Here is a 143,613-nt window from a genome sequence, read left to right as displayed (position 1 = left end):
CGCTTCTCCGCGGCGTTTACGGGATTTGCTGATGGGGGCTCATGCAGTGTCCCGGTTCTCTTTCGCTTCCCTTTGCCTTTCCGCGCACTAGACAACTTGTTATGGTGACGTATGTAAGCAAATTGTACGTTTAGGGCACTCAAAAAAACATCTGGGTCTTAGTAGAGTGCTCGAACGCCAACCCGGCGAGGCGGTTCTGCGCGCTTCTTGGCTGCTCTTACGGGCGTCGGCGACGGCAGCAGCATATCACCACTGTCAGCTTCGAACACGTCAGCACAAGTGAATTCTACTTTTTGATGCCTCGTTTAGACATATTGGCACATTAAGAGGTTGGTTTCGTTTTGCAGCGCCGACAACAAATGCGGCTCTGCTTTGATTGTGTACGTCGCAGAAAAATGTTTTGGGGATGTGATTACCCAATACCGAACAATAACTGGTGCCCATTATGGTAACCTAAGGCACGTGAAAATGTTAATTATATTCTAAGGCTATGTGTTGTAAATAGTGTGCCCACTCACGCCTTATAGCAAGAAGCACGGTAACTTAATGAAACCACGGAAAGAAATGAATGGTCTGCTGTTCCGGAGTTCCGGAAGAAATAGAATAGTCGCACGGGAATCGAAAAAAACCAGTGTAGCTTCGGAAATGCTAAAGACGTTCGTCTCAACTTCAGCCAGGTAGGACTCACCAGACCAACTATATGCGAAATGCACTGCTATTTCGCAAGACATTGGGAGGGGGGGGGGGGGGGGCGGGTGAGAGGGAGGCGGACGCTTAACTATCGTTGTGTTAAAATGCGGAGCGAAATCAAGAGATGAACGTTGTAGTAATCACGCACACAAGCTGCGTGATTACTTTCCTTTTGTTTTTCGACTTAAATGAACGGCTCATCACTCGGCGGATGTACTTTTTGAAGAATACAGGGTAGGCAGTTCACAAGCGATAAGAGGTGTCGTTGGAAGAATGTGATATCTGATAAGGCCCTCTGATTTCAGTTAGCGCTAAATTCTGCAGGCTCCCTGCGTCATATGACGATGCTTCGAAGAAGAGTTTAGTCGCGGACGCGGATTTCTCTATGAGCCCGTTCCGCGCTTCTCTCGTGGAGGATAAATGTAACAGATGAATTTTTGCCAGCGCTGACCTCCCGACAAAACGACCCAGCATTAAATTTTCCGCCATGCGCTGGTTCCCGAGTATAATTTTGCATTATCCATCGAACTTGTTTCATAAAATTTTCGTGAAGTTTATGCCTCATTGGCTTGTCCAGTTTAGTGATCAATATCACTTGGCAGTTACGATACTGCCAAGCGTAACTGGCGCGCTGTCAGGTACACTGTAAAAAATTTTTGCTCGAAAAAACAGACATTTTCTGGCAGCTGTCCTGCCAGAAATTTTCTGTAAAGTTATGTTTTCTGTTTTTAATGTTTCTGTTATTTTACAAGCATTTTCTGTTTCTCACTACAGAGAATTTATGTCAATTCCCTGTTTTCGGTTTTTCATGTTTCTGTTATTTTACAAGCATTTTCTGTTTCTCACTACAGAAAATTTATGTCAATTTTCTGTTTTCCGTTTTCTGCTTTTTTATAAACTTTTTCTGTTTTTTAAGGTTGTGTTTTCCTCCACAGAAAATCTGTGAACCTTCTGTTTTTCACTGGCAGCTTTTTTATAGACTATTTGTGTTGTACATACATCGTTTTTTCTTACGAAAATTATAATAATGTACTGTTTCACGTTTCTGGTTAAATTGTTTTGCTCATTTAACAAGTAAGGTTAAATTATTTTGCTCTGACTTATTTTGACATCAATCTCTGGCAAAATAAATCAAAGCAAAAGTATTCAGCACCTTGACACAGTTTCGGCTATCGTCCTTCATAAAATACATTTCCTGTTACTTTTTCACATCTTGAAAGTACCCCAGTTGAATTCGTGGCTTCATGCTTCATTGGTGAGAATAATCATGCCTTGAAAATAAAACATCACCCTGTATCATATTGTTTGAAACTGCCAACACAATTACTGGTGTACAGTAACAGCATAAAGTGACCACTCAGGCACACAAGAAAGCAGGGTGAAAGTATAATTGACATTATTTATTTTTCTGCCAAACTTAAGGCTGTTGCTACCAAGAATTAACTCAGTTACGAACAACGTAACAACAATTTCAAATATAAGGATCTATGAGTATGAAAACAAAATCACAATTCATGATATTGTGGCAGAGTGAACAAAAGGAGACTTTCCGTGACAGAGGTGTTGTTAGGCTAGGAAGATCACCTTTTCTTCAACTTTCAGAAATGCCCGCAAACACGCCACTGAGGCAAAACGACCTATTTACAGAACTTAATCAGTGACATTAAACTGAGAACACTTTTTCTACAGTGACATTAAGCTACAAAATGTTCACATCTCGTATTACTACAGTACAATACTACTACGGTGAGAGCTCCGATAGGACTAGAAACACATTTTCTTCTACTTCCAAAAAAAAAAGAACATCAATAAAATAAAATCCGACATTTTTCCCGCTTTATGGAAGCAGAAAGATGCAACATAACGCAAATAGCACGGTAATGAAAAATGAGGGAGGAAGTGTTGTGAGACTAGGAACATACCACCTTTTCCACATTAATGAAATCACAAAAAAGCAGAGAACATATAAATGTCAATTCATACAATAGCAAAGTAACCAAGGATGCGGCACGTTTGGTGCAAGGCGCTTCCATCAGAGACATCTTCATTGCTGCCCAGGGAAATTGGAGAGCCTAGTAGATTTCGTGGTCTTCCACCACAGTGATCAGGGATGCGACATTTGGAAACAGGAAATGCTGCTTTTGCTTTGACTTCTCCTTCTTTGCTCCCATGTCAGGGTTGATGGCTGCAATAACCCTGCAACAAGAATAGCATACGTTCCGCATATAAAATACATGTGCACCAACAAAACAACATCGTTTGCAGGGTTTTATGTATGGTATCATGCTGTAATAATAGCTGCCAGTTTTTTTTTTAAATGAAGTGTTAAGCTAGACTCAGGTGTTTGATAACTGCATTCCGTTTTCTTGTGCTACTGAGGCGATCCAAACGTACCACCTGAGCAAAGGCAAGAAATATAATAGCAGACTACCAACATTGCAAGGGGGTGAATAAATACAGTTCACTGTATTTCTTCACTACCCGCTTCACAGTACACAGCGGGAGCAGTCAACCTCGATTTTTTTTCCAAACGGCCAAACTGCTCCCGCTCACTGAGTAGCCAGTTAGTGTTAATTATTAATCACTATTAATATTTGCAGATTATCCTACGTAGCTCTATCAATGGCTACATCAGCCTTGGCTTCAGCCTAAGCAGCAGCGGTTTTGCCGGCTGAATAAAAATTAAGACCGACCGCCCTCACGGAGTGAATCGACCGTTGTCCAGTACCGGCCCTCCAGGCGGCCGCCACGGCGAATCAAACTGGCTGTAAGGCACGTCCCCAAAAATGTTTGGCTTTCGGGGAACCCCTGCGCGAAATATCCTGGTCCTGCACTCCCTCCCGCACCCAGCTGTCACCCGTGCCTCTCACATTAATGCCACGGTAGCAGGCGCACGCTCGCGTGACTAATCTGCAGTGGCCAAAGCACCCCTTTCCTTCAATTTTTTTCATTTTCGTTGCTCCCTCACAGGTAGCCAAGTGCTCGGAGAGTGGTCAGCCTCAAACATTTTTTCTCTTTCTTTAAAATCCTTTTTTGTGTGCATGTACGAACTCACTGCGAACTTCCCGGAAACGGAAAATAAAAACGTGCAGCCCTAAGAAGCATAGCCGCTCTCCAAGCACCAAGCTGAGGGGGCGCCCTTTTGTTTATTTCACCCCAGGCAACTGCCAAGAATGGTGGACCGGCAGCCCGCTCATGTGCAGACTGCCACTGGAAAAAGGTCCAATGGAACTTTTTCCAGTAGCGATCTGTTCATACGGGGCGTGAAGTATATCTACAGCTGTTACAAAAGGCAGGCCACGACCACATAAAGAAAAAAAGAAAGAGGAAAGCTTGGGGGGACTCGAACCCGTAATTTTAACATCCGTAAGCAGAGACGTAACCTTCACACTAAACTCCACGACGGAAAACGTCATCTGATCCGCCGAATTTAATTTCGTCTTTACGGAACTTTTAGCAACCCACGCTAGACAATGCCTGTGTATAACCACAGACAACGTGCGAGGTGGTGTTGATTCGAGGTCATCAGCGGGTAAATAAAGAGGAAAAGGAGAGTACGGCGGCCGCGTCTGCGTACAACATTCATAAAAAAAAAAAAGAAAACACATATTAAGGCGAGCGTCACTACATAGGCACGGCACAACGCTCTTGTCCCACGAGGCGACTTATCGTTAGGGTACGGGGTGAGCACTTCATAACGATCTATTTCCATCCAACAAGCCAACAAGCAACAGTGCAGGCACAAAAAAGAGAGGCATAAATAGGAACTAGGCGCCGCCTCCACACGACATAGTTAAAATTTAGTACTCACCCTGGGAAGATGAAAAATTGAAGAAGCCCGCCGCTGTATCGTTATCCTCCATGTGCTGGTACCTACAGGGCGGCCATTTGCAAAGGGCCGCATTTCAAAATTGCAGGAGCGCAACAAAATGACGTCGGCCGGGCGCTGTTTGACGGTTAAGAAAATTCATGTTAAACATTAAAAAAATTATTCATATTTTATTCTATTTTATGCAAATAAATAGTACAATATTTTCACGATTTCACGCCTGTTATTGGTCAAGATGAGGAAATAACAGAAAATTTGTGTTTTTTCTGTTAACAGGTTTCTGTTTACTAACCATCACAGAAAACTTCTGTACGGCAACAGACATTGTTTGTGAAAACTCTGTAAATTTACAGAAATTTTTTACAGTGTATGAGTGCTCCGTTAGAAATATGTAAGCGCACAAAGCCGATTTGCATCATAGTGTATGGCCGTAGCATGACCATAGGAAGGAAACGCTGTTTACGGAGACACTGCCACTAAATTTCAGGGCAGTGGAATTGCAATCAGCTGCATGCATGTGCCAGCTTCGCGACGCCGGCCTGTGACACACACCTGGCGTTCATACAGACCGAATGCACCACAGATCGCGTCATAAACGTTTAAACTCTCGTAAACACACCACACTTGCAAACAGAGGGACTGCTCCATATTAATATGTGTTTCGAACGCGCACATACGGTAAATCGCAGTCTTGAACGTGCCCCAAAAGCAACGGCGACAGGGGGGAGTGGGTCGGAGACACCCGCGGCTGCTTTCGAAACGGGCCGCTAGGGGGATTTCAGTGGCGCCCTTACTACGGTACCTGCGCTCGAGGCGTATACGAAAAACGAAAACTTCCATGCGAAATTCGACGCACGGTGCTCTGCCGGCCTGCAATATAAGGTGTACCTTGTAGCACAAAAGTTGCTCTGGGGCATCATTCTCGGAGGTTTGTTTCTTGGGAGAAAAAAAAGAAAAAAAAAGAAAACGTTGTTTTACATTGTTCTGCGCCGTGTGCCCACGCGAATAATTTCTCGTCCTTTTTTTCCCGCTTTCGCCCAACGAATAAGCAAAACAAGAAGGTAGGTTTTGCTTTAGACGTGGCTTTCTTTGTTCAACATTTTATGGAAGGGTGAAGGCGCGGTCACATCGAGCTCCGCAATTTTTGTCCAGTACAGCGTTCCTGTCCTCTGGACGGTAGCCCAAGCTTGCAACCCTGTACAGGAAGTCGCGAGGTACGGCTTTCCACCCACGTCAAGCCTTTACGCAACTTGGAAGCGATTTTATGGTTCTAGCTCCAGCGCTATAGAGCTAGGCCTAACGGCGGCTACCGCTTCGGCCGCCGTTTTCGGAACCACCTGGATGCTGCAGTGGCAACTGCTTGCTCCCATAACGTGCCATGATGAGTGCATCTCCAGAAGACGACGGTGAACAACCACAGATAGGGGGATCCACCGCTCTCGACGTCCACGCCTGAACCTAAAGACGATAATCTTCCGTCCCACATGTAGGATAAATCTATCCAAATGTGACACGCCATCGCCGAGCTCATTCCCTTTCCCGCACAACTAACTGCAAGTGAGATATCGCACACCGTGGTGGAGCTGCTCCCCACCAAAAACCTTGTACGAACCCTTCGGGAATCTGCAGCACCAAAGATACTGAAGCTTGCCTGCCTGGCAATCAATGATACGGTTGTCCACCTTCGGCCTTGCGAGGCTTCTCCAGAAAATTCATGCCGGAGTGTCATTCACAGTGTGGCGCAAAATACCGCCGCGGAATCGCTGATGCGGCACCTTGTCCAAACCACGCCTGCCCGCAACCTAGCCGTTCGCACGATGAGCGCAACTAGGTCGGCCCTCACCGCCTTTGAAAGTACTCCCGTGACCCGCTACATCATTTATCGCAGCGGCCGCTACCGACGTTACCCCCACCGGCCAAGGCACAATTACCTACCCGCTGCCATGCACTAGGCCACCGGGAGGACGTTTGCCCCTTGCCACACACCACCCGGCTCTGTCTTGCGTGCTCCTTGGACATCACAAACTTGACCCCAACGACGACACATGACTGCGTACCGAAGTGCCGCCTTTGTAAGGGATCTCGCGCCAGCACCTCCATCGAATGCTCCACCCGCCAGCAAGCCACGCTTTCATGGCTCAACAAGCCATGGCAAGAAACGCATCCAAGCCCTCCGAACAAAACACACTTCAGGCCACCGATCCCGTTCGTATTCCAAAGTACGTCAACGCTCCTCATCCAAAGAAAGGAAAAACCTAGCTCCGCCTCCACCACCACCTCCCAAACACAACGGTCGTGTCCAATGGCCGAAGCTCTGGCCGCCAGGTCAGCCAGGACACAAGCGACGTCTCGACACAAACGTGAGCAAGTCAACTCCTCCCGCTTCTCATCAAGGAGCACCAACCAAACTGATTACTGGAATAGATTTTCAGATAGCTATTATGGATGTGTGCGTCACAATGAATGTTTCAACGTCCAGCTGGTTTAATTCCTCTAAACTTAATTGTTTTATATAGTAAAATTTGGCAATTTTAAATACGACAGTAAGTAACTAGGCCATATATTAAGAAAAACAGATTTAGAGACGATATATATATATATATATATATATATATATATATATATATATATATATATATATATATATATATATATATATATATATATATATATATATATATATATATATATATATACATATACTGGTAGACTCTACGATTGCAGGCATAATCCTTACCTGCAGACTTCGCGACTTCGCACTGAGGTGCAGCGCACATTAGACACCCTGTGCGGAGTGTTAGTTAACATACGGCTCACAAGTTCGACAGCTAGAAAACGAATTGGTTCGTGCTGAAAATTCAATATGCAGTATGGCTCATGTGAGCCGTGTATTCAGTGCATCCCCCATAACGCCCGCATCAAGCTCCTGCTGATTCAGCGCAGATTTTTCTGGACGCGAATGCGATGGACATAAGTTTTGCGCGTCCTGCCATCCGCATCCTGGACAAGAAGGGGGCGGGCTCCCTGAACTCGACAGAATGCCTTGCCGCGTCTGTGCCCTCTAGTCGCATCCCAAGACCTGATGCACAATCCATTGCAACGACGCAGTATTCTAGCAGGAGAAATCAGCAACGCCATTCTCGATTTTGGATTTTTCTAAGGGCTGAATCCAAGCAAAACTAAAACCGTCAATGCATCGTTGCACAAGATTCAATTCTTGCGCTAATCGCGAATGCGGCCTGACGACAAGAGTGACGGCTGTCTTAATACTGGATGCCGGCAACGCATCGCAAGGCGCAACGGTCCTCTCTTCCGCATCGACGACACAGCCCGGTCCCTGGAGGTCTCCATTGTCCCCATTGAGCTGTCACTCAGCATGCGGGGCCCGTGTCGACCAGCGACGAGCAAGCAGATGGCAGCGGCTGGCGGCAGCCTCTCGGCGCAGCCAGCACTCCCCGCCGCGGAATGTCCCAAACCGGCTCGCGCCACGAAGGCCGCCCCGCGAAGCCTGCCGAGTGCACGAGTCGCGACGCCCCCGCTGCGCCTAGCAGGCAGCCACAGCAGCGACAGCCAGTGCCCAGGTCGGCGCCGCTGCGCAGCAGAAACAGCAGTTCCATGCAGAACCCGCTCAGGAAGGCGGTGGCGGTGTTCGCCGCCGTGCTGCTGATGTCGGCCGTGGCGCTGATCGCCGTCGGCAGCCACTGGCACGGCCGGCTACTGCCCTATGGCAACTTCTACGCGGGCCGCATGGGCACGCCCGTCATCCTGATCGTGACGGGCGTGCTGTCCTTCCCGCTGGCGCTTCTCCTGGTCCCAGGCCTGCGACGCGACGACTACCGGGCACTGTTCACGTTCGCCGGCATCCTGGCCTGTATGGTCGCCTGCGAGATCGGCGCTGCCGTGGCCTCGTTCGAGTACCGGCACGTGATCGGTGCCGCGGTCCGCAGCATGGTCGTGCGAGACTTGGACGGCTGCCAAGGGTTCGGGCTGGACTTTGCTCAGCGCACGCTGCACTGCTGCGGTGGGCCGAACGGCTCACACGACTACCGCGCCCGGGGCCTGGCGATCCCGCCATCCTGCTGCCCCTACGGCTGCCAGGGCTACGGCGCGCACCGCGCTTCGTGCGATTACCGGCTCGAGGGCCTCTTCAACCGCGCCATGATCGACGTGGGCTCCACAGCCATCGCGCTGCTCTGCATACGCTTCATGGGCGTGCTGCTCGTTTGCTGGCACGCGCAGAGACTCGCCGCAGACAACGCACTCGTCTACACCGTCAACCAGTGAGGAGGAGGCCTGAGGGCCCGGCCTAGTCATCCCGTAGCGGCTCGCTACAGTGGCCAGCGGTGCTGCACGTGCAACGCTCGCTGCTGAACGGCAGTGCCTACGTTCAGCGGCACAGCACTGCGCTGCGAAGCGCGGGCCACACCAGTGTGCCAGGAAATATTCTGCGGTAGTCGCCGTTGCCGGCCACAAAGAACGCGATGTCAACGTAATATAGAACGTGATGCGATAAAGGTGCGTTCTTAGCCATATCACTCGTAGTGCCGAAATTGTGCGCGCCTTTTTGACTCGTCGCATGGACTGATCGGTGCAGGCGATGAATGAAAATGCATCTCTCACCGATTACGCCAGCACTGAGCGACAAATAAAGCCTGCCACAGCATTGGCATTCTTTGGCTTGCCCGGCGCCCTTTCAGGTAGACGCCCAAGTGATGAAAAATCGCCGTTTATTCTTTGTCGTACACCGACATCAAAAGACCATATATCCGTAGCGCGCGAAAAAAAGGTGCCGTGTGCCGTATAGTGACGTGACCAATTAATAAGACTTCAAAAGCATTTCGTGGGTCTGCTTTGCTACAATGCTTGAATTAAAAAATTTAGCGTGCGCTACATACTTGGACAAAGAACAGGGACAGTGGAAAAAGACAAACAATACGTTGGTGCATTAACTAGCAACGAGCAAACTAGCGCGAACTAGCCCCTAAACACGCTTTTGGTGGCTACAATGCTCCTGCATGACCAATCACTGCGTCAAGCGTGAAGACAAATCACAAGTTTGGTTCATTCAGAACAATACTTTGTCCCAAAAGCATTGATGTTAGTTTTTAACTAAAACTTCCAAAAACTGAGTAGATATTAAGGAAAACACGCGAAAAACTGCGCGCTCGCCAGCCACCTTCTCGTCCGTCCCATAAGGACTTTGTGGCATTGGCCGCCGCCAACCAAAGCCACCGCCAGAAAGAGAGAGAGAGAGAAAGCTCTTTATTAGAGAATAAAGCCGAGAGGTTTGTCAGAATCTCAACACCGACACGCTACTCGGCGTGGGAATGGGTAGGGGTAGCGTCACTAAATAAAGGTTTTTAGAGTACCGGCACCCCTTTCTCTTATTGTTGTGTGCCGCCGGGATTTCCATTGGCCGGTCGGCACCACGTGATATTTGTTTACATATGGGCGCAGCTATTTTGTTTCTGGGCGCCTCTCCTCTCTCTCTTTTCTGCTGCGCGGACGCTAGAGTGGCCGGTCACACTCTGCCCGTCACAACCGGCGGCGGTTTCGTTAGGAGAAATGGAAACACTGCAAGCCAGAAACAAACAAAATGGCCCCCAGACGCTTCTGGGTGCACGAAGTGGCGGTACTCTTACGCGTAGCTTATTTGTGACGCTAGATAGGGGAGGATAGAAAAGGCCCTATAGGCAAAAGGTCAGAAGAAATAGGAGAAAAGAAGTAAAGAAAAAAAAACAGACAGCATGCAGTCTGTGCGAACAGTTCGATGAACATCACGATCACAGTGGCATTTTAAATAATTTCAGTGACGCCGATACGTGACTGTGCCATTGTAGTGGTAACCTTTAGTTCCGTTTCGTCGTAGCACTTGACGGGTTAACTCAATATTAATAACTCTGTTTTTAGAAGGACCACATTACCTCATATTGCTGACATTGAATGCATAGCGTTAAATTCGAAAATTTTCAATATGCATATGTTTTGACGGCTAAAAAGCGTTTTTTTTTTCGGGTCTGAAATGGAGTTCAGAGAGTTACCAATTAAAGGCGAGCTCCTTCAAATTAAGAACAGTTGTATTTCGTCATCATTGCCCTTTTAAGAATAGCAACAGCTTCGCAACTTTACATTCGTTTCTACCCGTCCCTCAACCAATAGCTGAAGAGCAGTCGTGGTGAAACAACGGCAGTACGCGCGACTTTTGAAATGATTCCGAGGTAGACACGCGGGATACCGTCTGCTTTGTTGCCGAGTCTGGATTTCGACATGCCACGTTGGCTCAGTGACTACGGCGTAGTGCTGCTGAGCCCAAGGACGCGTGCTCTATTTCCGGCCGCGGTGGCTGCCTTTCAGAGGCGAAAAGCGAAAAACGCCCGTCTGCTGAGATTTCGGCGCACGTTAAAGATCCCCAGGTGGCCAAAAATTAATCCGGAGCTCTACACCGCAGCGAGCCTCACAGCTCATGGTGTAGCTTCGGCGCGCTCAACCGCATCAATTTGAATTTTTTGCAGCAGCACCGTTGCAGCAGCAGCTGCAGCAGCACCGTTCCTGCCTTCGGCCCCATCGGCGCATCACGGTCACAGCCCCGTTTTAAAGCGAAGCTTTGTACCTCTTCTTCCCAAAGGTTCTGTCGCGACCGTTGGTGTCAAGAGAAAACTCCCTCAAACAAATAAAAGAAATTGACTGCAACACGGATTGTATATATGCGGTCCAGTTGGTACATAACTGAATTACAAACAGCGAAGGAACAACGGTTCCTTTTCCCGCGCTGTTTGTAACTCAACTTCAGTCGCCCAGCGCGCAGAGATGACGTAAACGGCGACTGAGTGGATGTGCCAAGAGTCACGTGACGAACAGAACGAGAACTGCGCCTACAAGCTCTCAGAGAAGCATAGAATCTTTCTTAAAGGGCCCCTGAGATGGGGGTTTTTGGGGGGTCGATGGTATCGGAGCGCAACGGCTATTTCTTGAACTAATCGTGACGTGTTTGTGCGCTCTTGATTTAATCAATTTTTTACGAGCGTAAAAACATCAGAAAGCTACAAAAAACATCTTTTGTGTGTGTGTGCTTTTACACAGTCACACATATTTATTTTATACCGCAGCGTAAAACACTTACACACCGGGCCAAACCGGGCTTGACGTTCCTCCGTTCTCGGCGGAAGGATACAGTGAGCGCAGGAGCAACGACGCTTGCAGCCAGCGTGATCGCTCAGCGCTCCGTGTCTGGTGTTAGAGTATCATCAGTTTTCTTTGCATTTGCTTTCTTGGACGCTGTACCCGAAAGGATTCTTTGCACCATCTGTGTTTCGAGCGGAGCCTCGACGTTGTTTCAGAGGTGGTAACGAACGGCGCGCCAAGGGAGCGCCGCGCCGACGACGAAGGCGGAGCGCCGCACGCAGCGCTTGGACGACGCCGGGCACTGCTCATGATCACGAGGCGCACGCTCAAGTGCGCTGACGCGGGCTGAATAAATCAGTTCAAGCCCAAACGCTGTCGCAGCTGATTCTCTGCGGTGGTCGCGACAAGGGCAAGAGCATGCTCATCCCGTAACGACAACTGCCAAAGAGTTTCATTGCTTCCCATCAAGTCATGATCGCAGGAAAGTGTGGTTTGCTGCACCGGCCTTCCGAATGAACCTGTTGCCTAGTGTCCTTAACGCGCTTTACCGTTTACCGTGTTAAATGAAGCAAGAGTAGCCGTTTGCCGCTGAAAACGAAAGGATTGCACTCTGCGGTTTCTGCATTCCAGCTTACCGGCTCTGCCGAGTAGCGACATCTGGCGAATTTGTCTCAAAGCAAATGACACAAACGTTTGTTGCCCAGAACTGTTCGCTTACGCTTGAAATGGCTCGAATCTTGGACGTCTTAGATTGAACTCTCACAATACAATAATTTTTTTTTTAAAAGAGCCGTATACTTCTACTGTAGAGCTTAAAAAATTGAAAAAACATGACGTTGACGCCGCCATCTAGTGGGAACAATTAGGACCAAGTATTGCATTAACCAGAATTCACGCTACCGCTAAATATTTCGATATAAAGTAAGATATATTGCAATGATTGCGCAGTTACCTATATTACCTTGCCCAAGACGATTTTGAAAGCATAAAAGAGCTATGCTAGTTCATAAAGTCATCTGAACCATTGGAAGCGTAGGAAGCTGGAGTAGGGGCGGAAATTTTGCTCGCTCATTCTAAAAAAATGTCATTTATCGTGCTCCTGATCATCATTTAGCAAGAATGTAGTAAACAACATTAACTAAGATTGCTTGCATGAAGCGCCGAGCACAGCGCATTTGCTGTGCCGTAAAGTTCCGGAAGAACGCCCACCCAAATTTAAGTACAGTAATATCAAGTGAAAAATACGAGATGGGCGAAATTTCGGGTCAAGCGCGGAAAGGACGAATAAGTGACCGCATCTACACATGAAGAGATGATTCGGGTTTGTTTTGTTCACTCATCGGCGCTAAAGCCATGGATTTTACGGGGTGGGCGCGCGTCTTTAAGTAAATTGAATATTTCACCCGTAAAAGGGGGTGGGCGATGTTTCGGGGGAGGGCGTTCACTCGGAACTTTCAGGTAATCTAATCAAAACGCGAGCGTACATTTCACCGGCGCAGGGATTCTAGCCACCTTAGCAGGGGGCTCGCTACTACAGTCGGTAGAAATTCTAGCCTCTGTATCGCTATGTAGCGACGCTAAAAATAAGTTACCGTTCACGGAAACTCTCGCGCATGCAAGGTCGACTTCCGCAATCACCAGTATCTCCTGCTCAAAGTCTAACAAAAAAAAAACAGTATCTCCTGCTCAAAAAAAAAAAAAAAAAAAAACAAAAAGGACGTCGTCGTCCCATGTCGACCCACTCGCTGAAGTAACCATGGTAACGACGACGCTCTAAACCAAACCGCCGCCGTCAGAAATCGCGGACATTCCGGCGGCCAACCATGAAATGAGTGCTTCGCCTCGGACGAGGTCGGACTATCGTCATCGCAAGCCGCCGAGCCAACAAATAGTTCTGTCTCGTCGGGGTAATAACTTTTGTTAGCGTGAGCGAATATGCTTACTATTTTGGGACTTGTTTCTACAAGAACTATAGAGTAGTTTTCTGACACAAACAAAAACACTTTGAAATCCATCTCAGGCCCCCTTTAATACGTTAACTTTCATAAGTCGTAAACATAAATGTAAAGGTATAATTCAAGCCGTGCCGAAATTCACAAGCTGCCAAGCCGCGGCGCCAGTGGCGGTTGAATGGTTATTGCAGGTTTGGCGCAGTCACATTGGTCACACATATGCTTGCTAACTCTACTAACTCCTTGTTTACACCATGGGGGCAAGTAGCGGGCCGGCCTTCCACTGTTCCGCTCTTCTGTGGACAGTAATTTGCGTCTGACAGAACAAGTGTTTTGCTTCCTCACGTAGCACTGTATGCCCGAGCGAAGTTTTGCACCCAGGCCGGTGGCCGAAGCTGTGTGTGTGTGTGTGTTGTGGTCGCGTTCGCTTCGCGATAAAATGCGACGGCGAGCTCCCATGGTTGGACTGTGCCTACTATGTGGTAACTATCACTAGCGACGATTGCACGCACACGCTGAGCACGAGGTCGCGGGTTCGATTCCCGGCCGCGGCGGCCGCTTTTCTGATGGAGGCGAAAAGCAAAAACGCCCGTGTGTACGAGATTTCGGCGCACGTTAAAGATCCCCAGGTGGCCAAAATTAATCCGGAGCCCTTCACTACGGCTCACCTCATCGCCGGCGTTGTGCCGGCGCGTTGAACCCTACAATCAATCAAATCAATCCATTGCACGCACACCGGGTATATAGAGTGTGCGCGATTTTTTAGGTGCGGAGCACCTTAGGACCTCGCCATGTCCATAATCCCTGCGCTCTCCGGCGTGCGCGTGCGTGCATGCGCATACGCGAGGAGCATTATTGGATTGGTTTAAATTGAATTGTATTGGATCGGAAATCATTTTAGCAGCAGTAAGCACTCTCACGGGTGATTTATGGTAAGAACGATCCCCAGTGCTTCGCCGGCTCGTCATGATTCACTCCGTGGAGATGCGTGATTTTTTTTAACTGTCTCGGCTTGTGCCGGAGGGAGGCGACTTGTCCGGCCCTGTAAATCTTAGCCAATCTCTAAGTGGGTAAGCTTCGATTGACCAACGTGCGCAGGGGACGCTGGGCGGTCGTCGAAAGGCACGCACACGAGCGCTGGGAATTTTCGTTGTTTGTTTAAACTGCCGGACGGTTGCCGCAGTCTTAGCAAATCTCTAAGTGGGTAAGCTTCGATTGACCAACGTGCACAGGGGACGCTGGGCGGTCGTCGAAAGGCACGCACACGAGCGCTGGGAATTTTCGTGGTTTGTTTAAACTTCCGGGCGGTTGCCGCAATCTTAGCCAATCTCTAAGTGGGTAAGCTTCGATTGACCAACGTGCGCAGGGGACGCTGGGCGGTCGTCGAAAGGCACGCACACGAGCGCTGGGAATTTTCGTTGTTTGTTTAAACTGCCGGACGGTTGCCGCAGTCTTAGCAAATCTCTAAGTGGGTAAGCTTCGATTGACCAACGTGCACAGGGGACGCTGGGCGGTCGTCGAAAGGCACGCACACGAGCGCTGGGAATTTTCGTGGTTTGTTTAAACTTCCGGGCGGTTGCCGCAATCTTAGCCAATCTCTAAGTGGGTAAGCTTCGATTGACCAACGTGCGCAGGGGACGCTGGGCGGTCGTCGAAAGGCACGCACACGAGCGCTGGGAATTTTCGTGGTTTGTTTAAACTTCCGGGCGGTTGCCGCAGTCTTAGCCAATCTCTAAGTGGGTAAGCTTCGATTGACCAACGTGCGCAGGGGACGCTGGGCGGTCGTCGAAAGGCACGCACACGAGCGCTGGGAATTTTCGTTGTTTGTTTAAACTGCCGGACGGTTGCCGCAGTCTTAGCCAATCTCTAAGTGGGTAAGCTTCGATTGACCAACGTGCACAGGGGACGCTGGGCGGTCGTCGAAAGGCACGCACACGAGCGCTGGGAATTTTCGTGGTTTGTTTAAACTTCCGGGCGGTTGCCGCAGTCTTAGCCAATCTCTAAGTGGGTAAGCTTCGATTGACCAACGTGCGCAGGGGACGCTGGGCGGTCGTCGAAAGGCACGCACACGAGCGCTGGGAATTTTCGTGGTTTGTTTAAACTTCCGGGCGGTTGCCGCAGTCTTAGCCAATCTCTAAGTGGGTAAGCTTCGATTGACCAACGTGCGCAGGGGACGCTGGGCGGTCGTCGAAAGGCACGCACACGAGCGCTGGGAATTTTCGTGGTTTGTTTAAACTTCCGGGCGGTTGCCGCAATCTTAGCCAATCTCTAAGTGGGTAAGCTTCGATTGACCAACGTGCGCAGGGGACGCTGGGCGGTCGTCGAAAGGCACGCACACGAGCGCTGGGAATTTTCGTGGTTTGTTTAAACTTCCGGGCGGTTGCCGCAGTCTTAGCCAATCTCTAAGTGGGTAAGCTTCGATTGACCAACGTGCACAGGGGACGCTGGGCGGTCGTCGAAAGGCACGCACACGAGCGCTGGGAATTTTCGTGGTTTGTTTAAACTTCCGGGCGGTTGCCGCAGTCTTAGCCAATCTCTAAGTGGGTAAGCTTCGATTGACCAACGTGCACAGGGGACGCTGGGCGGTCGTCGAAAGGCACGCACACGAGCGCTGGGAATTTTCGTTGTTTGTTTAAACTGCCGGACGGTTGCCGCAGTCTTAGCCAATCTCTAAGTGGGTAAGCTTCGATTGACCAACGTGCACAGGGGACGCTGGGCGGTCGTCGAAAGGCACGCACACGAGCGCTGGGAATTTTCGTGGTTTGTTTAAACTTCCGGGCGGTTGCCGCAGTCTTAGCCAATCTCTAAGTGGGTAAGCTTCGATTGACCAACGTGCGCAGGGGACGCTGGGCGGTCGTCGAAAGGCACGCACACGAGCGCTGGGAATTTTCGTTGTTTGTTTAAACTGCCGGACGGTTGCCGCAGTCTTAGCCAATCTCTAAGTGGGTAAGCTTCGATTGACCAACGTGCACAGGGGACGCTGGGCGGTCGTCGAAAGGCACGCACACGAGCGCTGGGAATTTTCGTGGTTTGTTTAAACTTCCGGGCGGTTGCCGCAATCTTAGCCAATCTCTAAGTGGGTAAGCTTCGATTGACCAACGTGCGCAGGGGACGCTGGGCGGTCGTCGAAAGGCACGCACACGAGCGCTGGGAATTTTCGTGGTTTGTTTAAACTTCCGGGCGGTTGCCGCAGTCTTAGCCAATCTCTAAGTGGGTAAGCTTCGATTGACCAACGTGCGCAGGGGACGCTGGGCGGTCGTCGAAAGGCACGCACACGAGCGCTGGGAATTTTCGTTGTTTGTTTAAACTGCCGGACGGTTGCCGCAGTCTTAGCAAATCTCTAAGTGGGTAAGCTTCGATTGACCAACGTGCACAGGGGACGCTGGGCGGTCGTCGAAAGGCACGCACACGAGCGCTGGGAATTTTCGTGGTTTGTTTAAACTTCCGGGCGGTTGCCGCAATCTTAGCCAATCTCTAAGTGGGTAAGCTTCGATTGACCAACGTGCGCAGGGGACGCTGGGCGGTCGTCGAAAGGCACGCACACGAGCGCTGGGAATTTTCGTTGTTTGTTTAAACTGCCGGACGGTTGCCGCAGTCTTAGCAAATCTCTAAGTGGGTAAGCTTCGATTGACCAACGTGCACAGGGGACGCTGGGCGGTCGTCGAAAGGCACGCACACGAGCGCTGGGAATTTTCGTGGTTTGTTTAAACTTCCGGGCGGTTGCCGCAATCTTAGCCAATCTCTAAGTGGGTAAGCTTCGATTGACCAACGTGCGCAGGGGACGCTGGGCGGTCGTCGAAAGGCACGCACACGAGCGCTGGGAATTTTCGTGGTTTGTTTAAACTTCCGGGCGGTTGCCGCAGTCTTAGCCAATCTCTAAGTGGGTAAGCTTCGATTGACCAACGTGCGCAGGGGACGCTGGGCGGTCGTCGAAAGGCACGCACACGAGCGCTGGGAATTTTCGTTGTTTGTTTAAACTGCCGGACGGTTGCCGCAGTCTTAGCCAATCTCTAAGTGGGTAAGCTTCGATTGACCAACGTGCGCAGGGGACGCTGGGCGGTCGTCGAAAGGCACGCACACGAGCGCTGGGAATTTTCGTTGTTTGTTTAAACTGCCGGACGGTTGCCGCAGTCTTAGCCAATCTCTAAGTGGGTAAGCTTCGATTGACCAACGTGCGCAGGGGACGCTGGGCGGTCGTCGAAAGGCACGCACACGAGCGCTGGGAATTTTCGTTGTTTGTTTAAACTGCCGGACGGTTGCCGCAGTCTTAGCCAATCTCTAAGTGGGTAAGCTTCGATTGACCAACGTGCGCAGGGGACGCTGGGCGGTCGTCGAAAGGCACGCACACGAGCGCTGGGAATTTTCGTGGTTTGTTTAAACTGCCGGACGGTTGCCGCAGTCTTAGCCAATCTCTAAGTGGGTAAGCTTCGATTGACCAACGTGCGCAGGGGACGCTGGGCGGTCGTCGAAAGGCACGCACACGAGCGCTGGGAATTTTCGTGGTTTGTTTAAACTTCCGGGCGGTTGCCGCAATCTTAGCCAATCTCTAAGTGGGTAAGCTTCGATTGACCAACGTGCGCAGGGGACGCTGGGCGGTCGTCGAAAGGCACGCACACGAGCGCTGGGAATTTTCGTGGTTTGTTTAAACTTCCGGGCGGTTGCCGCAATCTTAGCCAATCTCTAAGTGGGTAAGCTTCGATTGACCAACGTGCGCAGGGGACGCTGGGCGGTCGTCGAAAGGCACGCACACGAGCGCTGGGAATTTTCGTGGTTTGTTTAAACTTCCGGGCGGTTGCCGCAATCTTAGCCAATCTCTAAGTGGGTAAGCTTCGATTGACCAACGTGCGCAGGGGACGCTGGGCGGTCGTCGAAAGGCACGCACACGAGCGCTGGGAATTTTCGTGGTTTGTTTAAACTTCCGGGCGGTTGCCGCAATCTTAGCCAATCTCTAAGTGGGTAAGCTTCGATTGACCAACGTGCGCAGGGGACGCTGGGCGGTCGTCGAAAGGCACGCACACGAGCGCTGGGAATTTTCGTGGTTTGTTTAAACTTCCGGGCGGTTGCCGCAGTCTTAGCCAATCTCTAAGTGGGTAAGCTTCGATTGACCAACGTGCGCAGGGGACGCTGGGCGGTCGTCGAAAGGCACGCACACGAGCGCTGGGAATTTTCGTGGTTTGTTTAAACTTCCGGGCGGTTGCCGCAATCTTAGCCAATCTCTAAGTGGGTAAGCTTCGATTGACCAACGTGCGCAGGGGACGCTGGGCGGTCGTCGAAAGGCACGCACACGAGCGCTGGGAATTTTCGTGGTTTGTTTAAACTTCCGGGCGGTTGCCGCAATCTTAGCCAATCTCTAAGTGGGTAAGCTTCGATTGACCAACGTGCGCAGGGGACGCTGGGCGGTCGTCGAAAGGCACGCACACGAGCGCTGGGAATTTTCGTTGTTTGTTTAAACTGCCGGACGGTTGCCGCAGTCTTAGCCAATCTCTAAGTGGGTAAGCTTCGATTGACCAACGTGCGCAGGGGACGCTGGGCGGTCGTCGAAAGGCACGCACACGAGCGCTGGGAATTTTCGTGGTTTGTTTAAACTTCCGGGCGGTTGCCGCAATCTTAGCCAATCTCTAAGTGGGTAAGCTTCGATTGACCAACGTGCGCAGGGGACGCTGGGCGGTCGTCGAAAGGCACGCACACGAGCGCTGGGAATTTTCGTGGTTTGTTTAAACTTCCGGGCGGTTGCCGCAATCTTAGCCAATCTCTAAGTGGGTAAGCTTCGATTGACCAACGTGCGCAGGGGACGCTGGGCGGTCGTCGAAAGGCACGCACACGAGCGCTGGGAATTTTCGTGGTTTGTTTAAACTTCCGGGCGGTTGCCGCAGTCTTAGCCAATCTCTAAGTGGGTAAGCTTCGATTGACCAACGTGCGCAGGGGACGCTGGGCGGTCGTCGAAAGGCACGCACACGAGCGCTGGGAATTTTCGTTGTTTGTTTAAACTGCCGGACGGTTGCCGCAGTCTTAGCCAATCTCTAAGTGGGTAAGCTTCGATTGACCAACGTGCGCAGGGGACGCTGGGCGGTCGTCGAAAGGCACGCACACGAGCGCTGGGAATTTTCGTTGTTTGTTTAAACTGCCGGACGGTTGCCGCAGTCTTAGCCAATCTCTAAGTGGGTAAGCTTCGATTGACCAACGTGCGCAGGGGACGCTGGGCGGTCGTCGAAAGGCACGCACACGAGCGCTGGGAATTTTCGTGGTTTGTTTAAACTGCCGGACGGTTGCCGCAGTCTTAGCCAATCTCTAAGTGGGTAAGCTTCGATTGACCAACGTGCGCAGGGGACGCTGGGCGGTCGTCGAAAGGCACGCACACGAGCGCTGGGAATTTTCGTGGTTTGTTTAAACTTCCGGGCGGTTGCCGCAATCTTAGCCAATCTCTAAGTGGGTAAGCTTCGATTGACCAACGTGCACAGCCCAGCAAACCATAAAACATCTTGTGGATGTCCATTCAATGTAACTTCCCTGATATCCAATGTGCAGAGGATATCCGTGAACACCCACGTTATGTCCACAGGATATTCAGGCGATGTCCCTATTGCCTCGGAATAGACATCCACAAATACTTTCGTCTGGATATCCACAGGATGTCCTTAAAATTCATGGAAACTTTCTGTGGACATTTCACAGATATCCGGACGACATCATGTAATGTCCATTTGATGCCATGTTGAGGCATTCTCAGGACCTTATACTATTATTATATAACTATTTATATATTATTATTAGTGACATGAAACCATCCACAATTTTTATTGCAAAGAAAAATGGTATTTATTTCAAAATCATTTCAATATCCACCAGATGAACCTTGCTGGAAGTCCAAGGCCTAGAAAACATTAAAAAAAAGCACCAGTTAAACGCTTGTTAAATGGCTATTATTGAAACAGCTGCTTACACCATCTGCCTATTGAAAGAGTGACAGGTTAAAAGAAAATTGAATCAACCGGGCGGGTCAAATACTTTACATACAAATTCACCATCAACAGGCGTGCATATATGAATCGTTTCTTAACTGTGCAGCTAAAATGAGACATGAGAAAAACGCAGCAAAGATTTCAGCAAATAATGTGATTCAACTTGAAGCCGTGAAAACTTAAGCAGAGAATAAATTTTAAATGTAATAAACCCACAAAAGAAGAAACAGGCCGGAAAAGCAACGGCAAATTTAGTCTCTAAAAAAATGCAATAGAAGGCACGTGCTTGGATTCATGTTAACGTGTTCTGTAAATTTGCTTCTGAGAAGTTGGGCCACCCGTTGAAATCTTGCGTTTGATCCAGAAAGCTTGTTTCTTCAGCAGAAAGAGCGGCAGCAAACTTCGCAGCAGCGGCAGCAGAATATACATTTGAATAAAGGGAAAAGGAACGAAATGCTAGGTTCCCTTCTTGGAATGGCAGAATCTGGAGAAAACGCTAGTTGTCCTGCAAGAAAATGTCGTATTTCTTGGTTAGCTTCAGCTTACTGCTGACATTATGATAGTTTCTTACCTGCTACTTGAGACGTTGATCAAGGGGCTGGGATGAAGTTTTTGTGATGTATTCACTGGCAGTCGATCTCAGAAGGAAAACTGGAAGAAAATACCAAGCAGTAATTTGGAGCCGCGAGTAGCATCACAATGGCAAAGAAGAAATACCTTGAACAGAGATTGGTGGTAATTATTGAAGTAGAAGTATACGGACGGGTCCTTGAAGTGAAGCCGATCGCTGATCTGAGAACCGTGTGGTGCAGCCGAAGACAGGAACCGAACACCATCCGAACACCAACCGTCGATTTCCCGTCTCTCGAGACGCGAATTCCTTCGAGCAGCTCAGTATGAGACAATTGTGGTCACAACAGCCGAGCAAAGAGCGAGTGAGCGACTGAAAAGCGCGGGAACTGCGGGAACCACGGGAACCCAGCTCCCCGTCGGAAAGAGCGAGGATGTTTTCCTCCGGTCCTCCTCCGCCGCCGCCGCCGCCGCTTTTGTCAAACGATACGCCAAGCAAGTACGGAGAAGCTGGGAGGGAGTATGCGGCGCGCTCGGGGGGATGGGGGGCGAATGCACGGCACTTGCTTCGCGCTCTCTCCGAGACCCCGGCATACAACCCCCCCCCCCCCTTCCTCCTCGCCCTTTCCATAGGCGCCGTGCAGTGAACAGAGGGCGACACTGAGCCGCGACACCCAGCGCCGCCATCGGGGAATGAGAAAAACACTGGGTCGGCCACCGCTCGCCAGCGTGCTCAGGTTTCGGTTGCGTTCCTGCTTGGCGGCACCGGATCAAATGTAGTATACGCAATTTCTAAGTTTTATATTAATTAAAACATACTACTGTAATTATACCGCACTGGGGTAGGAATAGACTGAAGGACGGAACTGTTGACTACGCGTACGGAGGAGGAAAGCAAGCGATATTGACTTTGCCATGCATAGCCAGAACGCAGGTGGAGCCTTTCGTGCGCACGTTTTCACGTTTCCACATAGTTTTTTCAGTGAATTTGTGTTTCCACTAGAAAGCACAAATTAATTAGCTGCTCACAGCATTGAAAAGAAGCCGTTTTGTTCGCATACTTGAAATCGGACCGCCGTGGTTTCGCGAGTACGGTGCCCGTCTCACAGGATCGATTGTTTGGGTGTAGTGCGGTGTGTACGCTGCGCTACGTGCTAGTAGCATTGACTTCAAAGCAAGTAAAATTACCTTAAATACGCGGGATCCAGTGTGGATCATGCGGGTGGGAAGCATCGAGAACTGCGCACCAACTGGGGGAGATTTTCGATTGATTGTGCGGTTCAACTCGCCGACGCCAGACAGGCGATGAGGCGCGCCGTAGTGGAGGGATCGGGATTAATTTTGACCACCTGGGCATCTTTCACGTGGCCAGAATCTCGAACACGAGGGCGTTTTCGCTTTTCGCCTCTATCGGAAAAGCGGCCGCTGCGACCGGGAAACGAACCTGACGACGATTTTCAATTTCACGGCTTGAATTATCGCCAAACATTCCCAGAATGCGCCTTGCTCCTCGCCCCTGACAGTTCGTTCCGGCTGGTGCCGGTTAGTCCCACCCCGTGAACACGGAGCGAGCACGCTTTCTTGCTCCGTGCACAAAGTCAATTATCGCCTCAGGAGCGAAAGACTACAACCTCTGTGCCTTCTGTCTCCTTTTCTGTGAATACATTCACAATGTACAAGGGTTTCGCTGCAAGACTATCTCTTCCTTTTTACGGGGTAAGTAGCCTCCAAATATTAGAATCATTATAAACTCCGTTTATTTTTTATTGTTCTCAGAAATTGCTGTTGTGAGCCCCGTTAAAACGGCAGCTGAGTGTTACGTGCCGCATGAATTTTCATTTTAAACGCCGCGGAAGACACATGCACAAAGCAGAAAAACCAACCTTCGTGCAAATACTGCCAATGCGCGCGGTATTCGCTAAGAGGGGAAATTTATTGTAAGCTCACGAGTATTAACAGCTGGCAAACCGATATAATTTACTTTGACAGCAGCATGTAATCTGCTTGGTAGTCATCGCCGTTGTATTTTCGAAAAATTTCACGGAATTGTGCCACCTGTGAGGCTGTGACCAGCCTTCCCAACTCGGACGATTCAGGGCAGCGAAGGCGGTAGCTTTCCTTCTGCGCTTTGTTTCTTTTTAAAGCCTCTCGGTCGATAACACTCCATCCTGTCGCCGTTGCAGCGTATTCCGCAAACTTTAGCCGCTTAAGCGCACCTAACCACTTGATAGAAGCCTTTGCAAGGGCGCGTGCACAGTGCCTAAAGCAGGCGGCCGGCCAGGACGGTGCGGCTCGGCCTACCCAGTGTTGCGCGGAGGCGCGGTAGATGGCGCTACGCCCGCTCGGCAAACTTACCTGACGTTCAGGAACGGTGGACGAGCACTACTGCGCATGCGCCAACTAGACATCAAAAAACAAAGAAAGCGACTTTTTGTTTTTTGCCGGATGTGACGTCATGATTTAAGAAAAATGGCAGCTGTTGCGCGGTCATCTCGCTGCGCTTTTCTCGTCGTGATTTTTGCCTGCCGTTGCAGCGGTGCATAGGTGTTTGGCTTACGATTGTGATGACGGTGCTCTCGAAGAACTTCTGGAGAGCACTTACGGTGGTGTGCAGCGTGTGATCGGGACGCTGAGTGTGTGCGACTGCCTAATTTTCGCGTAGTACGTTGCGACGGTGACCACAGGCGCTCTGCATCAGTTCTGCCGCCTCGATTTACGACAGTGATGAGTGCGTTCCCGTCGAACTTCTGCACTGTGTTTTATTAGAGCGCCGTGTTGAGGCCGCTGGGCGCTTCGCCGCCTACGTGCCGTGGCGAGAGGCAGCAACGCCGGTCAGACGAGAGCACTGGGATAGCGCATGACCACTCCCATCGTAACCAAGCTAGCCACTGCAAACGTAGACCACTTCTACGTAGACCACAGGGCTGTGCTTTTGTCCGAGTACAACGGAGTTAACCTGTGCGAAGGTATAATTGTGTGTTCGGAGTCGTGAGGCAGGCAGGTAATGTTCACCATTGCGAAGGTGTAGTAACTACCATAATCTGTCTGCTAATCACTTTGTTGGTCTGAAACCTTAAGCCAGCTGATAATAGGACATGCAGCCCGGTGGGAGGTAGGGCTGCGCACAGGACAAAGGTTTTTTTTGTTGTTGTTACCAGCTGTAGGAACCAAGCCTTAATAATACACATCCAGGCCTCAAGTAGTGAATGAGAAAATATTAACTAGTTGCACTTAGCCCTGGTGCCAAGCATTTTTTTTTTTCGTGGGCCCTCTCAAGTTACCGTTTTTCGCTTCTAAGGCACGTTCAAGCTGGTATAATGCCATGCATTCAACAGATGCTGGACAGTTCACCCAATATGTCCTTGATGTGTGCTGTCACATGCTGAAGAACAATATTGTACTTCAGTTGGTACTTTTAGGAACAGATCTTATGATGTGCAATGCTTTCAAGTTCATTTCTTCCGTGTTTAGCGTGACTGAGGACTTGTCTGCAGCAATCTTACCGCAAATAAGGTATTGCTTGTCGAACAGCACAAAAGTACCACTACAACTTAAAACTGAAATTAGTCAGGGATGAGGTTTTGCTTGTCAGTTTTCTCTCTCCAGAAGTGTGGCAATGGCAGCTGAGCAGTGGCGTTGCTCGGTAAACTTGCACCCGGGGCCCAGAAAATTTGTCTCCCCCTCACATATACAAAACAATTATTAATAATAAAACTAGTGTTATTGTTATTATTGATAATATTAATGTCTTCTATTGTTAGCGTATGAAGGCTGGTTCACACCTGGGACTGAAGTTACCAAAAGCGATTTCTGTCACTCTTGTCACTTGGCATTGCCCTCATCGCGCGACAAGAGCGATTGGTCTCGACAAATTTTGTGTCTTTCATTTAAATACCAATGTAAACAAAACTTTTTACAGCTACTGAATGCATGGGCTTCGAAACGTCAATGCAAGCATGCATAATATGCGATGCGAAATGAAGCCACAGGATACTTGATCTGTAGTTATTTATAATGAACTGGCAATATATTAGAAAAGTAAGCAGCAAGATAAGAAGCCGTGTGTTATTTAGGCAATAATAGCTACACGAGCTTGGTTTAGAGATCCCGAGACGACGACTCTGGTGCAGATCTTGATACACAACACCGACCTTTTCAGTGAATTAGGCATCGATAAAAATCCTAACAGTAAGGAGCATCATGGTGTGTCACTCGTGAGCATGAAAACACCATTAGCAGCCGAGAAAGGAGTGGCCAAGAGCTACTTGCGGCAGCACAGGGTGTAATGCGCCAAACCAAAGTAGGGTAGGGGAAAAGTGAAGGCTGATAAGCGGCAGTGTGAGAGTACCACATCTACAGTCGATACCAAGCGAATGGATGCCTGCAAGAGCAATGGAGGTGTGAGAGAGTCTCTGGCCTTGTCAGAAAACGACACTATAAGGTGTTCGCCACAGGCGTTCGGAAAGCTTTGCAGCCCGCTGTGCCGACTAAATCATGCAGACGTCCCGCGGGCCTGGAGGAGGGTGGCCAGCAATGATAGGGCTGTTTAAAGGCAACACATGCAAGGCAAATAGTCGCTTCATTCGCATCAATTTTCCTGTGTCTAGGAACACACCTTGAACAAATTATGCTTGAAGGACCACAGGCGGAGCCTGGTGAAAGAAGGCTGGGGGAGAAATAGAAGTTGTCCCAGCAAATAACAACAGCCGGACTTAAAGAAAAGCTATTTTCAAGTATTGTGCAGGAAAAGTGGTATAAAATGTGAAAGAAACGGCCGCCCCATAAATTCGGGAAAACCGCCTGCGCCTGCCCGTTTGTCACTAAAGGCAGCCTCTGTGGCAGCATGCAACTGCTGGAAATTTCTCTAAGTGAGAATTTCAGTACGTTTGAAATAGATACATTGTCGGGTCTCTTTATTTCTATGGTTATGTGATTACTGAGAATGGAAGCAGATAGAAAGGGAACATTTAGCGTTGAAAGAGACGACTGGCCGTACACGAGTCGTCTAAGCGGCCAGTGCACGGCTATACTGGCTATAAAAAGTCGTGTGGATGTTTGTCTGCGACAATGCTGTCGTTTCCTTTCGTACGTTGTAAAAAGATTCCACCACACATTTGCAAATAAGTTAATTGACATTGGCGTCTTGGGAAAACGAACACAGTATAAAGTATAAAATGTGAGGTTCGGGCTTACCAGTGAAGCAGCCACCAGCCAATGGAGGAAATCTGAATCGAAGGAGGTTACAAAGCGATAAAGAAAGAACTCTTGAGTAAAATATCAGATTCGTACGGGCCCGAGTGTATCAGCGCCACACGCTGGCTCACAACCGTTCGGTCGCGCCTATCCCGATGTGTTGGTGACGACGATTTCATTGACGTCGTCGTACAGTCAACTAGTCCAAGACAGATTCTAGATGAAACAACCTTTTCCCAGTAGCTGAGGAAATATCTCCCTCTCCAACCAAAAGTAATAACCAAGAACAAGACGTTTGGGACCCATCTCGATTCCCTCTTCCTTCAGGGGTGACTGGGGTCGCGTTGTAGCGCCGGTCACTCACAAAGCGCCTCGCTGTGGAGCGCCGTGCCCGCATGTACACAAGTAAGAGGGTTCGGAGGGAAGGATTTATGTTCTTTGCATCTTTTCCTCCAGTTGGTCACGCTTCTGGAGCGTTTCACCGAAGTCTCTTTTGTGGTCTGATGTTTTGCAGCGGACGTCGTCGTTGTGCTGCTTGAGTCGTTCCAGTAGATTTTTCCTCCCCAATGCATGGGGAGGGGCACTCAGCTCAAAAATCTTGCATACGACACCGGGCGTCCTGTCCTTTGCCGCACAGTCTTCAACATTTTTTTTCTAGTAATGTACACAAAGCACTCGGCAGAATGCTTTCACTAACACAGAAACTGCCCCTCACTCCCACCTCAATTATCGTGGGGTCTCCCGACCATATTCCGGGATGGGAGCACTCAGCGGATCGAGTGCCTAATGATAGAAATCGGGTGACGTAGCTGGTGTTTATCTTTTTGTTATGCACTTAATTTCGTTGTCCTGTCCTTTTTTTTTCTCTCACCCTCCACCTTGAAAGATGAACCTACCAGAGCACAATATTTAGGTCATCCACTTAAAATATTTCTTCACTTAAAACTCCTTGGGACAGCCACACGAAAGCCATGATAAAATGGAAAGAAGATGAACACACGGCTATCCGCTTTATTTATGTTCACAACGCAGATACTCATTTATATTGCTCTTAACTTACAGGGGAATGAAATAAAAAAAACGTAGATTGACCTGATTAAAAATTAGGTAAATAAAATAAATGCCTACATAACTGTTCTATTTCTTGCATAATTTGTTCGACAAGCTACTCGTCCGTTGTTCTATTAGTTTAATTACACGGGGCCGCATGGGATACGCCCCTTCCATATAATGACATCTTCGTACAATTGCCATGTGCTGGCTGTGTCGCTTGGCACGATGAAGGAAAGTCAACGACATAAAAAATATGAGCTATCAACACCCGATATCAGATCCTTCGCAATTGCTTAAATCGCGAATTGGTTGGTTAGTGCAAGCACTGAAGGAATCGGGTGCAACCAAGGGGAAGTCGCGACAACCCATTTGTCTCACCTAATGTTGGACACCTGAGCTCCCACCTCCTATTGAAAGCCCCCACCCCTTGAGCCCCCACCTCCTGACCTCCTCTTCCACTTGCGCCCCTCCTCCCAACACAGGCCTAATTTGTACAGTTACCTCCCCCCATTGCATGTTTCACACTTACTTTCATTTCGTTTTAATTATCAGTCCCCGCTTCCTCAAGATTCAGTCTTCCCCATATTTATTTTTTCAGGTCATTTTCACCTTGGTTTCCTTCTGAAAATATGACAACCGGACCAGGGTACACGGTCTCCCACGCGTCACTGCGAAGACTACAGAAAATGCTAAACATTCACCATGACCCGTACACAACATCTCATGTGCGTAAAAAAAGCCACATAAATAACCGCCGAGGACACATGACCAAAGTCTCATAGGCTTGGATGCCTCCCCCTTCACTCCTCCCCCCTACTGATCTCGTCTGCCGCCCCAACAGTGGTCCTGGACGTAATGAAGGGGCTTTGTTAGGCCCCTGTCGTCCCATCGAAAAACAAGCTCGCTCGCTACACCCCTCCGAGCGTCACAGTCGTATACCGACGCACCCCCTCTCCAGGAATCGTTCCTTGTTCGCCTCCGCTCACCCTGCAGCCAATTAACTCCTCAAGTCGCACCCATCCTCGACTACCGCGACATTCCTGGATGCCAAAATTCTCCTCGCTTTCTTCCATTGTACCAGGAAACAAATTTGAATAGACTGGTGGGGACGTAAATTGAACAGGCCAAAGCTGTGGTCTCGTTACAGTTGTCTTCCAGTTTTCGACGTCAGCATTACACATTGTAGGGGCCCAAGTGGCACCCCCCCCCTTTATCGAGGGGCTGGTACCCGGGGCCCAGGGAACCCCGGCCCCCCCTTAGCGACGCCACTGCAGCTGAGTGTTTTTTGTCACTACAAATGACAACTTACCTTTTGTATATATATTTAAAGGTGTGATTACTAACTTGGCATCTGTGAATTGAATACAAGTTAAACTTAGCTGTGAATTCAATAAAATATTTTTGAATAGGAATAGTAACAGCTGGCTGCGAATTGAATATTTTCAAACCACACTATCTTTGTTTTGGCGTTTCTAGAGTGTATAAAACATAACTACACCAAAAAAGACAGCTTAGGCAGTCAGAACTAGACACATCTCTGTTCAGGCACTTGCGCTTGACATACAAAAAATGTAATGTAGCAGAGAAAATAAAACATAGACATGCAAACCAGTGCAACAAGAATTCTGCATACATTGCCATAAAGAAATATGGGTTCCTCAAAATACTGCGAACACAGTAAGCATATTAGGTATATTTAATATGATAGGGAGCAGTCCCTCCACTCTCCTCAATGATTGAAAGGAGGCTGGGCTTGCTAGTTGCCGGTGGGACCTCACCAACAAACCAGCAATAACGTTTTATTTCTCACTTCTGCTATTATATTTATAGGAAACCTATTTAGATGATAAATTTTGCTTTCGTAGTGTTGCACTTAACCTAACATACACCACAGTTAGCGAACACTAGCTTGGTGCAAGGTTTCTGCATCAGGCTTTTGGCACGGCTTCAGTGTCATGCAGAAAAACCAACCCACAAGGTCTTACCATGTAGTGAAGCTTGAAAGTTTGCACGTCTTCAGATAGAGCAAACATTCGTTCCTCTACTATTTGTAAATTTCAAATATTTGAAACAGAGCTGCAAATCGAATATCAAAAAGTACTCGCACAGTATTCTAAGTTGCGAATGTTCACACACCTTCAAATATACTGCCTGGTCACTTCAGTGTAAGTGTACAATAAGTTTATACAAATAATTTCATGAATGAAAGTTAAAAATGCCATAAGGTGTTCATTATGCAAGTTTGATGCATTTATTTGAAATCACTGATAAGCATTGGGTGCAGTTGATTGGATGGTTAACCTCTCTGTCTTCCCTGTACTATCTCCTACATCCCCTCAAACTCAACGGGCATGGCTTCATTTCTCCTACTCCCTTCTTTAGACACTGCTATGCTTTCCTTTCTTTCTCCACCGGATTTGACCTCCCTCGAAGAATACGCCATTGCTCTTGCAATAGAGCACGCTACTCTTAATGTTCCTACCACCACGCCAGTATATATCTTCTCCGACTGTCAGACAGCCCTTCGTAATTTCGCTAACCATGAGACCCACCCACACACCACTGATTTCGTCACTCCGAGACTTGAATCGAATCCTCGGCCACGCTTCACACTGGTTTGGGTTCCTGGCATGTGCGGAAACGCCTTAGAAGACGCGCTCACCCGAGTACCTTTCCCGGGTTCGCCCATGTCCTGGCCAACCTTGTACCACCCGCCGAAGGTTCGTACTCAACACCGCGCTTCCCGCCATTACCAATTACACGCCCAACGCCTATCACGCACCCTGTACCCACCCCCCAGTTCCCGTCTAACTCATGAGGCTGCGTGCCTCATTCGACAGGCTCAAACCTCTTCACTCCCCTCCCATCACATTCTTCACCGCATCTATCGGTGCCCTGGCCATCCTTCCTGCCCCAGGTGTTCTTCCTACCCATCCATCCCTCATTCTAATCGGGACTTCACCCCACCATCTGTTACCCAATCCCTCACTTTCATCACTTCCTGGGAGCTCTGGCTGTCTTCCCCGCCGACAGTGAACATCCAGGCTGCCCAGGAAGCTCTCTACAAACACGTGCACCGGATCCGCACAGGCATTCAGGAGTACTGTGTGGATCCGGTGAATTGAACTTTCAAATTAGGACCAGGCATTCAGGAGTACTACGTGGATCCGGTAAATTGAACTTTCAAATTAGGACCTGGACTTAGAAATAAGTGTTTGTTCTCTCTCCCTCTCTCTCCTTCCTTCCTTTACAGGGTGGGCATTCATAGGGGCCTGTGTTGGGTAATATGTTGTGTTGTAGTATGTGTGGGTTTGTAGACATCTGTACAACGGCTTTGGACTTAGAAGTTGGTGAGGGAATCTGGCAGGTCTTTTCTGCTTTTCTACGAATCCGTGGCTAGTAAATTTGAGGGCAGCAGTGCGTGCCGCCTCATTCCCTTGTAGAAAGGCGTGATGTCCAGATGAGGTAGATGATCACTAGCTTTCGTATCCGTGGTAGTGTATTTGAGGTGTGATGCATCCTTTTTAATAAGGGACATGCTTACTGGGAGTCACGGTGGAATCTGTCATGGCTGTGCTTGCATCTGTTTTTTTGCAAAGTTGTGGAAGTGGTAGTGGTGAGTGTGGCGGGCATCAAGGGTTTCTTATGAGTGATTAACGGCAGACATCCCAGGGTTTTGTGCTTAAATATGCATCAAAACAGTGAACTGAATAAAGGTGGCTACGCAAGCTAGTTGAGACTTCATCGTGGAAATTTTGGTCAAATGTCAGGCATGATTCAAGGAAAGGATAGAGACAGGAATGAGCTTCATCAACGAAGCTTCATTTCCCTCTGAGAGTGATTACAAAGTAAACAAAACCCTCATATGACACTGGTTTAACACCACATGTAAAAAGCAATCACAGCTGCTGCACACTTCACACTAATTATTCAGTATTCTATAGTGCATCTGTCTCCCACATTTATCACATAGGCCTCAAAGATTTCTCGTTCCTGTTTTGTGCCATACAACTTCAGCACTCTCGTCGTATCAAATTCTGGCATGCAGCCACCTGGTGTGCATTGAGTCTTGGAGTGGAGCACCAAATTGGTTTCTGTTCCAGTCGTCAGCGATGCGGCATGCTCCCACCACCGCCTTGTCTGCCCTATCTACCATTAAGACACATTGAAATAGGAACAACAAAGCACGTGACTTTTAGTACATTCTGTGCATCATGGTGACGGGCTGTGTAGCCACAGGAGGAACAAAGTTACAAGAATTCGTGTCCAACAGTGTTATGGAAATTGCATTTGAGAATGTTAATTTGGCCCACTGCCGCATGTCGTGCGGGGTCCCGCTACGGTTATCAAACTTTGTCACTGTGTAGGATCAAGCAGAACACGACGAAGGCTGATAGCAGAAGCACAAACGGGCACCAAATATGGTGGTGGGCGAAATAAATATTTTCACAGACCGAACAGTGCCCTCTCGACACCCACATGCAAGTTGGTCGAACTGGAAGTACATAATACCTTAGATAAACTGCACGAAGCTTACCATCACTCCCAAACCTCCCGCCTCAACCACCTACCAGACGAGACACCCTTGAACTCCTCGTATATCCAGCGCCCCAAGAACAGCTACAAAGTGTGCCCCTCCACATCCGTCAACACATTTGTACAGCTCCCATTCCGCGATATACGCATCAATACGCTCGTCAGGAAAGCAACCCTCTGGAGATCAACGAAGCTAACGTGGATAATTACAAACTTTTCATTTCTGCGCGCCAAGAGTCCTCTGCAATGATTTAACAAGAATATGCAGCAGGACCATGACCTCCTGAATATAATGTCCCGGAGAGATTACAAGACACGGGATTCGACGAACCAAAGCGACGCGCAGGAATCACCTTTGTAGATCGCAATAGTCTTGTCTTGTTATTTCTTAGTCAACGACCGTGTGGTGAGCGACAAGAGTTTCGTGCGAACGATCGTTCGTGGCTGGCCGGTCGCAATAGTCTTGTCTTGATATTTCTTAGTCAATGACCGTGTGGTGAGCGACAAGAGTTTCGTGCGAACGATCGTTCGCGGCTGGCCATGATAGCACCGCCGTTTGAAGTTGAAGGCATACGCGCACTCGCACGTCGGAGACGAAACGCCCAGCGGCCTCAACACGGTGCTCTAATGAAATGCAGCGCAGAAACTTGTCGCGAGCGCGCTCATCACTCTCGCAAATCGAGGCGGCACAACTGATGCAGAACGCCCGTGTTCACCGTCGTAACGCACTACGCGCAAATAAGGCGGCCGCACACAGTCAGTGTCTCAATCACACGCTGCACGCCACCGTGAGTGCTCTCCAGAAGTTTTTCGAGAGCGCCTTTATCACAATCGCAAGCCGAACACCTATGCACCGCAGCAACAGCAGACAAAAATTACGGCGAGAAGATCGCAGCAAAGTAACCGTACAACAGCCGCCATTTTTTTTTAAGTATGACGTCACGTCCGGCAAAAAAAAAAAGTCGCTTTCTTTGTTTTTTTGATGTCTAGTTGGCGCATGCGCAGTAGGGCTCGTCCACCGTTCCTGAACGTCAGGTGGCAAACCTGACTGCACGGAGCCTATAGCAAGTGGGAAAAAACGCGGCCGAGCTTTCTCGCGCAAACCCTGCCGCCGCCCAAAACGAAGAATCTAACGCCACGCGCGCGCCTTCCCCCCGAGCACAGCTTTTGAAGCTCCTTTCATGGCGGCCGAGCTCGTGTGGGCCATTCAAAATGCAAAAAGGAAAAGTGCGCCCGGGGCTGACGGCATCACATACCAGGCTATCGGAAACGTATCCGAGTGGCAGCGCTCGCGCCACCTTGGCTTTGCAACTTCTACTGGTCTTTCGGCACCCTCCCTGCTCAATTTGGCCTCCAACTTGTTTCTCCCATACTAAAAAAGAACAAATATCCCAAACTTTTCTCCTCTTCGTCCTATTTCACTCACGAGCGCTGCCTCCAAAATTCTCGAATCCATTGCGCTCGCACGCCTCGAATTACAATGGAGGAAAGAATTTTTCTTCCTTCATGCGAATTACCAGTATGCGCGAATCTGCAACTTGAACCCTGAGCAGCAGACAGGTTCTTGCCGCCAGCACAGTGCCATCCCAGGTGAAAATATGTGTTTTTTTTTTCTAGCTGGATTATTGAACCAGAAATTTTCTCCTACTAGAAATATTATAGCAAGAAATAGCAGAATTTCTAACTAGAAATTCAGTTTCTAGTTTATTTCTAGCTGGATTGAGATTTACTTCCAGCTAGCATATGTCAGTTAAGCGAAGAAAAAAAACCCGCAAGCTGGAAATAATCTTCTCTAGCTAAACTAAGAATTTTTCTAGGTAGAAGCTGTCAATTTCAGCTAGAATCTAATAACCGAGTCAGAAATGAAGCCTGAAGATATGATTTCTTGCTAGAAATGCGCTTTCCATTTTCACGGGGGATCGGATGGATTCAATTGTTGACCTTGTCTCTGCTCTAGAAAACGCGAAGGCTACCAAAAACCGCGGCCTTTGTCGTCCTTCTGGACATTCGCAAAGCCTTCGACTGCTCCCCACGAGGCTATTCACGATGCAGTAAAACGCTGCAAAATTACTCGGCCGTCACCCTCATCTCCCCCGACGTTACAAGACTGGACGAGACACGCCACTCCATCGCGCAAGAACTAAACAAGCAACACCAAGACGCAATGCACCTGCTCGCATCCAAAGCATCAAATTTGGGTGACAAGAGTCCTGCCTACTCAGTGGGCTCCATACTGGTTCCGCACTGCAGGCTGCGTACGAGTGCTCGTAGAAAATTAGAAATGAGAAAATCAACAGCCCCGCTTGATTCCAAATCAAATAACTACCCGCTCTTCATTTAAAATATCAGTTAAAATAGAAACAGGCCAGAAAATATATCGAAGCTTAAGGAAAGATGGGGATGAGGGGTGATTTGAACTAAGACACACTTTGTGTGGCTGGGGCCAAACACTGCGCTATGAGTGCAAATTCTCGGTGTGAGAAAAAATGTAAATTAGTGGACATCCTAGCAATATCGCATAATGATGTTATAATAACACACCTGCAGTGATATCGCATGGATGTCTGCAAGCAGATGGGTGAAACATTGTATGGACATCCCATGAATGTCCCAAAATGACATTGGATATTGTGACCATTTGTGGATATCCTATGGACTTTCGTGGTTTGCTGGGAGGGGACGCTGAGCGATCGTCGAAAGGCACGCACACGAGCGCTGGGAATTTTCGTTGTTTGTTTAACCGGGCGGTTGCCGCAATCTTAGCCAATCTCTAAGTGGGTAAGCTTGGATTGACCAACGTGCACAGGGGACGCTGAGCGGTCGTCGAAAGGCACGCACACGAGCGCTGGGAATTTTCGTTGTTTGTTTAACCGGGCGGTTGCCGCAATCTTAGCCAATCTCTAAGTGGGTAAGCTTGGATTGACCAACGTGCACAGGGGACGCTGAGCGGTCGTCGAAAGGCACGCACACGAGCGCTGGGAATTTTCGTTGTTTGTTTAACCGGGCGGTTGCCGCAATCTTAGCCAATCTCTAAGTGGGTAAGCTTGGATTGACTAACGTGCACAGGGGACGCTGAGCGGTCGTCGAAAGGCACGCACACGAGCGCTGGGAATTTTCGTTGTTTGTTTAACCGGGCGGTTGCCGCAATCTTAGCCAATCTCTAAGTGGGTAAGCTTCGATTGACCAACGTGCACAGGGGACGCTGAGCGGTCGTCGAAAGGCACGCACACGAGCGCTGGGAATTTTCGTTGTTTGTTTAACCGGGCGGTTGCCGCAATCTTAGCCAATCTCTAAGTGGGTAAGCTTCGATTGACCAACGTGCACAGGGGACGCTGAGCGGTCGTCGAAAGGCACGCACACGAGCGCTGGGAATTTTCGTTGTTTGTTTAACCGGGCGGTTGCCGCAATCTTAGCCAATCTCTAAGTGGGTAAGCTTGGATTGACTATATATAACGTGCGCAGGAGATGCTGGACGGTCGTCGCGAGGCACGCACACGAGTGCTGAGGATTTTCTTTCAACTGCCGGGCGGTCGCCGAAATCTTGGCCAATCTCCTTAGTTGGTATGCTTGGATTGACGAACATGCACGGGGGATGGTGGGCAGTCGCCGCGAGGCACACACACAAAAGCGCTCGGCATTTCCTTGTTTTTAAAAACTTCCGGGGAGTCGCCGCAATCTTGAACGATCTCCTAAAGATTGTATGCTTGGCTTGATGAGCATATGCGCAGGGGACGCTGTGCGGTCACCGTGAGGCACGCACACATTACCGCTAGGCATTTTCTTGCTTTTTTTACTGCCGGGCAGTCGCCGCAATCTTGGATAATCCCCTTAAGTGGGGACGCTTGGAGTGATGAGCGAGCGCAGGGGATGCTGGGCGGTCGTCGCAAGGCACACACATGAGCGCTGGGAATTTTCTTGGTTTTTAAACTGCCGGGCGGTCTCCGCAATCTTGGCCAATCGCCTTAGTGGGTATGCTTGGATTGACGAACGTGCGTTGGGGACGCTGGGCGGTCGCCGCTTGGCACACACACACACACGAGAGCTCGGCATTTCCTTGCTTTAAAAACTGCCGGGCAGTTGCCGAAATCTTGCACAATCTCCTTAAGTGAGTATGCTTGGCTTGATGAGCGTGCGCAGAGGACGCTGGGCGGTCGTTGTGAGGCACGTCCACATGAGCGCTAGGCATTTTTTTTGGTTTTGTTAACTGCCGGGTAAGACGCACGCGGGGTCACAGTAGTTGTTCCTCCTACCCACCCGCCCTTGCAGAAAAGATACTCGGCCGTTCCTTCCGTCCTGTCTCTAGAGGCTCAAGCAATAACTGACGCAATCTTATCGTTAGCCACTCCTGGTAACCACGTGATCCTCAGCGACAGTCAGGATGCTCTGCGCTTGTTCCAGGAGCAGACGCTTCCCATCAATATTATGCATGCACTCCACACCCATCTGGCCAAACACACTGGTACTAGCTACGTGCTGGACTGGGTTCCTGGTCACGCAGGCGGGCAACGAGCTGGCGCATCAGCTCTCCCGTGCTCCGTCCCAACCGGGAGACTCGGAGACGCCCTGGCCAAATCCTTTCCACCCACCCACGCAAGCGCGACAAGCCCGTCTCCATCGACGCCAGACTGTGCAACAGTTAATCAGGGATAGGCAGACTCTTCCGTCTCCCTCTCACCTGTTACCCCGGGCAGATGCTTGTCTTATCCGGCAAGCGCAAACGGACAGCCTTCCAACTCCACACATACTGCATCGACTACAAGGCCATCGCAGCCCTGCGCGGTGCTCCAAGTGCTCTGGCTTTCCCAATACGCCGCATGTTCTTTGGGACTGTTCTGGTTCGCAACCATCACTCGCAATTCATTTTAAATCCCTTACACCTCCATATTCTCTCCAAGACTGGCTCGCGCCACCGGAGGGAACAGACCGAGTGGCCTGGTGGCGAGCTTTGGTGGCTCACGTTCGTCAAGTTCTCCCGTCTGTATAGATAATTTTGCTCCTTTCAGAACCCAGGACTTTGGGGGTCTTTTTCTTTGTTTTTTGTGTCAATAAAGTTTACCAACAACAACAACTGCCGGGTGGTCGTCGCGAGGCCCGTGCTCACCTGTGCGTGCTCGGCATATTCGTAATATTTTTAACGGCGGACATGAAAAATTACGATTTGCTAATGGCTTCACTGTTAAAAGAAGCTTCTGTTCGACATTTCTTGCGTCGTCTGCTGCGAGATGCAGGAAATCAGCATATTACCGGGAATTCCCTAGGAGGCCACAACAAGCCTGCTCGCTTCAACAACAAATTCCCTAAATGTCCCCAACTTTTGACGTTACTGACAGTGGCGACGTCACATTTTAGGAGTCAATTGAAACGTCGAGTTTCTTCCTCCTTTTCTGGGTTTCCATCCCCACTGCCCATTTGGAACTGTGTTTTAGTTGTGGGTGATTAAGAGATTGCCTTACATGACCAATTCAGCGAAAATCTGATGTCTACGCTAACACCAAAAATCCAACTGGCTAAGATACCAATCCAGAATTCTCTGCCCATTAGCTGCAAATGCAGGTATGCGCCAGCTAAGCATCCCCATAGGCTGCGACACATCATGGGGCTGAAAACGTGGATATGCACTGCCTTGCACTCCCACTGGCTGCTAGTGGGCCTATTCACAGTCCCGTCTTCATTGGGTGTGACACGTCATGTAGCTGCGAATGTGGGTGTGGGGTGGCCTCATGTCCCCATTGGGTATGCGACAGCCCAACAGTAGGTCTAACGTTATGCTTCGAGGTCTACCATCGCCAACCAGTACCTGCAGCTTGATATAAAATGAGTTCAACATTGCTTAGCACGTCGTTAAGTTAAATGTTAAGGTTACCCAACATTCAGGCTATATACAGCCTGACAACATACCCACTCAAGTGAATTGGCCAGTGACAATGACAGCAGCCATCAGAAGTTCACAGCCCATTGCTATTAGAGATACATCAACCTACCTACTCACACTTATGACATGCCCACTCAAGAGGGTTGGCCAGTGACGATGACAGCATCTGTCACAAGTTCACAGCCAATTCATATGAATAGGGTGAGGTAACCATACAAGGCTGTGGCCTATAGTGCTAAAAAAGTCCAAAGTGTCTCTGAATCTTTTTGCAAAGTAATAAACCCTTTGTTTATTTCAGATTTGGAAAGTCTTGGTGATGAATATTTCAGTCAACGAACACCATACAAATATTTGCCGCTGACAAAATTATTAATCACTGTATCTGATTATAATCTAGACTATGTCACAGTACAAATGTAGGTTCACTTTAGCATTACGACTACAGATTTGTTTTTTTTGAACACATTAAATATGTGTGAACTTCATTCCATCTGCTTCACTGCCAAGGCTTTTGCCAGCTTAACTGTGTCGCAACTTGGAGTTATTACTCTGCTGCACAGTAGAATGCATTTTCCCCCAAGCTCAAATAAACAACAAATGAAATTTTTTGTAATCAACTGAGAAAAGGACATTACTGTGAACACTCTCTCAAGTAGAAACTGTTTACTGTATTGACCTTTCCAGCATCACTGTAGTGCAAGTCAATTCCACGTGATATGCCTTGAGTGAATTTTAAGGGAAGGTGAGGTTTTACAACTAACTAAAAGAAAAGTTCACTAGCAGCAAGTACACACTGAAGAGTTTCCGTGTATTAAATATTTTCGCAATACCTGCAATAGAAGCAGAACAATATGCAAACAAACATGGCCTGATGCTCCGCCCCCCTCTGTGCACGTGATGCCGGAAGAGCGAAGAGCAGGGGCGAAAACAGGCCGGGAAACGTCATAGCGCCGCCTGTGCCACACTCATTTCGCTGTGCTGCTTCTAGGAGTTCGCCACAGAAAGAATGCTGCTTGGGTTTTCGTCGTCGTTGTCGATAGCACTTATCTGTACATTTTTCTTGTTCAAAAAGTATGCCCGAACTCCAAACCAGGCATACGTTATCATTCCATGTTTATAAGCAGGATACTGCTTTGCCGGAATGTTTTATAACATATGGAAGTGACAACCAAAGTGGCTGTGCTTGATGACTGAGAATATACTACCCTACGTTGGATGCTTTGTAAAACGCTCTATTGCGTTTTTCTTTTCTTTTTTTTGATGCGATGGATATGAATGTCCATATCAGATGCTATATTTAGGAAGGACGGTGAATGCTGTACTTTGGCCTCGGATGTTTTGTTCATGTTCCAGATAAAAAAAAAAAAAGTCATTTGTTCAGGAAATACTTGTTTCTGTAAATGCGTCAGTTTTCTTTCCCTGTGGGACTTCGAACACCGTTCAAAAACCGAACTTTTAGCAAAACTAAAACAAGGTGCCAGTTCTGACAGAACTTCTCGCCCCATTAATAGGTAAACATAATTCTTACAAAGTAAAAGAACTAAGACCACAACATTATTTAGAATACAGGCCACGAGAAAATATTTCTCTGAAATGGGAAAGCACCCCTCCGAATCATTGAAGTACTATAATTCGCGACTCACTGACTAAGGGGACCTAATTCTTTGCCCAAGATGCCGTGTGCCTGCATATTATAATCTGGCAGGCACTTCTGACATTGAACCTCAACTGTGCTCCAGTGATGTTCGTTGATATGTAGGAAACACCCTAAAGCAAAATGGCCCAGAAATCATGATGATACTAAAAGTAGGAGCGAAGAGTGAATATATGGCCTTTGCCCGACTAACAGTAAAGGCTTAAATCTAGCAATGGTGAAACAGGCCAACGATTTGTTATCACAAACCTCAGGTGATTGTTACCTAAAGTAACGTAACTACAACCTAACTGCCTTGTCTGGATGGTCTGCTATAACGAAGTGGCTGCTATAACGAAGTGGCTGTATTATGGTAGCAACGCACATGTGAAATCAAGCCCCACTAGAGCCACTAATGCGGTGGCGGCGGCACCAGTATGCTACAAGATTTCAAAAACAAATGCAAGTCAAACAGGGAGACGTCACGGATCGAACAAGTACAGGTATCGCGGAGGCACCGTAGCGCCACTGACGAAATCGCGCTCGCACACGCTTGCGTGTGTGAGTGGGGGGACGAGTAAGGAGGGTGGGGTGGAGGACAAGGAATAAAGGAAATTCGGCAGCAGAGTCCGCTTGTTGGTTTATGCATGTACCGGTCACACAAATACTGTCCCGCATATACGTTTACAGCGCATGAACGCTATATTTTCCCGCAGGACACGAACCTGCTTTTCGCTGGTACACTGTTTACAAAATGCCACTGAATCTTAGGCATAAATGGTTACTTATATATTAACAAACAGTTCAGGCAGTGCCTAATGTTAATCTAAGCAATAGAAGTGCCTTATGCTGGTTGCCCAGTTCAGAAATGTTCTTGCGAAATCATCTAGCCGACGCCACAGAGTCACTGTTTTGGGTTTATTGGTCCTGTAAAGCAAACTCAAGCCCCAAAATACTTGAACCAACAGGTCGGGAAGAAGTTAGCAAATAAACTTGCAGTCCTGTGTGAAAAGTGAACTGCAAGCCAAATCGCAGAAAAGGCAAGCGCCGCTGCCGCCCGATCGTTCCCAATGCTTCCGACAGCCGGCTCAGCCAAAGGGTGCCCTCATTTGACGTCATGAAGGGTGCAACCAGTCAGAGGCGCCAAAGACAAAGAGCACACGTCTTTCAAATGGGAGCGTGCGTTTTGCAAGACAAACGATAGTCGGACTCATATACGCTAACATTCAATGTGATATTCGGAGTCAGTGTGCAAGGAACTATATAAATCCACCTCTAACTCAATTTTCTTGGGACACACTTCAGCTTCCCCTTAATAAGCATAACCAATTTATGATCCATTTGCAAAGTGTAACGAAAATGAGAACAACAATACATTGCAAAACAGTCACTGCATCTCTTATTTATATGAACGTATAAAAGCTGAGATACAGGGGCAATCAGGCAGCAGGAGTCAGGTTGACAAGTGAATTGCTGCTGTCCACAAGTTCGCTGATGGACACCCGCCCTCGCTGTCGTATAAAGTGTGAAACCTCTTCAAGCTCCTGGCGGGTTATATAGATGAACTTTCCACGGTCGTCAATGACACCCACCAGCGTTTCATCCGCCAACAGGGCTTGAACACGATCAATGCAGTCCTGGATGAGCAAGCACAAATGCACCATCAAGCCAGCACAACTGTCCCCAACGTCTCTTGTACTTCAAAAAATCAAAACAGAGCGCAATGGACAAGGAAAGAGAAACCTAGTAGACTGGACGAGCGCTCACTCCCAGCTAGTTTATTTCAAAACCCTTATCAGCATATAAATGTCTGTGCGTCAGAGGCGTGCCTGCTCTCACACCACCCCAAGAGCAAGCCACATGCACTGCTACTGATTACGGCACAATAGGCGAAACTCACTCTCCTGCAAACACACCAACATCTGATGGACACAATCTGTGCCCCTCTTTTTGATATGATATGCCTCCAAAAGTGTGCGTGCCACCGTGTCTCTGCTGCGGCCCAGCACCTTCAACTCAGAAATAAACACACAGCGCAATGCGCAGGAAAATGCGCATGTTGATCACTTGCGAGCGATAGCGCATGCCCACAGGCCCGGTTGCTGACACACCGGCCAGTTCGTCCAATATAGGACTTGCCGCAGTCCAGTGGCAATTCATAAACAACAGATACCGCACAATCAACATGGCACCTGGTGTGCTTCTTACCACACCAGACGCTATGCGGTAGATGATACAACAGATACCGCACAATCAAGCACACCAGGTGCCACGTGGATTGTGCGGTATCTCTTGCATCAGTTCATAACGAGGTCCTTTTTTACCCCCCAGTCTTAAGTTGACACGGTTCTTGCTACAGCTCTGCAAGAAATACAGCTAATCAATCATCCCCTCGGTTATTGCTAGGTTACAATAACTCTGCAACTTAGCTAGAAAGAAATCTTCGGCAGAGTGGGGAAGGTCAGAAGCCATAGTGCTCTAAATGGTCCTCTAGAAAGCATTCCAGAGGTGACAAGACATACAGGTTTTTCCATAGAATCAAACAATTTTGCTTCAAGCTTGAGACCTGAGCTTTTGCACATACACAACAAAAATGCATAGAATGTTAGCCATTAACAGCTTCCATGCACACAATTCAGAGTGAAATTCGGCAGCACAGTCCGCTCGGCAGTGGAATTGTCTGCCGAGCTTGGTTCCACTTTTCTCTGTGATTTCTGCCTCTTTATCTTTTTGCACCTGTCCTCTCTGTGCCATCACTGTCAGAACAATGTTCCACAGGGCCTAAACACCCAGCAGTCAGGTTTGCTTTTCAGCAAAATCGTCCCTGGTTACGGGACTGAAGCATAGGACTGAATATTTAACTGATCCTACCATCTTCATGTTGTAGAAATAAATATATGCTGCTTACCTGTGTTTTCAACTGAAATTTCGCAGCCAAATCTTCAAGAATAACAACCTTTTCTTTCTGAAACATCAAGATAAGTCACAGTAAGTAAGCATGTTACAAATAGAAAATGCTTTCATTCCATTCAAGGAATGTCCTTAGATACACTAGCTTTATATATATATCACAATAAGACAAAGCTAATTACAAAACACTTGCAAACCTCTACTACTATAAACATGAAATATGGCGCCAAGATTACAGATGCAAACAGGCAGATCAAGGCAATTTAGGCAATGCAGCCAAATAATTCCATCCTTTCTCTTCAGCTGCAAGGACCAATGTCCTTGTTTTGTAATCAAATTTGGCTGAAGACATGGTTAGGCGTCTACAACTGAAGCTCTGCTGTTGTGTGCTTTCATTTAAACACTGGCCGTTAATTGCTCACAAAGCGAGTCTGCACTTGTGTCGTTCTCTCGTCTAGCACCCTTGTTTCTTTCTATGCACTGCTGTAGTTGTCAACTAGAACTGTTGCATTTTACACACACCTACCTGTCAACTTTACTTGCAAGTAGGCCTGTGGGAATAGTGATTTTTGCTTTAAAAGCAAACATGAAGTGAATAACAATAGTTTTAAATTGAAGTGAATAGGTATGCTGTGATTATCAATCAAAAAGCTGAAATTTAATAATTTCTCTGATGGGCTTCACGTAACTGGTACAGTGTAGACCGTTTATAACGCATGTCGTGGGAGCCGCGAAAATCTGCACCAAGTGGTACCATACTATAAACAAAACATGTGTGAATCCAATTGCATAGCACTCTACCTTTCAATCATTTTTCGTTAATCGGCATTCAAACGAAGGCCTCTCAAAAACAGAGCAGCAGCCTGCTTCGGATCGCACGCTGTGTCGGATGGCTGATTCCATCTTTTTTTTTTTTTCTTTCTCGTGACCCTAAAATGATGCCCCAGCTGCACCGGTCAATCAGCGGACCTGCCAAAATACTGCATTATAAACGGTATTGGGCTTCACGCAACCGCGTTTTAAGTGGTATCCTTCTGCGTTGAGTTCTAAAGGAGGCATACCGGTGGCAACAAAAACCCGCATTATATTGGGTCCCCCACTATAAGCGGTCACGTTATAAATGGTCTACACTGTACAAACAAAAAGATTCGGCAGAGCTAAGAGCCCCGTAAAAAATTTTCTGTGCTGTAAATTGAACAAATCAACTAGTAAGTTAGTAGACCTTTACTTTAGCTGATGGTTTGAAGAAACTGTCTATCTTGGGCTACGACGACTCAGTATTGTGACTATTATTACAATTGCTAGCCCACTACATTACTTTCTGTATTACTGTTCTATTACTGCTTTAATTACTATTTTGACAACTTGACAAACTATAATCACCACACTTCCCTGTAGCAACAACATCATAAAGCTACGAGTGTTGGCATTGTCAACTTTATTTTTCTAGGAAGCAAACAAGGTGCAAAAATTTTGGCAACGCATTTAAATCCTCACATGGGCGCCCCCAAATATATCTACTGGTGTGGTGGTACAACTTTCCTTATGCAACCCCTTTTGAAAATTTTTTGAGGAATTCCATATTAAACTAAGTTAAACATTGTTTTAACAAAACTGATACAAGGAATCATGTCTCATATTAACTACTCCACTAAGAACCTAAAATGGCCCTTTACAGTGAACTACACGTAAACTGGCTGGCGTATTTTTGCCTCCGACTTTCAGGAAAAACATTTGAAAAAAAATTTGTATGCGAATCTAGTCATCCCCTTTTCTAAGCAACCATCGCAAGGTGGATTTCAGACGTGTGGAAGCGGGTTCGAGCTGGCATTGCGGTCAAGCCATTTGTGAAGTTTTTAATTAGAAGCGGGCACCGGAACAGGAACGCAAGACAGAGCAGCAAGCGGCTGGAACACTACAAGTGCTGCGATATGCACCATCAGTGCGCTTATGGTGCTGGTAAGTGGAGCTGCTTGCCCAGCATGCTGCACCTGTACGCTCGCGTTATGCGAACCGGTTGAGAAACGAAAGGGCCTATCATCGTTTCTTGAGCCGCACGGTGCGTATAGCAATTGCGCTGCATCAGTACTTTCTGCTGTGCACACCTCGAGCCGTGTTGCGCCTCGTGATCTTGCGAACAGTGCTAGCGGAAGCCGGGAATATCAGAGTGGGAGCTCCCGCGACAGCTTTGCTGTGAACGTGAAGGCGGTGGTGGCTGCACATACGATTGGCATCGGGCACGAACAGCTGTTGCGTTTTTGTGCCATTCTTGGCTTGCCGACACCGTTGCATCACAACAACTTTACGGCAATCGGCAAGAAAGTGCATGTTGCGGCCATGAACGCTGTGGCAGAAAACATGGGGAAAGCCATAGTTCTCACGAAAAAGATGGTTGGTGACAGTGATGTTGCCGTGATGCTTGATAGTACATGGCAAAAGCGGGGCCACGAGAGCCATAACGGCGTTGGCACAGCTGTGTCTGTAGACACTGGCTTGTGCCTTGATTTTGAGGTGCTCTCAAACTTCTGCTTTGCATGCAGCCGGCACAAAAGCCTCAGAAGCAAAGAGGAGGAAGTGCGGCAGGCATACCATGGCCTTGTTTGTGAGAAGAACACTGACTGCTCTTCTCATGGTATGGAAAAGGAGACACCACTGCGCTTCACCACGTTTCTAAGTGATGGGGACAGCACAGCTTTCAGTGCTGTCTATGAGGCAAAAGTGTATGGCGAAACGCCCATTGTGAAGGAAGACTGTGCCAACCACATGGACAAGCACCTAGGCACTTCAATTCACAAACTCAAGACTTCTCTTCCACACGGTGAAATGTTGAAGGATGGGCACATACAGAAGTTGCAAAACTACTACTGCATAGCTATCACCAGCAAAAGGGGCAATGTTCAGAAAATGTATCGTGCCATCTGGCCTCACTTTTTCACTCATGTTTGACAATCACTGTTAAGAGCCATAAGTTCTGCCCCGAAGGAGCTGAATCGTGGTTCAAGCACCGGCAGGCTGAAGCACTGGGAGAGCCCGCACCAGACCGCACTCCACTTCTGACAAAGGCGCAGGGGCAGGCTTGGCTGCCTATATACAAGCGTCTCATGGAAAAGAAGCTGCTTACCCGCTGCTTACAAGGAAAGACTCAAAATGTAGCAGAGTCCCTCAACAGCAAAATCTGGTTGCTAAGCCTGAAGACAAAGTTTGCGTCCAAGACTGTAGTGGCAACTGCAACTGCCATCGCCGTTTTGTGGTATAACTGCAGGCATGGAAGCTTTGAGCAGGTGCTTGAGAAGCTTAGTATACTGCCACCAGAAGAGCTTGTTGTCCTGGGCAGCTATGCATGACCAGAGAAGAATAAAGAAAATGTCCGTCCACCAAACCACTGAAGCTTGAGCACATTGCCAAAACCAGATGAGGAAAGCGTGTATCACGGACTCCATTCGGGAGTGTGCTGAGGGGCAAACATGGGGCCGGAGAGTTCTGAAGAACCGTGCAGTGTTTGGGACACACTTCTCTATTTTGGCAAAAAATTCCATGTGCTTTCGTCATGTTTTTGAAAAATAAAGCCGTTCGAAACTTTCAAAAGCATTTTTCTCCATTTGTGCTGTTCAGCACTTTTTACGTTTTGTGCAATAAATTTCAAGTACTTCCAATGGTCTGATTTGGTTGAAATTTTGCATATAGTCTCTTCAAAGTGTGCAGAATGTCGATATCTATTTGCATTTTCAATATCTCTCCTACATTTTTTGCAAAAATTTAAAATGTTGACTCATACCAATCAAAACATATACATTTGCTGTTCCTGAATTTTTTTACTAATATAGGAATTATGTGAATAACATTTAAGTAGTTTTCGACATACTACCTTACCTAAGTAGCAAAATGAGATATTTCAGGCTGCCCTAAGCAAAGATTTACTATGAAAAATGATGTGCACAAACAGCCCCATATTTTGCTCTTGAGAGCTGTCTCACACAAGAACTAATAAAGCCACATACTCGAAATCAGCATTAAAAACCTCATCTATGACAAAAGTTTCGTAACCTTAGGTACAATATTAAAGAAAAAGTCTTTTCGAGGAGCATCTCCCCTTAAACAAATTTCATACTAAAATTTTTGCGCAACTGTGGAAATTTGAGGGGCAGATGTTTAAAAAGTAAAACATGCATTTTCAGTATGAAGACTGGAGCCGAGGCGCAAAGGGTCACAAGAGGGAGTCGTACCACAAAACTAGTAGGTATGATTTCCAGGTCCAATTTTTTTGTACCTTGCATGCACCTTTACACCAAGTTTCCTTCCTAAAAATTAAACAAAAGTGATACTGACAGTTGTACATGCACCTTTACACCAAGTTTCCTTCCTAAAAATTAAACAAAGGTGATACTGACAGTTGTACCTTTTCTTGTTGTTGTTGCTCCAGGAAAGTGTGACAATGATAGTTTATCAGCATAGTAGCAACAGTAATGAAAAGAATAACAGAAAAGAATAGCAATAAAAACAGCAATGTAATGGAATTGAAATAGTAACAGGAATAGTAGCACACCTTGGCTAATACTCAAGCCTTGAAATTTAGAGGTAGAAGCTACCTTCAAACCATCAGCTAAGCTAAATGTCGCTTTACACCATACGAAAATTTGTGCGAATCTTTTAGCTTGGCCCCAAACTTCTTTGCTACTGATTACTGAAGCCTACCAAAGAAATGGTACATTTCAGTTTTCATATATAACATACTGGAAATTGTAAAGCATTTGCCTTGATTCAAGAACAAAATCCTTATTCACTTCGTATTTTCCTTCGATGTGAAAATCTCTATTTGGGAAGGCCAAACATTGCATATGATCTGTCCTGAATTCCGATTGTGGACTAGTCCTCTGTCCGGTTCGGTGCACCAGAAAATGTTATAGATGGCTGAATGATATTTACCAGTGCACAAGGAATCTCGTGGCACAGTGCCTGATTGGTGTGCAACAAGGATGTAAGGTACTAATTATGTGCACAACCACTAATGGAGGCAATCTTCCCCTACATGGGTCTTCACAAAGCACAGTCACAGACAGCCTAAGCCGCAACAACGAAACGGCAGTTGTAAGATACTGGTGGCGCAGCCCAGTTGCAAAAACGGAAAGCTGTGACGAGATAAAACCTCTGTTCACGAGTGCTATTCACTGTTTCTCAGTGAATCTGCTGGTTTCGCCACGTATGTGACTATGCAACTTTCACTCTTACATTTGTTGTGACCTACCCTAGCTGGCAGACGATTGTGCAGCAGACAAAACTCACTGATCCGCACGGCAGCAATGAAGGGCACTCTCAAGTGCGTATTTTATCACGTCGCGGATTTTCATTTTGACAGCTGGGTCACGCCATCCCCATGCCACCAGCAGTGGCAACAGTTACTAGCCAGTTGTTCTTTTTTTGTGTGTGCACGAGTGTGTGTGGAGTACAAGCTCACCAACCTTTATGTGATCCAAGAACTCTTGCAGCTTGTTTTGTGCCTGAAATAAAAACAGTACTGAGCACTAAAGACAAGGAAAATGGTGTTAATGCTTGGCTCCCCCTGCACAATGATAATGAACTGATTTTTAAGTGGTGTTCAACATTTTTTTTTTTTTTCAGCATACAACACGTTCTCAGAATGAGTGACAACTTACAGCCTATCAAAATGTAGCTCAATGGATGCACAGCCCCTCGGCAAGTGCAGCAAGCTGTGAGATGTGTACTGGGTGAATTGCCAAGCGAAGGGACAAAATCCGACAATTTTGCCTGCTCTTTATTTCTCTTCAGGCCTTTCAGTTTCTACAAAAGTGAATTTTCACGTGTCAAAATTTCCTCCAGGTTCAGAAACACAAGTATCAAAGACCCTCTTGTTAATAGCAGAAAATTGAATTCCTGGAAAAAAAAGTTAGTTGCCAAGACCACAAAATGACAAAAAATGCATTCTCAGTAAAATATAAGCTGCCTAAGTTTCTATCCCTTTCTAGACAGCAAGCCTAAGATAGAAAGTCGACGCTTTCCCACAGTGTCTCTGATGAACGACAAAGAGCAGCTAACGTCCGTAGTGCTGCGCAGTGCTCACCCGTTTCTACAGTGGATTGCCACACTGTGAAAACCTTTTGCTGAACATTTTTTTTTTATTATTGCAGCGTTTTCACGGCTTGAGTTTGGAAGGCCAGCCCCTATGCGTGGTTTAGCATACAGTATGTTGCCATTGGAGGGTGACGAGAGCCATCCTCGCGCGATAATAAATAAATGGCTTGCGCTGTGAAGAAGACTTCTTCGTGCTTTGTTTTTCCCAGTTGTGAAAAGCGGGTGGGCATTAAAATCGAAGCCGGGGTTAGATTTCAGTAAATGCAGTAACAGGAACCGAAATGAAAAGTGCGCATATAGGATAAATTACCAACCAGATGCTCCAATTGATCAAAATTTATAATTTAACAAAACTTCCAAAGGTCGAGCGCAGGCAATAAATCTTCAATGAACATGGTAAGGAAAATGTTTACGCATGCATAATTACTACCAGATGTTCAGTAAAAAATGAAAATTATTTCAGGTGTTCTTTAGTTGACTGGCAAGAATGGCATTTCAATACTTAGCTGTTCATATCTACTAACAAGCAGTGATTATGGCACCAGCCCGGCACATTTAGTGTGCCGGCTTTACAGCTGTCCTGTTTGAGCAAGTACTCAACGGTGGAAATACGTCAAGTGGGCAGAGGCTCTACATTACTCCTTTTGCATTTGTTACGCGGTCTGAAGCACACTCTACGCCAGGAAACAAATGCCTGTAAACTGAATGCCCCCAGGATATTAGCACCAGGGGCCGAATTCTCTAAAACGACGGGGCGTCGCTTTGTGGTTCCCTGCAGGTAGAGTCAGCCGCAGAAAAGCGCTGTGGCAAGGGTGCCAAGCGACAAGTGAAACGACGGGGGGGCAGTGGGTGTCGCTTGGCGCCCTTGCCACAGCGCTTTTCTGCGGCTGACTCTACCTGCAGGGAACCCCAAAGCGACGGCCCCAACCCCAGAACACATGCATTTGCATGGCGCTACCCCGTCGTTTCAAAGCGACGCCCCGTCGTTTTAGAGAATTCGGCCACAGGAGTGTTTCCCAGATGTTTCTTCCGGCTATCATCCGTAACTACACCCTCATTTTGGTGACCCAGAGCCGATTAGGCGCTGACTGGACACATTCAAGTGCTTAGTTTCCTTACACTACTCCTAATTTCTGTCTCTCCTTTTTGTTCACGTACCCTTAAAATGATGATTAAATAGTCTGGAATGTTGAGGAACATTAACACACTAGCACAATGTAGCACTGATAGTTCTGAAGGGGTGGTTTATACGACCTTACATCAGCTATTTTTTTGGGTTAACTTGTGAGAATAACGGTGAGGAGTGATCCCAATTAGCGACTTCCCACTGGGAAGAAGACAGCAGAGTTGGCCGCTCAGTTGAGCACAGTTAGCAGGCGACTTTCCCAACATGTAATGCCAGGTCTCCCTTCGCCTGGATCATTTAGTTGGGTGTCTATTGAAATTGACTGATTGATCGAAATTGTACATTGTTTGTACGCGATTTATTGAAATTACTTGATTAACCGCTTTATCAAGCCTTGGCCAATCCTCCCTGTGGGCATGTGCTACATTGTGGATATGCTTGAGGGAAGACCACACAAGAGTGCTGGAAGTTTCAATTGTGCAGTTATTGTTCACTGGATGACTAAAACTGATTGATTAAAATAGCTGAAATATTGTAATTGACTGACATTTTTCATTTTTTCCATTAGATTTTACCAACCGTTCGCCAATCCATTCTGCAGGTACGTGCAGGTGCATTATATACATGCACGCACACACACAAATGGCCACCAATCCTAATGTTCTGTAAAATGGCACACATTACAAATGCAGCAATTCCAGACACCATGGCTAACGCAATAAAATCGTCCTATTTGCACACTCTCCATTGTTGATACACAGCCCCCAATTGTCAAATTCAGATCTTTTCTTAGCCATTGCAGCTAACAAGAAAGCAAAACAGTGAGGACATAGACAACAAAAAAAGGAAGGCCAGAGATTTCTGCACCTATCCCTTCGATGACTGCTGTGGATTTCTAAAACAGACCAACTATCAACGTGGTTTCCTCTCATAATTGATGATATGCCGGAGCTGAAAAGCTACCACTTAGTTTGAGCCGAGTGCAGTGATGCAGGAGCTCGTCCACTGGCCCCAAAAGAGCCTCCCCCTCAAGTGAGCAGGGCGGACGCAACCACGCACCTGTTCCTCGGAGGCAGCGTCATAGCCTTCGCCTTCCACTGAGAAGGCCTCTTTCATCTTGAGGTACTCCTCCAGCTCCCGTTGCTCCTTCTCCTCCTTCAGACGCTTCTCCTCGGCTTCCTGGGGCCAAGCGGAAGACACCCTCAGCCAGCATGCTCCATCTGGTCACACACAACAGCTGAACACCTACAATAACCAGCACCAATGAAGACTGCTGGAGGTGCCAGGTGGAGGGTAGCATAAGCCTCTTCAAATGCAGTTAACACCTTGGTATAGTGCACTTACATATAACAAAAACCTAGAAACAAAAGAAGCAATAAGGTTTACATAGTGCACAAAGCACTGGTATTGTCCTAGTATTTTTCGCGCTGTTGCCAAGACGACACCATACCAACTCGGCCAGCTCACCACTCTTTTACGGTTAACATAGTTTCAGGCCCACTGAACCCTGTGTATACTGTCTGTTGCTACACTGGCACATCCATGCAATCAGCTGTTGCGGCTAAGCTGTACGGGTCCAAACCTCCTAAGAGGGCGAGTGGGCCGGTAGTGGACAAGGCATTCCCACACAGAGTGGACAGTAGGCTGCAGCTAGTTCACTGGCTGTGGAGGCGACGAGGTATTTTTGTTACCAGCATTGCCACCAAGGTTTTAAAGCTGCAGACACAAATGCAAGCCTCCTCCATTGTTTGTGGCAAGACATGGCCCTTACGCAGCAAAAAATTTACTTTTGAGGTGTTTCAGACAAAACAAGACTTATAACAAAGTGTGCTTTTCAAGGTTCAAGCAGTGTTTAGAACATGAAAGGACCTCCCTAACATGATAATCCTGGAAAGTTTTTTTGACCTCCAGTAAAATCCCCACTACTATAAATTTCAACGCGTAGCTCACACCATACAAAAACTTACTATATTCAGCCACTGTACCCAATTAGAAATTGTTTTCAATCTGAAAGATGCCCATGAAGCTCATATTAATGAAAAAAAAAAATCATTAAATAAATGGTGTACTTGAAGCACAGGTGGCAAAATAGGCATTGCTTTCAATTACACAGGGTGATTAAGATATTTTGGTATACAGTTTTTTAACCCAACCTAACAAAGTCTGTGGCTACTGCGAAAAATTCTGTAAAATTGAGAATTTCCTAGAAATAAAAACATGAGACTATGTAAAGCATTCAAAACTATATCTTCAGCAAAAAGGTAAGCAGCTTTGCTTTGCATACACAGTTTGTAAACAAAGGTGTTACACCCTTTTCGTACACCCGATATGTAGTTCCTACGGCAGCTTCCTCGCACTTTTTTGATGGTACATAAGATTTGTCCATTAGCTACCATGGAAATTACGTTCATCTTTTTTTTCCGTGGTTAAACCACTTGACCTTAGTTTTGGGAGGTTCTGTTTCTCAACAACAAAAACCCATGCACGAGAACCATCTATTTGCTTTATGCCCACCTGTTTTCATAAAAAAATCTTAGTAAAATCTGGATGAATTATCAATTTTATTCATTAAACTCAATTCTGGAGGATGTCACAATCTGTTCGTATAGAGTTCAGAAATCGGCAAAATAGAGTTCTAACTCTGATAACATCTCTTCACTCCAAACTACCGTGACAAATTTGTTTTGCATCCAAATTTGCTTTAGAACGGCCTCAAATGCACTTGGTCCACCCCACTACCAAACACTGCCAAAACCAACTATGAAGGGAAGGACATGACAAACTCGTGGGCAGGAGGGGGAGAACGGTGTAACGGTGATGTTGCATGCGCTTCTGCCTGCAATGTGAACATTTTATGCCTTTTACAATTATCCCAAATTACAAAAACTTAACCTCTAGAGAAGGCAGTTGAAGCTGCACATGAAGCTGACAGTTTACTACCGAGTTCCGCTGTATTCCCCTGATTGACATTTTCCTGATGTTCTGCAAAATTTTCAATTACCCCAAAACCGCCCCAAAAGTCTCTTGTAAAAATATACGGAAGACATAGGTGATTAGTTTGGGATTTAGAAAAACCAAAAACCTTCAAGTTAACTGAGTTCGAGTGTACACTATACGCAATTTTTAAGTAAGACGCAACATATGAAGTTGATTAAAACTGCCTGGCACTGCAGCAGTATACCCACGCCAGCAGTATACCCAACTGCTCACAGGCCGTTATCTTCAACCTATCAGGAACATTTTCCTTTTATTTTCTAGCGTGCAGAACTAAGGAGCAGCCAACCGAAAGGCCGCCTTTGCTAAAAGGAACCTGCAGTTCGCAGAATTTACTGGAAACCCAAAAATGAAGAAAGGAGAGAAATGCGTGCCAATTTTTTGGGTTCTCAGCTAGTCCTGCCCACAGCAACACCCCAGTGGCAGTGAGAGTGCGGAGAATGAGAGAGAGGACCGGGTGCATGCCCACCCGCTCAGCCTCGAGCTCCTTTTCCCGCTGCTCCTCCTGCTTCCGGCGCTCTTCCTCCATGGCCTGCTTCTGGCGCCGCTCCTCTCGGTCCTCCAGGTCTCTCTGGAAACAGCCACAGGTCAAACACGTACACGCTCTCAATTGGCATGGGGCCACACCGCATGTGGGGGCTGCAAATTTCACAATCATTCATTTTCGCAAAGTAGCAGATCTGGCATTACTGTTACCGTTTGCTGGTGGCACAGCTGTCACATCTGATTCATTGCAGCGGCTCAGTCGCTAAGGCATCGCGTGGCTGAGCCAAAGGACGCAGGTCCTATCCTGGCCGTGGTGGCCACTTCTCGGATGGAGGCGAGAAGTGAGAACACCCGTGTGTGAATACTTTGGATCCCCTCACAACTAATCAAGAATCCTCCACTGTGGCGCACCTACTTTTCCTGTGGGCACTGGCACTGCTGTAGTGTTGGTTAAAAGGTCAAACCACAGAGCTTCTAGGAACGTCACACTCATTAATACACCTATGAAATTATGCGTGCACGCACGCACACACATACACACAAAATACAGAACTGCTCAAAGCTAAAGAGTACGAGAACTGCAGTTAGCGAAGATTTCTTGAACTGCAAAACACATGCAGATTTATCACCCTGTTTCCATACATCACAAATTGCTTGGCAGGCCAAGCAATTTGTGTAGTGTGGAAGGGGAGTGGTGCATCACATCCCTTTCTCATGTGGCTGCTGCTATACTGGCCCGACGAGCAGGTGCCTGAACGTTTGATTCCCGAGCATGCTTCTGCACCCACAAGGAACCCCCTGCCTCTCACTGCGGGCTGTGCCCCTGTTGCATAAGACGGAAGTACTGTTTAGGCATTTACAGCAGCATACTCGTAAGTTTGTGGAGGCATTCTTTGTGTTTCTGAACGGCACGTGTGTTAAGTGTTCCATCTGCGACCCTCCTGGAAGAGGGGACTGCTTATCTCGAAAGAAATATTTTGCGAGGCATGTATCATGCGGAATAACGTGTGTGAGTAGTTGCCCACCCCCTTTACAAATAAGGAAGAATTCATGCTGGCAGTTTACAGATCAGTGCATGTGTGCTTTTGATGCATAGACTGTAACTTTGATTTTTTGTTTTTGTTCATGGGTGTCCTGAGTATGCGCAAAGTTGATGTTTTAGACTTGTCTTCATAAAAATCAGTTGATACCTAGCGATCACCCTGTGCACTGCTCTAGTCGTATCATGTTTTTCTTAACTTGTTTTAAAGATGCTATCATAACAACCAGCCCATCTGTCATTACAAATGCTACAACAGTAAAGCCTCGTTACAAGAGACTCTTAAGGTACTCGAGAAATGTGTCTCTTGTAACCAAGGTCACTTGTATGCGATGTTGTTAACACAGATAACATTGGAACAAACCGTTTTCATTCAAATGTCTCTTATAACCAAGTGTCTCCTGTAACAGTGTCTTTTGTAACGAGGTTTAACTGTATCGTGTACTTTGAACCCAGCCTGCTTTTGCAGGCCATGACTGCGATAACACTACCCAAAGAGCCTACCAGTCCCTTTCCGAAGGGGATAATGTGCCAATCAGAACTGGTAGTCAATGCATCACTGCTCGTGTTGTTAGAAATATTTAAACTGTGACAAAATACAGATGTCAAAGAGACACTTAAAGGTCTTCATGTAGCCATAATGCCTGCGACTGAAGTCACTGACGACCTCTCTCACTTAAATAACTTGGCATGGCGCAGATGGTTTTTTTGTGTTAATAAAAGAACAATCTGTGCCGCACGCCAGCCATGGTTCCTCCGCCGTAACAGCACCGAACTTGCCTTTGCACAAAGGGTTGAGACTGGAAAGGCAAGCACACGTACCTCTCTTTGTGCCCGCTTCTCTGCCTTCATTTCCAGCTTCTTGCGCTTCTTTGCTCCAATCTTCCCCTCAGGCATGGCTACCAGGTCTTCAAGCATGGCGTCATCATCATCATCATCCTCCTCATCTACAAAGAGGCAAACAACTTGGAATAAGGCCACCCCATTTCACTTCGCGGGCCCTCTTTTGGCTCACCGTCGTCCAGCTGCCGGCCAGCACCCATCCTGGCCCTCGCGTTCCGCCGCACCCGCCGAATTCCTGCCGGCCCACCTGCTTCCCTGTTGACAGGCACCGCCCTGGCCTGCGGTGCCCTTTCACCTGGAGCGGAGAAAGGCGGCAATGCCTCGGCTCTCTCGTGCCACACGTGTGCACCAGTTAGCCCATTTCACCAACATCCACGGGCACAAAGTTGTCCTCATCTTCTCTACTGATGAGCTCTCTCAAAAATATAAGTAGAAAAAAGTTATATTTTCTCACTTTCAAAACCTAAAACAAGGAAGACTTTAGTCGGTGAAATCTTCCGCAGCAGAGAAAACATACTAGTCAGAAAGTATTTTTTCCAAATCCTTTCTGCTCTTAGTTTTGCTGAAAGATTGCTCTATTATGACCCTTTCCAGTTGACAACTAAGAAAAGCAAACCTGCTCCCTGCACCGCAACACACAAATAAGCGATAAGACCTCTATCCCACAAGGAAGAAGTTTTTTGCTATGATTCAACCACTGGAGATCAATATTAGAAGCTTTGATAAGCTAGACGGCCGAAGCAGTTTGCAACCCTGAGAGAGAGAAAAATAGAAGAGAGCACGCTTTGCACCTCTCGCAGGTTAGATCAGTACGCTGCAAATGCGTCGTATTCACAACATTATGAAAGGGACGGTCACTCATTGAACGAAAACGCACAGCAGAGAAATGCCATTAGGCTGAAAGCGGAAGGAGGAAATCAGTATACAAAATTAGAATTAGTGCTGCTCAAAAAATTGTTAACGTTATCGTTCACCACGCCGTGTCTTTCACGAGATTACTGACTCGGCGAGCTGGCCCTGGTAAAGTGTGTTTGGGGACCACATTCAGCTTAAAGTGCGTTCCTTGTAAAGTGTCATTCGCGTTTGCCGTTTAGCTGCTCCCGAATGACATTTTAGCCGAGTGCACTCCGTGTAAGTGCAATTAAATAGGCACGTTTGACACGGGTATTACAGACCGCTACTGTTCTGAGCGTTCCCAGAAACGTTGCCCTGGTTTTGTAGTAACTAATAACAAACCAAAGACTTATTGATACTGGATAGCTTGAGCGGAAAGAAGAAATCAAAGCGTAGGAAAATGGCAAATCGCCTGACGTCATGTCAACCTAGGAATTGGTTACCAGTGGTGCCCGATTAAAAAGGGTACCAGACTGAAGGCAATAAGGGAATGAAGCAAGCAAGATGGTCTTTTCTGGTAAGCTGGTAAACATAAGCGTCACACTTGTATGTACGGAGACGTGCATACGAATGAAAACGTCAAACACGGCAACGTAGCGAACTCACTCGACGTGCTACCTCGCCAGACAAGCAGCCCGATGAGAATCACAGTGACTAGGGAGATAGCTCCCGTCAAAATCATGATGAGGTCCGACATCTCTGCGACTGTTCCGGCAACAGGAAAAATATTTCCAAAGGAGCATGAAACGCTAGAACATATCGTAGCAGCGACAACACACACACAGCTTGGCACACAGCTGAGCAGACAGACACTTCTTCCACGGTCGCCAGACCAGCCAGACACGCTACAAGCACGGCTGGCACGGCTACAAGCCAGCGTCGTTAGAACAAGCCACAAGCTATAGTGCCACAAACTAAGCTCAAAATAAAAATTTGGACTTCCAAGATAATTAAAATGTTTTCTAACTAGAAACAAGTCTGTGTAGTCATTTGAACAGCTTTAATAATTCAAAAATGAATTTTCAGAAAAAGTGTCACGTGACCACAAGCCTTGTTGGTTCTGCCGGTTGGTTCTGCCACTTTGCCGCTTTTTTTTTCGCGCGCTGAATCTGACCGGTATGAATGAAGCATTTTTAATGTAGTGCGAACAGTTCAAAGTTACTCCTACTTGCACGAAGTGTTACAATGGACTCGGACGCCGTGAATTTTCACTTTCCTTTTGAGCCGTATGATGTGCAACGCGCGTTTATGAAAGCATTGTACACTGCGCTCAGCGAAAGCAAAGTTGGAATCTTTGAAAGTCCTACTGGCACAGGTAAATCTTTGAGCCTTCTTTGTGGAGCGTTGTCCTGGTTGAGGGACCACAAAGACTCTAAAAAAGCTTCGCTTGAGGCCGAACTGGCGGAGTTGCGAGAGAAAGCTTCGACTCCGGTTGAGGCTGGGGATAAGGACTGGTTCGAGAAAGGTTTGCAGCGCGTAGTAATGAACGGGCGCCTGCACGAAGTCCAAAGCCAATATGACGATTTCACACGCAAAGACAAAAAGTATGATAAACTGAGGGAAGATGCAAGAAAAAGGCGACTCCAGATCTCAGACTCCAAAGCAAGGAGGGGACCAGAAGACGACGAGTTAACCAGGGAGAGCGCGTCGATTGCGCGTTTGCTAGAGGAAATCAACGAAGAGGGCCGGGAGGACATCGTTGACGACTACGATAGCGAAGACGATATTTCTGAAAGCGAGGATGATGGAGACCCTGGACCGAAAATAATCTACTGCAGCCGAACTCATTCCCAGCTCAGCCAGTTCGTCCGAGAGCTGCAGAAAACTGTGTTCAGCAATAATATCCGCACTGTGACACTCGCGTCTCGAGGCAACCTGTGCATCAACGATGCGGTGACCAGGTTGGGTAACCTGTCACTGATAAACGACCGCTGCTTGGACATGCAGAAGACCTCTTCCGTGTCCAAGGTGACTGCTGCCTCACCCGAGGGCAAGCGAGCCAAAAAGAAGTCCCCCGGCAAGTGCCCTTTCTACAGGGCACAGGCAATGGAGCTCTTAGCGGTGGACATTCTGACAGAGGTCCAGGACATTGAGCAAGTCGTCCATCACGCACGCAAGGAGAAGGCCTGCCCGTACTACGCGTCGAGGTACGCAACACCGGACGCAGAGCTCGTGCTCGTCCCATACAACATCCTTCTGCAAAAGACGACAAGGGACGCATGCAAGCTCACCCTCAAGGACAGCGTTGTGATCATTGACGAAGCACACAACCTGTTGGAGACCATCGCAGACTCCCACTCTGTGACGCTGAGGGTGCCCGCGCTCAGAGATGCCCAGCGTGTGCTTGGCGACTACTACAACCGCTACCATGCCCGGATGAATGTGAAAAATGTCATGTACATCAAGCAGGTCCTCTACATACTCAAGCGATTCGTACGGTATCTAACTGTGGACAACAAAGGCACCTGTCAAGAGGACACCTCAACCATGTGTTCGGTGAATGCTCTCTTGTTTGGCTGTGAACTGACCGCACTGAACCTGTTCAGGGTGGAACACTATCTTGAACACAGTCAGATTTCCCTCAAAGTGGGTTCGTTTGCCAAGAAAGCCAATGTGGCAGTGCAGAAAAAGCCAGAAGCTACCACGCTGTCAGACTTCCTCCGTTCTGTGAAAAAGAATGGCCCCAAGAAGTCTGTGCCATTGGAGGAAGCATCCTCGCAGCCGCCCGAAAACTCCTTCGTTGCGTCTGGAAATCCTATGATGGTGCTGCATGATTTCATTCGTGAACTTGCATATTCAGACAAGGATGGCCAAGTGCTGGTACACAGGGCTAAGGACCCGGAGAGCTCATTTCTGAAGTATCTGCTGCTGAGCCCCGCCAATAATTTCAAGGAAGTTGTGTCCGAAGCACGTGCAATCATTTTGGCTGGCGGCACAATGCAGCCAACCAGTGAATTCATTGACCAGCTCCTTATTCCTGCTGGGGTGCCTTCGGAACGCATCATGCACTTTTCGTGCGGTCACGTTGTGGCCAAAGAGAACCTGTCAGTCATGGCTTTAGGTGAGGGCCCCACAGGCAGGGCCTTTGAGTTCACATACAAGAATAAGATGGACCCAGAAATGATAGATGAACTGGGCAGCTTGCTTGTCAATGTCACCAGGATTATTCCAGGTGGCATTGTGTGCTTCTTTCCGTCGTACGAGTACGAGCAAGCAGTTTCGCAAAGGTGGAAAACAACTGGCGTGCTAGGCAAGTTGGCCACCAAGAAGCACATTTTCCACGAGCCCCCAAAGTCCTCGGAGCTTGAGAAGACCCTCGCGCGCTACAGCCAGTGTGCCCAGGCCTCGAGCAGTTCGGGAACCGTGACCGGAGCGATCCTCTTCTCGGTGGTTGGTGGGAAGATGAGCGAGGGCATCAACTTCTCTGACGACATGGGCCGCTGTGTGCTCATGGTTGGGCTTCCCTACCCGAATGCCAGGGCCCCCGAGATGAAGAGCAAGATGGAGTTCCTCAGTGCAACCTATCCCAAGTGTAGCGATGGGCGCAGTGCAGGGCAGCTCTACTATGAGAGCGTGTGCATGAAGGCCGTCAACCAGTCCATTGGCCGAGCCATCCGCCATAAGAACGACTACGCTGTCATCCTGCTGGTTGATCAACGCTACCAGAGACCCAGCATAATGAAAGCACTGCCGGCTTGGATTCAGGACAGCCTCAGTGCACCCACAAAATTTGGAGCTGCATTTGCTGCAATCCAACGGTTTTTCAAAGTTGAGAGAAGCCAGCAGCACTGACTGTGAGAATAGTTGCAAGCTGGAACCAAGAAGACCAGCAGTGCTGACAAGGGCCAAAAAGGCCTGCACATGGTGCTGGAACTGATCAAATGCAGCTGGTAACAACAGAGTACCCATAATGTGTTCAAGTGTAATGCAAAAAAAGACAGCACAAGTAACGCAATATTAAAAAAAGTTGTATTTGCACACACTTGTCTTGATTAACTTCATGAGACACTGCAGTCGATGATGGCTGGAATGTCTTTTACACATACTGCACCACAAGCCGCAGCAACGACATTTCAGCTTCGCGTAGCACATCCACTCAAGTTTACAGCGAAGCAACCAACTGATTTCATGCACGAAGCCAAATGTTGGTGACCCCATTCACCAACAGGTGGCCAACCGCAGCACAAGGCATTCACTGGGCAGAATCACAAGCACCGTGCAGGCAAAAATGTGCTGCACGGCACAAATGCTTTACACACACCGCGCAGCCGTAAAAAATACGAGTAAAAGGAATGTACAGAGCATAAAAATATATCACGGGTTCTCCTGCATTTGAGACCCAAGCTGTCTTTTCATGACAAGCAGTCGCAAGTCTGTTAGCGTTACTCCTGTACCAGCTGCATAAACGTACAAATGTAAAAAAATTTGTATATGAAAAAGTGTGCTAGACAAAAGTGGCCTAAAAAAACGAGAGCGCCTTGGAAAGGCTGCCTGTCTGTCACGTGTCTGCTTCTAGTTTATGTACAGCCCTGCTCAACATCCGAGAGGAGTAGAAGCAGCCACGTCAAGACAGGCTCGTGAGATTACAACTCGCGTATGGACGGAATGTTAAGTATGCGTAATGCACTGCTGAAAAGTGTGATTAAAGAGCACTTCATGGCTGAGGTAATTTGAGCCGCACAGAAGGCCTGAAGAGGCATAATGTGAGGACATGATTTCAAGGCATAAAGAACAGCAGGTTGAAGCAAACACCAGCTCTTGCATCAAATGAAAAGTTAGTGCAGCTGAAACAAGGACCAAAGGGAGACAAGAAACATGCACAAACAAGACGCACACACACACACATTTCACCTCTGTTCCTTATTTGCACCGGCATTTTAGTTTGCACCACTACATTCCTAGGTTTGCACTGTACAAGGGTTAGAACTGCTGTACCTCGCAATTAACTGTGAACACATGGTGTAACGACAATCAACTATGCAAATGCATTTTTTTTTTAGATTCTCAAAATCGCTACATGCACAATTAAAATCACAAGTGTCCCCACTCAAAAAATGAAAGCCTTGGCATTGACAGGTGGGTGTAAAAGCATACACACCATTTGCTCTAGAATTCTGAATTCCTAGTAGATGTTGCAGTAAATGATTGTCATGCGTGACATTTCAGTCCTTCAGACAAGCAGCCAGCAGGTCCATGTCTTAAGAGAGCCAGGTACATAAACAGAAGCCAAGGGCAAGTAAGTGTTACTAATAACAGAAAACTTTCAGTTTTCCATAACCATTGTGCACACCCTTCCTAGGGGCAATGGGATGCACAAGCTGCCTTTTCATTGGGGAAGCATTCAGAATAAGAGCAAATGCAAACAAAAACTGCAACTACGTTAATATCACATCGCTGACCGCCCTATCAGGTGGCTTATTGCTTATGCCAGCAAGTGGCAGCACTTTCCAATACAAAAATTCAGATCTAACACTGTTATTCAAAATGAACAATAGCAGCTACAACCACACATGACGACGATGCTTTTTCACTACTTGCAAATACTCCACACACTTCCAAAACATTACTGGCATGTAAAGTGGGTTGTAATTAAAGGCCCCGGACTGATTAAAATCATTTGTAAAGTGCACGAAATGTTCCTTACATGGGGGTGTTGGTAGTGTGCCTCGATCAGAGAAGCCACCGTAACCTGCAGCATAAAGGCAGAATTCTAGCTGCTACACATACACCGTGGACAAACGGTCATTTCATGATTAGAGTTGGAAGACACTGGAGAGCTGTAAAATTCTAACCAGCAGTTCATGTTGCCTGAAAAGTATCTCACACTTAAACTTCCAAATTCTGCTTGCAGCTGGCAGAGATTGCTTCATTCACTGCAAAAAGTGCAATGCTTTTTAAGGTAAGGCAGTGAATGAATGATGAAAACCAGGTTGTGCACTGCTAAACAAGTCTGGTTGCCCACTCGATTCATGCAATAAGTGGGAGCGTACCACCTTTCCTGGCATAAAGTGCTCAAGCCCAGAAACGCAAACAGAGGATACAGGACAGCATGAGCCCCACAGACAGCTGCACACCGACGGAGCCTGCAGAGCAGTCCACCAGCCGGACGGCCTGGAGAAAGTCGCTACCCAAATAGTCCGCATAGTTGCGCCTGTGTAAAGGCACTGGCTTGAGCTGCTGGGTTGAATCCTGAAAGATGAGGTCACGGTGCGCGGCTTCCGACACAAACATCTTGAAGGTGAAATCCTCGCTGTACTTGGAACCGTAGAACTGCTGCGCATAGACGAAGAGGTTGATGTAGGCGTCGATCATGCCCTGCGGCTTGTGGGGGCTCGTCACAATGGCATTGGAGGCCACCTTGCCCAGGTTGCACTGGACGTACTTGTCCTGTGGCTGGCGGGAACCGTCCCGGCAGACCAGCTCGAAGTCGCCCGGCATGATGTTCCGCGCCCACCACATGCTGTTGCGGCCGGCTGTGTTCTCAAACACGGTGGTGTGCTTGACGAAGGCGATCTGGCCGCCGCCTTCGACGAGGCACCGGAAGGCGCCCGTGTGGCCGTAGAACGGCTCGGCCGCATCGCGGCCGCAGAAGTGAGTGCTGGTCCCATGGCAGAGGTCGCACAGGTTCTTGTAGCTGCGCTCAGAGCCCACAAACTCGCGCGACAGGGCGCCGGGCACGCAGCTCTTGGAGAAGAACTCCGAGGCCGAGCGTGCCGAGTCGCACCCGTACGAGCGCATGCGCTCGTTGCTGATCAGGAAGCTCAGGGGCACCACCCAGCCGGCCGCCTGGTTGATGCCTGTGTGGCACGAGGTCTTGCCTGCAGCCGAGAGACGTACCCAGAGTGAGCACCGATGCCTGGCACAGCTTGCAGCTTGCACAGCATGACGCTTGGACCAATCTGGTCTATGACATTTACAGTCGCCAACCACACATTTCTGCTTAAACTGTCTAGCAACATATTGGTGATCTTTTCAACTGCTGGATTATTTGGACATTTTCATTGTTGACTGACTGAAAATTTTGGCACTGATGGCCAACTGATGACTTACCTAGGCGGCAAGCACCAGCACCTTTGCTGCTCACTCCTTTCTCCTGCTAACAGTGGACAGCTGCTTCACTTTACACATTTAGTGTCCAAAAATCTGGATTTTTGAAAAGTAATTTTTTACAACTACACAACGATAAACACTTTAATCATTTTTTGCATTTATTTTTCTTTCTAACAAAACTGGCCAAAGTAAATAATAACTTGTGAGGAGCAGCCTACATTGTACACTTCATAGCTAAGAAAACCTAGAAGCCACAATAGTAACATGCTAGAAAAGATGTAATAACAGCACTCCTTGCCTTTTAGGTACAGCAGATCTGTCTCTTTGTCTCCTTGCAGAGTCACAGCAACAGCATAATAGTACGGTTCATCCAAATTGTGCTGCTCAGTGATGATAGGAACAAGGCCAAAGGAGCTGTAAAAAACAAATAATACAGTATTTCAAGCTCATCACTGCAACACCACCACAAAGTATCATTCAATCAGAACGATGGCAGAAGTCATAGCAAACATAACAAACGCGCAGAAAAGTGAGTCCACCGAAGCCTATTGCCATTGAATTGTCAACTACTTACTGCCCACTGCAAAGGAAATCTACGGGTCCAACAAGCTTGGGGCTAGTATTTATATATGCAAGGAGATCTAATACAATCTTTACATAATGAGCTCAAGCTTTAGGGGCTGCAATAATTTTGAGTTCAGTAGCATGACCCACATCATATATTCCTTATATCGTAGGAATGTCACAGTTACTGAAACTATGCAAAACCATTGGATTGTAACCTTGGAATCACAACGCAAGTTTATTCACCTTAAGTTTCTTTATTCTGCTACTAACCGCAAGCTCGGTCTTGAACCCTCTTTATTTGTAACCCCTCTATTAGCACGGCGAACTTGTCATTCACACGCTTTACCTCTCACCCTGTTTTTTGCTTGGACCGCTTTGTTCAAATTTTCCTTCTTCCCATAAACAGTCAATCACTGGAACAACACTTCCGTAGAAGACCTGCTATCTGTACAGCGACTTGAACCCAGTGTTTAAAATAGATACCTGTGCCATTTTAATTTTCATACCCCTTTCCTATGTACTGTTTTGCTGGCATGCTTTTCTTCACTGTTCTGACAAACTGTTGTGCCCCTTGTTTTGCCTCTGAGTTATCTGATATTATCAATGTCTCGGCTCATCTTCTATATTTTGCAGCATGTACACAAGATGCTTTTTGTCGTCGCTGTCTTTTGTGTGTGATATATGTACCCCTTCTGCTCGGGCTAACAGCCTGCAGTATTTCTTTAATACATAAATAAATGTTTGGCATAAATCAAACGTCCAGACTGATCAGAGTTCAATATACAGTGAAATCTCGATGAAACAATTCTGGGTGATATGAATTTCGGTATGATATGAATTTCTGAGATGACCTGGCGAAATTGCATTGTTTGCAATGAGCAAAATTTCGCCTGTTACAAACAGACATGCGCGACCCGGCGGATGATACGAACGAGCCGCCGAGGCGCCCGACTGCCGGGCGAGCAAGCATCGGCGACGTCAAGCTCTCTTCCCCCTCTTTGTCACTATTTCTCCAGGAACGGCTGGGCTGTAGTTGTGAGAGCGAACGCGGCGTGCGGAGTCTACCGCGGTCGCGCCGCCGGGGAGAAGATTGCCTTGATGGCCTTGGGAAAGCAGTGACGCCACTCAGGTGCTGGCATCAAGCAGGCGGGGCTCCTGCAACTCACTCGCAGCAATACAAGCTGCCGTAGAGCCAACGCCAACCGCAATACCAGCGGCTTACGGGAGCACATCACCGGTATAGGTCGCCTGAGAGTCCGTCTCTTCCTAAGACTGGCGATCTCTCGCGACCAACGAGCCCGCTGCCGAGCCGCGCGAAGCTCTTACTGCCTAAACTAAACCTCGAGCGGAGACTTCACGGCATCGAGACGCACGCACTCAGGAAGCGCGGAGACAACGGTCCCATTGCTCCCGCTTCCCCCAACAGGGAACGGAGCAATCCCCCTCGCTCTTTGTCAGGCGTCAGATCGGCGAACACTCTGCCTCGAACTCGAAGCACAGTAGCGGTGGGCTTATGGTGCAGTTTGCGAACTCCCAAACACTGCACCCTCACTCGGTAGTGTCCGCCGCGCCTGCGGGAAACTTCAACCGGCGCCACCGGCACAACTGCGCGGTGACGGCGCTATGAGGAAGGCGACCCGCCGCCATGTTGGAACAAGGCCTACGTACCTCCCGTCTCGCAAGTGGGCCACGACTGTGGTGGTCGGAGAATACAGAGCATGTATACTTCGGACGTACCACCTGGTACGTATAGGAAGGTTTACACGTTTGCCGTCACAGCTGTATCGGGCACCACAACTGTCTGCCTGCAACCGACTGGCGTGAGGCGTTTCGTCCGGTCTTCCAGACAAAGCGTAGCGGGCTACTGCTGCAGCAACGCCTACACCGCCGAGTTGGTAGCCTGAACCATGCCTGTGGTCGATGTAGCAGACGCAATGAAGATCGAGACCTCCCATCCTCACTGCAAATGTCCACGGACACCATCGGCACCGAAGGCTCGGCATTGTTCTTGGGGAGCTAGCAACCTCGAATTCGTCTGAAGACGAGACCCACATTCGGGCGCCATGTGGGATATTGTAGGGTTCTTAGGGGCGACCTAGCCAGTACTCCGGCGTAAGCCACCTCGCTAGCTCCCGGCGTGTCAACCACGCAGGCTCCCGAGCCTACGACAGCCCAGCTAGGTTCGCCAATAAGAGAACACAGTTGACAGTAGTGCTGAAGCACAGCCGTTTATTTAGGAACCCCCAAAGCATGCGAGCACAAGGCTCGACGGCGTTCACGAATCACGCCATCCGGGTCGTGATCGCGAACGGGAGGCAGGCACTCACGGTGCGCGACAAACAACAGTTCCCACCTGAGATACATGTCTGCTGTCACCGCCGCGTCACTCCTGTCACTCTTGCTCGCGCAGCCTGTGTGCTTATGCCGCATGCGGACCGGTGGTGCCATCTCTCGGCGGTGCCGATGAACGAGCGGAGCGCCGGACCGGTTTCAGCACAACACGTCTCTCCCCGAAGCGCGCGCCGGCTTGGGATCGCGAGCCGCGGTTCTCTACGATTCCCACATCATCTTCGTGCAGGATGTGATGGCTTTTATCATAGATGCCTTCTCGTCTTGCGTTTTTTCGCTTCCCGCCTGGCACATACATGAAGCTCGAAACATGCACGTAGCACGATGAAAAGTAAGACTGAAGCGCTAAAAAAAAAAAAAAAAAAAAAAAAAAAAAAAAAAAAAAACAAACAAACGCACACAGCTTTATCAAAGCAGCGGTGAGTGACACCAGTCGCAGGCGAGCACGCCGCTGCTGTGCGTGGTGCGTGCAGTGGCTGTGTGCAGTGGCTGCATACCGTGTGCAGCACGAAGAGGTGGGAATGGCTTCGCGGGCACAGCGGACGCAAGGTGTGCCGTTCAGCTTTGCGCGCATTGCACGAGGATGCATGACGGGAGTTTTGAACTGCTAAATACAGCTGTCACGTTGCACACCGCCTCATATCCGCATTGCACACTGTCGTGAAATTGGGCCAAATTTTATTTCCTAACAAAATTTGTTCGTTATATCCTGTAAAGGGGAATGTTACGTCACTAAAACGAGGTTTTAAAGGAGCCATGAAGAGAAAACAAAAGTTTGTTTTATTTGAAAGATTAGGTGTTTCATAGTACCCTAAGCGCTTTCCCGGAAGCAAATGATGCTTTATTCACTGAGAAATAAGGCAATTTAAGCCAAAATTTTAAATCTCCCGCTAAATTGCACATTTCGTGACGTGAACAATGGCGTCATACAAGCCGGTCCATGAAACAGATACTTAGTATGTAGACTCCGTATAGCACCCACACGCGGGAATCAAACAGCAACCGGAACTCGTGCCGAAACCGAGACGACGGCCATTTTAAAAATACTAGTAAAACCTAGTGCACCCGCAGCCATAGTCATGGAATCGCCTGATCCGGAGAACAAAACTCTCGCCGAGCAGCTCGGGCTTGCATTTAACAACCTCACACCACTTGAACGCTCAATGCCTCTAAGTGCACGAGCGGCAGGAGTTGTGGGATACACGGATGGACCGGAAAGCGACCATTCCGCGATAGCCACAACAGCCGAACGCCCAGCCGTAGGCACCGCTGCCTCGTCAGCCCCGTCGCGACGGACGAATACAGACTTGTACGTATGTGCTGTATTTTTATTACGGTTACTAATAGTTCAATTTCAGTAGCAGTATCGCTTATGCCAGTTGGCCGGTGCCGTGTATGGAAAGCCGTTCGCGCGAGCTCTCTGCTCCGACCAGAAAGATATGAGCGTCAATGCGTGGTGTGTACGGCATTTTTTTCCCCCTAGGTCAGAGCGCTTTGACGGCGATTTGACGAAGTCGGCTACGAGCGCCAGCATGTCCCAGGAGTGAGCTAACGTAAGGGTCCCTGCTGTAATCACTTCCTCGGAAATGAAGTGAGCACACTCATACTTCTTTTATCTCTCTTTCTCCTCCGTTTGCAAAGTTCACAAAACGTAGCCACTTGCTTCGCCGAGGTTCGTCGTTGGGCAGCACATGAAAGGAGATCTCCTCACCGGCGGGGATGTCGCACTCCCTCGACGATTTGCCTGTACTACATGGGCATTTCATTGTAAAGTACTCGAACAAACTGAAGTTTTCAGTGGTTGTAAACTGGAAACGAGCTCCTAACAACAGCAGCAAGCCAACACCATTCCGAAACTTCTGCGACGACTGTCACTATCTCGTCGCTGCTTGCTGTTCCTTACTCCCCTCGTTTCTATTTTTACCTTTGCTGGCTGGCGATATGACGGCCAACCTCCTGTGAAGGGATTATGATACCAAGCAAGGTCGCGGCTGTGCGTGCTGGGACGGTTCGTTGGCCCCGAAGAGCCTCGAACCCAAAAATTCGTCTGCGCGACGGTGGCGACGGCGAGATGTCGAGTTCGGCTAGCAGTAGTTTCGTACGCATTGGCATACACGCTTGCGTTTTTATTCGGAACTTCAACCGTTTACTCCACCGTTCTTAGTGTCATAAAAGGAATGTGCAGTAAGTTTAACGGGAATATACCTCACTATGCAAACTGGTAAGCCCTGCCTAACTTGCGTTTGCCGGCCTCCGCCAATCGCAGAGCATTCTCGTGTGACATCATAGGTTCTGTTGCGGGAAATGAGCTGGTGGGTCGCATGGTCATTCCCTTTTTTCCTAATTATGTAGCTTATTTGAGCGAAGTTTGTGTTAAAAGTGGTGTCAGTATGGTTCTAACGAGGCAATCTTTCGAATGAACCAAACTTGTGTTTTCTCTTCATGGCTCCTTTAAATACACTGGTTTCTATGGGGACTTTCAAGGGGAATTATGATTTGCTCGTTATATTTATTATTTCATTAGAGCCTGACTCGTTATAATGAGGTCTAACTGTAGATGCAAAGCACTCTTACTCCTTTAGGCAGGATTTTCAAGGGTAATTTCAGACCAGTTGATATAAGCAATACATAATTCTAAATATGCCAGTTGAACACAGATGGGTTTAATTGTGTAGTTGCACATCAAGACAAACGCAATGTTTGGAAAACAAAAACAGTCAAAGAGAGAGCAAGAAATGTGGGATACTCACTGGCCCGCCCGGTAAATGTCGCCTGCCTCCAAAACGACAAGGTCTGCAAGGCCATCTTGGATCATGTGCATGCAGCCAAGGTGGCTGTGGCTACGCACACAGTTCAGGTCCGGCTTCAGCAGCTGCGACTTGAAAGCAGTCTGCAGAGAACAAGCACCGGGCGTGTGCACAGCTCAGAAGCAGGCCAAACCCCCACAATGGTGCAACACTGGTTTTCAATCTGCTCGCCTACTTCACAGATAGCACAGTCTACATGGGCCCAATTCATGCAGGCTTATTGGGCTCACATTGTTTATGTGCTGCCTAGTGGGCTTGTAAGTGAGCAGTGGTAACGAGCGCACAGTCAATGCCATCAAATCCATTCTCCTGGACAGGTTTTGGTGATTTCATTAGTTCCGCTTGTACGGATACAAATAAGTAATGTCAGGAAGAACGGCACATTATTCCTCACACAGAAAGATTCTTCTACATGACTGCACATTCAAGTTGACATAGGTATTAAAATGTTTCTTGAAAAAGTATTTTGGTAGGGGTAAGAAGATGACAACAGCCGCCGGAAACATTTATCACTTTATCGAAACAGGCTACATTTTATCTTTAGACAGTATCTTGGTTTTCCCCCATGTTTCATGATATTTTGTATGGGCACTGGGGATTGTATTTGCTCTTGTAGCCCGAGCTAAGTAGCTTCGTTTATTAAAAAGAATGCTTTGTCCCGATAACAATGATACCACAGTCTTACTGAAAACTTCAAACAAATAATCGAGGTATTAAACAAAGCAGATGAAGCAGTAGCAACATCTCAGCCAATTTCCATGTAGGTCTCTGAAATGTCGCAGGGTCTCTCTATAATGTTTCTATAATATTTGTGCGATTGGCAACCGCCGACCAGAGCCACTACCAAAAAACATGACTGGGCAATTGAAGCAAGGTCTCTAGTTCCGTTTGATTGCATCACTTGAATGCTTACGTGCACTTAAGAGTTTCCGTCTACTGCGGTACAGCTGACATCATGCAGTGCCAATTTGGAAAGTTTTTCAGCATTTCTTCCATTTTATTTTTTTTTTGTTTAAAAGAATGCCATTCATGGCTAGAATAGAGCTGAGTGAGTTACCTTTTAAATTGAACTAGGCTGCACTTTGCCTACGGCTTCTTTAAAAATAAAAGAAGACGAGCGTGCCCAGTAATGTTTTCTAGAGAAAAGTTGCAATTATTATTTTAACAAAGAAGTTCATTTGTCCCAAAATAAATTTGTAGGCCATCCCAGCCATCCATATACACAACATAAATGCCAAACTCTGAGTAAACAGCCGGGCTACAAGTTAGAAAAACAGGCAAGACATGCAAAAACAGCCCAGACAAGGCATCATGCTGACCTTCATGCGATGGCATTTCTCCATCTCTTTTTCAGCAACCACACAAAGCACCGCAGGAGGGACCGGGCACCGACGCAGTTTTGTGAAGTACTCCACGTGCCTCCCTGCATGGCGAATCGGATTCGTGAGGGAATGCTACACACAGCCAGGCACAATCGAACGCTCATCTATGGGGCTTTGTACTTCTACTTTCAGCTCTATCTTTCCTGGCAAAGTAAATTTTTTGTTTAGCATCATTCAAGCTGCATGCTGACACCCGGCTTCAGCATAAGGTGTTTTTAGTGCCAAATTGACTCTTTCAGTGTCACTGATACACTGATAGTACATTGCCACGTTTCCTTCTAACAGCATCTGTGACGTGCCTGTACATTTTGCATTGCCAGTTTAAAAATGCATGTAAAAACAGAATGCTTCCATGCCCGGGAGGATCCCATCATCAGTAGCATCTCTCTTGCTTCTTTTGTGCAGGTTACCTACATTTTGTGGCACGAAATCCCTCCCTCCAAGAGCATAGTTGCTGTGCCTGTAGTGAACGGTGGCTCCGTTTTATATACCAGTACTACGCTTGCAGTCTTCCGCAGTAAGATCCATACCGCTGCATCTGGTCCCTGCACATGGGGCAGCGCTGCTACCTCTTGCATATTTTTTTCATATCTCCTGCTATCTCAGTTCCATGGTGCGAGTTTTCCACCTTCGCTCAGGGTCACCTCCTTCAAAGCTGCCCCCTAAGGTGGCACTTTTTTTTTTTTACTTGTTGCTTCCCTTTCCATTCCTTTCCCATCCCTGTCCTTTATCTTTCCTCTCTCTCTTTCATTTCTCATTCAGCTGTTCCCGTACCTGCTTTGGGACGCAGAGAGCAACGAAATGACCACCTCCGCAGGTGCAATTTGGAATGGTAAAGCCTTCGACAGTGGAGCCGAGTGCTGACTTTTCTGATTCTAAATACAATCCAAGCTTGTAGTCAGAAAACAGCTCGTTATTTGAGGGAAGTGCCAAATATCGAGCTCTTTCAACTTTGACCATGCACGGTGGCACCACTGCACAGGCATGCATGTCAGTGCTGAAGCAAGGTTCGAAAAGTTATCTCTTACCCAATGCGCAACTGACACAAACTGGAAACTAAAATCTGCATTTGCAATAGTCTAAATATTTTTCTATGTTTACAATAAAAAAAAATTGGCCTCAGTGTCCATCCCTTGATTCCTTTAGGAGGAAAACCCCACTATGAGGAAAACCCAACTATGGGGGTGTGCCACTCCGGGAAAAACTTGACACTGAAAGAGTTAACGTTCAGTGAGCAGACAAAATGCTATGAGTCCCAGATGTAATCCACTTAAATTAAAATGTGCGCTTAATTTTGAACACTGATGCACACACACAAATCTGTGTTCCACTTTTTCACCCAAACTTCAAGTGCTACGACAACATTATGGCGGTCATACATGACCACACAAAAATACAGGTTTGTAGTAACTACTGTGAGTGTTACAATGGGTTGGCATTCTTGCACTTGTACTTATTTGTGTGTGTACTGTATCGAGAATACAATGCCACATTAAACATGCAATCATTTGAATTTTCACAATACAACTTTAAAAGAGGAAAATTTTATTTGAACGGCCACGACAGGTGGATTAAGCATCAAAGAAGTCCTTGAAAATTCAATACTGGCTGAAAATGCCCCTTGTGTACACTGTGAAAAATGTAAGTACAGGGCTTGAGAAGCTTTGTTGTATTTACTTTGTACTGCACTGCAATATAGCATGTCTAGCCTGAAACAACTGGCAAGCATACTTGCTTCAAATACATTAAAAAGTGCCTCACATTTTCTTTTCCTATTCGGCAAAAATTATGAGCATGACAGTACTGACACTTCTACAGCCTTTTATCACTGAAGCATCTTTGCAATACGCCTACAACAGCTTTACATGTCCATGCATTCATTTAGGCAACAGGGTAACGTTTGCAGGTGCGGTCGTAGATGTGCCTCCAAACTTGAAGGAATTTCTAACATCTCTGAGGCAATCTTCAGTGCAAGGTGCTAAAATCGAGCAATTTTTGTATCCCGCCGGAAAGGTTTTCCTTTAACACCTTGTTTTCCTCTTTTTTTTTCCAGGCCTTGGCTTTTGAGGTAACACTGACCATTCAATATCACTTGTGAGCATGTGCCCTCTCCCCAATAAAACATTACCTACCTCACATAAAATATTGCCCATATAATTAACTTTGGCCATAGTGATGCAGCAACCCCGGTGTTGCGAAAGAGACAAAGATCCAAAGAAAAAAAAATCAGAAGTACCTGAATGAACTTAACACTTTCCTTTAGAGGTCAATTTGTACCTCCCAGTAATGCTTTATTCAAAGCATTCATTTATTCAACACTTTCTTTTTTAGCCATTCTAGTCGTTAATATCTTCTGAAGTTCTGAAGCGTAACCAACTACATATTATACTACATTTTATATATACAGCTGAACCTGTACTGAAAAAAATTGCTCCAGCAATCTAATGAATTTAAGGAACGGGCTATATTGGGATATTGGCAGTAAATATGGTAGTGGTGGTTAGTTAACGAAGCTATGATTATAGTGAAGTAAATTCAGGCTCTCCCTTCAATTTCATTACAAGGCCTTACTGTACAACAATATATAAATACCAACTGCAATAAGAATAACAGACAATTTCAAAACCCGTGTAAACAATAATTTCATGCAAGTACTAAGGACATTTCAATGACAACAGGGGAAACTTGCACTGTTTTAAATAGAAAAATGTGGCCTTCTCAAAAAGACAAGCTGCGTGTGCCGTTGCTCCACTCTCCTGCCGTTTCACCTGATCCCTAGCCCGTGCAGCCGTGGCCCGATACTCGCACTAAAACAAGCTGCTGCATGGCAAATAACTCCAACTGGTGCAGCCCCTTCACACTCCCTGCCACACATGCGATCCGGCACGACCACTGCGGCAACCCAGATTTCGCAAACTCTGCACGCTCCGGAAGGTCAAGGCTAGGTTTACGGGGCAATTTCGATTCGTCTCCCACTAGGTTTGGCTTGCTGCGAGCTTCAGCCTTCACGCTCCACACACAGCGCAACTGAGATGACCACACATGGCAGCGACTTTGCTGGTAAAAGTATGAGCATGCTGGCTGTCCTGACTACGAGTTGAAGCCAAAAACCGAGGCAGATTGACACCCCGTTGTCCGACATCTTGGGTCCCGAGTTTGAGACAGCCGCGACATCTCAAACATGGGTGAGGCAAAACAAAATTGGGTGAGAAAAGATTTCACATTGATGCATGAATTCAAAGGCAAGATAATTGAAGCTGTGCACACTGCAGTGGACATTCCAGACACAGGACATTAAAAAATACACACATGCATACATTCATCTGTTTTCTCTCTTTCTCATGCACACACACACAAGCACACACTGACAGTCCTTTTAGAAAAAAAAAAAAAAACTAGGCAATAACTTTTACTGTGTCTCGTATACGATGCAGAATAGAAGAAAAGCCACTGTCTAAACAGCTGAAATGGGCCTTTGTTAAATCGGAAGCATCCCTTGTTTAGCACCTTTCAGTCGCAATGTTGGTGCCCCAAAGCCCAGCTAGCAACATCATGCACATAACTTGCAGGGCAAGGTGACCCCAGCCCTGTGGCCCCCTTACCAAGGTAGCCGGCAAAGGTCTGCTCGTAGCCACCGAGAGGCACCAGCTCTGTGGTGAGATCCTGCAGCAGCAGGTTGGTGGCATTGCCATAGCGGCTGCCGCTTGCAAACAGGTAGAACTTGGACAGCTCCGTGACGTTGACGAAGAGGGGCCGCTCGGTGGTCGGCTGGCCACTCCAGAAGGGGGTCGGGGGCTGCCCACCTGCCCAGCTGCCGCTCTGGTTCACGCCCCGGCTCCACTCGGGAGTTGGGTTCAGGCTGTAGCCGCCACCACCGTCCGCGTGGCTCTGGTAGAACCAGGGCAGCTGTCCCAGCGGAGGCGTTCCAAAGGTGCTCAGGACCTTCTGCAGAAGGACAAGCAGGGGAAGCCATCAGCACGCCACAAACTGTGTCTGCGAGAAGCAGCAGCTACAATTGAAGAGTCAGGGTGAGCAAAGGTTGTACAGCTGCAAGCAAGCCAACAAGGGAGAGAATTATACCAAAGTGGCAAAGCTGGACTGACGCTACCAGTTATTGTACATTAGTATGGGAAACCACAGCCAGCAGAAAACACAAGACACTAACTGCGCTCCCGAATGAGATTTGAAGATTATTTGAAGTATATACCCGACCACCTCGACATCTACACACTAGCCCATTGTTTACAAAGCACACACACACATGCGAGCAACCCAAATTTGCTATTTTAAGTTATTACACTATATCAGCAGCAACAAATTAAGCGTCGACGACAACTGTGCTCAAAGTCCGCATTACACATTCTGTAAACAACAAGTTCAGAGACCAGTCATTAGAACTAATTACACTCAGCAACACATGGACTACTAAGTTCCCACCATTTTAAATAAAGTCGATCATGTATTTTAGCAATACAAGACATAAAAGGAAGTATATAAAACACCACTTATTCAAAACAACATTTAGTACTCCTAATCTTTCAAACTGTGCGTCTGTAACAAGCATGCTGGAGGAGTTTACCTACATGCTTCTTAAGCCAACCTCATAACCCCTTTTCATTGCATTTTTTTGTACCATGATACAATTGTATGTTTTTGGTTTATTGCAGGATCATATATGCTGGGGTTTCTTAACCCTTTCAGGGTCACAGACGTACATATACGTTCTCTGCAAACACCTTCAAAATGGTCAATAACGCATTTGTACGTCATCGCTTGTATGTTTAAAAAGCACGCCTTTTTCGCCAACTTCTCTTGCTTGGCATGTGCTACCACACTGCGGAAATACATCAAATTATTTTGTTCCGCCGATGGCTGTTATTTTTATTTTTTTATTATTTACTTCAGCGGCGCGCCGGCTATCGCTTGCACATCCGGTAACGAGGGGGCACGCTGGGTATCGCCTCTCATCTCTTGTGCCTGCCACAGACCAAGGGCGCCTGCGAAACTGATGAGGCTCTTTTATCCTTTTTTTTTTGTTTTTTATAGGAGCAGTGCGCCGTCTATCACTCGCGCATCCGGCCGCGTGCACAGCGGCTGGTTTTGGTATCGTCCTCCGGGCTTCCTGCTTTTTGCGCCCGCAAAACTGATGTCTATCTGATCTCGATTCACTCAAAAGGTGCCAGCTTGTTACTCTCTCGTTTTTATTAAGAATTTTTTTTGTGTTACTCATGAATAAACCACATGTAACAACAAAAACGATTTTTTTGTCACTTTATGGCCACCCCAAAAAAATTACGATTTTTCCTTGAAATAGATTCATCCGAAGAATTCAAATCAGCAATAACAAAAATCAACTCTGGGGGGTCGCATTTGGCGAAAAAAGTCGACCCTCAAAGGGTTAATGCGGTACGTGTGCCACGGTGCAATATCATTTTGGCATAGATCAGGATGTATGCATTATGTTCTCTATGTATGTGCAAAGCCATGCATAACTGCTGTCGGGGTAAAGGCCTCTGTCAGGCTTCTAGCCTACTGCTTTCCCTGCCTTTCCATCATTTCCCGCTGAATGCAAGAAGAAATAAACTTGAAAGTCAAACGTCAAACATTTTAAAGCCAATTAGATGGCCAGAAATGCACCAGATCCACACACCCCAAAAAATTTGAGCAGATTTTTTTTCCAGGTTACCTCTTCAGTCTAGCTTCAGAGGCATCATACACTGAACGGGGTCTAGCAAGTGCTGTAACTCCGTGCACTGTGAGCACATTTAGGGATTGGGAATTTGCTGTATACCACCCTTTTCTGGCTCATGCGATGTTGGCATTGGCATTGCCAACCAGGAGAAGAAAATGAAAAGCATAGCGGAGGATGAAAGTACTCAAACAGCAAAGAGAGTTTGACGAGGAAAGTGAAAGACAATGGTACGATGGTAGTGTGAGGAAATTGCAGGAGTGAGGAGGAAAGTGGGAGAGCATACAGTGGGGGTACGCGGCAGCAGCTCTGCACTCCGACATCGCCTGTGGCGGCTGCTGCGAAATGTGCAGCCTGAAATGAGACTCGGCGGTCGCGGCACAAACAGGTGTTCTGAGGACCCCTCATCAAAGAGGCAGTCAAGCAAGGTACACGCTCCTCTCCCTTATATATAAACATTCCACCCATATAATCACAACACAACGTTGCCTCACGCAGTCCTTCCTGGACAATAAGCGATGCAGTTAGTGCACGTGCTTCCTCTGCCACTGCTAGTGAATGCACTGCCCAAGAGCAGGCTCAGTGCTGTCACTGCAAGTAGCCAGAGGTGCTCGCCGCCAAAGCAGACGCTAAGAGTGTCCATGGTTCTACACGCATGTCTTGTTCAAATTCTTCCCCACACTACATCCAGCCTCGAATTACCTCAATAGCTGCCCTGAAAACATGCGCTACAAAGAAGCGTCATGGCTGGCCCATTTGGTGTGACCCCAAAGTTTCGCGCTACGGCAAGACATGCGGAGCCCACCCGGAGAAACTCCTGGTACTGCACACGGACGCTGGGCGGGGTCTCCGAGGTGGTGACGATCACGTTGGGGGGCACCCTGCCCCAGTTGCAGGAGAGGAACTGGTCGGGCTCAGCCGTCTCGCCCGTCGGGCAGAGCAGCCGGAAACGGCCCGGCGGGATCTGGCCCTGGAAGACCTCGCTGAGAGTGGTGTGCTTGACAAAGGCCACCTGGCCCTTCTCCATGAGGCAGCGGACGGCCCCCTGGTAGCCCGCAAAGGGGTCGTTGCCCGAGCACCGCTCGCCCGGCCGCCCCTCGCACAGCGCACACATTTTCTGCGGGTTGTCGCCTGGAACACAGGGCCTGGGGCTCAGGTTCTGCCCAACTTTGTCTAGGGACACGCAAGGCTGCAGCTGGTCTAGGAAAATTATGACTCCACTTACCCCGCTGCGTTACACACAAGAAAACCACCTATCATATGCCACGGCTGGTGTGTAGGATTTCCGATTTAAGCCGGGGAAAAAAAAAAAAAAAGGTAAGCCATAAGTATTTTTACAAATTTGGTTTCAACAGCAACAACAACAACAAAAACGCCAGCTTTTAGAACAACGGGTGAACAAGGGAGGGGCAGTAACTCCACACTGTGCAACAATACACACTGCACTTCATGTACACCGAGTACTGTAAAGGGCCCCTGAAAAGGTTCTTAATCCTTTGTTTTCACACCTCCTCCTCAGCTTTCCTCTGGTTGAAGAGGACATAGATATAGTCAACTTTTGCAGTTTTTTATAGCCTCTGCTGACAATCGTCAAGATGGGTTGAAAAAAAAAAAAAGTGCAAGGGATTGTACGCATGAATTTCTAGATCAGAAGTGTGCAACTAGAGTCACTAAATAAGGTTAAAACCGTATATAGTGACACTAAATAAAACCGTATATAGTGACACTATGTGCAACTTTCAACAATACTGAGAAAGACGATCACACTACTCTCATGTAGGTGCGTATTACAATCAGGTAAGTAAACATGCCTTGATTGGTAGCAAAATGTACAGTTGCTGTATGGACTTAATATGAACTGTGGGCTGTGAGGCCTCAAAACTTTTGGTGCTAATCAGTGAAATGCTGTAGCGGGATTTGAAGACGTCAAGAGAACCAAAAAGACCATAACAAATTAAAAAGCCCAATAGTAATACTGTACATTCAAACATTTCCCACAGTTAGAAAAAATAGCAGAAATACACCACATTCCGGTGGTATTTTTGGTTCTGCTGAAGTTGTAGAACGTGTGCCAGAAAGTTAATCGACCTAAAAAAAAGAGAAAGAAAAAGAAAGCAATAAAAAATTATGCAGCGAATTAAAATTGTTGATTCCAAAAAAGAGGTTGCTTATAAAATACCTTTTTCATACGGCAAAGCATAGTACACTCGATGGAAAAGCCAATGTTTAAATGAAGGACAAGCCGCTGTTTAAATGAAATATTAAGGGAGCACTGCAATGCATGCAAACAATTTACAAGTGAAATGAATCCTCGTGGGGCACTGCAAAGAATGCAAATACACGCCATAGTTGGACAATGTACATGTGTTGGCAGAGTTGAAAGATCCCACAAAAAGTGAAATTATCGGCGGTTATTTGATATGTTCCGAAGCGGACAGATGCATTAGCACACTCCATGTCTTTATTACAGGGAGAGATTATATTTATTGACAACGGCATGTCATGAAAAATAACGTTTATCTATTTTACTTTGTTGCTGCCCTTTTATCCCCGCCCCTACCTACGTATTTTGTCGGGAAAAAGCAGTCGATAGCTAACGCTTGTCTTGCGTATGTCCCCTGTGTTGTTCTTAATTGTGTGTAACCAATCAGCACAGTCAAACGTGTGCCAGTACTAACTAGCCCACATCCTTAGCTTTGTTAAAATTCTTTGCATTTTTCACCTAGTCCACCTTCCTTAGCTCCTCAGGCCCTCCTAAACAAGCTACTGCCTCCCCCCTCAGCTGCCACCCTATCTTGCTTCCTGGTCTAGAGCTGAAGTGAATCCCATCGTGCACCCAACAATCCCCACTACTCAGTCTATGTCTATCAGTTCAAATGCAACCACATTTAAAATCCCCAGGTGGTCTAACCACCATGGCGTGCTTCATAGCCAAGGTACAGCTTTGGTACGCACCGCCCAACCCGCAAAATTTTACACTTTAATCCCAAGTTGTCCACCCCACCTCTCAATGTCAGTGTTTGAGCCCTGTCACGCTCTGCTTAGCCACTACTGGTATGGTGCTGGCTGCAATCAGCAAGTCTGGGGCCACCACTCTCAAATTCTTTACACCCTCCACCATCTCCCTCCTCTCATCCCAGCACATCGTTAACCCCCGCCGCACTTCTTACAAGGTTTCTACCTTGGCCCCACTTACTTCCACCGTCGTACCCAGAAACCAGTGACACACTTATCACCTTTCACCCTTCCAATACAGCTGAACTGCACCAGGTCAAGTTTGAGTCCCCACAACAACAACGGTGTCTGCCACGTGCTGCTTTTTCCTGACAACCTGTTTTGAGCCGCTTGGCCTGCCTATCAATGTAGCTGTTGCCTTATGTGGCTGCTGCCAAACTTGCCCCCCTATAACATGACTCCCCCTTGCCACCTGAGCCAGGTTATTTGTCATTTTCCGCTGAAATGGCGATCCTGTTCAGCTTCTCTCCAGCTCGTTCTCCCTCGTGCGCCACCACCTCAGTGCATACCTTGGTTAGGTTGCCTGTGCCAAGGTTTGTCTTTGTTGTTCTATATTCAGACAACAGCCATTTGGCAGTACTGTTCAATCACTTTATTGTGTTTCTTATTGTGCCCCTTTTTACTTTACTATCTCTCTTTCTACCACACACAGCCATATTCATTTTTTTCTCTCTCACTCACACAAGATGCCCAGTGTGCGTAATTCCTGACCTGTGGGATTGTGCTTGTCGATGAGTGAGTTGGGCGCACAGCTCGAGCCGAAGAAGGCAGCCGCACTCTTGACCAGGTTGTTGCAGTCGGTCACTTCGAGTATGTTCTCGTGGATCAGCGTCGCCATGGGAACCACCCAGCCGGCCATGTCACCCACACTGGTGAAGCAGACAGACTTGTTCCGCAGGTCGTTTAGCGAGTGAAACTCAGACTGGGCATTCACCACAGCCACCGAGTAATAGCCAGCCTCCCTATCTGCGCACAAAATAAACAGAAAGTGTGGGGAGACAGGTCAAGGTTGCATTCTGGTAGAACAGCAAAGCATTCGGCCATGCAGTCTCAAGGCTCCTCTCCCGGCCATCATTTCCCAGGCACTTTGCAGACACCTTGCAGTACACCTAGAAAGCGTGCCTGAAGTCAAAGGTTCTCGCTCAGCTCTATTCACCCGGTGGTTTTGTTCCAGCACCCCACCGAAGAGCCTGCTGCCATTGCTCGTGTCTAGTTGCAAGCTGCTTGCTTTTAACTTTGTACATGCAACTTTTTCCTTTACAACTTACCACTCTTCAGTATGGGACAAGGACACAAACAAAAAACTGCAGCCAAGAACAGAAATGCCGGTGTTAGTCGATAACAAATATCCAAGCCTCTGAGATGTCGTATTTCTCCTCTGACAATCGTGCACCATGAATGGCGAGCGATAGCACCCCCCCTTTTTTGTTCAGAGCTGCATTTGACGCCTGTCCACGAAATACCCTGGCCACTTGCCTCTGCCATAGCGCTCCGACAGGATGGGGATGACGCTGTGGAAGCGGCCAGCCATGTGGACCTCCCCGGGGTCCAGCTCCACCAGGTGGGCCTGGCCATTGTCCAGGAAGTTCATGCACTGGTCCTTGAAGGCAGCACGGCGGCACTTGAGCGTCAGGGAGAAGGACCGGCTCACACGCACGGCCTCCGCAAACTCCGTGCACTTGAGGTGCTCCACATCACTCACGGTGCACCACGTCACGTCATCCACACCCTGGCTGCTGGGAAACACTGAGGAAGACACAGGCACACTTACTACCCCACGAAAGCGAGCCAAGCAGCGGCGGTGCGGAACAAAATACAGTGAATGCTGGTCAGGGCAACTGTGAAAAACATGTTCAGCTACAAGATTTGAAGGAAAACCAAGGTATCCTGGTCAGATATGAAATTTGCAGTGGCATAACAGCAAAATCCAAGGGGAGCTCAAGCTAATGCCAAGGCATAAAACTTTCTGCGAAAAAACATAAAAATACTGCAAGGCCGCACAAAAATATCAGTTTTAGGCTATTTAAAAAGCATTTCTGAAGCTATCTTTTCAGAACTGAAAAATAGCCCTGCGTGTCACAGCCCTGCTTTTTGTGTATGCAGTTTTAGTGCTAAAATTTCAACAATCTTTGACACCACCTGCCCTGAACTGCCATTTTTACGTACACCGCAGAAAAACAAGTCTGAGGTCGAGATCACTGATGTATCGGGCCATGGGTCTAAGCCCTTACTTTAAGGGTTTATTTCTTTTATCACGTGGTGAAATACTTCAATAACATGTTTAAAACACACAAATATGTCTGTAACCATTGTGGCCTAATAATAAGTGCTTACTTATCCTTAAGTATTGCCCACTTCACTCCTGAAACTGCTAAAACAAGTTGGCTGAAATAGCAGTAGCGAACTGAATTCTTTTGAAATGCACCCATCCTCTACTGACGTCATCCTTACTAGAAACTACCATCGGTGGGTTCGTTTGAGAGTGCGGGACAATACTCATGAAAACAGGACAATCTCAGCACAGAACACCTGCTGCCACCTAGTGTTAAAAAATCACGTTCAATAAAACAGCTAAAAACAAACGCCTCCAGCCATCTTTGTTGTAAATGAAAAAAAAAAAAACTCTTCGACAACTTCTGTTCATCAAAAGCCATTCAGAAAGTTGCAAAATAGTCATGATGAGGTGATCCCGTCATAAGCATAAAAGTTGCCATCCCTAATTACGCACCAAACGCAGCAACATATGCATCAAACGCATTCCACCAACACACAAACATGGTTCTACCTGTGCATGTGCCCTTCTTGCAAGGAAATGCTTTAAGCGTTACTAGGCTCATTTTTGTGATTTCGGCAGCCTTGCCAGCAGTGCCCACAAACTATGCCCAGAACTGATGCCGTCACACCAAAGCAGAAAAGAACAACAGTTGCAGTGACTACCAGGTGTGATCCAGCCTGACGTTAGGCCTCAGCAATATTACAATTTGAGGCCTAACATCGTCAACTGGTACCCAGAGCTTGAAGCACAATGAGTTAGGCATTGCTTGGCATGTCAGCAGGCTTAACATTCACTGTAAAGCACAACTTTAGAGCTACGAAACGATACTAGGGCCCGCCCCTTGCCAAGAGACATCTACCCTGATCTCCATCCCAGCCGCCGGCAAGCGCGAAGACAAGCGCGTGAGGACATCAATGGGAAACGTACAGCCGTGCCCTATATGGATGCTAGTACCGACACCAACGGGCAACGTAAAGAAGCTGTAGTCACCACCAAGACCACCCTCGTCAGTTGTGCATCAGTCAAGAACTGGTCAACATGGATAGCCAAAGAGTGCGACATCGCCTTAGCCCTCATTCATACAAAGCACCCCATCATCACCACAGATTCCCAGGCTGCCCGACAATGGCCTGCTGAACTTTGAAGCTACTTTCGCAGCATCACTCCAGCTGCAAAGTCAACCTCAGCCATTCTTCACTGATGGGCAATAACTTTGCTCACCAGCAAGCCTGCGCCCTGTCCCTCCAGGCTACTGAGGAGACCGCATCGTCCGTACCTTTAGTTACTTTCCAAGATATTACTCAACAGTACCGGTCTGCACGACAACATTTCCCTCCCCACACCCGAAACTCTAAAAAAAAAAAAAGAAAAAAAAAAGGAGAATATATAACTCGCTAACTACAAAGAAATATCTCCCCTCATATTACAGCCCACCTCCATCGTATGTTACCTACTTACTCAATCCCCGGCCGAATGCAAGTCCTGTTTACAACCCGTCACACTTCCTTGTATCATATTGTTCAAGCACAACCCCAACCTCCCCCTCCCATCCCACCTTCCCACCCCTGAGCTGCGGGAGAACCTGGTGACCAGCAGTGATCTGGACGTCCAGATACTTTTGGCCTCCATAGCGAAAGCTGCTCGCTCTTCATGATTCCTGGGCCCGTTTGCTCGAACGCAATAAGTGTGGGAATAAGTTCTCAACTACGACTTCAGCGATGTCTAGGTTATAAGTCGTTTGCCCGAAACTGATACAAACGCTCGTTTAAGGTAGCGTTTCCGTCGGGTTTCCTGTCAACCGGCTTATTTGTCGTGGCCGACTTCAACTTATTGGCGTCTTATTCGTCAGCGGGAACTTAATCGGGAACTTATGCGTACGGGCAAACGGGCCCTGGAATAGGGAACCACCCCCACTTCACCAGCTCAATAAAATGTTTTTTACTATTACTACTAAGCCAAAACATAAGCCAAACAAGGCCAAGGCTCAGTCACCAGAAGGCTCAACTGGCACTGCAGCCACCCCTGCTTCTCTCCGCGCACGCAATCCCAGCACATTCACTCGGCAATGGGCCATTAGTGCTTTCTAATCTTTCGCGCCAACATCATCTTAAACCAACAAAAGAGTAAATGAACTTAGCAAAATTTTTACTAGCACTGTAAAAAAATAAACACATGACAACAACTGCAGCATGAAATGTGTTACATCACACAAAGTGAGTATGTAGTTGGACTTTTAGTGCATTAATGCACATGTTTATTTATCACTGTTCTCATGTTTTTATAAACACAATGGCATGGGCCTCCTACTGTTCTGCGTGGCAACTGTGGACCCCCGCAACCTGTTGCTTGCCCTTGAACTGGCCTGTTACGAGGCACACAGGAGTTTTAGTTGCGCAAGTTTTACCCACACTTTGCCTGCAATGTACCACCAACTGCTCCAAGAGTCAATCAATGCCAATTTGTTTTCACTTCTGCCACTCTCATTTTGGTGACTGTGCCACTATGCTGCATTTTAAATAGTCTACGAAAAGAACTTGGAACTCATTTACAGCACAAACTCAGTGTGCTGTAGTGTGCAGTGTGCTCAGTGTTAAATGTAATTTTGGTATTTATATGTATAGAATTAAAAACAATCAACTTCCGCACTTAACTTCGATTTTTTCAAATGGCAATGTCACAAGGTTTGCCCTAAACAATTTTCTCTTGCCAAAAGTTTGCACTAATTACGGCAAGCAAACCATTTATTTTTCTGGAATTTCTTTTTGGAATAGTTCACATTTTTGACATTAAAGCATCCCGTTCCCTGAATGAAATTAAAACAAAGTTAAAAATCATATCACGTCAACTAGCTAGCTTGTTTTTCTGTTTCTTAATTGTTTCTTGTTCATTGTGAGTTGCATTCTGTAATCACTTGTTTTGGTAATAAGAGTGTTTTTCTCGGTTTTAAATTGCTTCTGTGAGATTACAAGTGTATATTCATACTTTATTTGTCTCAATTGCAATTTACTGAAGTTCTGCCTCTCTGCTATGTACATTACAATTACGCTCACTTCTACATTGTACAAGAGGTCCCCTTACAGTCTGACTACGCGACCTCTTTCTGTATATCTTGCCCATGTTATCTGTATTTCGCACAATAAAACTTTTCTGATTTCTGTAGACACCTATCGGTGCAGTTGCAGACACCTGGTTAAAGTAGCAACAAACCTCTAACATGTGCCTTTTGCTTCAATACTAGTGCAACACTGACGTTGCAGGGGATATGAAGTGGTTTATAACACCAAACTTCAGGACCATTAAAGAGGACATGCCAGTGTGCATTTCATTTAGATTGAAACTTTAACAGCATTGTGCATTTATTCGTGACTTCAAAAACAAAAACGGGTTTACAGGCTGCTTGTTTACTATGGGCACTTTTGAGGCTATTGAAGATGGATTAATTAACCGCTAGATCTAGAAAAAAAAAACAAAAACAAACAAAACATCCTAGCTATGCACTATGCACAATAAGCCTCACATTTCTTGCAGCTTCATTCAGGTGTAAAAGGAGTAGTGACACCAAATTTGTGCATTTCGGTGTTTTTGGTCCGGTGTGTCCGTACTACCCCATAAAACGTGCTGCACGAGTTAAGAGTGGCCAAAGTGCTGCCGATTATGAATTAAAGCACCATTCATAACATCAGTTTCGGTTTCGGCCGCTGTGAAAGCCCGGGAACAAGCGCGGGGGCTCTATGGCAGCCGTAGAGTGCAGCAGTACAGTTGAACCATGAGGTACAGGCCAGTAGGCGCGTGTATCTTGGGAAACGGTTTTCCAAAGGGACACTCACCAGTGAGGAAAAGGCCACAACAAACCAAGTGGGCATCGCTGGGCCCCAAAATGCCAACTGTGCTTCTATTTATTTCATTTCATTTTCCCAATCAATCACTGTTTCTGTGTACATTTTCCTCCCTTTTCCTTTTTCCCCTCCCTATGTTCACCCCATCTAAAGTACCAAGCTCTGCCATTCATGGAGCTAACCTCTTTAGCATTCATTACAGCTTTCTCTCGTTCTCTTTCAGTAGATGGTTGGAGATCTATCATGTTTTCTTTCACAAACTTCTCAAGCACTACATCTGCCTTTAGTTCACTATCATATCTAAAAAATCACGCACCCCTCAGTCTAACGACAACAATGGTTGAACATGAAGCTTTCTCGTGATGCATTCTTTGGTTGTTGTCTGAGTTTGGACTGAGTTTTGACTATGTCGAAATGGAGCAATCAGATAGACACCAGCTTCATAACGTGAAAGACCTAGGTTCGATTCCGGCCACGGGAAGCGTTTTTTTCTTTCACTTTAGGGGTTTTCACGTTACAGACGCCATCAGTGAGACCACTAAAGCTTTGCTTTAAAACACAAGCAAATGCGGCACTGGCTACGTCACACCCAAGGACTCCGAATATGACAAGACAGCACGAAGTCTCACGATTGGCTGAGCATGCAATATTATTGTGTTGACCAGATGAGTCAAAATAATGATCTATTTCCTAATTTTACTTTGAAGTAACCATAAGAACTTAGCCACACTAAAAAAAAAAAAAAACAAATGAGAGGGCATTAACTATTGCTAAGCTTAGAGCACTTTCCTGCTTATCCTTTACACAGTGTGTATTATGATGCAAAAATGTGACCATGCCTTTTCATGGTGACCATGCATTTTCTTCACCCGGAGACATGCTTTACACACGCAAAAAAGTGTGTAGTTCCTGGCTGCTTGAGGGCCAGCAGCTGTGGGTCGTATCATGAGTTGCAGTTTCAAAAATGACAAAAAATGTAGCTAAAAGCTCTCCACCCTACCATTTGGCATCATGACCACAGTAATGACACCATAAAGAAGCATGGAAAGGGCCTTCACAGGAAAGGCCACAGCGAACTTGACCGTCCGGAATGACCAATTTTTCGCCATTCTCACTGGTCGCCCATTGGCATGTCATCGGTGCAACTGGGAAAGCTAACAAAGGCTCTTCTATTTTCTCTTTTAAGCAGCTGTGACAGCAGCGTTACACTTGCCTGCATTTTAAAGCTAAAATTTGAATAACTTTTAATTTCTGCACTGATGTTGACCGTTCTTCTTGTTTCCATTTCTGCACGACACGAAGAACAGCTGTAGTGCTCAGTACTCAGAAAAAGAAAAAGAAAGAAAGAAGCACTGTGGGTGTCATTTACGTGCGCCGATATCTTGAACCCCAGCCATTTTCGTTTTTCTCCATCAGAAAAACAGCCGCCACGACCAAGATTGAACCCATGTCCTTGGGCCCAGCAACTACAGCTACCCGCCAAAAGCTACAAGATGCCCTGTTTGCACATTTGCAAACATGTTTGTTAAAGATTTTTAACACAGCCTTGTGAACAAGGGCCAGAAGTCTGCTGAAACTAATCACCAGACCAAAAACTGTGTAGAAAATGGTGTTGGGTAGTGAAAGCTGTTAGTCTGCCAGGCACTACTCCTTGTCTTGCACAAGCAATGGAGAATGGAAGGGGGAGGTGGTTTAGACTTGTGGTCATTCAGGTCAACCAATTCATTCAGGTGGCTAAATGTTCCGCGAACATCACTTTTATGCACACCTTTAGAGCTAACAGTTTTGTTGCGTGGCTTCACTGCCATGCAGTGAAGCCAGCTTAATATACTGTGCTATGCAGAGAAGCCAGGCTGTACATGCCATGCAACGAAGAGAACTTCTTCCATCGCCACCAAGGTTCAGCAAAAAAGGAAGAGGAGGGGGAGTCGTGGAAGTTTTTTTTCTGGACCTCTAACATGCCCTTGTGGACCTGCTGAGTCCTTTTCCCTTGGGACCTTTAAGAACAACTTTTTAAATTGATCAAAGAGATGTATCGGTTCAGTGTGGTAAGCCGCGCACGTTTAACTTATCTGTTTAGGATAACTTGCTCCTTTAGACCCTCAAACCAATTTATTTACAGCAGACTGAAAGTTGGGACATATTCAGCACCAAATGCAGCACAAGATGCCAAACAGGGACTCTGGTACTGCTACCTGGATGACACAAGGGGTGCGCGTGCAAGCCATTTACATTTTAACCCCACTGGAGAGTGCTGTGAAATAAAGTTAAGCGGGCATCTATAACACACAGCAACTGCTAGCTGCACAGTTTTCCACAGTAGCCAACAGTAGCCGTTTCCTCACATACCCTGCTTTTAGAAAAAGGAAGCTGCATGAGGGCGGCTGCACAGAAAGCTGCATCTCAAAGGGAGCCACCATGCAAATGAATACGCGTTTAATAGGCATTTCAGCTCAAAAAACCATGGACACGGCAGTCTAAACAGTGCTAGTGGGTCTAAACTGAATTCCTACATGATGCACGGTTCACGTCAACAAGCCTTCTCCAAACCATGTCAATATAAGAAACGAACCGAAAGCCCCCCAATGTCATTTCTGTTTTAACAGTGAAAGAGTGGGAAGAGGCTGTTTTCGTGCAGTGTTTGGCACAGTGAATGAAATACAAGGCTGCGGATTTTTATTTTTAGACACCAGAGGCAACGTCTGTGATGACAGCATCGATGAAAAAAATCCCAGTTCTTACAAAAGCGGTCACATTTACGACGTTGCGGTGGTATGGATAGAAATACCCTGCATGCAAGGTGTGTGCCGCAGACCAGCTTTACAATGGCTGGGTACGAAGTGGAACATATTGCAATTACCTGATTGCACATTCAGTCTTTTTTTCTAAAAGCGTGCAAAGATAAGGCTTGCAGCAAACTCTGACACACCTTTGAAAACATGGCAGTGCTAGTGGACAACAGGACACAACACGTCCTCGTCCAATAGTGGTGCTCCCATGCTTATGAAGTTCCAACAGTGATGTGTAGGCCCCTTTCAGGCCTACAGATCACATGGTACGTACACTAAACAAAACAAGATGCAACAAGCTGATGATGTATTGTAGCACATGTATAAGTACTATACATGATGATGCATTGTAACACATTCGAACCCGTGTAGGCACACACACACAAAAAATTGGGCCCATCTCCTCACGAGGGGGGACTCGAGTAAATGCGTCGCGTAGGGGGTGGGTGTATTGCGTTAACGTTAGTGTTTGGGGGGTGGTGGTGGGGTGGTAGTGAATGTGTTAACTATTATTGCTTATTACTATTAATTAATATTATTTCTTTCATATATTAATTATTACTTTCGTGATTTTGCGACTTGAGTCCCCCCTTATGGAGAGATGGGCCCAATTTTTCTTTTTTTTTGTGACGCAAAAAGTGAAGGCAAGGAGTAGGTTGTTGTAAGTCGTTATTTATTTATTTGTTGCTGTTGTCGTTGTATTGGACGCTGAGAACGACGGCTACTGTTAAGGGGTCTTTAAGCAGCGGTCGTGCGTTGCAGCAACTGGTGAAGACGAGATCGATGCAACTGCTGCCGTGTATCAGCAGCTTCTTGACATAGTTTGAATGAGTCAAGTATATAAGGCGCGTTCGTAGCCTTTCATTCTGTGTCGCTTTTGTGGCGCAGTGGGAAGAGCACCACGTACCTCGCGTTCCGCCCACAGGGTCGTGGGATCGAAACCAGGCGCCGATAACTATTATTTTTTTTTTATATATAGTGTAGAGGGAGGGGTGCGGACGGACAACAACGCTGCACCTGTTGTTGAGAGCGAGGAGGGTACGGGGGAGAGACGCGCACCTGCGCCTCGCCGCGACGCGCATGCGCAGTGAGCGTGTGGACGCCGCCGCCGACGGTCGAGGGACATCGTGCGACTAAGAAACGCTCCCCATTTAAAAAGAGGAAACTTCATCAAAACTTGTTTAAGGGCTTGTTTAAACGGAAACTCAAACACTCGCCTTACCTTCCACACGTGCAAGCATGAAAACAATGCCATCCGGCAGCACAGAATCCATCCTGTGTGCAGTAATGAAGGAGATAAGGTCTCAAACAAACCCAACAATGCTAAAAAATGCCTTGATTGCACTTTCCCCACAGGACACACCACACAACAAAATTAAAAAATGACTGCATAAGAATATTTCTGTTGCACAAAACACAAAGTCGTCATTGTTTCCAGTCTTTTACTCGGTGGCATAAAAATAATGTGCGCAGTAAGCATTCAGGGAGCTCACACTGCAAAAACGAAATCTCAAAGTATTTGCCAAATTGGCTACGGATGTAACATGCAGGGCTTGATTGGCTATACTGCCAGAAGCACACAGCTTCTTCATGAGTAAAACAGGAGGGAACAGCCAACACAAGTGGTAACAGAAAGATTTTACAGTGCTCCCTTTCAGCTGTCACAGACTGGCAATGCAAAGTGTTCATCCCTTATGTAAGGCTAGATAGGCAAATGAAGAACAAAGTTCTCTAACAGTTCTTTGCATTTGTGCCCCCGGCAAAACAAATAGATGATAGCCACAAATGTCTTAGCCACTAGAGTAGGTTACAGGTTTGACTCATGATAGGTCAGTTATTAGTCACACTTGCAGCCTATGTGCTCTAAAGCTTGCAAACAATCACAACACCAGTAAAAAACAAGCCCAAATCAGGCTACATCAGCCAGACTAGCCACATCCTTGCTTTGTGAAGGCAAGCGCAGATGGCATGATTATCGGGGCCTGTTATTTATGCAAACATATTACAGTTTCAACTCAAGTGCAAGCAAGCTACGTTGTTCACGGTGGGTTTATAGCCAAGGCTTATGGTGCATTCCACTCTAATGTACTATTCATGTTCCCTTGCATGCTATTCAAGCTTAGGTAACTGTCACACGGCAGATCTAATGACATTTACAGCAAATGTCATTCGCTCTAAATGTCATTACACGAGAATGAGAATGAGAAGAAACACGAGAATTACACGAGAATACCGAATGACATTTGAGGCGAATGACATTTAGCGGCTAACTGAGGTCCCTCAGTTAGTGACCAAATAAGTAGCCTCGACAGCAGTAGCGCGTCCCTAGACAGGAAAATTCCGTAACAAACCAAAGAATACTGTTTCTAAAAACTGTCAGTAAACTTATATTTTCTTCTTCGTATTGTTGTTCAAATAAAGAAAGACAATTCAAGTACTAACAAAAAAGAAAATCTCGTCCCCAATGTGCGCGCTACCCTAATCCGGATTTTTTGCAGACTTGTCTCAGCTTGTGATGTCTACTGATGTCACCTAAATCGGTGGTTTTCTTGATTTTATTTTAAAAAATTTTTCTTTGTTACGTTTTAAATAAAAATAGTATGCGTGAAAACATTTGAGATGCACTTGAAATGTAATTTTGTGGTTTTGCGAGCTCGCTAATCATCACTGCTATCACAATCAAATGACATTTGTTCCGCCGTGTAGACCCGCACGGCCGAGCTGAATGTCATTTACAGCTAATGCCATTCAGTTCGAATGACATTAGATTTGCCGCGCCGCTGCTGAACACTCTCACTTGCTCCAGTGAAAAATCTTGTATTCAGTACCAACCGCTTCCCTGGTCTTGCTACATTTGCCCAGTGGAATTTTGTGGATTCAATAGCCACTGCAGATCAAGCAGCAAAATTTACTATTGGCGCTGCAAAGCACGGTGACAGGGTTTCAAGTTTCAATTCACAGCCGTGGGCAACAGGGACAACAAAAAAAAAAAAAAAAAAAAAAGAGAAAACCACCCATATGCACAAAACTACGATTTGAACATTACTTGTTTTTTTTTTTTTTCATTTGTATGGTTCATGCTGAACTAGAAATGAAAACAACTTTGCAGGCCAAAAAATTATTTTTAATGTCATTTGCAGAGTACGTGGATTTGATAACTCTGAAAATTACAAAAATAACCTAGCTCTCGGTTAGTGACCGGAAGTAAGCCAAGTTCCACACCTCTGCGCTCCCAGCCCTCAGGTGTTTATTCCAGTGGTGTTAACTTAGCGAGAAAGTCGCTAAATTTAGCATCTTTTCAGTTGTGCTAGCGACAATGTTATCTCTTTGGAGTCTTAGCGACTTTTTGGGCGACTTTGAAAAGTTGGAGTAGTGTGTGCTAGAACAGGCATGGAATATTGGGAAACAAGGGAATGCTCGGAACGAGCTTCGAAAAGTGTGGCCAAAGCAGGATCAAGCCGATTGTGGCACTGCAATCTTTAGCGTTCAATGCCGCCGCAGGTGGCCATCAGTGGTCGTTCCGAACGCTCCAGGCCACTTCTTCAGTTCCAGTACACTCTAGGACAACGTGTGGTATCTAAACTCACTGTCTCTCTAGCATTACTATGCCTCCCAAGTATGAGCAGCATTACAAAAAAAGTTGGGAATCTCTGCCCGAGTTTAAAGGCTTTAAATAGTACCTGTGTATGCGGTAGGGTATGTCTGAAAGCAAATTAACGAATGGCGCCTGGGTGAGATTTCGTGTCTTCATGAAGCGTACAAAGCGTGGCGTGCATGCGGAAAGTTTACATACACCACGCGTTCCCCTGCTTCGTGAAGAGTGTGCGGAAATATTTTCCGGCAGATTGCTGGGCTAAGCTCTCATTTAGAAGCTAACGGAGAGGCCGCGTAATCGTGTCTCCCGGCAGCTGCGGCAGCTTCCTAGGCCTGCTGGATCGCCCCGAGTCATAGAGTTTCATACTAATATTTAGTATGAAACTCTATGCCCAGAGTTTCTATGGCCAGAACTGAGCAGCGCATGCGATGCTAGACGGTATTTTCGTATTACGACCGTTGACTTCATTCGCCAGCACAGAAAGTTATTTAAAATAGTTTAAAAAACAATCTCTTCACGTGTTTTATCCAGTAAAAAACTGATACTCCAAAAAACGTAATCATCATCATAATCATCATCAGCGCTTAGCGACTTTTGGCTGTTTTAGCGGCTGTCCCTATCCGCACGCCTCGCGCGGATAATTTTTAAAACAGTCCGCACGCCTCGCGCGGATAACTTTTAAAACTGTCCGCACGCCTCGCGCCCGAATGCAGCCGATGCAGCCGATGTAGCGCCGTGTGCCGAGTTTCTTTTTCCGGGTGTCATTATGGACGCACCAGTTTCTTCCGCTCTCAACTTGGATGCTATCCGCGTGTTACGTTGTCGTGGCTGGTTACTTTAGTGTTCGCTATAGTACGATGATTTCCTTACTTAAACCAAGTGCAGCGTCGGTCCTCAGCCAGCCAGCTCACGGGTGAAGCCGGCGTGCTAAGCCCTCGTCGGAGAAACGGCGACCACGACGACACCGACCCATCTCCTGAAGAATCGAGGACGAAGTTTGCCATCGCTAGTTCTGCACTTCCTATCCTACAAGCCACGATGCAACAATGTGCCAGAGATCACCACACGAACAAATGCCGTGCTGTGATATGACGAATACTGTGAGGTGAAGATGATTGTGTGCATCGGGGCCTAGAGCTCGACGTACTACCACATTCGTCTTGTGATTGCGGTGACAGCATAGCACATGGTAAATGCGCGAATGAGGTGGGGCCGAGTGCAGGGTGTGTTCTCTGCGCATCGCCCTTCATGTCGGCGCATTCGGCGGCTGAGTGCGATGCTTGCACGGGCAGCGATTGTTGCAGGCAGCCGTTGCAAGCAATGCGCGGTTGCACTAGTCAGCTACGGTCGCCTTGGCGTTTGTTTAGCGCCCGAGGTTCTTTCATTCAACGTAGCTGCTACCCGCGTAACATTGAAGGGAAAAAACGCAATTATATCGCACGGAACTGATAACCTGAGCATGCGTGTGGTATATTCTGTGCAGACCTTGAGTGCTTAGTATTGTTCTGCTGGTGCTTGCTTGCTACTCCGCGTATTAGTTTTCAGGCTAGAGGAACAGGCACAGTGCCAAAGCGATACTGAATCAAGTGTTCATTTGTTTTGAAAACAACACAAGGGTACGTATAATAACGCTCACAGCACAAAATAAAATCTAACGCTGTTTGCTGTCCTTTAATCTGCCCGTTTTTTTTTTATTGTGAGCATTATGGTTTACCCACTAGCTGACCCCCTCATGTCCTAGCTGTGCTAGATGTGATGAGGCATCAAAGACCCTTCGAAAACACTGCGTATGAAAGATCAGTCGACTTCTTGCCTATAAAAATTTAGTTCAAAATTACAAGCGCTCCATTTTAAAGCACTCGCTTTCGTGGAAACTGCTGTTGTGTGAAACGAGTCTGATGCATTTAAACAACACACATCATTGCCACATTCTTTCTAGGTAGTGGCACATTGTATGCACTGCTATTATGAGCGCGTTAAATCATTATAAATGTGGTATTCATGCCTAGAGAGAGAGAGAGAGAGAAATCTGTACTATATAGGCAGTCATAGTCTAGATTGCCTGGCCGTCTCCTAATCTTCATCAGAAGACGGCCAGTCTGCAAATCTACCAGAGTTCCTCACTAACCCGAATGCCATGACCACCAGAAGTTCTTGCATAGACTTCACGTCCACACCATGATCCGCGCTCAGCCAGTCTTCCCAGGAAGCGTGTTGCGGCAGGTATAGTGGATGCACCCCCAACAGAGGGGTAGTACTGGTGGGGTGTGAAGGGCAGTTGGTTGTCGGGCAAGTGGGGCAGGAGGATTCCATTTATATAGTGGACACGAGGCTGGGCAAGAAGGGAAGGGGTTTGTGCATTTCGGACCGTAGATGCAGCTTCACGGGACAGGGTGAGGTGGGGGACCGGGAAACACTGCCTACTGGCACTAGCACATGTGCAATATGTGGGCTTGGATATACAAAGCTTCTCAGCAAAACTGTACATGATATACAAAGCTTCTCAGCAAAACTGTACACAACTCAGGGTCTGCTATAATGCCAAAAAGGGCACTGGCAAGCATTTCATCACACGAGTTCTGGGTGTGTCACGTCTTTCCTTTGTCATTGTTTCAGCCATGCTGTTTTTTCCTGTTGTGCAGAACCAACACACGGCCACTGTTCTTTATTTTATCACATGATGCGATATGTGTTGACCCCTAGCCAAAAATTCTGTGTGCGTGCATCATGTGTCGTTCAAAATTTTTCTGTTCAATATACTATATATGGTAATAGAGGAGCTAGAGCCAAAAGCAAACACTTCAACAGCTGATAATTCCAACCTGTGCCACCAGATTGTTTGTATTATGAGTGCATGAGACGGCGCACATATTAAAAGAGTAGTTACTTATAATGTTCAGTTCTTGCTACGAGACTGAACTGGGCAAACCTTTTTAGACCATAGGTAGTGCAGGTGTTTCAAGATATGTACTCGCTCATGTTGTGCTGTTTATCAATTTCTTTTTCTTGGGTTGATGTTCTGCCTTTTTTTTGCACCGTTTTGCCTTTTGAATACGTGCGAAGCTTGAAATTGTTTTATGAAACAGTAAAGTTCCAACTTCTGAAAGATTACATACACAAGAAGCTATTTGCATAGTTGCTCAAATTGGAAATTTCATGTCAGTAGTCTTTTAAATCGCCTTTATTCTTCACAGGGGCAACGAAGATGAGAACAGGGCTGCTTTCGACATAGGTGCCTTTGTAACACCACTCTTCACTCAGCACAAAGAAAAAAGTAAACAAAATTGCGTTTCAGGTTGCTATAAAAGGACCATTACCTTGTTCATAATTTTTTAATGAAAAGGGAAATAGGTGACGTCAGTGCCAGAGGAAGGTGCCCGGAAATTTTCATTCATGTCAAGGGCAGGTAGAATGCAGTAGCTTCTGGTGGTATTATGCAAAGGGAGGGGTAGTAATGTGGAGTCATAAGCGTGATTGTTAAACACATTATTGTTGCATTTTATTGAGTGCCGGAATCACCACAGTCGAAACACCTTACATGATACAATTTTAATGTTGAGGCAGTGCTGTTGCCTAACTCACCGTGCTTGTGATGTCAGCTTGTGAAATGAGAGCAGCCTTAGTAAAACTTTACTGAAAGAAATGCTGAAGATAAACTAATCTGAAATCCACTTTTACTCGCTAGTAACTTTTTTCCGAAAGAAATTGAGCACAATAAAGCTTTTGCCCAAACAGCATCATATTGTTTTCATTTTTTTTTTCTGGATCACGCTCCTCACCCTTTCACCCGCAGACGATAACTCTGGGTGGTTGATGTTAGCCTCAACTGTAGCTTATGGTCTAGTTTTTAGGTGAAACTGTGCAGACATTTAGAGAGTGCGTTTTGGATGGAATCGGTGCAACAGAAACGAAGAGAGGGCAAGAAACATAAGGACGGTCGCTGGTCTAACAACTCATGCTACACTTGTTGGATTTATCACGTAGCCACAGCTTTAGCTATGAAAAACATCATGGCTTCTGAGTGCACGACAAACTATCCCACTGCACTACAACTAACCTGAAGTTGATATTGGAAAGTGTTCGGTATTTTTCAGCAGGCTATTTAACCGAAAATGGTACCCTGGAGCCAATGTGCAGCGAGTTCATACATAGTTTCACTAAGCCTGCCTGTGCAGAAGGAGCTAACATGAGGCCAAATGTGAAGAATATGCAAGATTTTTCAAGTGACAAAGATTAAGTTGACTTAATTCCTCAACCATATACTGGGTCTTTACAGTGACATTTCACCCGTTGTCCACGGGTAGTCACAAGATTCTCCACACCACAGGAATACATGTGAGCAAGAAATGCCAGATTGCCTCTCGGGGAGTTCGTAGAGAGTCCAGGACTGATAATTGAAAACCCCTACCGTTGTTGCATAATGACTTCTGTTGAGCACTATTTGGCTAGCAAGTTTTTTCTAAAAGGAAGACCTAAATGGGATTGAGAAGAAAAGGTAGGAAAGGCGGTAAAGGAAAGGACAGTGAAGAGTAATGGAACGGTGACGGGTCAACAACCAATAGACTATCTCCACTGCACACACTGCCAAGAATGGCCTTGGTCCCACAGTGGATGATCAGCACCCTCCTCGGCAATGGGCCGGCCGGTCAAGACTGCGTTTGTGTGAGAGGAGCTTCCTCCTCCTGGAAACAGCGCAAGGCAGGGAGGGAGCAGGACATCAGAGGGCAGAGATTTTTGAGATAAAGAAAACAACAGAACCTGACGGCGGTAACTTGGCAAGGATTCACATAAGGTGAAGGGAAAATGTGGTCGGCAAAGTGGTTAGAAACATTCAGGCTGTGCTCTTGCAACCACTGTATAGAGATCTTGAACAGCGACCATGGATACGCTGACAAACTCAAAGCATCACCAAGCTACTTCAGGTGCTTCACTGTGTTGATTGAACTAGCATACACGTTATCTTGCGTCGTACAATGCTTACAGCATTGACAGCACAACATACGTTTAAGAGTACGAGTACAGGTGACGACGTCTGGGTGGGTGAGGTTGCGGGGGTGGTTCCCCCTCCTCTCAGTGGAATGGCTACTTCTGTGTGCAACACAAAGTGGGCCTGAGAAATAGTAGCAATGGCTGTACACCACCACGAGGGAAGGTGTTACGGTCAGAGGAGGCTCGCTGTGAAAATGAGGATAGAGGACCAAGTCCACTAGCAACCGGAGGAACTTCGCTTTTTTTTTTTTCTCTCATTTACAAAGTTTACGCCGTCACCGCAATCACAAGTCGAATGTGGTAGTACGTCGAGCACTACACCCCGATGCACACAATCATCTTCACCTCACAGTATTCGCCATATCGCAGCACAGCATTTGTTCGTGTAGTGATCTCTGGCACATTGTTGGAACATGGCTTGTAGGATAGGAAGTGGAGAACTAGCGATGGCAAACTTCGTCCTCGATTCTTCAGGAGATGGGTCGGTGTCGTCGTGGTCGCCGTTTCTCCGACGAGGGCTTAGCACGCCGGCTTCACCCGTGAGCTGGCTGGCTCAGGACAGCACACAACGCAAAGCCGAGCGTTAGCATACCGACGCTGCACTTGGTTTAAGTAAGGAAATCATCGTACTATTGGCGGTGAGATGTTTGAGTGGCGCCTCCTGGCTCTGACGTCAGCTTAGGGACTCGCGCCGCTGTCGTCTGCTACACTTGGGCCGCTGCTACACTGGCACCGCTGTGGTGCGCTTGTAAGGGATCGCCCGCTTCGATCTTTTAGGGCATGAAAAAGCGTATTTCCAGTAATTCAGTTATTGACAAATCTTAATAACTGCAAGCTGTATACCGCACAAGTTTGCAACGAACGAGAAGAGAGAGACCAACTTTCTTCAGAGCATCGGTCAGATGATCGTGTGTAACTCATCTTTTCTAGCTTATTTGCGAGGTTCAGGGCTCAGAGCTCCTCGATAGGTATGCAAAATGCGTAGGCCCCCCTAAAGTATTCTTGAAATGTTCTTATGAAGACTCAACAGTGTAATGCTACGCACCAAGCGGCGCGTCCATACATGCGCATCGCAAATCAGGAAACAAAGCGGTTGTCTTCTATTTCTTTCGTTGTTGTTGACTTGTATCAGGTGAATGTTTTTTCTATGCCCAACGAATTAATTTTGCTGCACCGTCACACATATCTTATTAGGAGGTTTGTGGATGTTTGAGAGGCGCACATAGTTTGTGTGGATATTTTCTTCAGGCTGTAAGGCGTACACTAACTTCTTTAGAAATTGGCTTTCGATATGGCTGCATACAACGTGCATATTCGCAGCGTGCGTTTATTCACGTGCAAATGCAATGAGAAGGTTTGTGCTACGTCACCGCGAAACGGCGCAGACGACGTTGTCCAGAGTACTCGAAGGCGACTTTTCCGCCCCGAATTTCCATCGTAACTAATGAACTGAATCTCAACCCGAACAGTTACGACATGATTACAGCGTTGAATGCTTGATATACTCTCTAAGAAACGCAAGAAATTGTGTATGTGCCGATTTTCAATATTATGAAGAATCATAACCGATGAATATCTCCAAGCAGCTATTTATTGTTTTCCAACCCCTTCAGGCGTAAAGAACAAATCCTAGCCTACTGGGGGTGATGTTCCACGAACTGAAGAAAATTACTCTTACTCTCTGTCCTGGACTGAGGACACCGCCCACTAACCAGCTCGATTTTACTGCAAAAGTTTTCTCCTCCTCCCCCTCCTCCTCGTACTCTTGAGTGCAGTGTTACTATAACGCATATCTGAATATTGGGAAGGCATGGCTGTCTGAAATATGTACCGAAATGTCCGTCAAGGTCTGAAGAAACACATTGTTGTTGTATTTTTACTGTAATTGTTACCCGTTCTGATCAAAAAGCATCCATACTGGTTAGAAGCCTGCACCAGCACGTGCCTATACACACCGTAGGTTATTTGGAACTCAACCTACATTTTTGCGCCCCATAGTGCATGTCGGCACACTTTCATGCTATGACAACGTAAAGTGATGTGATACAATACTTTCGAGCGTTCGGCAAGGTTGCAAAAAACAGTTTTACCTTACATACGATCAATTACCAGGAATCGTAGTGCCTTCTGCCAAAGCCGAGAGCCCCGAAGGCCTGAAGTTAGTTTTGGCCTTGCATTTCGCTGTTGTCGGTTTTTAGACTCTGGATGTTTCCTTTGTTCGAAAGATTTGTGAATACAGAAGCTGACGCCTATAGCTCAGGCTCTCCGCACAAGACCGGCTTCGCAGGAATGTGGCCCCGCCATCAATGTTTCTTCCGAAGCAGTGTCGAAAACTGTACTGTAAATCACGCCTTGAGCTAGTGTATGCGATTGTAAGTCTTTTATTGTAATAAAAAGTTGCGCATACGAAAGATCTGGTGCGGACAAACATCAAAAATCGACCGAGCCCAAAGAAACAGCAGGTAGAGCGAGCCCGAGTGAAGCAGACGACAAATGCGAGAATCCCTAAGCTGACGTCACAAAGACGCCCTTTGCAGCGCCGCCCGTGGTCGCGCTCACCGCCAATAGCGAACACTAAAGTAACCAGCCACGAAAACGTAACACGCGGATAGCATCCAAGTTGAGAGCGGAAGAAACTGGTGCGTCCATAATGACACCCGGAAAAAGAAACTCGGCACACGGCGCTGCATCGGCTGCATTGGCTGCATTCGGGCTCGAGGCGTGCGGACAGTTTTAAAAGTTATCCGCGCGAGGCGTGCGGACAGTTTTAAAAATTATCCGCGCGAGGCGTGCGGACTGTTTTAAAAATTATCCGCGCGAGGCGTGCGGATAGGGACAACCGTTTTAGCTACAATGGGCGACTTTTAGGAAGTGTCCTGGCGGCTTCGACCAAAAAAAAGTTAACAGCACTGGTTTATTCTTTATTCTCACATCTCGCACTTCGTCAGCACCTGTACAGGGTACACCTTGCCTGTGCAATGCCAGTTTTTCTACGTTCTGGTGGGCCTTAAAAACATGGAAGACATTAATTAGCCTTAAAACTTCGGCTGACCACAGCGCAAATATTGAGGACTTCACCTGTACTTATATTAACGCTGAAGCGACTGGGTTATCGCAATATTGTAGGGAGCGGAAATGTAGTAGCGTTCCTTTTCAACGGTTTTACGAAGCGACCGTACCGCACTACGCCAACAATGGTCAGCAAAGTGGTTCTGTAAGGGCTGCACTTTGAGCACACCGTGACTTTGACAAAGCTTTCTAGCTGGTGGTTGTGAGCAGCGGTGAGGGCATGCAGCTAGCGAACAGCCCGGTGGCAAACAAACAAACAAACGTTACGAAGTAAACACTTCGTGCAAGAATGCAAACCGCACAGTTAACTGCGTGCACGTACCCTATCAGGAATTTTAAGCAACATGGGCATGTGGTTTGAATATACACACAAACGCAAAAATAGCGAAAATCAGAGTGTTAGCCAGGCGCTACTAGCTAACGAGTACAAGGTGTGGTTCGTTGGTTCCGTCGAGAGGCGTCAGAAAAAGGTTGGGCACGCCAGCCAATCTGTACTTCGGTAATCAGTCCACTAGTGATAACTTTGACTTACCGAAGATAATGAGCAGATGAAAAGCCGATAGCTGCTGCTTCCAAAGTGACCGCATATCCATTTACTCAGGTTGTTCAAACTTTACGCACGCGCATTCCGCAAAACAGGTAAGCGGTGGGGTGGGGAGGGGGGGGGGGGGGGGTTGAGACGCAAGGAAACGCTTTCGAAAGGTGTGTCACTTCCGGTGGGCAGGTAAACAAGAAAACTTTATTTTACTCAACGCCATTTACAAATTAATAAAAATATTTTATACAAGAGACTCTTGCAAAACAGTAAGATATCAAAAAAGTAAACTTTTTTTTGGCAGCGTACTGCTAGAGTGTACTAGAAGTACTAGTACTGCAACGCGCTAAGCGCCGCTCGTAGTACGGATCCAATCCCATCCAAAAAGCGGCACTTTCTTATGGCGGTAGGCGCGGTGCGACTTGTATAATGTGGTACAGTGTAGCATAGGATTTCTATGCATTGTAGCGTCAGTAGCACTGGAACGCGTGTTTTATAGTTTAGTTATCCGTTGGGGCGCTTGTTCATTGCTAATATCAAACGTAACAAGTCCGGTGTTCCCATCGTACCCTGCCGTTAATTCGCGTACCGTATCGCGCCCTTTCGGATCGTGTCTTATGGTTCCGATACGTCATGCGTAAGTTGTGATTACTTCTTACGTGACAGAGCTGGAGACCGTTGCTTTGTGTTTTGTCGTATCTGTCAAGCTTAAGTCATGATTTTGCAAATTACGTAATGGTTAGCGACGTCCCGTTTTCGCGGGCTATCAGCTGCGCATTTGAGCTATGGCGCGCAGCTCCATTGTTAGTAATTTTACCTGACATGCGATCGTAATTGAGCTCACGGCACATTGTGTTTGAAACGAGTCATTTATTTTGTGATTGAAATTTTCTGCTTTTGTGATGTGCAGCGCGAAAGCGAAAGGCCCCAGAGCAGACCTGCCCCGAGGGAACGGTTGAGGCTACCAGAGTGAAGAAATCGGATGACGAACCAGCCAACCTTCGTAAAATCGCGAATTTTATTAAGAAAAGCGACGACTCTCTTTTCGGGTCCAACATATTTTCCAGCGTAACACTTTCGGCAGTGCACAATGAACTGCAGCATTCTAGCGGTGAGTATTGTACACGCAAAGGACCTTTTTTTTTTCTGTCAAGACGTTAAAGGGACACTGAAGTGATTTGTAAACATTGCGGGATTACTAGCGCAAATTGGTCCGGTGTCTATAGGCCACGTTTCGATCACTCTGAGTGCGTTTACGCGAATTTATTTAGTAGAAACATCAATTCGAAAATGCTGCCCTCTTCTCTGCATCCTCGCCCATTTTCTGTGGCGTTTTCTTGTGACGTCAGGAGGAAATGACTTGGCTTGACTGCGCTACTGGTGCACAGCTCGCCGACCTTCTGACACAGTCGGCCCAGCGTTTAATCCACCGGCCACTGACGGGTCGTCGCAATTCGTTCGCTCAGTTGAAACTAAGCCACGGCACGTTTGTGAATAGACGAAAGTGCGTTTCTTTAGTTTGCTAGTTTGTACACTGTATCAAGCTCCAAGTTCAGGTCGCTCCACACAAGTGCACATGCGACGCTTCGCTGACTGGTACGCTAGTAGGAAAATCCAAGGCCACTTGAAGGCGGAAGAAGTCAGCGAAGTCAGTATAGGTACTAAGGAAATAAAATCAACTGAAACTTTTACCGAACAGCGTAAAACTAGGGTGTAGGAAGCACTTTTTTGCGCTGGGTGAACAAGCACAGCAGTCAGCAGCATGACTATGCATCTGCGAACGCTTTTCCGTCTAACAAATGCAATTGCTAGACGTGAGGTATTGTGGAAATTTGGGTGACGCTTACTGAACGAGTGCTATGCAACAAATAGTCACCTAAGCTGCTTGAAATGCTAAAACTAAAAAGTGTAAACTGGTTATACATTATATACCTTATATTTCTAATGCTGCCAGTGGTGGCCTGTGGCCGAGTGGTCTGGAACGCTAGGTATGTTATTTTGCAAGTCACAAGTTCGAATCCCCTGGGGTATATTGTTTTTTTTTTTTTTGTTTTGTAAGTTCTCTTTTCCGTTTTCAATCTATGTTTTCTATATTGAGTTCACCATTTTTGGGCCTTAACGTTCACTGCTCCACGAACTAGTTGACAGAACGCACGCAGGCTGACACTGATGCGCTAGCAAGTTCTCATTGACGTGCTGCTGCCATAAACACCGACTGCTTGCACACAGTAGGCACAGGCCAGAATCAGCAGACCCTTGGCCTGGTTGGAACACGCTTTTTGCGATACAGGCATGAGTGAGGCAAGCTCCAAATATGGGGGAAAAGCGCATGGCATTTGAGCATTTGCAGTGACGCGGAGGGTGTTCATCCACTGCGTAGGCCTCGGCTAGTGATTGCTACGGTTCCAAGCCATCCTGGAAGGCTTATCTTAGGCATTTTACAGCTGACAACATGACAGAAGCACGGTATGATGATTATTGAGGGATTGAGAATGCCCATCCAATGATACCGTCGGATGTCAAGCATGTTGTTTTACAGAACTGAAACCAAAACTTGTTTGAATGCTAATCTTGGGCATCGTCTAATCACGGTGCACCTCCTCCCGACGTCACAGCGTTTAGTTGGCGCGGCCGCTGCAGACAGTGCATGGTAGTTTTTCTTCTTTCGGGCTTTATAAAATAATCGCTGACTTATCAACCGGATAAACAATGAAAAGTGTGTTAATTTGAGCCAGTCTACGCAGTGCAAGCAATAACGGGAGCTTGACAAATTCACTTCAGTGTCCCTTTAAGGGGGCCTAAAAAAAAAAAAACGCCTATATGGTTTTTGTTTCGCGTCGCCTAAAACCATTTCGCAACATTAACTCTAACGCCCCCCGCCTCTTACTAAGTTAAATACCGCGCCGGGCTTACCGGCTTGAATCAACTGATGTCCCCATTTTAGATTATTGTTTGAACCAATATAGCCCCACTTATACGTTTCTCACTGGACCGCAAAAACAAAAAAAAAAGCGTGGTTGCCAGGAAATGTAAACACGAATGTGCCGTTAGTACCGCAAAAACACAAGCCTGGTTCATTCGGGATACGTATTTTTTTCCATGTCTCTCCTTGTGGACTTCCCGCAGAACACCAAGTTTGTGCTTAAAGGGACCCCGAAAAGCTTTGTGAAGGTGGCAATCAAATGCATTCAGGTGGTAGAACTCTTAACGGGGGATTTTTGAGCCAAGTGTGAGCCCCATACGTTGTACGGATAATTTGTAAACAATTTTTGAAGATCGCCTTTCTCAGCCGATTAGCGCGACGCCACAGCGAGCCGACCGCGGCTGACGCAACGGTGACTGCGCCCCCTGATTCGCCCAATTGCCGGCGAGGTCGGCCGGCGGCGGACGCGCGTCACTGCCATTGGCTTCCGGCTGCTCTTCCTCCTTCCTGCGCGATCCTTAGGCAAAGGCGGCTAAGGCGTGCCCGCAGCGATTGACGCATGCCTAGGCGCAGGAATGTAGCTAGCGCAGAACGGAAGTCGAGCATCGTGATGTCACATGGCTATTCCCAGTGTTTCCAGCTGCTTTGAAGGAAGCAGAGAGGGAGGAGTCAATCGGCAAGTGGGGAGAGGTGCGTTTAATTGCTTCTGGCAGAGCTAATACTGAATGTAGATCAATAATTCCAACGGCATTGCATCGCTATTTTGGTGCTACGCGACAATACAGGCTTTTTGTAACTTGTACAGAAGGCTTTTCTGGGTCTCTTTAAGTGAGAGGGCTTTCCATCTTTTTGACACCATCAGTGGCTATGGCGAAGGCAAAGTCTAAAACATAGTAAACTCTCTAGCAGAAAACATGTGTGACGATGTGTACGGGCACAATCACAAGTGTGTGTTCCTGTGCGAATAGGGTGTTGCAACTGGGATAGTGAAAGATGATTGTGCCTACAAGTGTTGTGCCCTCTCTTTTCAGGGATTTTGGTGTGCACAAACCGCTTGTTAGTGACCACACAGTTCAGTGTTTTTCTGTGCACTTTTATCAGTGGCTATATTTTTTCATTATTAATGCCCTGTAAGCGCAACGTATAAAGGAGAAGTGTCGTGGTGTGACGACGTAATAAGTGGGATTGTAATACATGGTTGTCTATAGACATTTTATTGGGACCACACTACTATGACTTAATAGCCAGGAAAATGTAATCGGGAGGAACGTATAGGTAAATGGGGTTCTACTGTATTTTCTTTCTTTAATCTTACAAAGTTTGGGTTTCACTCCTTAAAGGTGGCCTGTCCGTCGCTACGATCTTCAACAAACGGAAGGGTGGTCGGAAGCCCAAAGATTCCTCCGAAGATGTTTCTGAGGACTGTGTCGTTTTGTAAGTATCGCATTTGTTTGCTTGCCCCCAATTGGGGGGAAAAAAAGTTGATTGTGCTAACTTATTCATGCTCGAACTTTGTACATAGGAGATCAAAAGGCTCTGTACACCCACACACTGACCAGTTTTAAACACATCACATCCATTACAGAAGACATCACACCTCTGTGTTTCAAAAGAAAGACTTCACACACCCCCACACTACCCAGTTTTAAACTCATCACATCCATAATATTCCACAGAACACATCACGCCTAAAATGACTAAACTGCTGTTGGCACCCTTTGTTGGTCTTCATTGCCTTTGTAGCACAAAGTAAATGCATGCTGCTGGTACTACTACTTCTAATGTTTAAATAGCTTGTGCCCCACCTTTCTGTTTTAATGTTGCTAAGTTCCAGAGTTTTACATATGTCTGTGTACTATTTAAAGGAATTAATTTAAGATAGAGTGCAACTAAAACAACAAAGGTAGGGTGACAACCCAAGCACTGCTTGTCACCTGGTTTTTGTTTTTTCAGCCCTGTGGTAGTTTACTTCCAGTATATTTTACAAACATTCCCTGGTTAGTTTTTAGTGAGGTAAAGCTGTAAAATATGTTTGGGAATACGCAGTGATTTGATTGATTGTGGGGTTTAACGGGCCGACGTTTCACAGGCGATGAGGCGTGGCGTAGTGGAGGGCACGGGATTAATTTTGTCCACCTGGGGATCCTTAACGTGCGCCGAAATCTCGAACACTCGGGCGTTTTTGCTTTTCACCTTCATCAGAAAAGCGGCCGCCACGGCCGGGAATCGAACCCGCGTCCTCGTGCTTAGCAGCACAACACCTTAGCCACTGGGCGGGAATGTTCAGTGGCTTCGTACCTTAAATACATGACGTTCTATGGAAGAAGTAGGGTGCCAGAGCACAGCAGCAACTTGAAATCTTGTACACAAGCTGTCATGAGTGACAGAACACAGTGTATTTGTAACATGGTCAAAAATTCAAACCAACCAGCTCCGAGACTTGGTGGTTGCAGCTCTTATTCTTGGTCCCAAGCAGTGCACGTCAGTCAGCGTTTCCTCACACTGCATAGGATGCATATCTAAATTGATTGCAGAGAACACAGGCCAGTATTCTATTCGAATATGTCATCATGAATTGGCCGATGAAACAGGATCTATTTGTATATTTTTAGGGTTAATGGTGAGGCAATTTTGGTGAAAGATACAAAAATGAATATTTTTCCTTTCGTGGCCATGCAACGCACTGCATAACTCTACAGGAAAACGAAAAAGTAGCACCATAGGCAAATTGTTTTCATTCCTCTTAATTGGTTTCATTCCCCAATTGTTTCATTCCTTTTAATTGACAGTCTTTGCAAAATTCTCCTTCGCAGTGGTTAAATTTTCTCAGCTGCAAATTCATTGATGTGTAAACAGCCTAGTTCTTGTTTCCTATTGTTGAAACGGCTAGTCCTTGTCAGGTTGTTACAATGACTCACCAAGCTGAAAACACTATTTTATCTAGATACAAGTCAGATTTCCTTTTTAAGTGTTCTTTGCTGCTCATCGACCTTTGAGTGCAGTAAAGTGAAACGTGCAGCATTGTAAAACTACCTGACCTTTTAGTATTAAGGAATACAGCTTTCAAAGGTGCTGGTGTAGCGTGAAATTGTGTGTAGTAAGGTTCGTAGCTGGGTAGATGACCCCAAGCTATGGTTGCACTTGGAAGTGCATCCATACCTTCGTGCATGCATGGTCGGTGCCCCTGCACCAATCTCCTGTGGAGGGTTTTTGTGTTTGTGAATGTTTGTTGCCTGTGGAATTAGTGTCTGTCCAGAAAACAGGAAGGCAGTGCCTAGGTTGTCTTGAACTGGCAGTCTTGTTACAAGAAACTTGATTTTTGGGCATGTGGGCCACCTTGTGTGAATGGACTTGTGCACTGCAATTTTACGTTGTTTGCGTTTCGGAGCTCGCGAAAGCTGTCGGCTTCAGCATGTTGGTTGGAAAGCGTCCGACATTGTAATAAATATCAAAGCCCCTTTCTTAAAGAATGATGGTTAAAACGCTAGACTTTCTCCTGTGCAACCTGAGTCAAAGTCCAAAACCCAAACTGCTTAGACCATGTAGGAATGGCGCAATCGGATAGACGTCGGCTTCATAATGCGAGGAACTCAGGTTCGGTTCCAACCATAGGAAGCGTTTTTTTTTTCTTCTTCTTCTTGAGGCGCTTGATGTGCCTTTATTTATCACCATCATCGTTCTGTGAAACTCATTGTGTAAGGTTGGCTTTTCTGCAGTGCATTTTGACGTGACATCAAATGCCTTCAGCAAGGCATGGAAAGTTTTGCTTTAATAATAATAAGAGTAATTTGTTCCTGGTGGGTATGGTGCACGATGAGTATAGTGCAGTTTAAAACATGTTGCCCAATTAATTTTTCAATCACTTTACTGAGGTATGGTAACGTGCAAATGGGCCAATAATTAATTAGCCAATGAAATGAAGTCTAATCCCTTTTCTCTAAGACTGGGGTCAATTTGTTTCTATTCAGCTGCTGTGGTAAGGCAGTTGTTTTAAATTTGAGATTTACTTGCGAATGTATTGGGTGCATGTCAACAGTATCCTTGGCACATTACATGTAAATGTTAATCAAGATTGGTGAAATTTGTCGCTGTGCGTAGTAAGGAGTGCAGCTGCTCCATTTGAGGGTGTCGAAAAAATGGCAGAAACGCTCTAGCGAGTTCTTTGTTTCAGGTTGAACTGTGGTAGTATGGCAAAGTAGCAGTGGTGAATTGTGTCGCCTCACTTCCTTACAGGTCACAGACCAGCCTGGGAAGCCCGAGAAAGGCTGCAAAGAGAGTGCAGTATTCTGAGCAGACCCTAGAAGCTCTATCGTAAGTTGTTCGCTTTTATCATAGAGCGAGACATGCCTGTCTTCAAGCGAAAATTTGCCCCTCTGTACGTAACAGTATCTTTTGCTCTTGCTGTGGTATTAGGAGCCGCATTGTCATACCACCGCTGCTGTTGCTGCTGCTTCCATCTGTTAAACCGCAGTTATCAGTGTAATATTTCCCCTCAGGCGAAGCTGTCACGTGTGAAGCCTTCCTTTAAAGCTTATACGTACCACTCCTCTTGGAAACTCCACTCCCTGTGTCAGTGTTGGGTTGACACAACAGTGCCGCATAATTCAGTGCGGGCACCTATTTTGGTAGGATGAGCTGTCGGAACGAAACGTCCAGTGTGTATGCATACGTGTCGTTCTGCATCAAGTGACGTCAGTGTTCTGCAAACGACAACACTCCGGTGAAACTTGTGCATTGCCCTTACTTTACTGTCATGATTTCTCTCCCGTATTTTAGTGGGTACAAAACAGCGGTACACAAGATCAACTTTTTTGGCAGCCATAAAGGTGTGGCGATTTTTTAATTTTTCTCTGCCCAGCAGGCACTGGACGTTAGTGTTTGTCAGTGTTTCTCGTGACTTGTTCCTGTTACTTCGCTGCTGTGCATTGTTTTCTGGGCATGGCAAATGCAGTTTTCCTATTTTTCCAACATGGGCTGTGGGGGATCCCCGCATGCCAGTACATCGGGATTTATGGCCCAATGCGGGCATTCCCCAGTTTGTGAAGGCACCCGCCGCGGTGGCTCAGTGGCTAAGGCGTTGTGCTGCTGAGCACGAGGTCGCGGGTTCGATTCCCGGCCGCGGCGGCCGCTTTTCTGATGGAGGCGAAAAGCAAAAATGCCCGTGTGTGCGAGATTTCGGCGCACGTTAAAGATCCCCAGGTGGTCAAAATTAATCCGGAGCCCTCCACTACGGCGCGCCTCATCGCCTGCATTGCGTCACAATGCAGGCGATGAGTCACAAACGTCACAAACGTCACAATTGCGTCACAAACCGCCACAATCAATCAATCAATCAGTTTGTGAAGGCTAACTGAATGCGCAGTGCCAATCAGTTGCACTCAAGCAACTGATTGGCATCAGTTGCTTGACATCATGTGTGTGTATCTATGGCAGGAAATTGGAAGCCCTGCAGAAGGAAATTGAGGCCGAGGAGCCTTTTGCCGATGATTTCTCGGACGACGACGTGGTGGTCTGCGAGCCGGAGCCTGCTGAGAAGGAAATCATCTTTCGGGTGCTGGGCCCTGCTAGGCTGATGCGCTTCGCTCTGGACCCTGTAAGTGAAGTGCTCTAGGGAACCCCGTGTGCATCTTGCCAAGGGCGGCTCCCTCCAAGTGCCTGGGAGCTGCCACACACTGTGTCTAGCCGTAGGTGCAGCTGTGGAGCCACCCAACCATTGGGCCATTGCTGGGAGGTGACACGTGCATTCATTTCAGTCATGGACACGTTAACGGAAAAAAATTACGTCATTACTGATTTGTTACTGCAACCCTAAGTAATACGTCAAAAACCGAATGATAGAGTTCATTTAACCGAAACGTACGATGTTATGTGCGTGGTCAAAATTGTACATGGAAAATTCCTAGACGAACAGAACCTAACAGTGGGCCAACTGAAGCCCAACGCCAACAATCGTTGTGTACACTTCAGTTTGCTGCATCGACTTTTTTGTTGGTGCACTCTTCATGTCGGGAATTTATTTACAAAACTCATTGACTCTTAGGATAAGTTTTTTCTCAAAGTTGGCATCCGAGAGGTTCCCTCTTTTCGGAGGTTTAATTTCCAGTTTCTTTTCTTTTTCTTGTTTTGCGCTCAAGGCAAAGGAAACGTTCTAAGCAATCACCTTTAGGACTGACCTGCGACCTCGGTCTTCTACAGGAAAGATAATCCATCCTCTTAGCGATCTCCCCTTCTAAACTGCGAGGACAGCCGTGTTCAGGAAAGATGAAAGGTGGACAGTATATGAGAAAGAAGAAAGTCTGAAAAAGTGGAAGGTGCGAACTGTCATAGGCCTTTAACGAGTGGTGCTGTTGGGTAATTTTTTATAAAAAACGGAGGTAACTGTTAATGGTATTTCCTTTTACAGTTACTATGTAAAAAAGTAACAATGTTACAGTTACAAGTTACTGTAAAAAGTAACTAGTTACCGGTAACGTGTTACTAGTAACTAGTCACTGTAACCCACTAGTAACTAGTAACCCACCCAAGTTGCCTGCCACCCAACCATGCCACTTCAAAGGCAGAACAGAAAAAGAAAAAAAGGGACACCCTGCTGGGATTTGAACTCGCGACTTCTATTGAGCAGGCGTGAGGCCACTAAGCCACAAAATTACTGAAGGTTGCATTGAAATAACCTGTATACTACATTGCGACCCACCCTTTGTGTCACAGCAATGCCTTGTACCTGATTTCAAGGATTCCTCACTGGTTAACCGAACATTTCTTGAATGACAGTAGTGCAGTAAGGTTCCATAAAGCAGCCGCCATAACTGACCTCCAGCAACAGCACTGTTTCGGCAGCGACTGCCATTTCGCCCTGCGGGAATAGTGCTCGCCATGCTTTTGTTTTATGCCTTACACTAAAAAGCAATAAGTGTGCTGCAGGCAGTGTGGGTAATGATATTTACAACAAATATGTATAACTGTGTACACACATGAATGGGTTGTATTCGAGATCCAGTAATCAGCGGTGTTCGCAGCCGCTGTGTTTTGATGGAAGGAGCTGCCGAGGTCGTTAAGACATCGAAGCTGGGACAATTTAAGGAGGTGGGCGATCTGTGGGGGCTTTTAGTAACTTGAATATTTCACCCCTAAACGGGGGTAGGTGATGCTCCAAGAGAGTGCATTCTCTCGGAATTTAACGGTAAGCTATGCAAAGCAATTGGGAAAAAAAGGCTGCGGCTTACCTTGGCTAGGTAGTGCATGCCTCTTCTCCAGAAAGTATCGTTGCTAGGAACAGGCAAATGCTACGATAGATAGGGGAGACTAAAAAAGAGGTTTTAACTGCCAGATATGTCTCCCTTTTGCTGCCATTCTTACAGGATGCTCGACTCGCTGGGCCCCTGGAAGAGATTGCCAAAGAATGCGGCGTCCCCGTGGCTCGGGTGGTGGTGTGTGACGACGAGGGCAATACTGTCGAGCCGGGGGACAAATCACAAAGCCTCAAGCCTGGTGCCATATACCGTTAGTGTCAAATTTGTCCCGCACTGTGGCCATGTTCCGGTCCCTCCACTTCGAGCGGAGTGTCGCCCTTCCCGGGCACAATGCATCGTGATAACAGCCATGACTGCTCAGTTGAGCTTCTTAAACAGTGCTTGCTGCCGCTGCACTGTACAAATCTAGTGAATCGGAACGTGTGGAAAATAAGCGCAAGTTTCATATCTGTGTCATGTGGCCTATCTCTGACTTAGCTATACAGTTAAACCTCGATGTAACAAACTTCAATGTAACGAAACCCTCGATGTAACGAACCACGGAATTTTTTGTAACTTCAAGTGTATGCACACCATGTATTTTCACCCTCTGTGTAACGAAGTCCCGTTTGCTGGAATTTCAATGTAACGAAGTTTCATGGAGAACTAGGCACGAAATTTAAGTTGTAGAGGTAGATTTTGGGAGACGCAAGCGCCGAAATGGGGTCTCAATAAAACGCGAACGGTGACATGGGCCGCCCTATGCCGCGCATGTAGTGAGCCACGGAGTCTGTGAGCGAGCCCTTTGCTTACAAACTGCGTGGCGTGCATACACGGCTGGCGCACTGTTTCTGTCGGAGCTTAATCGTCTGCGCGGGCATCAGTGTAACCGGCATGGAGCGTTTTCTCCGCGCAAAAACGTGCCCCGCAAGCCACAGGCGCGCTGACGTAGCCGCGGAGACCACCTGCGCGATGTGGGTAGCTCTAGCGACCGCTTCTAACCGCTCGCTGAAACGCAACTTGACAGGAAAACGAGAGGGGCACACGAGAAAAAAAGCAGATAACGAGGGCGAAATTTTCACTGTAAAACGTCTTACGCGCCGCTTACGAAAGTGCCCATCAAATATCCTCTGCGGTGGTAAGCCTAATCGCCTCCGGCGGGGCCGCCGTTGCCGCTTTGCCCTTTGAATTCACTCATGCTTGTTGGGTTTCATCGTTCCAGCAAGCATTTGTGAATCTTTGTGAGTAGAGCCACTACATAAGCTACGCTATTTGTGAGCCTTGTGCGCGCATTTTTTTTTTTCACACCCGCGTCCGCGATTGACAGGAAGTGACTCGCGCTGTGCACAGCAGTGGGAGGAGCCTGACCAGTTTCGCCAATGGGGAGGCGGGCACCCTATGGTGGGAGCTTCGAAGCGCTCGGGGATGCCAGCTGTCATAGGCTTACCGCCGCGGAGGATATTTGATGGGCACTTTCGTAAGCGGCGCGTATGACCTTTCACAGTGGAAATTTCGCCCACGTTATCCGCCTTTTTTCTCGCATGCCCCTCTCATTTGCCCCTCGAGTTGCCTTTCAGCGAGCGGTTATAAACGGTCGCTGGAGCTACCTGCATCGCGCGGGTGGTCTCCACGGCTGTGTCAGCGCGCCTGTGACTTGTGGGGCGCGTTTTTGCGGAGAGAAAATGCTCCATGTGGCTCACGCTGATGCCCGCGTAGACGATTAAGCTCTGATAGAAACAGAAACAGTGCGGCAGCCGTGTATGCACACCACGTTTTCTTTTGCAGGAAACGCTTCACGGGATAAACCCATTATAACCGCGAATTTTAATGTAACGAAGTAAATTGCGAATTTTACCGACTTCGTTACATCGAGGTTTAACTGTATGCCTACTTCATGGCGTGGCGCCACAGGGATGCACTGGAGTTAGTAGCGGCTCCCGCCAGAGCAGGGGGCGGCTACTAAAATGTATCCGTTCCAGCGATGCCTTTGGCAGCGGTCAGTACACGATTAATGGTGGAGCCTTAAAAACTGCCACCACTACCGCGCCTACAATTTCCCCGAACTGTTAGCAGATGTGAAGTAATTAAGTCATCCCCTGATGTCGCAGAATGCAGAGTAGCTCCTCGTGCAAGATTTTCATTGATTGAACCTAGAAGCACAGCATTAATTACACTGCAGTATTTTTTTTTTTCTCTCTCTTTCTTCTGTTTTGTGTAAACGCGGGAAAATTCAGCCCCGAATACAAGCTAACACGGAATTTCCCGTACCAGAGTGACAATGCCAAGTGACTTTCAATGCTGCGTGTACAAAAAACAGGTTATTGCTGCGGGGAATGTGTCATGTATGGAGTGTTCTTGTTTCAGTCTTCCTTATCTCTTTCTGTAGAGAGTAGAACCTATACCCCTTGCAGAACTCTGCTTTCCTCATTGAAATTCTTTCACTTAAAGGGGCCGTGAAGAGATTCTGAAGAAAATTGTGTTGTGTGGGTATTTAGAACTGTGTAACCTTGATAAACAGACTATGCATAGCCGTTTTGTTGCATGATATCGGCAGACAGGTAAAAAAAATGCAGTTGTGGTTTCACCAAGGCTTTCCTTCTCAAGTCGTGAAGTGATGTCATGTTAAGAAGCCAATCATAGCTCTCCCTTGTCTGCACATGTCTACGTAGAGCGGGCTTGCAAAGGGTCAGATACACCTACAACATTGGCGCCATGAAGAAAGTTACTCGTAACTGAACGGGCGATGTCTGATCTCTGATCCGACTGATCAACATGGCCGAACACCCCGTCAATAATACGAGCGAGTGGCGCAGGCAGAAGTGACCGTGTTTAAAGCAAACTGGGTATTTGTAAACTGTTTAAGCTATTTGGCACTAGTCTACACTGTCCTTCTGCTAGCTGGTATTCTTGCTCAAGTTTACCGATGTCTGTCTCACATAGCCTCTAAGTGAGTTACTTGAACGTGAACTTCCTGACTTGACGAGATGAAGAACCGAAAGCTTAAAATGGGAATTTTTTACCTGAACACGTTTATCGAAGGAACTTCGAGTAGTCAGAAAGCAAAACCAGCCCATCTTTTATTCTTAAAGCGCAAAAATAACGAGTGAGAAGCAGTGATGCAGCGCGTTGCTGAGTCCCATCATCACGCAGTTCGATTGCTTTCCTACCATAAACAACGTTGTTTACGTTGCTTCGTCAATTGGATATGCTCCCCCTTCGCTTACTGCAGAAGCGTTGGAAGAGGAAGTTGGCAGTTAAAGCTGTGGGTACATCAGAATTTACGAAAACATCGTGATGCCGGGCCGCAAATACGGAGCGACTTTTATGTAGCGGTTTTCACCCGCGCCTGCTGTTTACTTTTGTGGCCTAGTGGGCAAAGTATCTGACTTCAATGCAGGCTGGCCGAGTGGCTGCAAGTTTGAATTACACGCAGGGCAACCGTCTTTTATTTATTTATTTTGCTTAAGCAGATTTCGACCATTTGATACAAAAAAGGTAAGATTCCGAAAAGAATTCGGCTAAATAACCTGAACCTTAGCAGGGAAACTGAGTACAAATAGCCTGTAGGTACAACTTCTGCTACAATGGTTGCTAGAGAACTGAAGCGGTCATGCCTCCGGTCACGTGGATAGAAAACTATTTATGGCAGGCAGTAAAGAATGCATTATTTTTACAATATCGTGTTTACAGCTTCACAAAATAATATACACAATGAGCCTTTAACTCAAATCTTATTAACGACTTCACTGCTAGTTGTGCTGCTGATCGACAATATTGCATGGCCGCTTGTGATGTGCCAACGAGCATTTCAGAGGCAGCTCCTAAATTACGGGAGCAATAAATTGTGAAAGTATTCTAAATTTTTTTCTTAAAAGGTTGTTCAAGCATTTAAAATTAAACAAAGTCAAATGCATTTTCTCTTCATGACCCCTTTAATCGGAGTAAAGTAGATTGATAACATGTTGCTGTAAGCATTGTTTTTTGTTGTAACAACCTTTAGCAAAACCTGTAAAAGTGCAAGTCTTTCTGTGTTAAGTTTTGCTTTTAAAAACTTCACGGTTAATGAAATTTGTGCTGTAACATATTTGCTTTGCAGATATAAGGTGGTGTCTATAAGGTTCTGTCTTGAGATTGTTAGTTTTCTAGTTTAAGTTCATAACTCTGCTTCACCAGTTAGTCGACTCTCATGTTATTTTCTCCCTAGTTTCTCATTTGGGACCATGTTTTTCAAATTGGCAGGGGTGAGACAGCTGCGCATATTGCGCACTTTTGATACAGGTTGGTTTTCCTGCGCCAGGCTACTCCAAAAGCTTGAAAATTGCAAAAATTGCGCCAAACTGCTCCGAAACAGTCTGAGAGCCAAAGATTTTAACGCTCCCGTCAGTTTCAGTGGGGAAAAATGCTTACTGATGTCATAATTTTCCAGCACCCCCTAAGGCGATGCTGTTTGTAAAGGTTTAACTGATTGATCATTCAATAAAAAATCCGCATAAAATTGTCCCCAAGATAGTTTTTTCGAAAGTAACAATGTCGGGTTTCACATGTTATATTATGCGAGTTTTTGTTAAGTTTTCTCACCGAAAACCATTGCAAAGTCTTGTAGAAAAAATACTTATGTGTACTGAGGTGACAACTACTTGTACAAGTTGATGAGAAAATGGCAATTTTTGGAGCGCTGTATACCTCCGGAACGACATCACTGGGGGCCGCCATTTTGCTGTGGTGAAGATTGGAAAACATGGCCGCCGAGCAAAGGAGTTGCTCGTGGTTCAGGCAGAGTTCAGGGCCTCTGCCCTTCGCAGGCGGCGAAGGGCAGAGGCCCTTCGCCGATTTCTACCGTGGTTTTGGTTATGGGGGTGGCTGGGTTTACATTTAGTTGTTTGATCTGTTGCGGGAAGTTGCGCGACTCGAAAGACGGGAGTTCATTCAACGTGTTTCAGCCTTGAGTGTGAGGCTCAATGCGTGCTTGAAGTGAAATTTCGGTCTCATTGCGGTGTTGCAAAACGCTGAGTTATGGCTGCCTTTGACAGCAAGCTTGCGAGCGGTGGGGTTGGGACGATCAACGCTGCAGAAGTGGCGGCACAGGCTACGTCGCCACAGAATGTTCAAGCAGTGTCCGATAGCGGGACGGGCTATTATTGCACGATAGTAATAATGGTTCATCTATCTGAAGTGAAATTTAATGCCAAGAGGGAGCTGGCTAAGCATAGCAACGTTACTCAAATTAGGATCGTAGTGAACGTGCACCTTGGGGATGAATGGGAGCTGGGGTGCGACGACTGTCACCACGCTTTGCGGAACTTTTGCTGTGGCTTTACACTTGTGCGTAAAGCGCCGTCTGGGATTACAAAAATAATAATTTCGGCATTCACATATAACAAAAATACCTTACGATTGATTAGTTTTTCAATTCAATATTTTTAACGGCGCTCCTCCTTATCTATGCATAGAGCTTACGCGTTTAAAAATGGTTTGTAAAAAGGTAGTGCAGTGATACTCTGGTAGAATAAACATTATTACAAGGCTGTTTCAGTGTTATGTGCGTTCAAAACCGATTAAAAAGTGCACTTTTCCCCCCACGAGTTGCCAAAGATTTTATATTTTAGGCTGTGACAATAAATGTCGTTGTTCTGCTCCAAACCAAGGTTCTTCTGCTCCAAAATCTGATTCAGCTGTCTCACCTCTGAATTGGTCAACTGCAGGAGTTCGTGGTTTGCACTCTTAAGCCTGGGGTGGGTGGAATTCAGAGAGCAATGGTTTTCTGCAGGTGCATCATAATGGCAGTGCAGTATTGTCTTATCTGTTACCCGTTTTGCAATGTTTCGCTTTCTTTTAATTGTTTTTGTGTGAACTTGTGCAGACCTGCCTCTTTTGTTGGAATGCTGGACAAAAAATGGAAGAGAAGCTTACATTGCCATAGTTTTTTTTTTTTCAACTCATTTAAACTTCTGACGATATGTTGTTTAGTCACTTCAGGTATTCCCAAATGTGTTATGATGCTTTGGAGTGCTCCGGAGTGTATATCAGGCTATTCAGAAAATGGGGCACATGGTGCGAATTTGAAAACCCAAATTACAGGTGAAAGGCTCAGTTTGCTGTGTGATCTGCTTAGTGCAAGTAATGTGCTTGCTAGTGGTTGAATGTAAAGGCCACGCAAAGTGTGTTAAAAGGGGCCAGGCAGGCAAAGTACGTCTGTTTTATTCGAAAGATTTGGTGTTTTATAGTGCCCCCAGTGCTTGTCTGGCAGCAAACGATGCTTTGTTCACTAAGAAATTAATCAATTCGAGTTAAAATTTTTATTCTCCTGCCAAATTGTGTATTTCGTGACGCCTGGGGTGACGTAACAAGGACAGGTCTTCAAGCGAACGTCAGTGCGCCGTTAGACTGTGCAGCGGACTGCGGAGCCTTGTTTACCGTCAGTCCTCCTAGTTGGCGCCACCATACTGCACCAGACCGCTGTCCGCTCTCACTTTGTTTCTCTCTGTATTTGCACCTGGCTTGTTTTTGTTACGGTTGGAAGTAATCGTTTCGTGAAACATTGGGTATGCTCGACAAACAGAGTCACAAGATAATGTCGCTTACGCCAATTGGCCAGTGTCGTGTGAGACAATACCAAAAACGCCAGATAGTTGTGAAGCTATAACCAGCATAGTGCGCAGTGCCGACAGCAGTACGGGCTGGTACTTCTATGTCTACGTGTACTTTTCTAACTTTCATTGTTTACCCCACCAGTCGTACTGCTGTAAAGTGAATATGCTTTACACTTCAGCGAAAATAGCTTGTTATGCAAGCTTATAAGCCCTGCCTAATTTGCATTTGCTTTTGCCAGCCTTAGCCAATCAATCGCACAGCAGTGCACATGACGTCATATGTTCTAGTGTGGGAAATGAGCTAGTGAGTTGCGTGGCCACTCCCTTTTTGCCTTATTATGTTGCTTACTTGAGTGAAGTTTATGTTAAAAGTGGTGTCAGTATGATTCTAATGAGGCAATCTTTAAAATGAACCAAACTTGCATTTTGTCTTCAGGGCCCCTTTAAGTTCTCCATCCACTGCTTTTTCAGAATGCATTGTGAGGCGATTCACAGCTGCATCCAGTGAACCAGTGCCATCTTTGCCGGAAAAGAGCATGGTCGCTGTCAAATTTCAGTGTGCCTCTCGACGCAAGCCTCAACTCATCAAAATCGCCGAGGTGAGATTTCATGTTCTGACACTGGCCGGGCTGACCACGTGAAAATGCAAAGGAACTTTGCTGTGCAGGCTTCATTAGTGTGCAAGTTTTTCAAAATGTGAATGGGCTGTTTCATGTTCCTCTTCACCCGGAAATTCCACTTTTTAGTACACTCGCCAATCTTAAAGGAGCCATAAAGACAAAATGTGTTTGTTTTATTTGAAAGATTTCGTGTTTTATAGTGCCCCCAGCGATTGTTTGTATACAAACGATGCTTTATTCACTGAGAAATTGTTCAATTTAAGTTAAAATTTTGATTTTCCTGCTAAATCGTGTGTTTTCGTGGTCTGCAATGACATCACAGGAACCGACCGTTCTGCAGCCTAGGGTACCTTTATTCAGGCGTTCGCCATACAGGGTGGAGACATGTATACGCTGGCGCAGCTAGTTTGGGTCACTCGCTCGCCGCCGAAGTGAGTAATTGTATCAAAACCGCGCTAAAATTATCTCCGCAACGCGGTTTACTGGCGAAGTTTGAATCATATCATCTGTTTCGCGTTGCTGGGTCTCATGGGAAATGAAAAGAACAACGCGTTGAGCACGTTGACCCGGTTGCAGCGGCACGGGACCGTTCAAAGGGTGTCTCCACCCTGGACGGCTGCGCTGGCATCGAGGTACTCGCGCGTTTGTTTACGTAACTGAACCTAGATGGCACCACCATACCGTGGCAAGCCGTTTAGTGTCTGTTTTTTACCGTATTTAAACCTGGCTTGTTTTTGTTCTGGGAGAAAATAATCGTTGCGTGAAACATAGTGCTCGCTCGACAGATATGGTCACACAAGACACCGTTGCTTGCTTCAATCGGCCAGTGTCGTCTGAGACAACCCCAAAGCCCCGCAGTGCTGTGCAGCTAAACCAAGCATGGTGCGCGCAGTACCAACCGCAGTACGCATCAGTACTTCTATGTTTGCATGTGCTTTCGCAACTTCCACTGTTTATGCCACCATTCTAATTGCTTTCAAAAGAGTGTGCCCTAAATTTAAGCACAAATAGCTCCCTCGGCAAGCTTATAAGCTCAGCCTAATTTGTGTTTGCTTTTGCCGGCCTCTGCCAATCGCAGAGCAGTCTGGCATGACATCATAGATTCTGTTGTGGGAAATGAGCTCGCGAGTTGCATGGTCATTCCCTTTTTTCCTCATTGTATAGCTTATTTGAGCGAAGTTTACGTTAAAACTGGTGTCAGTATGATTCAACGAGGCCGTCTTTTGAATGAACCAAACTTGTGTTTTGTCCTCATGGCTCCTTTAAAGGAACACTAAAGTGAACTTGCTGAAGTACTGTTTGCAGCTGCATTATGAGGTTTAACGTGCAACCGGTTGTTTAGCTATTCAGGGGATGACTAGACTCTCATTTGAAGGGGAGATGATGCGAGGGAAATGTCACTTTTGCACACGCTTTTGTGTTTACGAAATGTGTGTAAATAGACTTCCTTCCCCCTCCCATGAAAAAAAATGGCCTAGGCACTCTTATCTTTGGTTAATTGCTGTACTGGATCAATGTTTACTGCTCACTTCAGTGTCATTTTAAAAAGTCTTGCAGCTAATTTTTTTTTTTTTTTCGAAGTGAATAATTATTTCTATGAAAGCTGAAATTTACAATTGCTCGAGTAAGCTTCACTAACTGGTACAAAATCAGCACGCTGACTGAGCTAAGAACTCTTTAAAAAATTTTCAACAAACATAAATTACTACTTTTAGCTTAGCTGACTGAATTTAAGAATTCAGTGTTAGTCCAGGTATATTACTGTAATTATAAACATAAATCAGTGTACTTTAATTTATGTGATTCTGAGATTCAAGGATTGAGTAACAGTTCAGGTAAATACTGTTGCTATTTTTATTACAATTTTTGTATTCTAGCGCTGATTTTGTATCGGTTTTATTTTATTATCATTCTTAATGATCTTTTGTTGTTGTTACTACTGTTATTCCTATTGTGCCAAACTATAATTGTCACACTTCACTTGAGCAGCCAAAAAAAAAAGTCAAGTGTCAGTATTCAGAACTTTAATTTAATTTCTCAGAAAAAGACTGGGCACAGGGGACACGCATTCAAGCTGCACAGATAATCAGGCCATGTTTTTAAAACCTGAAAGTCGCTCACGTGAACCCCTTCCCTCCCTATATTATTGTCAATTCCCTTATTTTCAACAAATTTTGAAAAAAAAGGGGGAATATTAGAATTTTCAAATTAAATTATGTCAATGTATGCAAATTCACGTCAAATAGAACAGCACCGAATAATTCAAATATCAAATAGCCGAATTTTCATTTCAAATTCACACATAGTTCAAGAAGGAAACCTAAACAGAATTTCCTTTATAATTGCACTTTTTGTCTCAAGGTTACAGAAATGCACTGTTTCATTTTTTTTAAACCATAGTGTTCAAGCCTCAACAAATCCTTACAACTTGTAGCATTTAAAAATAATCATAGTAATGCTGGACATTTGGTCGCAACCAAATGTTCAGAGATGAATGCGCATTGAATTCCCTGAAAGATATTTGATATCTTTTCGATATCTTGACACAATGTTGAGTTACTTTTTAGTCAAGTTTCAAGGTGTTTTTTATGCAGTGAAAGCTCGTTGATTCAGATCTCCAGGGAGTAAAAAAGTGTGCAAATTATCTGATTGTGGAGTTATTGAATGAAAGACAAAAACAGGACATTTACAATTCTTTTATGTGTACATTTAATTTGCATGAATCGGTGATGCTAGTTTGTCTTTAGGGATAGCTGGGCGAAAAGAAAAAGTTTTCAGACATGCGACAATCCGTGCAGAGCAAAAGTATTGCAGGGAGCATCATAGCAGCATCGTAGCACTACCGGCTGTTTTCTGGCTGCAATGTACACTCACATCCTTCCCAGGCCAGGGAGTAAAGAGGAAGTGAGCGAAGGATGGCACATTGCAGCTCACGTTTTGAAAGGCACTGACTGGTCCAAATTAAGCAGTGCTCGTGTAAGCTTGCGCCGGAATAGTCAAGGTCCATGGCCATAGAGCAGTGTACAGTTTTGAAGGGAGGAGAAGGAACGCCAAATCATTTGAATTAACAGGGGCCGATTTGTGAGGTTTTACTGTAACATCCCCCCCCCCCCCCCCCCCTTTCTTCTTTCTTTTCCCTTTTTTTTTTTTTTGTGTGTGTGTGTGTGTCTGGGGGTTTGGGTGTTTGCTTGCTAAAGAATGCTTGAAACCTGAGAGGAATGTTTGTATTGTGTTGCAAAGTAAGATAAGAAATCTGACAGAGCAAGTCTGACATGCATTTTTTCTTCTTTCGTACTTGTTTTCTTGTGCCGTAGTTACCATCAAGCATCATGTCGATATGCTTTCTCATGACTATGGTGACTGAGGGTAAGGCTTTCAGCAACCAACAGTATGTTCAGAGTACAAGTGCAGGGTGTCTAGCGACTGGGAAAACCAGGAAAACCGGGCATTGTCAAAAAAATGTCATTTACCAGGAAAAATCAGGGAATCGTCAGGGAATATTATCAAAAATTAACCCAGTCAGGAAAAATGACACGAAAACGTCATAGAGTGAAAAATGAATAAATTCTGCCTTGAGTGGAATGCGAACTTTGCTCACCCGAATCGATGTAAAGGGAACAACTAGCACGGACAAATCCAATCCAAGCTAGTAGTGCCAGGGTTGACAAGTTTTGCCTTTTTTCTCTGGGAACCTGGCAACCTTTGAGCAGTGCATGCTGGGTATGATGGTTATACACTGTTGTTGTTTTTGTCCTTGGTCATGTTTCAGGAACGATGGGATCTTCCGTCGGTGTTGTGTTTGCATCATGTTTGCGCAATGCTGTGCTGGAAGTAGGCAGTGTGGACAGTTTAAATTACTGAAAAGATGGTGCAGGCGGTTCACAACTCCTGCAGGGCCTTTAGAGAGATTGCGAATTGCAGAAAAAGGAGACAAAGACAGGTGGAGTCAGATATTCAGAAAAACATGAAAAGAGTGGCTGCTCTTGTCAAAAAACGAACTAAAGAAGCAAAGGGTGCTTAGTGAATCACTAACAGAAGTGCCTTCTGCAAGCAAAAAATTGAAGCTCTTAAAAAAGTAAGAGATGTGTGCTTCAAGAACCTTTGTGCAGTGGCTTACACTCTTAACACTTTCGTGACCGTGGGAAAATCGGTTGGTTTTGGGTAATTCAAGAAATATTTTTTCCTGCCACAGAAAATTATTGATGCTGAAGTGTAAGGTATATGAAATGATAAAGAAAAGATAGGGCTTTCCAACAGTATTAATTTTAAACAGACTTATTACGGATATTAGCAAAAAATTATCAAAACAAAAAAGCAACAAAAAGAAGAAAGATAAAAACATCAATGCTATTTACACAGGGTAAATATTTAAAAAATTAAAATAGTATACACTTTGAATACAAGGCCCTTATAGAATAATACTGCAAATAAAGCTCTGTAAGTAGGAATGTTATTCACATACGTGCAAAAATATAAGCACTAGTGGCTATCATTCCACCGTGCTAAGCAATTTCTCAATGCGGTGAAACAAGGCCAGATATGTCTACATCAACACGCGGTAGTGATAGAACGGCCAGAAGAGAAAGCGAAATTTATCGGCAAATGCCTGATGACGTTCTGGGGCGGTGTGACGCACTTTCGCCATTCCTTACTGAAGTCTGATGAATCGAAATTGTCTTACGTGTCTGCGCTGATACCATCATGCTGAGATTACAGCTCAGATTCATCGGAATCCTGTCAATTTGTCATTCCCGTGGAGCATCGGCAAGTGGCAGGAGCTTTAACCCCCCCCCCCCCCCCGCTGCAGAGAAAAAAAACTCATAAGGGAAACTGATGACATCCTCTTTTACCCTTTGGATGGCGTTACCTGTCCAGAGGCGCTCGGAGAGCACCAAAATTTGAATTTTTATTAATAGGCGTGGTCACGAAAGTGTTAAACAGCAAGGGCAGATTTGTGTTTCAATAATAATAATAATGCAATAATAGACACTAGTCAGCAGCTCTAATTTGTAGTGAATAATTTATGCTTGTGCTATATAAATAAAACAGTGCTTTGTGTACTACACTAATGGTCTTGCATATGGTGCCACCTCTGCAGCAATCAGGTAATTTCACCTGAAATTGTCGGAAAATCTGGAGCACTCAGGGAATTTTAGAATATTAATTTGCTAGACACCCTGAAGTGAATCTGTATCAAGGATTCTTTCAGAGGTGCTTCAATAGTGTGCACCTTGGTTGTGGTTCTACAGTGGCCACAATTTAGCATGCTACAGAGAGCTGAATATCCCAGCTAGCTAGCCACGGTTAGCGATAGACACGGGTCTTAGAACCCCGAAATTTGCCAAAAAAAAAAAAAATCGATTTTTCAAAATCGTCATTTTTGGAAAGTAGAGCTATTTTTATTTCAGTAAGCCAAATATCAGATCCAGGAGTACATATTTTAGCCTTAATATCAATTTATAGCACTGACGACTGCTAAAAGCGGTCTAGATTCGACACGAAAAAAGCATTTTTTGGGCAACTCGCCGCCCAGGTTCCACAAGTGCTATGGCGTCCATCTTGGTCTCATTCGAAAGAGCGTCTTTTCATTTTCAATTCCCTGCTAGAACCGCAGCGTTCTGCCGGCCTAAATAAAGTTTAATCAATCCAATCAATCCAATCCATTGGATGCAAGTAAAACCGGGCTAGAAAAAAGACGGAACGTGCCTCCCAATTGGCTACTGAATGCATGTGACCGCAGGACAAAATCTGATTGGCTGGACGCCATGGTAGATCAGCTTGGCACTATCATCATAGTGCAATGGCTCGTGTGCTTGTTTGTGCAAGGACTGGCAATAGCCCTGGATGGCGTAAAAATTAAGTAAACATGTCTATCGATAACCGATCTGGAATGCAGGAGTGCTGTAAATGTGCTTTGTTATTCCCTTTATACATTGCAGGAAGAACCTCTGCGGGAAGGAGCCCGAGAATTTGCTGAAATAGCCGGTCTGGATCCCTCCAACCTTGTGATAGTGTTTGACGGGGAGAGGGTGGACCCGGGCAAGACTCCCAAAGAATTGGGCATCGAGGATGGAGACTGTGTGGACGTCTGTGTCGCCAAATGATGAAATCCAGCTCTTTCTGCAGGCTGCGTTTTTGGAAGAGCTGTGTTTCTCAAAAAATCCTACTCGTGGTGTATTCGATTTTTTTTATTTAAGTTGCAGAATGTCCCTGTTTAAAGTTGTAAGTGCCCTTATAATGTGCGTGTACATGTGTGAGGTATGCGGTCCTTATTTATGCCTTTATGATGTTGAATTTCATTAGTATCAATCTTTGATACAAGTTTGCACTTGCTGTACAAATAAAGTCCTCTTGCTCTGACCGAAACAAGAAGCCTTCTGTAGTCCTCTGAACTTTGCTTTTCATTTCTGGTCACATAGCACCATGTTGAATTTGTGGGAATGTGTCAAGGGATCAATTTACTAATGGAAAGCTCATTGGCGTACTGTTCCATTGAACGGGGTAAGACAGGTAAGACCAATATTTTTACACATTAAAGAGGCACCAACTGTCTTGAAAGCTTGTGTTAAGTAAATGTAATACAAAGTAAATTTGTTAATGTGGTTTTGCAGCTTTAAACATGTAGAACCTGATTTTGTAAGCTTTCCAACATGTTGGTGTGTCCTCTGTAACCGGGTTGACAGCAACAATGCAAGGTTTGTAGATTAAGCTAAAGAAAACTGGTTCCTACTGTGAGAAAGGTTGAAACTGCAGTGGGAAGAAGAAAATTGGGGAAGACGTGGCACTTAAGCATGCAACGTTTTTGGGGCTTGGAGGCAAAGGCAGTAATTGGTGCAGGGTGCTCCATCAAACATGGACCAAGGAAATGTTAAATTTTCCAGCAACAAAGTAATTCAGGGTGGTGTAGAATATCATGCCCCTGCCACAGTGGTGGAGGCATTGCGCTGATGGGCCAAGGACGCGAGTTCAGGCTTGGCCACAGCTGCTGTTTCCCTGGTGGAAGCACAAAACGAAAATGCCAGTGTCGAGATTTCGGTGCATATTTAAGATCACCAGGTAGTCTTAATTAATTTGGAGCCCTCTACCACAGTGCATCTCATAGTCCAGGTATAACTTCAGCATATTAAACATCTCAAAAATAATGTAACATTTTACTATTTTTGAGTTTTGGCTTCGTAAGGAATTGGATAGAATTAACTTAATGATGAGGGAAACCAACAGGCAAGTTTCAGGTGCCAAATTGTAGAGGCTCAAACATTGCTGTTTCCATGAAAATTCAATTTGGAACATTTTTCATTGCTTGAAAGAACATATAACATGCCTGTTCATTGGACAGGACTGTGCTATGTGTCATGCACATGGAGCTGGCATTGTTGGCAACAGGTGTGCGTGGCTGCAATTCCACGTCGGCCACATCACGGGGGCCCTTACTTCAGCAGTTTGGGGCCAGGAGGAGCAGATGGCGTCGTGCTGATGCAGATTGTGAAAGGGTATCCATTGTGAGCTTTCTCGTGCGTGCAAAGATTTTTATATAAATTGGTTATACTAAACGGTTACTGTTGAAACTTGCTGGGAGATATTTCCATATACAAAGGGATCCTTTTACATAGTTATCTCAGCTTTAAAGTTTCGTGTCAGTAGTCCTTTAGGTTGGTTTGCACTGCTCACGTCCTCACTTGCGGCGCCGCGCGCGCGAAAACGCGCGCCGTGAAATTGTGACGGTGAAACGCCCTTCCACGGCAAGATTCCTCTGCTGCGCAAGTTTGCGGCAGGGCGCTTTGCGCCCAACTCAACGAGCCAATCAGTGCCCGGGTCACGTGAGCTGCGAGGTCAGTGCTCTCCTCGGGGAGCTTGGGCGGCGCGGAGAGCTGCGAGTGCGCAACCCCGTTCTTCCCTGCTCCCCCGTCGGAGAGAAATAAATGTTCCCTAAAAATAAGAAAAAACTACATAAAAACGGGAACAAACCTGCACCAGCTAAGCTATACTAGCAGGATAATGCCAATTAAAAAATAAATGAACAGGAAGCCGAGTAGAAGTAAAGCCAATAAGTTACAAAAAAAAGAAAGAAAAGGAGGCTCTTGCTTCGGTCGGCGGAGAACAGCACTACACAAAACCGGCACACACCCCACTCCACAGCGAAAGGAAGTCCGGTGCCTACTACCACATCCATAAAAAGCATCCCCAAAGCCCACCCCACCCCACCCATCCCCCTCCCCCCAAGAATTTCCTACGCCGTCACAGAAATGTCCTGTCTCTGTCCATGAAACAATTCTAGAGCACACGATGTCTAAATAAGGTCCCCTCAAACCACAGATCAATGTTCCAATCAGTCCTCCCCCACACGCAGAAAGTCTCTTCCCCCACAAAAGGTTCGCAAAGATAGCACAAAGTCCTGCACACCCAACCGCCCACGCCAGTCAAGACCTGTTCCTCCGTCCAGTCCGATCCCACTGCCGCACATATGCCACTCCCACCGTTTGCAAAAAACAGTTTCAGAATACTTGACCCCTTTCCACGTCCCGCAATACAAACTCAAGTCCTAACCAATTCCACTCGACCCGCACAGTCCCGCCCCCACATAGAGTTCGCGGAGTTCGCTAGGTTGCACCTGCCTGCCACAAGAATCCGGCCACACCAGTCCAGGTTAATCCATGCACAATCACTCAAGTCCGAAAAAACAAAACAAAACAAAACAAAAAAAACCTTGCACATTCGAAGACACACAAGCACCAGTGTTTGCTGTCTTGTGTTGCTGAAGTGAATAGCGTCGTAGTCGCCCCGGGTGACGTGAAGGCTTCTTCCATCAAGCACCCATCTAGCCTTCAAAAAGCGGCGGCGTTTCTGAGCACACGGCGCTACGCGAGATTACTGCCGCAAGTGAGGACTTACGTTTACTTTTCACATAATTTTGCTAGCTCATCAAAACATTTGACTGACAGCTTTTCCTTCTGCCAAGCCAATGCAGTGATCTTTTGAGCCAGTTTCTCGGAATTAAAAAAAAAAGGCCCAGGTTTAACTTTTCTGAACTTATTATCACGAGTGAAAGCAAAGACTATGCACACATTAAAGTTTGCGTTTGGTTGAGATTTCGCAGCCTGCTGTGTAGCTATACCTACCGGATGATTGGATTCATCCTTTCGCTTGCGCTGAAGAGCGTGCACAGACAGCCCAGTCGGCACGCCATTGATGGGCGTGCCAGCAAAGAAGCCGCTAAACCCTCGCCTAGCCATGCGGCACCACAACAGTGAGGCTCCGAGCAAGCACAGCTATAAGAAAGGTGCAGCTTATGGGCCGGCGGCTTAAGGTCACTTGTAACACGATGAATGACCTTGGAGTATGCAGCGTACTAGAGCTTTCGCTCTAAAAATAGGTACGCGTTTATGCGCAAGGTGCTGGGTCTTCTACCTCCAGATGCACGAGAGTGGCACTATGCTTGTCCTCTGTGCCAACTGACACAAAGGTTGTTGCACACCAAGAAACATTGGAAAAAAAGAATGGTAGCAGCCTTCTTAGTGGGTGCTGAGTGAAAGGAGCATATATACGGCGAGCCCTTGTGGGTTTGAACTATTGTTTCCAAATTGTGTGTGGCCCTATTTGAAGAGCACAATTAGCTCCAGGTCATTCGAAGTGAGTGCAGTGGCAGGGAAACTGCCAAGGCCGAGAATGGCGAAGTAGAGCATGAAAAATGTTCCACCCTTTTGCCAAAGGTCTCTTAGCTGCCTCCCTGTAGATTCGTGCTGCCATCTCGGCCTTTTCCGGGAGGAAGTGCAGTAGCGCTTCTTCAAGTGCTGGTGGTGACCAGCACAGCACCAAACGGACAGCTAAGGAAGCTGCACATACATGAAAGGCAGCTCGGCAAAAGATGTGGTAACATTGTTTGTAGAGAGGGAGGACCAACGATCCTAACGGGCAGTAAGGGGTATGGGTGAGGGTTAACAAAGGACGAGTAGTATGTGTGGGGCTGGATGGTAGGAGAATGGTTGATGCGACAGACGAGTCACAATAGGGGAACTTGGTACAATATGATCTTGTGTTGCAGGGAGCACATTTAAAATGCCTTTATATGTGCTGGACAATACAGGCCCGCATTCGCAGCTGCTCTCAAGTCGGTAGATGGAAATTCTCTGAAGAGTGTCCCATCTATGCGGGCTAGAGTGATGGAATAAGTAGAAGGCGGGTTAAAGCTACAGTATGGGGCGGGAGTAACGCAGGTAAACGTTAGCTGATGCAGGGTTGCAGGTGGTAGCTGTAGGCCAAAATTTCACCAGGGCCCGTTTGCCTGAACGCAATAAGTGCGGGAATAAGCTCTCAACTATGACTTCAGCGCTGTATAGGTAATACAGTCGAACACGGATATATCGAACTCCAAGGGGATCACGAAATAGTTCGATATATGAAAAATTCGATATAAGAAATATGGGCTCTGAGACCTCACCTATGGCGGACGATCACTTACCGATGGGCGCATTCATGAATGACAACTAATTCCGCACTCACGACGCAACAGGACGCTTTATTTCCGTGGAAAAAAAATCGCTGATCTTGGCCTGCTTCTTCGTCCTGGAAATGAAATTAAAGACGCTGATCCCGATCTTCTCGAGCCTGTCCAGGTGCGACAGCCCAGTGCCTTCCATGTCGTCGCAACAACGGCGAATCAAGCTGAACGCAGCGGCCACTTCACCCGCGGAGTACGATCGTGTAGCCGCCTCCTCGTCCGGACGATCTTCGCCACTCGAGCTATCGGCCTGGGCTCCTGCGACCGCAGCTACGATATCCTCGTCACCGAGGCTCGCAACAGCCTAGAAATTGGTGTCAGAGTTCACGAAGGCGTCGGCAGACACTCCGGCTGGAACAACAGCCGGGAAAGGGACGACAACTCACGAAACGTGTCGCCCATGCACATGTCGTCGTCGTCGCCGTCTTCGCAAGCTTCGGAAAGTTCGGCCGTCACAAAGCGTGCTTTCCGGAAGCAGTTGGCCACGGTCTCCTTCTTCATGCCGTTCCAAGCGCCTGTCATCATATGTATGGCCCCAAGTCGGGGCATCCCTACCTCGCACTGCCACCTTTTCCCAGCGTTCGGGCTTGTGTGCCTAGAGAGATTTAGCATACCGGGCTCCGTCCGCTAACAGTACGGCGGCCGGTAGCGGGGCCCGACTGGGCAAGCGCAAATTCGTTCCGGTAGGGGGGATTAGTTCCGCGAGCCAGTCTTCGCCATGCCCGCGCATTCCTTACATCCTCCTCAACCTTAATCGGGGGTGCAGCGACCGCCGAAGAGCACCTTCCAGCTCGCGCGGCGTTCGATATACCCAATGTAGGGAAAAATACGGTTCGATATAAACGTACGAATTCCTATACTTTTACACAGAATTTTCAAGGGGATAATTTATGAGTTCGATATAGATAATAATTCGATATACCCGTGTTCGATATATCCGTGTTCGACTGTATGTCGTTTGCCCGAAACTGATACAAACGATAGGTTAAGGTATCGTTTCTGTCGGGTTTTCTGGCAACCGGCTTATTAGCCGTGGCCAAATTCGACTTATTGGCGTCTTATTCGTTAGCGGGAACTTAATCGGGAACTTATGTGTACGGGCAAACGGGCCCTGATCATGTAGACGAGTTAAAGGGACACTGAAGACAAAATACAAGTTGCTCTAGATCGATTTGCTCACATGAATATATAATATATATATTAATTAGAACAGAATATATAACACATATAGATTAGAACACAAAATATCACTCTTACATATTGCTTATCTAAAATAACGTAGAAAATAGCAAAAATGTGAAGACTGGTGTCACCGCCTCTCTCCATACCGCACAACTTACACCAGAAGTGGTTAACATTGCGCGACAAATATAACACCCTTTCAGAAGCTTATAAAAACTTAGCCGAAAGTTTTTGTAGTGTCATGTTTGAGCATAAAAGAATGAAAAGCCAGAAACAATATCACGAGAGCACAGCCAATAGATCATGCGGCAACCCCAAACATCAAGTTCATTTCAGTTTCGGTGCAATACTCAGTCAGATAATCGTGCGCATAGCCACATTTACTATGCCCCTCTGCGTGGTTTTGCTGTGAATAAATAAAAAAAAAAAACCTACAAGAATGGTTGTTTTGGCTAAGGTCAGTATTTTCAAGTGTACGCCACGTCTTCCCTAGCTGCCGCTGGATGGCGCTACTCGTCCACACTTTGGGGTGGTTCCGCCATGCAAGGAGGCTAGCGGAAGCGAGCTATGCACAAGTGGTTGGCTAGACTCCAACACTCCGAAATTCGTGCGGCCTAAAAAGGACAACATGCTTTTCTTCAACAAAGTGTACAATACTGATCATGGGTCCCATGAAGAAACCTTTTTTTCTTTTTTTTTTACTGGTCCGGAGCTGCAAAAGACATGGGAGTTTAGGAAAGCACAAAACCACTCAGTACGCGGTGGCATGGTATTCGGTTGTTTCTAGACCGGTATACACCACCACTGCCTTGCTGGCTTCTGGTTTATTTTGACGCAAACAGTGGCCGCTGTGTGCGTCATGGAATCACTGCGAGGGACATGAAGGAAAATGCATTGATCAGGAATTTCTTAGCAATTAAGGCATCTTTTGGCACTGAATCAATGCTAAAACGACTATCGGAAGGGCAGACTTCTGTTTGAGAACTTGCTGGTTGCCTTCAGTCCCTTTAAAGCTGTGATGTACCGTGCAGGGGTTGCAGCTCTAAAGCAGTCTGCATATCTTGCGGTGGAGCAGTCGCACTGTGAGGGTGGTGGCATCAGAGGCCCCTCGTGGATAAGTCACCAGAAGGGGAAGTCTGGCACCACGTGATCTGGCATTCAAAGTGAATAATGGGACCATTTTGTTTATTGTGAATGAAATAATGAAGTCAACAGCATTCTGGAAACACTGCTCAAGGCAGCCTTTGCTTTACATCATATCTAGAAACACAGGTCTGCTTATTCAGCGAGGTGACAAGATCAACTGTTGTCAGTGGCTTTTTCTTGCATTGGGGGCTTCTCTAGTTTGGACCGGTAAACTCAGAGACTTGGCCAGACCTGACAAGAATGAGATGGAGATAGGTACGTGCATTCTGCGAGGAAGCTTGCCGCCAATCTAAGTTGCAGAACACTATGACGGAATAAAAATCGCCATAAATTTTTTGTCATTTACTTTCTACCATTTTGTTAAAGCAGACATGAAGAGACAAGTTCTGGTATTTTTTTTTATTGATGCTCAAACAAAGTGACTGGATGGTTTTCCCTAAGCTATCCTACTGTGGAGATGGCAAAAGTAAATAAAATGCAAACATGAAGTAAAAATATGAAAACAGAACTCCATTGATGCAGATATGAAATGTGTAGAGACGTAATAAAAGTAAGCCCCACAGCCTTGGCTGCACTTGGTGAGGAATGTAGGTCATGGGTGCATGGTGTGGCAGACACTGACACTCCAAGATGAGAGAAAATCCTTCGAGGTGCTGGCTTGAGTAGCAGCTGCAGCTCTGGGCTTACACATGCAGTGAGGGTGCAGAAGCCATATCACGATGATGCACATGACCAAAAAGAGCTAAAACAGTACGGGTTGTGAACACCAGTGCATCAGAGCACAGCACTGTCGTTGAGGCACGCTGCCAGCAGAGTCTTGTCCTGCAGGACGTACTCCACTTCGGTCTCGTCCACCCGAAGGGAAACCTGGGGAAATGGCAAACATTAAAAATTTGTCTTCAGGTGACTTGAACACTAAATACGCCTTGTGAACACTGACTACCACATGTACAGAGGGCAACACACTTGTCTATAACACCGGTTTCGTACTTATAGCCTTATTTTGCCTCGGCCGAAAAGCATTTGAAGAAAACTATTGTGTCATTCTGAAGTCTTGACCATATATTTTGACCTCAATGTTTTTTGTGAGAAGTTTGAGTCCGCAGTTTGGTGAGGTAACTAGATGTTGAACTCGGTGTTATAGACAAGGGTGTTGCGCACCATACAACATTAGTGAGTGTTTTCGAGCAAGCCACTTTTCCGTTCACTTGAACTTCGCACGAAACCTATATTTTGTGGTTGAATTTCTGCAATACCACAAACAATGACTGCACTTAGTCACGAAACTAAATGCACAATGCTGGTATGTGGGAGGGCAGACTGTTTTATTTGTTACGTATCCACAGTAAGCGCCCTAAACGATGACAAAAAGATTTTTGATTTTCCGCTTTACTCAATACATGGACATCTCGTCGTACCCCCAACAACCTTGATCATGCCATGAGCATCGTTGACGCCAACAGTGCAGACCTGACAGCGGCTACAGTTCCCACAATACAGTAAAACCTTTGTTATAAGAGACACCTTGGTTATAAGAGACATTTCAATGAAAACGGTTTGGCTAGTTTTCGTATTTTCACCATGTTAGCAACATCACATGAAAGGGACCTTGGTTACAAGAGACATGTTTCCCAGGTCCCTTGAGTGTCTCTTGTAACGAGGCATCTACTGAAGCAGCAGAACTTGCCCCTGCTTTGGCCACCACCACTGGGAATGAATGCCTAACAGTATTGAAATATTGTCAAGCTTCCTACCGCAGCTTCTTACTAGGCCACATAGACCCCATGCCCGTCAAAATCATGCGGTGTGTGCACCAGTTCCCGGAAATACACATCATCTGGACAAACAGATATGAGTCCTTTGAAGAAAACAAGGTGGCACTGCTGCTGCGCTGCCCGCATTGATACCCACTGGGCCATTTCTCACGACTACAGTCCCCTCGCTCTCCCAAGCCCATTCCTCTGAAGTCATACATAACATCCTGGCCCAATGCTGCCATGAACGATGACAGTTCCCACCACTGCACCCTTATCTAACCACAGGTGAGGCAACTGCCTTTTGCAGGCTTCAGACAAACTCTTATCCTCACGACACTCTCCTCCATGCAATGCACTCCACCCTCTACTTCACTACATGTAATTTCTGTCCCCAGCTTGACTCTGTACCACATGGTATGCAGTGTCCGAAGGAGATGGCCTGGGCAGCCAGCACGGACTAGCGCTTCCTCGACTAGAGCAGACCTGCCACTGAACAGGCCTGTGCCTGAACCATCAGTGCCTGAAGCTCTTCAAAGTAGTTTTCACACACCCACTCCCACTCTGCCCTGCCCTTTCATGAACTGTCATAGCATGATTCATTCCGGATAAGCCATTCCACAGAGGGCATTTGTGCCATCACAGCTGCTGAATTCCCTGTAGACAGAAATTGTTATTATCACAACACCCTATCAAATGTAGACTTTCCACACAACCCAAACTGAAAATTACTACAGAGCAGCGGCGCACTTGTACTTAGAGCATGACATAATTTGCAAATTGTGTTTGCTTCTAAGTTCGTTTCACAATATTCTTTCACAGTCTAAAACACAAGTTTTAAAGAGCAAACATTTGGGAGTATGTCCCAGTCGGCTTCCTAGTGTGGGCAAAGCCACGCACCAGATATTCAAATGGATATTTCGGCCAGTCGCAGTGCGCCCCATTAGCAGGTGTGACGGCAAACTCTGCAGCAATGAGGCAGGACTATCTCCACAGTAACTGGCCACCTGTGCACAGACATGCGGCTGCTCTCATGTTGCATTCATTCAATTGTACGTTGAGAAATCCTGAAGCGAATAGTGCGAAGCTAATGCAGCCTTTAGTGTCAACTGTAACCTCTGGAAGACAATGTGCCGATATTGCATCTATGGCTTTATGAGAACAGAAGGGTGCTTGTTATGCAACCACAATAACAGTGTAAGGCAGAGAAGGGCAGAATCTGGCAGCAAGCACTTGTGAGCTAGTGAGAATGAGTGCAGCAGCAGAGACAGGAAGAAGATGCACTGTTTCAATGGCAATCTTGGGACAATCCCATTGGGGCTGTCTGTAGTACTTTTAGCGATAGATTGGCACTCAAGTGTTGGCAAACGTATAAATAATTGCACAATCATTGTAGTACCCTGCCGTAGATGTAATATTGGCACATTATGTCACAGTGGTTGCAGTATTACTTTTGTGTGATTGTTCTAAAAAAAATTTGTCAAGCAAATGCATGTGAAAGACAAGTGTGCCTGGGAAATATTACTTCATGTCCGACAATGTTATACACTCGAGTCCACTTATAACGACACCGTTTATAACAATATATCGGACATAACAATGAACAACTATGCCACCATCCACTTTCGTATGCTTTCTATGGTAAAATAAACGACTTATTACAATGCTCCAGTGCTGCAATATTGGATATAACGATTGAATCTGTTCCCGCCGTGCGCCAAAAATGAGAGCTGTCACCGCCTTACCGTGCCAACGGCATGCCCCACGAGCCGCCGCTGCCTCGCATCCCTTCAACCCCTCAGAAAACGAGTCAACTGTGCCGCTTATGAGGAAGCGGAGAGAAGAAGAGCAGTTTTCCATCCGAACACCCTTCCGCCGCTGCTGCTTTGGCATCGTACCTGCGCCCGCTTGTGAGATCGCGGTGCCGCTCGCTCGCAAGTCGCGTGTTCGCTTGTTGTGTAACCTGCGCACTGTTTTTTTAATTTGACTAGGTGCCTCTTCAACTGCCTCTGTTTTTCCACAGAAGGGACGTCGAGGCCGATGTTTTGGAAACTTGCCTCACTGAAGAGATGATTGTTGCGTGGATACGTGCTGTGGACAGCAGTGACAGTGACGACTCTAACGACGCGGTTGTGCAGCCTACTCAGGCAGGGTACTCGCAGGAGGCCCTACGCATGATACAGTCTGTCAGTGTCTTCATTTCCGCCAAGGACCTTTCGCTCAGCTAGTTGACGCACCAGTGAATACAAGCAATAGCTTGTATTCACTGGCGAGGCGTGCATGCAGGCAACCATGTGAGTGCGCTGTCACTCATTACGTCGGGCTCCGCAGGATGGCGGTACTTGTCCATGCTAAGCATAAAACTGTGTTGCATACAACAAACTCTACCTCACCGAACACAAAGTATTTATTGCCTTGAGTCCTATGTGAGTGCGATTAATAACATCTCTATTGACACCACCGTTGAGAATCGGGTTGAAACGGAGCAGACGACGCCCACCGGTGTTTTTTTTCTTCGGCGTGCAAGCGCAGTGGCCCAAACCGCGCCATGTCTGTGGCGCATCGGCCATGTCTGTGGTTGTTTCCAGTGTTGCCTAAACGAAGAAATTGACAGCTGAACTTTTCAATGAATACCACCTATAGATGCTCTTAAAAAATATGTGTGCTAGCTTCACATGTGGCAAACAAAGCTGACTGAGTATGGCTTCTTTTCCGCAAATGAGTAGAAGTACGATGTTGCTTGTGTGCAAATAAAATGTTTTGAGCACTGTTTCGTCCTTTTTTTTCTTGCAACCCGCTTATACCAATGATCGCATATAACGATGGGATTTTCTTGGCACTTGGATATTGTTATAAGTGGACTAGACTGTATTTGTTTAGCGATCACTTTTCAGCCTTTGTAATCATGATAATAAACACGAATTTCAACATTCTCCGTTAAGCACTACTAATTTTGTTTATTGACATCACAAACCGGGCCTACATGGATTTTTCTTGTATTTAGCCTGAGTGCTTCAGACTCTGCACAAGTTCTCCCTTTTATATTGATCTCGTCTTGTGAATCTAGTTCAGCAGTGTCCCAAGAGATGGCACCACTGCTCCGCGAGCTCGCACGCTGGCCAGAGACAAACCAACGCCGCCTGTATTAACATTGCCTGATGCGTCGCGCGCTTTTCAATGGGAAGGGTAGGGACGCTTAGTTCAGGCACTGATCCGCTATGTGACGTGTGCCGGCAGACATCTCGCCTTACGTCACTGCTCGCGAGTCGCGAACGCTGCACCCACTTCTACGACGTGTGTCTGTCAGCTTGCCTGTTGGGCTTCAAGGGCCGTTTCACTTACATCTTAGCCACGAATGGGTGCTAGTTCTGTGGCGCACTGGGGATCTCATTCAACGTGTCGCTCGCTTCATACTTGCTGCATTTTTCCATAGATAAAGACGGAGGCGGACTCAAATAGTGTAAGAACATACTGATTGTCGGGTAGACATATAGCTAACAGAAAAAGGATATTTTCGGATGGGGCAGCCATTATTTTACTGATATTTTTCTTTCTGGAGTATTTAGATAAGAAAAACTTGTGCGCACGTTCTTTGTTCAGGCGCTCACTTCTACGATTACTTTCCAAACATATCGCATGCTTGTAAACTTCAGAAAATTATAGGAAACAAAAGGATAAGCAGCTGGGATCCCGCCACGCTGTCCGGGCGCTTTTACAGTACAGTCCTCAATTTTAGAAGTGCGTACCGTTGCGGAGTTGCAACAGCGGGGTCAAAACAATACCTAAATGCGGAGGGGATAGAGGTGGGATGCCCCACTCAGAAAATTTCAGGGCCTGTGATCCGAGTAGATAAGCGTGCAAAGCCGGCATCAGCCTGCGGCAGCGCAAGGGATTTTGCTTCGTGACAAAGGAAGTTTTATCAGTGACAGACCAAGACAGACAGGCATGGTGAAAAACAAGAAGGCGTAGGAGCGCCGCCTCGAAACGCTAAACAAACTTTCCACTATTTTGCATAGTTTCCGAGAAGCGGCGCTGGCTGGCGGACACGAAAGCACACTGGAAGGCTACGGAGCAGGGAAGGGTAGGAGAGAGCAACAGGAGAGTGGCTGTTTGGCCATTTTTTGCTCACGCGTTAGGGAATGTTTATACAGGCGGCGTTGGACAAACGAACATGGGCGTGTGGGATAGCAGAACCAGATCCGAGGTCAGGTCTGACGGAGAGATCGACAGAACACAATGAAGAGCGTGGCTCCGGTGGTACACATATCTCAGCAGGGGACTGTCTTGTTGCGCGCTGCCAGCGCCTCCCATTCTGATCATGACCGGATGGCGTTATTTGTGAATGCTGTTGAGCTTCGTGCTTGCATGCTTTGGGAGATCACAAATAAACGACTGTGCTTTGGCACTACTGTCTCCTGTGTTCTCGTATCAACGAACCTGGCTGAGCTGTCGTGGATATGGCAACCTGGTCAACGCATTGGAGAGTCGACTAGGTCGGCCCTAAGAACCCCACTGTATTCCACAACACACACAACATGTAAGTGAAAGTAAATATGAGCGCATTCCAAGGGTCCTTCTTTTTGCTAGTTTTACCTAAAACGAGACACACCGTGGCTTAGATGCCCCGCTTAAGCCAAGTTGTAAACTTGAAGCGTATGGTTTCACACGCACCTTGGACAGTCGGAGCTCCCTGTGCTTCTTGACAGTAATGAGGCCCCTGGACTCGAGCAGGGTGCTCAATGACTGGAAGTCGGACTGGTCAGATGAGCACTGGTGCTTCTGGCAGACGCGCATGTACACCTCTTGGAGCTGGATCGTTGGAGGAGGAGGAGGAGGGGGGGGAGAGGGGTAGGAATAAATATAAATCCCACCAACACAAAACAAAAGACTACTGGCATGGGGGAAGATGCATGCACTCATTCCATGTACACCACCAGTAAATAGCCACCCAAATGGTGTTTTGGCAAGTCTTTTTGCCAACAGGAAACAAACTGTGTGTAGCACAATATACGATCTCACATGTGTCAATAAAACTGCTCAAAAACAAAAATGCAATGATGACCTACACTCCCAAAATTTGAAAATGAGGGTGTTGCTAAGTGATTAATCAACAAAAGCTAACACTGAATTAAGAATCTGAAATGTACATAAAAGTTTTCTCAGCACCATGAGCATGCTCCCTTTTGATTGCATAACCATCACCACTCCTCTTCTTACAAAAGCAAGGGCTCAGACATTTTTTTTGTATTATAACAAATTTACATTATCGAGCTTCTACAAAATCAACAATTGCTGGCCTCTTCAAATGAAGGTGCGGAAAGATACTACCTGACAAAAGGATCTTGTTTATAATCAATTTTATTAAGTACAAAAATGCTAATACTAGTGAAGCAACACTGTACATAAAATTCACACAAAAGTAGCGAGGAGGGGAGGAGGGGTATTCACTAGCACAGTTGGTACTGTATTGAGGGCAGAAAACCAGAAAAATGTAGCTACAGATCCTAAGGCTGCTTTAGTCCATCGGCAGTTCAATTTCTAATACCCCTGTCACACGGGCAGTTTCAATCGTGATTGAGTCAATCCGGATCGGGCGCTGCTACATGGCAGTTTCAATCGTGAATGAGCCCAATCCTGCTCGAACCCAATCCTGGTTTTTCAAGCACGATTAGGGTTTCCAAGCGTGATCGGACGAAAGCGGTGATACTCTCGTCCCCGCTGACTGATGGCGCAGAAGTTGATGACTTCAACTAACGCCAAAAATTGTATCAAATAACTTGGCCCAAATAAGTGTGCAGTAACATTTTTATAGTTACGTATACCTATGACTGCACAAAATTACCAGACGTCGGCCACGAAGTACATTTTTGGCGCCATCTGGCGTACGTGAGTGCAACCAGTGCAACTTCTCAATCGAGATTGAAACGTGCAGTGAAGTGGCGGCGGTGCGTCGAGCGCGCTCGGAAAGTCAATCGCGCTTCACTTACATCCGGATTGAAAGTGCCCGTGTAACAGGGGTATAGGTTTAAGAATTCTCCCCAAACTGGGAACACTTTCTCCGCCTTCCTTCAACTAATGAACGTTTGCTATCTCGCTTCAGGCGTCCAAATTCAGTACACAATAAAAGATCTCTTTTGCCAGTCTGAAACACATGTCGTGAAACACATTTTCTATCTATGGAACATTTATGCATAAATTTGTTTCACTTAGGAGTGCACACGCACAGTAATTACCACGCAAAAACCCAAGAAAACAGGACAGAACCGAGGACAAAACACCGTATTTAAAGGGATGTTTGAGTCGCAAAGCGGTGTGCGCACATGCACACACTTGTATGCACCAAATGAAGGCAGTTAGGTATTACCTTCCGGGCCTTCACACACGTTTAACATAAGTCTTTTCCTTTGAAGTTTATTACTTGTAGCAAAGGGTAGAGGCTGGGTATTCAATGCTTTCTGCACTTCTGACAGACGGGGCCACAAGCCTAACCTGCTCTCGTTACCACGGCTGTCAACAGCGCTTACCTTGCCAAGAGGCACGTCTCGTAGCTTCTTGATTTTGAGCAGCGCCACCAAGGTGCAGAGCAAGAGTTTCTGCTGCAGTGGCAAGGTGGCGTTGAGGTCCTTGCTGCCCATTGCTGAGGAGCCAAAGACGTCAGCCAGCACAGATGTAATGTGAGCCATGTTGACAACCTTGGGAGGGGCCTTCTTTGGAGAGCCCTCATTGTATCCTGAAACCAAAAAAGAACAGTGCTTACAATATGCACAACTAAAATGCCATATGGAAGCTTGGCATGACTGCACAGTAATGTGCTAGTAAATGGCAAGCTTTATGCAAGGTTACTTGTTCAGGCAGCCTGGCTGGATAACAATCAGGCTAGCACTTTTTCCCCAAAACATAGAAGACAGAGAAAGCAATGTCTTCAGCCCACAACTTACATAAACAGCCCACCTGTGGGGCCAGTTACACCTGCCCAAAACAGAAATCCTAGTTTCCAGAAAGAGTTCCAAGGACACAAGGCTGTTGCTTTGTTTCCAGGAATGCAAAATGAATGGACATTCCATACCATGTTCAGGCCTTTGCACCAGGATTTGCTGGGTCTTTGCTGAACGCTCTACGACTTCCACAGCTCGTCTAGTGAGACAGAGAGAGAGAAAGAGAGAGAGAGCGAAGTCACACATGAATAAGCCGTGATGGCATCAGGGGCGTAGCCAGGGCGGAAGGCACACTGGGCCTGTGCCCCCCGCCCCCTTCCCCCCGAAATTTTTCGTTCCAGGCTGGGGTGCGGTTCAGGTAGCCTGAAAAACCACCTTATTTCACCTGCAGGCAAGGAACCTGCAGTTTTAAGGACATTCTTGTTCATATAAAGCTGAAAACAAGGGCTACGTCAACGTCTCATCCCTGTGCCCGCTCCAGATGCTGCACATGTCAACATATACAGCCCGGCTGCATTTCGCGCCGGATACACTGAGCAGCGCCCAGAACCTGTTGCGAGCCGATCGAGGCAGTCCCGCTGTTTCACTGACGAAACAGCACGGCCGGGAAATGGCGGAACAGCAGGAAAAGCCTCATATAGGCATACATGTGGTCTGGACTTTAGTGTGTCATTCTGTGTCTTTACACTGGTACAAAGTGTAATAACATGACAGAGCATGTCACTGTATTTTGTTCAGTCAACTATCAATCCTTGATATGTGTATTTTTCTACCGACATCCCATTTTATTGACTATTGCAGTTCTATAATTTCTGCTATATGAAAAGCATTGCTCTGCCCGTCTTGTACTTTCTCCACATCAACAAAACTGTACAATTCTCTTTATTGCGGAGCTTTGTCTTTTTGGCACTATTCCAATGTTTCCTTGACCTCCCTCTTGGTTAGAATCAGCATTTTTGTATTTGCTTAAACGGAATTTTACTGAAGCCATGTCTGTTCAATTTAACGGCTAGAAATAGAATGAAATTTAAGAAACGTGCAACAAGCTCAACATTCAACAGCAGTGCAATAAGGTGTTCCGCTAAGCGTAACTTTACTATTCACAATACTAGCTCAAAAAATAACGAAAAGGCGATTACTTAAGGACGAAGACACGTTTGCTAGCTTCACCGCCATAATATGCGAATGTGCCGCACGTACAGTCCAGTGCGATTCGAAGGTTACTGCGGGAAAGCTACTCTTTCAAATGAAGCAGACAGAACACCAGCTTTAGCAAATCTTCCATGCCAGTTTCGTTATCGTCGGCATAGATAAAAGGCAACCAAGTCTGTGCTTGATAACAACGAATGTAAAAGCTTGAAACCCAAAGGGTGGCAAGTCAGTCGTGCAGGCCATTGTTGTAGCATGGAACAGCCAACAAAGGAGAGTAGAGTGCGAAATCTTGATTTTCATGATTCCTAACGAAACCGTGGGCGGCCGACGGTTTCGTTTTGGAACCATGAAAATCAAGATTTCGCACTCTTGCCGCTCTTGCCGAAGTGTGCCACCGGCCTACGAGGCACTTAGCCGTTCGATGCTGGTGCGATAACCTTCAAATCGTGCTTGACTGTACTTCATAGCTGATAGAAAAATTATTACTCCCTTTCCCAAAGGAAAATCTAAAACAGCGAATCTTGCTAGTAAACACCCACTGTTGGCCTCTACTTCTGCCTGACGAACTTCGGGGACCGCGCGCCACTCACGAGCACACTCATGATCACGCTCACGAGCGCGTGCCCGCATAACTGCCTGCTCTACGGACGAACGAATCACCCGTGGCCTACCCATAGACCGGCCAACGGGAATTTAGGTCATCATCATCATCATCAAAGCTCCTTAAGGTGGGCTTTACTGTTAGCGTTCAGCATGCACAAATCGCATGTTGAAGTCAGTTATTTCAAGCTTCGTTTGAAAAACAACGTGCAAGAAGCCTTGCCTACATTTTCCCCCTCCCATCTTTTGGTTGACCCCCCCCCCGAAAAAAATTCCTGGCTACGCCCCTGGATGGCATGCAGTGGTGCAGGCAAAACAAGAAGGCACAACCTGTTTTTGCACACTGAGCCAAAACCAGTAAGGATAAGTTGCGGTAAATTTTCTGAAACAGAAAAAGTTCGAGGGGGGAGAATAACAAAGCTGTTGCAGTGTGTTTCAGCACTCAGCGGGCTACCCAGGCCACGGTGTAAGATATATTATTAGGTGAGGACACACCTTACAAAACGAACGTGTGCTCTTCGTTTTGATAAAGTCGCCAAACTGGCGCCGCTGAGACCGTTGATTGCTGCGCCCTCCAGCGGCAGAGAAAAGAAGTTGCCCGAGCGCCGCCCACTCGGAGGTGTTCGGATCCCTTCGGCTCCTTGTCGGGTCTTCTCGGCAGCTTCCGTAACCGGTCGTCTGCTCGATTTCTGCTCGCCGCAGCTTGGCTGGTTCCGCCGGCCGGGGGTGCAGACGATAATTTGAAGAAAGCCGTGCGAAAGCCTTTGCACTCGCCCCAGTGTTTCAACATGTTCTAAGCATGTGTTTTGAGTCCGTAACAATCAAAAGACGGTATAAAACACTAAACCAAAGGGAATGTGTGCTGCGCTAGCCGTTGAGCGCTCACACAAATGAGATATTATGCTGCGCTTTTTATGCTGGCGCAAAGAAAAGATGGGGCGCAAATGTGTCATCGAGTACGCACTGCAACGGATGGCAAAAAAACGTGACAGTAATTAACGTTGCCTGCGATCCTAAACAAATGAATGCGTGCTCTGCAGCCATCCCCAGCAGAAAATGATGCTACTTGCGGTCAGCATTTGTCTGAGAGTGCGGTTGCGCGAAAGGTTTCTTTTTGGTGCTTTGATGGGATGTACTACTGAATGTCGAAGAGGTGCACGCTCGCAAACGATGCAGTGCCGTCGACTTTACCGTTGGCTACAGCCCCCCAAGCTACTCCGTACATGCAGCGGCAAAAGAAAGCGTCCGCTGCCGGAACAACGCCCCGACATACAAGGAAAGTAGGCAGTTTATGAAATGAATTAAACTGGCGGCGAGTACGCTGATGTTTCTTTGTCGTAAATGACGTTGCACAACTGCGGTAAGTCCGTGCACGAAGCAGCGGAGACAAATCGATGTTGTCAAACTCCCTGCCGGTGTCCAATGTTTTGAGGAGCTGCGCGCGCGTCTTAATGAGCTTAGGACGCCCGAAATGTCGCAGCTATTTAAACAATGCAATAAATTACGCGTTAAGATCGCGTTGTGTGAGCTAATGTTGTTTTACATGCATGCCGCTGGTGCCTGCGAACCACCTGGCTTCGGACAGTCCTTGTTCAAGTCACTTGAAGCCTCGGTCGCTTCGAAGCTTAGTTAAGTGTTCTGCCACCAGATGTCCTTTCAATCAAAGGTCCACGCGCGGCGCCACGGCGCCACCAACTCTATTTGACAGATTTTTGGGCTGCTGTGTCCACACCTAAAAGTATATCTTACACCGTGACCCAGGCTGTGGAAAGCTTCAGAGCTGCATAGCTGATCTGCTTGGGCCACCACCACCATGGTCATTCTGGACAACTCTGGCTGTTTTCACTTCAAATGATTTTTCACAGACACTAGTGTAGCAAATGTGAAAAACACCAGATATGTGCTACTTAGATTGTTTTTCAATTGTGCTGATACACACCTTGTGAAAGATAAGATATTCCAATGGGCCCACTGCTAATGCAAGTGCAGCTTCCCTGGTTTATAACCTTTGTTTACAAACTGTTTGTAAACAAAGGTTATAGCAAATGTCATGTTTGAAACATGACATTTGCTTATGATTGCCATAGATTCTACGCACTCTCGTGCTTGCAGGCCACTCTTGTTAGACTGAACTTGAAGGGGCCCACGAAGGTCCACTTCCTTTATCAAAACAAGTTATTGAAATATACTGATAGATCTTTTTCAACTGATGCTTCCAATTAAATAAAAAATATAATAGCCCTAGAATTATTGTAGATAAAAAATTAGTGCAATTAGCTCTGAAAACAACTCACCTGCAGATGTCCAGGGCCTTGCGAACATCACCCGTGCAAGCAGCAATCTTTCGGGCACAGAACTGAATGGCTTGAGGCTGGATCACAGCGTGGCACTGCAGTAAAGAAAAGGGACAAGCTTTCAGAAACACGGAGTGCTCGTTCATATTTTCCGAGCGCCTGCATATTGCCACTTTATCCCAGCAACACTCTTTAAAGAACGAATACAAATTCGATTTGAAGTGCACGTAAAGCAAGAAACTACAGATGTTTTGAGAAAGAGACTTCGTCAGTACATCAACATGTCTTGTAATTTTCACAGAAAATTTGGTTGCCCTAATTTGGGATACATTAAACATTGTCCTTGAAATTAGGGGTTTGCGTGCCACATTTTCTAACTGCTTAAAAGTAGCACAAGAGGCTACAAACTGCTCTCACTATGAAGGGTGTGTGGTTTGTTGCACAATGCTGCACATTCCTTGTGCAAGAAACAAATAAAACAAAGGGACCGCACTGATCGGGAAGAGGACTGAAGGGTTTAACAAACCCTTTACGGGATCCATCCCCGACAGGATGGAGTCGGGGCAGGCATGGAACATGATACAGATACAGTCGCAGGTTCCAGTAATGGGAGCCGTTTAAGTGCACATCTCCTACACGCTGCAATAGCGTATGGTGCGGTCGTGGTAGGCATGAAGTCATGATTTCAGTACCAAATTGTGACGTCCGCAAAGTGAAACACAAAAACATCTCAGCCATAAAGGAGTACTGACAGAAAATTTCAAAGCTGAGACAACTATGTAAAAGGCTCTCTTTGTATGCGGAGATATCTCCCAGCAAGTTTCAACAGTAACCGTTCAGTATAGCATATTAAATCCATTTTAATCTTTGCGCGCATGAGAACGCTCAGAACAGATACCCTTTCAACATCAGCATCAGCACGACGCTGTCTGCTTCTCCAGACCCCAAACTGTCAAAG

The 143,613-nt window shown here is 46.6% G+C and overlaps 6 protein-coding genes and 1 pseudogene across 6 annotated transcripts in view; 4 read left to right on the top strand and 3 right to left on the bottom strand.

Moving 5' to 3' along the window:
* Positions 1 to 7,984: 7,984 nt before the first annotated feature.
* On the top strand, positions 7,985 to 8,803 carry LOC144162603 (CD63 antigen-like). The gene has a single exon (XM_077693215.1). It carries the CDS (start codon positions 7,985 to 7,987, stop codon positions 8,801 to 8,803), a length of 819 nt encoding a protein of 272 aa, XP_077549341.1.
* A 31,982-nt stretch (positions 8,804 to 40,785) lies between these two features.
* On the bottom strand, positions 40,786 to 56,633 carry LOC144156203 (DDRGK domain-containing protein 1-like). The gene is made up of 8 exons (XM_077688078.1): positions 56,395 to 56,633; positions 55,067 to 55,189; positions 54,874 to 54,998; positions 52,996 to 53,097; positions 50,592 to 50,711; positions 47,776 to 47,814; positions 42,318 to 42,374; positions 40,786 to 41,046 (listed from the first exon to the last, which is right to left on the bottom strand). The coding sequence occupies exons 1-8, from the start codon at positions 56,483 to 56,485 to the stop codon at positions 40,849 to 40,851; spliced, it is 855 nt and encodes a 284-aa protein (XP_077544204.1). The 5' UTR covers positions 56,486 to 56,633; the 3' UTR covers positions 40,786 to 40,848.
* Positions 44,620 to 45,901, top strand: LOC144156202 (uncharacterized; annotated as a pseudogene).
* Positions 56,634 to 56,848: 215 nt separating the features above from the next.
* On the top strand, positions 56,849 to 59,766 carry LOC144156201 (ATP-dependent DNA helicase DDX11). Its single transcript, XM_077688077.1, has one exon. The coding sequence runs from the start codon at positions 56,974 to 56,976 to the stop codon at positions 59,578 to 59,580; it is 2,607 nt and encodes an 868-aa protein (XP_077544203.1). The 5' UTR covers positions 56,849 to 56,973; the 3' UTR covers positions 59,581 to 59,766.
* On the bottom strand, positions 59,741 to 99,864 carry Tsf2 (transferrin 2). The gene is made up of 9 exons (XM_077688079.1): positions 99,733 to 99,864; positions 80,124 to 80,393; positions 79,359 to 79,613; positions 76,438 to 76,763; positions 73,546 to 73,888; positions 69,881 to 69,984; positions 68,505 to 68,644; positions 63,137 to 63,252; positions 59,741 to 62,606 (listed from the first exon to the last, which is right to left on the bottom strand). The coding sequence occupies exons 1-9, from the start codon at positions 99,791 to 99,793 to the stop codon at positions 61,801 to 61,803; spliced, it is 2,421 nt and encodes an 806-aa protein (XP_077544205.1). The 5' UTR covers positions 99,794 to 99,864; the 3' UTR covers positions 59,741 to 61,800.
* A 247-nt stretch (positions 99,865 to 100,111) lies between these two features.
* Positions 100,112 to 123,327, top strand: LOC144156200 (NFATC2-interacting protein-like). Its single transcript, XM_077688076.1, has 8 exons — positions 100,112 to 100,372; positions 100,646 to 100,846; positions 103,999 to 104,092; positions 106,892 to 106,969; positions 108,092 to 108,251; positions 110,017 to 110,158; positions 116,949 to 117,076; positions 123,037 to 123,327. The coding sequence occupies exons 1-8, from the start codon at positions 100,369 to 100,371 to the stop codon at positions 123,199 to 123,201; spliced, it is 972 nt and encodes a 323-aa protein (XP_077544202.1). The 5' UTR covers positions 100,112 to 100,368; the 3' UTR covers positions 123,202 to 123,327.
* A 6,977-nt stretch (positions 123,328 to 130,304) lies between these two features.
* Cdc6 (Cell division cycle 6) overlaps positions 130,305 to 143,613 on the bottom strand; it is a 22,269-nt gene continuing 8,960 nt past the window's right edge. The window contains exons 7-11 of the mRNA XM_077688073.1: positions 142,656 to 142,750; positions 138,741 to 138,808; positions 138,199 to 138,404; positions 136,346 to 136,483; positions 130,305 to 130,787 (exon numbers count right to left, since the gene is read on the bottom strand). Of these exons, the coding sequence (XP_077544199.1) occupies positions 130,695 to 130,787; positions 136,346 to 136,483; positions 138,199 to 138,404; positions 138,741 to 138,808; positions 142,656 to 142,750 (600 nt within the window). The 3' untranslated portion in view covers positions 130,305 to 130,694. The remainder of the gene's footprint in view (positions 130,788 to 136,345; positions 136,484 to 138,198; positions 138,405 to 138,740; positions 138,809 to 142,655; positions 142,751 to 143,613) is intronic.

The sequence above is a fragment of the Haemaphysalis longicornis genome, unplaced genomic scaffold (assembly GCF_048455015.1).
Source record: "Haemaphysalis longicornis isolate Haplotype H1 unplaced genomic scaffold, Haemaphysalis longicornis Haplotype H1 scaffold_1, whole genome shotgun sequence".
Classification (NCBI taxonomy): Eukaryota; Metazoa; Arthropoda; class Arachnida; order Ixodida; family Ixodidae; genus Haemaphysalis; species Haemaphysalis longicornis.
Note: the sequence above shows the minus strand (reverse complement) of the source record. Positions and strands in the feature narration are given on the sequence as shown.

Coding starts and splice junctions, on each gene's coding strand:
- Tsf2 (XM_077688079.1), bottom strand. CDS start 99,793: ATGGATATGCGGTCACTTTGGAAGCAGCAGCTATCGGCTTTTCATCTG. Junction 73,889..76,437: donor AGTACCAGGAGTTTCTCCGG/GTGGGCTCCGCA, acceptor GTCCTTCTGCAG/AAGGTCCTGAGCACCTTTGG. Junction 62,607..63,136: donor AGATCTGCTGTACCTAAAAG/GCAAGGAGTGCT, acceptor TCTCGGCTGCAG/GCAAGACCTCGTGCCACACA.
- LOC144162603 (XM_077693215.1), top strand. CDS start 7,985: ATGTCCCAAACCGGCTCGCGCCACGAAGGCCGCCCCGCGAAGCCTGCC.
- LOC144156200 (XM_077688076.1), top strand. Junction 104,093..106,891: donor TCTGAGGACTGTGTCGTTTT/GTAAGTATCGCA, acceptor ACTTCCTTACAG/GTCACAGACCAGCCTGGGAA. Junction 106,970..108,091: donor CAGACCCTAGAAGCTCTATC/GTAAGTTGTTCG, acceptor TATCTATGGCAG/GAAATTGGAAGCCCTGCAGA.
- LOC144156203 (XM_077688078.1), bottom strand. CDS start 56,485: ATGTCGGACCTCATCATGATTTTGACGGGAGCTATCTCCCTAGTCACT. Junction 55,190..56,394: donor CTGGCGAGGTAGCACGTCGA/GTGAGTTCGCTA, acceptor TCTCCGCTCCAG/GTGAAAGGGCACCGCAGGCC. Junction 41,047..42,317: donor AATTTCAGTTGAAAACACAG/GTAAGCAGCATA, acceptor TTGCTCATCCAG/GACTGCATTGATCGTGTTCA.
- LOC144156201 (XM_077688077.1), top strand. CDS start 56,974: ATGGACTCGGACGCCGTGAATTTTCACTTTCCTTTTGAGCCGTATGAT.